The sequence below is a fragment of the Onychostruthus taczanowskii genome, unplaced genomic scaffold (genome assembly GCF_017590055.1).
Source record: "Onychostruthus taczanowskii isolate IOZ18803 unplaced genomic scaffold, ASM1759005v1 scaffold17, whole genome shotgun sequence".
Taxonomy (NCBI): domain Eukaryota; kingdom Metazoa; phylum Chordata; class Aves; order Passeriformes; family Passeridae; genus Onychostruthus; species Onychostruthus taczanowskii.
In genome coordinates this window covers 13,973,835-14,117,223 of record NW_024498906.1, presented here as the reverse complement: position 1 = coordinate 14,117,223, position 143,389 = coordinate 13,973,835, and the positions used below count along the sequence as shown (strand labels likewise).

Below are 143,389 nucleotides of genomic sequence, written 5' to 3'. Positions count from 1 at the left end.
GCTCTGTCAGCTGCCACTGGGACAATTTATAGGAGGACATTCCTGGCAAACAGAACTTGTGCCCAGTTTCTGGTGTCCAACCTGTCTCCACCGAAACCTGGAGGAAATCACAGAGTGATTTTTCCTAAAGCTGGTAAATTCCTCTGTTAGATTACTATTTAGATGGTATTTCTGATGTGGTTGTCCTTTTAAGCTTAAGACAGCTTTGGAGGAAGCTTTAGCCTTAAGGGGAAATGTCCTCAGCAGCAGAGAGAGCAGACTGTGCCTACGTTACATCTGTTGATATCCCACGAGATAATCTCCTGTCTGACCTGACCAGCTGCCTGGTTCATTTATGGATGCAAACTGGAACAAGAAGAGCTTGTGGAGCCCTCTCCCCATGGACAGCCACAGGGTTTGGGGGCCCACCTGGTGATTTAGGGCAACATGACGTTCTGAACCTCTCCCAGCTCTGCCTCCAGCCCTCCTGGTGCTGGGTGAGCACTTAGACCTAAGTGCCTGGCTGCAATTGAGGGGTGCTGTCTTTCTTTTTGTAGCACAACTTGAAAACGGCATTTGTAGGTCTTGTAAGGTGTAGGCAGCCATGGGCACTTAACTTCCATCTCATTCAAACTCTACTTGGCCTTGCATAAGTCAGTCCCAAGGAGCTGTGGTGCCCTGGCATTTGGGGGATTGTTGAAAATGGCTCTCAGGGCATTTACAAAAATATTTAACTGCAGATAAAACATATAGTAGAGTGTGTAGCAAGGTGGGATGGACGTGCTTATGCACTTCTGGCCTTGTTTCTTGTTCTATGAAAACCAAGGGTTTTGTGTTCATCATCCTGAGCAGCCTGACCATTTAATTGCAGGAATTTGCACAAAGCCTACTCTTGGAATTCAAAGTGAGCTGCTACCTACCTTTCTGAATTATTGATATTGAACTTGTTGCTTTCTGAGGGAGTTTTACAACAAAGCAAATCTTGATCCTGCATGTTCTCTCCTCTTTCTTTAACGTGCTCCTTTGTTAAAACACCCCCTTTTTCTTCAGAGACTTCACTTACAGGGTGCTATCTGCAGTACTCTGATCTCTACAGACACCTGATATACGGGTGCTATCTGCAGTACAGCAGATGCACTCTGATCTCTACAGACACCTGATATATTTTAATGTAATGTTTTATTATTGCTCCTCCTGCTGTAGTAGTTTAGGATCTGACTGCAAGCCACTGCCACCACTTTCTGCTGGCTGCAGGAATGTGCAGAGTGCCTTGAGGCTGACCTGAGCCAGGCTGGCAGGTAGCTGACAAGTGCTTTAGGAGCCAGCTGTCACTTTGGCACCTTCAGGCTTTTCTAATCACCACATCCTGCATCCTGCTGACACAGCCCAGCTTTGCCCTGACGCTTTCATCCCTGGTCAGATGCTGCAAGGAGTTTGCAGAGAAGCTGAGCATGTCCCTGAATGAGGCACTGAGACAGCCCCTGGCTGTTCCCTGCACAGTGCTAGGGTGGCTGCATTGACTCCAGCGAGACCTGGCCGAGGGGGATCTGCTGTGGCATTCAGGGGGCAGCAAACCTGCCTGTGAACTCACAGAGAAATAGGCACTGGTGTGAGAAACCATCTCCACGACAACAGAGGGATCCTTTGGAGCCATCTGAGACTGCAGGTTTTTCCCTGAGGACACGCTGAGGGCGTTTTCTGCCTTGACAGTATTTAAATCACCAATGTAAAGGTCATCCTGGCAGTACACGATTTTCTCCATTTTAAACTGTGCATGGACATGTCTTTCAGCCTCTGCTGCTTGTTTCTCTCTAATGTCTTCAATTTTCACCTAGAAAAGAAAGGAACAAGGAGTTCTGAGACATTTGCTTCCTTTGGGAAGGTGCCAGTGCTTAGCAGTGTCCCCAGGGGATGGCAAAGTGGGCACAGTGTTCAACTGCCCTTGTGCAGCACTGCCTAAGCCCAGAACATGGGAACATGGAGAAATGCTTTGGATCGTTGTCTCTCTCTTGTGAAAGAGCAGGAAAATGTGGCAGTTTTGTCCCCTCCTTGGGGACTGATCCTTGGGATCAGTCCAAACCTGGTGCTTGAAACCCAAATGAAAATTCCTGTAGTCAGCAAACCAACCCTGTCTGACCCCTCTCTGTCTGGTGCTTTTATTGCAGCCACCTGACTCTTTCTGGCCTTTTTGATACTTCCACCTAAAAGTCTGTGGGGGTGGCAAAGTTCCCTCAGTCTTGCTCAAATTCCCTTAAGATGCTTTCCTAGCATCCCTAAGAAAACAGCCCATCTCTTTTCTCATGTCCAGTGTTTGCCAGAATTTCTTCCCTCTTCATTCCTCTCACTGTTACACCTAAAGACCCTGCCTGAACACCTCTGTGTTTGGATGAAATAATTTCTTTGTTCACTGTCTGCTTGGCCTGGCAGCTCAGTAAGGTTTGACCATGCAAGTGAAATAGCAAAACACCTATTTCACTCCCATTTGCCTCTGAGTTTGCTTTTTCAGCAGTACCCTGTGAGTGGACTCTGTTTCCTGGCTGCCAGCATTGCTTCTGGTCTTTTCCTCAATGTTTCTCATCTTTTCCTCAAAAAAATGAGAAAGGCCTTCAAGGACATCCCCACCACTGAACTCCACCCCAAAACATGCTAATGCCCAAACTGTGAACAGCCATCTTCTAATTTTTTAATAGCTGGGCGATTTTTGGTTTGTCTTCTCCTGCTCCCTTTCAGCACTGAGATTCCTGCACTGGCTCAAACCCTGGCTTGTTTTCAGAGAGGGAAAAAACAGTTCAGCTCTCAAATAATTTGAGGGCTTAAATCTGAAATTAATGATAAAATCTTCAAGGTAGCCACACCAGGTTTTCTTTGCACTGTATTGCAAATGTCAAGAACGTGAGCAGAATGAATAAAGAATGCATGTATTAGATTTTGTCAAAAGCTTTGCAAAATGCACTTTCATTAGTGCCATTATAATCATGCTATCGTTTTCAGGCTCTTTCTTATTTTCCTGCAAGAAATTCCACACATGCATAAGGGTAATGCAGTGAGACAGGTACCACAAGCATGGATGCATTTACAAATGCCATTCTGTCTCTGGAGAATCTCAGGTTGTAGTAGTGTCTCACCTTGGCAACTCTGCTTAGATTGTGAAAATTAGCAAAATGCCTTTTAGCAAGTTCCATAAATTTCTCTTCAACCAGTCCTAAGGGAAGAACAGAGAGACAAAATAAAGTCAGGTAAGCAAGTGAGGGTTTTAAGCTACTGTTAATATGAGACTTGGGAGACTACTCATTTTCTCAATTCACTCAGAAATAGCTGAGCTGCTGTACTGGTGCACTCTGCCTTTATGACACATACAAACAAGCAGAAATTTAGATTTCCAGGTCCAAGAATGTGACCACTTAACACTAGGTACATCTACTGTACTGTTTCCTTGCTGTGTTATTATAGTTATTTTCTAATTTTTTATAGTTATGCTCTATTTATTATACTTATTTTCTAATTCCCTTCCAAGATCCACTTGGAAAAGTATTAACAAGTTCTGGAGAATATGTGTAGAGATTGAAAGCTCTAGAGAAGGAGCAATCCACAAGCTGAATCAGATTTATTTCCACACTCTGAAGAGCACCAGCTTCTCCTGGAAAATAAACTTGTCAGGCCCAGCAGTGTCCCCCACACAAGAGCCTCCCATGGGCTGGGCCATACTCATCACGTTGTTCAGGATCTCAATTGCTGGCTCCTCCAGTTCTCTGATCTGCTCTTTTACAATGTCCTCAAAAGTCCTGTAGTTGCTGAAGCCTGGGAACTCCCGCCCACGGTACTGGTCTTCGTATTTCCACACTTTACCAGGGACGGTTTTTTTAGCTGTAATGATAAAATAACATTGCTTTGCGACTAAATCACTCAATGCATAAGTTTCAGGTTTAAGAAGGAAGTCTATTACTCCTCTTTGAGTTGTTCTTGAGAGGAAAAAGCACTGAGATGATTTTTTTTGTTACCACAGAACAGAGCTAACGTGTTGCTGCTCTCTGAATGAGCCATCTCACACACTGCATCAAGCATCTGACTGACAGAAATTATGATGGGCCACAAAAATTTGGGGCTTTTTTGGTATTTTTACCCCCACAGAAGTAGCTGGACATTGTCAGTCACTTCAAAGTTTTAAAAAAAACCCTGAATGAAACAAACGTCCAAGCTCACTAAACACTTCTTCTGGGGAATTACTGCTGACTAGTTATTTTTATTTAAGATATCACAGTCAGTATTTCTTTGTTGATACTACACAAATTTGCTATTTTTTTGAGGTATCACCTTGGCTGAGAGTTAAGTGGAAAAAAACCCACCCAGATTTAAAAATATTAATAGCAATAATAAAATAAAAACATTAAGAACAAAAATAAAAATTATCTAGATTGTTATTATTTATATTATTCATTGGTGTTGTTGTTACTTAGAAGACCAATTCAGAATATCACCAGCAAATTCTGTGCCAGTGTCTTGATTTTATTGCTGTGCTGGGAGAAGAGAGACAATCACTGACCTCTCTGTAATGACAGCATTTAACACAAACTGTCTGTGTCCCCAGGACACCAAAGCAGATGGATGCTCCTGGCTTCCTGCTCTTAATTTTATTGGAAAACATTTACTGAAGATGCTGTGTTTGGGTTTAAAAGCAAGGGGATGGGCTCTCAGGTCAGCTGCCAGGTTGGGTTCAGAGAATTCACAGAATCACTGGGTTGGAAGAGAACTTCAAGATCATCGAGTCCAACCCAGCCCCAACAGCTCAACCAAACCCTGGCCCCCAGTGCCACATCCTGTGGCACTCACATTCTCTGAACTCCTTTGCCCAGGGTTTTTCTCCTGGGAAGCTGAAAGGCAGCGAGAAGCCTCAGAGAAAAGAGAAACAATTCTTATCTCATTTGCTTCTCCTGTGTTGTGCTCATGTGGAATGTGTTTGGAGATTGTTTACCCACAGGTGATTGTTTCACTGCACTCTGGTGTGAGTTGCTTTCACTCATTGGCCAATTGGGGCCAAGCTGTGTCAGGACTCTGGAGAGAGTCACGAGTTTCATTAGTATCTTTTTAGCATTCAGTAAGTATCTTTTCTGTCTCCTTTAGTATAGTATAGTATTCTTTAATATAATAAAGTAATAAATTAGCCTTCTGATAACATGGAGTCCTCCTCATCGTTCCTTCCTTCATCAGTGGACCTGAATTTACAATACATCCAGTCTGTTTTTAAACACATCCAGGGATGGTGACTCCACCACCTCCCCGGGCAGCCATTCCAGAACTTCATCCCCCTTTCTGTAAAAAGCTTTTTCCTAATATCCAACCTGTATTTCCCTTGAGACTGTTCAGTGCTTGAGACTGTTCAGTGCTTACCCCTCGCAGAGCACTCCAGGAGAATCACGCCCCACGTGCGGAATTCCTTGCGGATCTTGGTGAACAGTCTGACCTCATCCCCAAACAGCTGCTCCTCTCCCCACGTGCTCTGAGAGATGTCTTGGTTGAACTGTTTGATCAACTGTGAATGAACAACAAGCAGGCAATTTAGTGAAACTTTGTTTCTTCAGACTAATTTGTGGATGTTAAGTAAATCTGCAGTTGTTTGATGTTAAAGCAGGGACACAGTTCATAAAAACATCCCTTTCTTACATCTTTTATGCTCTTAGCTCCTGGTTTCTTTGGTTTTTTATTTTTTTCCACCCCAAAATGTAAGAGCTAGAGGAGAGCAAACTTTATATTATTTTGGTTTTTTCCCCTGCAGACTTTTAGAGCCATTTACTAAATTCTAACAGGCCAGACTTGTATGAAATCTGATGAGCTTCCATAAACACCTCTAACAGTTAGAGGAGAAGAAACTTTATATTCTTTTGGTTTTACCCCTGTAGATTTTAGAGCCATTTACTAAATTCTAATAGGCCAGACTTGTATGAAATCTGATGAGCTTCCATAAACACCTCTAAAGCCTACTGAAGGCTTACTCATCCGTGAGATGAGGCACTTAGGTGGACCTGCAAACCACATTTTGATATCAGGAATACATTTGATCTTACGAGTGTAAACAATGGGAACCCTTCGAAGTGTTGAGCATGCAGGAGTTTGTTTTCCCTTGCTGAGATGCATGATTTTGACCCAATCAACCAAGTTGTTTAGTTTTCATGTCCCATAATCACAGGAAAAAATTTTGAGAAGAGGCCATGAGCTCCTGTGGTCCATTATTTTTGCAGGTGTGGATTGTCTGTGTTACCCTCACTGAAATGATGGATACCACAAACTTCCCAGTGGTCCATGCTGATGTTTTGATAATTTCAGGTGCTTTCTTTTTCTCCCATAGTTACCTCCTTGCTCTTCTCTGTGACCAATACTGATACTTACATCTGTGAGGAAAAACAGCTTCTCAGACTCTGTTTGGGGTGTGCCTCTATTGTACCTTTGCAGATCCTGCAATGTTTTATGGAGGGTGTCACGAATTTGGTTCTCCAGCGCTGGCAAAGTTTTCTGGGGAGGAGACAGTGAAGAAGGACATTGAGATAGGCTGAACTTGCCTGATTTTGGAAGGAAAACAAAATCCCTCTAAGAGTGATCTACACCTGCATGGGATCTTTGCTGTTTTTACAAATCCAAGAGCTTGAGGCCAGTGTCCCATGCGTGATAGTGGGATAACACAAAAAAAGCAAATATGGCCTTTATTGAGGGAACTCAGGAGCCAGGATCTCCCTGAGGGATCAGGCTGGACCTCACTGAGAGCTGGGCAGAACAGCTGCAGTCTAGGGCAAAATTTCACCCACAGTGAGCCAAAAACAATGTCCTCACAGGTTGTGCCAGGAAAGTGGTGACTACTCAATTCCTGAGAAATACCTGATGAAGCATGGCTGTTTAGTTGCTTATTTTCTGTAAATTTACACAAATAATTTTTTTCTCCTTTGAGACTGAATTTAGATGTTCCCTATATTTTAGAATCTTCTCTTAATGGAATCAGATATATTATGATTATATATGCAGCTATATTTATACCAAATAAAAACCCCCAAAAGCCTTACACTAGTATATTAATATAATAGAACTTCTTGATGTTTTGAAGACATTTTCAGTGGAATAGAAATCACTGTTTCACTAAGCTGACAGCAGTAACTCGTCACCCAGGTGATCAACACTCATCAACAAAAAGAAATATCATGTCTGTCATAGAAAAGGCAGGGATTATGAGTCACAAATAGATGAACTCTAATTTGTTCATTGTTGATCTGTAGTTAAAAGGCAAATCTGAGGATAGACCATGGGGTTTTTTACCTCTGCCTCTCAGTTCAGTTTGTTCTTTGATCACTGAGTTGAAGGATAATTAAGGACATAAAGATGAAATCCAAGTGCAGTCCAAGGTTGAAGGGTTGAACTGGTTTTTAGGTAGTAACTGACACAAACAGCTCAGTGTGGGACTTCTGTTACTTACAATAATGTGTTTCACAAGTTCATCTGTGAGCTTCTCTGCCAGATGGGGGATAGTAGCCTTTCCTTCTTCCATAAGAGCCCTGTGAAAAAAGAGGAAAAGGTGGGTTTGGTTAGCCAGGCTCTGCAGGGCAAGGAGGCAGCACTGATGCTCTGCTCTGTTTCCACTAATTCTGTTACACAATTTGAGTAAAGAAAGGGTCTCTGAGCCATGCTGGTGCAGAGGTGGCAGCTGCCCAGGACGCTCTGGGTTTATTCAAAAGTTTTTTGACAGCTACTGACTCAGCAAAGGGAAACAGAGAAAAATCTGAAAAAAGCAAATTCTAACAGCAGATGAATGTGCTGTTCTATTACTTCTTCATGTGTGAAGTTCACAACCTTTGTCAGCTGCCATTCTCTATATTATGATTTATTTCCCTGTATTACAATTTATTTACTGCTGAGTCATCTGGGCAGCATGTGTCCTCAGCACAGCCTTTCTTTCTCATGCTGTTCCTCCATGTTTTCCAGTGAACAGAAATACATCAGTTCCTGATTGAAGTGCTCAGATGCTTTAACTCAAACTCTTTGGGACTATTTGGAACTTCTGAGGTTCATTGCCACCGTCATATTTTCTGGAAAAATTCCTTCGCCAGGATTTCTCTCCTGGGAAGCTGAGAAGCCTCAGAGAAAAAGGAAAACAATAATTATCTCATTTGCTTCTCCTGGGTTTTGCTCCTTTGGAATGTGTTTGGAGATTGTTTACCCACAGGTGATTGTTTCATTGGTTTCATGTGAATTGTTTTGACTCTTTGGCCAACCAGTGCCAAGCTGTGTCAGGACTCTGGAGAGAGTCATGAGTTTTTCATTATTATCTTTTAGCCTTCTGTAAGTATTCTTTAGTATAGTTTTAGTATAGTATTCTTTAATATAATATAGATAATAAAATAATAAATTAGCCTTCTGAGAACATGAAGTCAGATTCATCATTCCTTTATTTGTCTGGGAATCCTGCAAATACAAGAGTTCATAGCACTTCCCCCATCCAAAAAAACCCCCTAAAAAACATTTTAAAAAGTTTATTCATTATGTAAAGATCTTCTGGGTTGCTGAAACACAGCCCTACATGGGCATTGAGAAATATGGAGTATAACTAATACCTGTCTGTAACCTCTAAGTAGTTAAATCTCAGCAAATGAACGGGGAGCTTTGAGGTGACTTTAACATGTTTTTGATGAGAAATTTTCTGTGAGGAGTACCTGAAATGCTTGTGATTCTCAAAGAAGTTTCTCTCCTGCTGGATTGCAGCAGCCAGGGTCAGTTTGTTGTGGATGTCCTGCTGCCCACGGCACTTGACAATCATGTAGCCCTTTTTGAGGGGGATTACCCTGTTTTGCAGGATTTTAACGATAGCCTCTTCAGTTCCCCTGTCCACCAGGTCAGGTTTTGTGAGGATTCCTGTGAAGTTAAAAGAGAAAGTTAACCACCAAGCAGGAACACTCTGTACTATGTTTTATAAAGCAATATTTTTTTTTTGTATTCTCTCTCCTAGAAAGTTCTCAGCTCCCAGGCTGTAAAACTCACTCTGCAGTTGGTCTCCCACCATGCCTTTTGCTTTGCAAATCTTTCTTTAAAGGTTTCTTTCTTAAAGCAAAGCTCTTTTACCATTAACTTCAGATCAACTACTATTAACTGAGATTTTCAGCTTCCAGTTATTCATAACAGCAGTGCCAGCAAGACACCAAACCAAGGGATTCTTGGAGCTACTCAAGAATTGTGACAAGAAATACGTGCAAATATATTCTTTAGGCTGTTTTCTGTTTTGTTGTTGGGTAGGTAATTTCACAGAACATCAGACTTCATGGGAAGGAAAAAAAAGATTTGGCCTCTTTTCAGCTCATAGCTTAAAAAATTATCTCACCTATTGTCCTTTCTCCAGTGGGGTCCACCTCTTGAGCCATTTTCAATGCTTCTGTTGTTGCAATATCCACATTACATGGCACCACTACCAAATTGACTGTCTCTTTGCAGCCAATAATTTTTTTAAGTAGCTTTTTGATCTGCAATTCAATACAGCAGTGAGGAGGTTCAGTGAAATCAGACACTTGCTTGTAGGATGTGACAATTTCTAGCAATATGAGCCACTGCCTGATGACATTAAATGCCACATATGCTGAGGATAGTGTTACATGCTAGAGGATGGCATGGAAAGGGGTCAGCAGAAGAATGCAGCCTCTTTTCTTATGTTAGGATTAATCCAAACATCTGGCACGAATGAGACCAGACTAATTTTGTTAAGCCTGTCCTGACAGCTACGTGGAGTTTAACTTCTTGTGCATATATAATCTTTCATTATAGAAATATTAAAGGTATTTGATATCTAACACATGTAAGAAATCAGGTTCTGACGTGTAGGTATACACTTGTGGAAAGAAAGCAAGCTCCATTGTGCTGATAAATCTCAAATATGTATCTCTGAAAGGAGCACAAATGTGTGTGGCTTATTTTTCAGTGGAATATTTGTAGGAAAATTTTAAAAACCAAGACTGAAGATGCACACGACATCTAGTTGGCGTTTTTCCATGTTTCAATGCCAAACTAAACGAGTTCCTCATAATTTGTGTTGTTCTGTAGAAGCTTCACAGAGCACTATGGTGCTTATTCCACAGTAAATCAAATTTTTTTTTTTCTCCTGGATTTTGGTAAAAATGCCTCTCTTTTCTGCTTCCCACCCATCCCAGTTTCTGACAGGCTGCAAATGCTACACACTCTGCAATGCTACAGAGCTCTCTGGAGCATGCAGACAGCTGGGAACAAGGGAAATGTTTGGATTTTATCACATCTTCTGCTTTCTTCTCAACACAACAGAAAGATCGCTATCTAACTGTGGAATTAAATTACTCTCCTCCCAGAAAGTAAAGGCCAGACAATCCAATCTTGTCTCATTTCTATTTGGTATATCTAGTTTAGTTTGGGCTCCTCTTATCGCAAGTTCCCATTTAAAGGTATTTTTGGAGAAGCAACCCAGCTCCTCCACATCACATCACCCTCCCAGCAGGCCTTATCCTGCCAGAGTTTTATTTGCATTTCCCAGCATCTCTTCTAAAAGCAGCCACAAGGAAGAGCGGAGATCCCCTGCACTTATTCTGTTTACTTCACTAAAGGTCTGCTGGGAGCCCCGAAGGTATGGGACCCTGGCACAGACTGGCACATGAGGCTGAGTTTTACCTGCTCCCCGATGTCTTTTGGCTGGTCCCCCACGGCCACCCTGGCAATTCCAGGCAGATCAATTAGTGTCAGATCGGGGACATCAGGGGACCGAACTTCCAGGGAAATTAACTGGTCGCTGATGGCATGTCTAGGACCGGCCACAATATCCTGGGCTGTGAAAAGAGCAAGGCAATGAATACAAGCTTCAAATGACTCATCAAACCAAAGCTGAACACAACGACTTTGAAATGCACCAACTACCACTGAAGGTTCTTTCAGGCTTGGCGTTTTCTTTCAGATCCAGCCACACACTTTAATTACCTTAATTCATACCAATTGCCTGGCCAGTTTTGAGAATATCCAAATAGTGTATTAAAAAGCTAATTAAAAAAAAAAATTAGAAAGAATATTTATGCAAAAACCTAAGGAAATTATCATGCAGAACAAGTTGATGTGAAGTCCTGTTGGAATATGAGGTGTAATATTTTACAAAGCATATATCTATGGACCCTCATGTATGCACACAAAATACGTGTAAATAAACCACAATGAAAGGGATCAGGTGAAACACTGGTCAGTTGTAGAAATGCTTCCCAACAAGAGACTTTGTAAGCATTAATTAATCCTTGGATACTGTGAAAGGAATATAGGTGTTCTATATTCTTCACATTTTGATAGGGAAATTGAGAGTTATTTTTCCAGATACTACAAGGCAATAATGCTTGAACTGTGAGCACAGAGAAACAGGAAAGTCCCAGTCATTCTCATAAGAGATTTTCAGCTCTTTAATTACCTTAATTCATACCAATTGCCTGGCCAGTTTTGACAATATTGAAATAATGTACTGAAAAGCTAATTAAAAAATAGAAAGAATAACAATTTGCAGAGCTGTGCTTGATGCCTTAAGTTTTAGCTTTCATATTTTTTAGATTCTGTACTGCCTTAGTGTATGACTTCGAACTTCATATAAAGTGTTAGCAAGTTCTCCTCACAGCTCAGTCACACAAAACAATCCTTTTCCAGCCCCAGAACCAAGGCCACCGCTGCAGCCTCAGCCCAAAAAGTACAAACAACAGGGAATTGAGGAGAGCAGTCTGGGAGGATGGGGCTGCATAACTTGGAGCTGTAATTGGACAATTAACCCTGATATGGAAATGGACCAAAACTTATAAAAGTGTGAAAACTTGTGACCATCTTGGGTGTAGCCTCAGCCAGGCTCTTGTACTGCCCAAGGTGTATCCTTTGAAGGACTTCTAATAAATCCCTACTTTATTCTTTAACTCTGTCCAGCCTCTGTTCCAGGTTTTTTTCCAGATTCCAGGTAGCCTTTCTAGGAATCATGCTAGTCAAGGAAGTAAGGACAATCCAACTTTCACACTTAGGGCAAGTGATTATTGCCCTTTGGGTAAGAACACTGATTTCTTACCCAGCATGAAATGTCATAACAGTAAAGCTGAGACATGTGAAGGGCAGTGACTGAGCCTGTGGTCACAGCACCTGGCAGAAGCTCTCTGTCCTCCACTCTGCCTTCTTGCAATTTCCTCCAAAATAAACAGATTTCCAGCCAGAGACACTTCAAGCACTCTCTGGGCATTTGAACTGATGGTAGGAACCATTTAGGTTCCATGTTTACAATTTGACAGTCAACCTCCCCAAACCAGGAAATCAGGAAGCCACCACCCAGGAAAGGACACAGCCTGAGCCTTTATCATGGATCAGGATAAAGGGATCATGGATCTAATGGGTGGCATCCCTGCCCGAGGTGCTGGAACTAGGAGACCTTTAAGGTCCCTTCTAATCCAGGCCATTCTGGGATCATCATCATCATAAATCATCTTCACCACTGAAGCACTGGTACAGCTCCCTTGAGAGAAATGAGTTTTGCTGACCCAGTTTCATCTGCTCTGAATCCAGAGATTCAGAGATCATCATCCTAAATCTGGGATCATCATCATAAATCATCTTCACCACTGAAGCACTGGTACAGCTCCCTTGAGAGAAATGAGTTTTGCTGACCCAGTTCCATCTGCTCTGAATCCAGCTCTTGGTGTAACTCCATAATCACTGTGGATGCTGCTCAGTCTAAGAGGAGGATGCAGAGGAGATGGAGCCAGCCAAGTCCACTCACCTTGCCTTACTGCTCTGTCCACCTCAGAGGCGTTCTGGAGCTCCAGGGTCATGTTTCTGTAGGAGATCTTCCCTTGCCATGCCTGCCCTTCAGGCAACCTCTTCAGTTTAAGCTCCAAGGGACACCGAGTGACAATACCTGCAGCAGTTCCAAAGGCAGAGGTTGCGCGTGAAACACGGCTTTAAGGTGTGTGGTGTACACAGGGCTGCTTGTTTCACACAAAAATGTTTCACACAAAAACGTGGAAATGCTCCAAGAGACCCTGCCAGAGGGGACTTGTCCAACTTCCTGCTCAGAGCAGCATTGTCACCAGTGACATGAGGTCAACCACGGCTCTTCCCAGACATGCCTGGCCCTGCAAACCTCCACAGATGGAGTTTTGCTCCTCTCTGGATGATCTGTTTCAGTGCTGCAACTAAATTCTATGAAAAACCTTTCCACAACTTCAGCCTGCAAGACTACATTATACTGTAAACTCACATGGAACTTGCAGAATTTATGTGTGCAAAAATACACGCACAGAGCTAGAAAGCGGATCTTCTTCAGCTGTAAAGTCTTTCATCACCTCTGACTTAAACAATGCTTTAAGTAAAGATCTTTGTACACTTTTTACACATAATAATAATAATAAAAGTTATCTGTAAGAAAATGTAGTTTAAAAAACCCAAACCACCCCAAAAGCAAATTTAAGGACTGGTTTTCCATGTGAAATTAATATTCTGCTGCACTGCTGCTTTCTGGGAAATGCACAGAGTCAGCTGGGGCAATAACACTACACTTCTTGTAGCTATGATATTTTATTAAAAATCCTTTCCTAGGATTTTTCCCCTCCTAAGGAGCTAAGAACCTCAGGAAAGAAATGTAAACAATAACTATCTGCTGCTGTGGGATGCAACAAATGCATCTTCAATTGATCCATGTGGATTGTTTTCAATTGATGACCAATCACAGCCACCTGTGCCGAGGCTGTGAGCAGTCACAAGATTTTTCTTATACATTCTATTCTTGTTCTTTATAACCTTCTAACCTATCTTTTCACTCTGTTCTTTTAGTATAATTTTAATATAATATTTTAATATAATATATAACATAATAAATCAACCTTCTGAGAAAAATGAAATCAAACCTTGTGTCTCCACACATAGAACACTCACCACAACACTTCTTACTCCTGGTCTCTTGACCACCTGGAACATGTGCCTTGGATTTACCTTGTGGTGCCTTACTTGCACCTCCATTTCTCAGTCACAGAGCTATCCCATTCTAGACCAAAAAAAAAAAAAGGAAAAAAAAGAAAAAAAAAAATCCCTTCCACCTCATCAAAGAGAAAACGTGAATTCTTACCATTGCCCCTGGGGAGAGCAACACCAGACAGGGCCTCGAGGACAGAACTTTTCCCAGAGCTCTGGTCTCCAATCACAGCAATCGCTGGCAAGGACAGGTCCTTTTCTATTCCAAGAGCTCTCAGGCTGTCAACAAGATCAATGCAGGGTCGGATCTTCTCCTCATATTGGTTGTACAAGGTGTGTTCTGTAGCCTGTCAGAGTTACACTTAAAATGAATTATCCATAATTAAAAAAAAAAAAAAAAAAGAAGACACATTTTATGTTCATCCTTCTTTAGTAAAAGTTATTTACTGGCATCAAGCTCTACTTCATATCACTGTTCATCCTTGCATCTCCATGTAATAAACGGGTGTCTGTAAATATGAAAGAAACAGTTGAGGGTGGCTCACAGACCATCCTTAAATAACAAATAGTAAAAATAACAAATTTTGGAAGCCATCCTGAAAAGATAAAGAACACATTACTAAGTGTGCTTTGTTCAATTTTTTTTATGTAACAGTTTTTTTAATATCTGCCATTTTCTTCCACTCATCCACAGATGTACTGAAGCATGTGTATGCAAATGAGGACTGATCCCAGAAATCACTGAATTTCATAAAAAATAGCTTATTAGATCTTTGTTTTGGAGTTTGAAGATTTAGTTTGTGCACAGGCACCAAAAGAGTTCTGTAAGATAAGAATGCTGTATCATTCTTAACAGGTGGCTGAAATCTTTTAGATTACCATGGCTCTTCCTTCTTTGCCTCATTTTAGGCTCACATAAGGCATGAATATGAGTGGGTTGTTTTAAATGACTGATTTTTGTCATTTTCTGGGTTTGATACAGGTCCAGATATTAACACAGGCTCTTCATTTATGTGAAAACAAAAGAAACAATTTCCAGTCTTTGGCAAAACTGGTCCATCTGTTGTTAAATATGCTCAGCTAAAGTATATAAAGATCAGCTTGGTCCCTTCTCCCTGTTCCTTTCTCCATGTTCCAGTCTGACTGCTGCAATTTTGGGAACACCAATATGTTTCAGACATATTGGGCCAGGCACATTCAAACCTGGTTTTTTGAAAGGAAAAACTGAAGTTTCTCTCCATCACTTTTATCCAAGAAAAATACCTCCAGAAGTATGTCTATGGATGAGATGAACTCAAACAAAGCAGATTTTTAGGTTCAAGAAGAGGAAGGCAGCACACATTACTGGAAGCAGGCTTTTTAAACCCTTTTTGGTAACCCCTGCTCACTCTCTTCACTACAGTGTTTAATAGCTAGTAAACTCAAAAAACTTCAGTAACTGTGTCACAGACTTAAAAGCAACCTGTGTTCAGTGTTAAATATCCAAGCAGGTTATTATTAACCTTTCTGTGCATTTCTGTTGAGGGTTGAAGAGCCTCAAGGAAAAAAAACCCTCAGCTTTTATGATTTCTGTTCAACATTTGTTGCTAGGATTGAAACAGACACATGTCACACGTTAAGTTGGCTTCTAGGCTGCAGCCATCTCTTTTTTTAGACCTGCATTATTAATGTCTGCAGATTAATTGCAGGCACCTCTCTGTTGTATCGTGCTTTTTGTTTTATCAGTAGGTCTATGGTTTGATTTGTGATTTAGTGTTTTTCCTTGGTGCTGTTTTTTCTTTTGTCTCCACCCTTTTCCCAGAGATGTCGCCAGCTAGTTTCTAGTTTCTATTTCTCCAAAATTTATCCATTTCCTAAAACTGTTTTTCTTCCTTGGAAGTTTATTGGTTCACTGCTGTTATTCCCCGCCTAGGTTTTTACTCCCAACTCTCCTGATTTGCTGGAAGTTGGGTCTGCTCCTGACTTTCCCCTGAGATATAAGTCTTTAATCGGGGCCCAGGAAGAGAAAGGGGAAATTTGTCATCAAATAAAGTTTCCCTGGGACCCGTGTGTGCTGCCTGTGTTTTATACTGCACCAAAACAACTGGCAACTGGGATTCCACGGAGCTCCAGGGGGAAAAACTGCCGCCCCCCACTCTTAACATCAGCTAGCTGGGGAAAGAGAAGCGGCACCTCTCTTGCCACTTACATGAATAATTGCTAGGCCTCATCCCAAAAGCTCTCCTTAGACCTAACAAGTGCAGTTTGCCCATAGAGACAAAGGAATTAATTTTGGGGCACAAAGCGAAACAGCAGAGTAAGAGTGGGGAGGATCTGTGCCCTCTCCTTGCCTTACCTCGTCCTCTTCTCTGAAAAACTCTTTCTCCAAGTCCTGGTCGTAGTTAGGTTCGCTCTCAAACAGCTTCTCTGACAGCTCAGGATCATCATCTGGTTCTGGTGGGAGAGGCACTGCAGCAGCTTCTGGAAGTGCTTTTCCAAAAAGATACGCAAGCATCTCTTTCTTTGGGGAATTTTTGGTTCTTTCAGAAGATTGTTTGAATGCTGCTTTCTTTTTATCCATGGCCTGGTGATTTACTGGGCTTGAACGTATGTTGTCCATAAGTGTTTCACTAAGCATTGATCAGTGCCTGGTCCAAGCACTCTGAGCAGTGCAGCTTCTGAAACCAAACAAGGGGAAGTGAGTGACTCCACCTGGCAACAATTATCAGAGCAGACAAAATCAAACACCGCTTTTATTTCCTGATCCAAACCCTTGGTAGGTACCAAGCGCCACAGCTCTTTTTAAATCACTAAAATTGGTCTGCAGGTGACAGACTTGAAACACTTCTCCCTACCTCTCTTATGCTTTTATTTTTTGGTATTTAAAAAAAAAAAGTGCCAAGGGAAAAAAGAGTATTTGGGTTTTTTGGAAAAAAAAAAGTTACCCTAGTTTTTGCAAAAAGCCAATTCTCCTTGATGAAAAAATTTGCTGAAAGGTGTTTGGAGAAGCTCAGTCATTATCAGGGCAGGATTGGAGGAAATGTGAATCCCTAACTTCCTGGGGTCAGGAGTGCCCATCTCACCTCTTTTGTGGAAGAAATACTTGTCAGGGGCAAGTCTGACACCTGTTTTTGTATCTTGGTCCCCTCCTCTGTTGCTTAAAACCCTCTGCCAAAAGCAGACTTTGCTTCACATGATGTTAGAAAAGGGAGGACTAGGAGGCTTTTTAAAATTTATTTCCCTGTTCAGCATTTCCTTATGGAAAAGTTTTGTTTTCTATGGGTGACTGAGGATATTAGTGGTTTTTGGTGTGACATCCAGGGAAGGCAATTTCCAGAGAAAGTGATTTAAGGAAAAAAAACCCCCAAGAGTCGTTTTTCAAACCTAGATTTTTTAGCTTCCCTCTGCCAAACCAAGATCTGTTTAACTCAAACACTTCAGAAAACAAATTAGGAGAACCACATCTTTGCTTGAAATAACTTCCTGTTCTGTTAATTCTTCTTGTTGTTGTTGTTGAATTAAGTTTGCAGGTTTTCTAATTTAAACAGATGCCAAAATAGGATGATCAGACACAATGTAGGTTATACTTTCAATGTGTAAAACAAGTTTAGAAAAAACCCACACATTGTAGCAGAGCAGTTGAGAGAAGGTTGTGGGCCAGGCATGAGAAACTGGACACAGTGACTGTGTGGGCATTTATAATTAGATTTATTGCTAGTACAGTATATAAATATTGCCAGTGCAATATCAAAATAACTCTATCATCTATTACAATGGATTACAATCAGGTCATGGCCCTGCTGCTGAGTCACAAGTGAGACCCCCTTGCTTCCAAAACTTCTCAGAGCAGTCTAGGTGCAGCCTGCTCCACTTTAGTCCCAGATTTGGTCAGCAGTCCATGTCTAAAGGGTTACAATATGAGCAGCTTCAGGTGGAAATGCACAGATTTCCAGTCCTTGGCCTTGCAGAATTCATCACTGCAAAGCAACAAAGCACCTCTGGAGCTACTTTAGGATTTTATGTCTGTATTTAGGTGGACCTTGGGTATTTTAACACCTGTCCAAAAGCGTTGAAGGGTGGCTGGAGGTACCTTTTGGGCATCCCTGGTGGGAGTGGCGAGAGAAGGGGATGAGGAGGGGGAAAATCAACCCAAAAACTTCCTGCAGCTTTGTGACACCAGTTTGCCCTGTTGGCCCAGCCTCCCGCGGCCAACATCTCAGTTCCCAATCTCTGGAATGAATAATTATGCAAACATCCAGATATCCTGCAATACCCACCTGGCGTGTTTACCTGGGACAAACCCCATGGCCATCACAAAAGGGATGTGGGGATGGCTGAGGCTGCATGGGGAGACCCAAACATCTTTAATTAACCTTTACAAACATCGAGGTGGGGTGCAGACCACAGGGTGTACACACACACACACTCACTCACTCAACACCCCTGCACAAAGATACCAGAATCAATATCCATGTGGATTTCTGAGGCTACCAGCACCCCTGGGCCAGGAAAGGGCAGGTGGGTTCTGTAACCTTTCCCTGTGCCACACGGGCATAGCGATTTCTTTGTATACTGAGCCGTGACAACATCGGATGGAAGAGAGGAGGAGAGGAAAACAAAAAAAGCTGCGACTGCAAAGAGCTCTTCCACAATGGGCCAGAAGCCACATGTGAAACACGACACTGGATGATGCCATGATACGGAAAGTCTGCCAAAAATTTCCTCTCCCCAGAGCTGCCCCTGCCTCCTTTGTCGGGACAATACTGATTTCCTTGAGCTTTACCTTCAGAATCTGCCTGCCTGTGTGAGGGAAACCTCTCCCAGCACACACGAAGCACTCTCTGCACACCCACATCTGCACAAAAATCTGCCCTGTGGTTCAGAAGAGAAGTTCCATTGTTTTTCTGTAACAACCCTTTGGCTTTGCATTGTAGAAGATGAAAAGCCCCTTCTACAAAAATCCCCTCTCAAACCCAAGCTGAACCCACACAGCTCCTGGGTTTGCTCACTCTCTGTCCAGCCAGAGGAGCACATGGATTTCTGGCTGACGCATCAGGATATTTGGGTAAACCTCACAGTTTCCGTGTTGTATGGTTATTAACTCCAGCTGTCTTCTCATAAAGAAAATAAAACAATGCAAAGCTTATGATTCTGCTCATAAATAGTGCTGGCTAGATCGTCTTGCTGAGTAATGGCTTTAAAAAAAATTAAATGGCAATGCAAAGTGCTGGCTAGATCATCTTGCTGAGTAATGGCTTTAAAAAAAATTAAATGCCATCTCTCAGTTGTCTCCTTGTAAAGAGCAAATAATAGTAATTTTTTTTTTTTTTTCCTCTCAAAAAAAAAAAAAAATTTTTTTTTTTTTTTCCTCTCAAAAAAAAAAAAAAATTTTTTTTTTTTTTTCCTCTCAAAAAAAAAAAAAAATTTTTTTTTTTTTTTCCATCTCAGAAAGAAAAAATCCTGCTCCTGGCAACCCTGTTTAATCACACGTACTTTAGATGCTTTATGCAGCCTTGTCACATTAAAAGGAATGAATATAGCAGTAAAAAATTGCATTATTATTTTTAGAAGAAGGAAGGGAGAAACTTACCCTTGCAAGCTTCCTGTAGAAAGGAGAAGCAGTGACTTCCTAAAACTTCTTCAGATGCTTTTTTCTTTACAGGCTCCACCTTCCCATTATGACAAGAAGGAGAGAAAACGAAACTAATTCTCACAGGAGAAACATTTGGCCTTCGTGGAAATGACCAGGCTGTTTCAAAAGACAGAGTTGCCACAAGTGGGCACCACTTGCTTACTTTGCACCTGGCTCAATTAAGGAAATGGATATCCTAACACATCCTAACACATGAGTTGTGTCCACAGAGAAGGGGGCACCTCACAGCCAGAAGTTCAGAGAGCTGGAGAATCCTAGAATGGTTTGGGTTGGAAGAACATAAAGATCATCTTGTTCTACCCCTCTGCCGTGGCATGGACACCTTCCACTGTCCCAGGCTGCTCCAAGCCCCAGTGTCCAACCTGGCTTGGGCACTGCCAGGGATCCAGGGGCAGCTTCTTTGGGCAACCTGTGCCAGGGCCTGCCCACCCTCACAGGGAACAATTTCTTCTTAATATCCAATCTAAAGCTACTTTCTTTCAATTTAAAGCCATTCCTCCTTGTCCTATTACTACCTGTCCTCATAAAAATCTCTCAGCCTTCTTCTCTCAGAAGATCAGCCACACCTCTGTACAGCAGTTCAGCATTCAGCAGATGATATCCAGGTGAAGCTAAGCTTAATTATTGCTGAACTTTTAGTGAATTGTGAATTGTTAATTAATCACTGAGTAGCCTTAGGATATTTAGCACTAACGCAGCAAATGCATTTATCAAAGGCTATTCTGAATCGGTTACAGCTGTGACCTCAAAATACAATTCTTGACTTGACAAAACTGTCTCCATGAAAGGCCTTGGAGGGGTTCTGTCAGGCAAATGTGAAATCCCTACTGTTAAGGGGACAGCTTTGTGATAGCCCTGGAAATAACAATGCAATGTGTTGGGTTTTTAACTTTCATTTCCCTGCATGTTTAGTGAAAAGCAGAAACGAAACTCCTCACAACACAGCTGAGCTCCTCCTTCCTTGGCTGTACTGTTTAAAACAATGTCACGGACAAATGGCAGAGGTACTTGGGAATGTTTGAGCAACAACTTGCCTTTCCTCCCCCACAAAAAGGCCTCTCAGTGAGTCAGTTCACTCACACCTGGGGCAGAAGCTGCTGGTTCAAGCTGCTGTGTTCCACTCCCACAGATGTTGCCTGCTGGGGATGCTGGTCCTGTGCCATCCAGGGGACCTTTCCTGCCTCCTCAAAAAGCAAAAAGCAAGTGGGTGAGGGCTCCCTCCACAGAAGAAAGAGTATTTTTTTCCAGCTCCCAGGGAGACTGCCTATCCTAACCAGGGTGGCAAACCACACCACCACGCACCTGGGGCTGTGCCTTGGCTGCTAGAGGCTGAGGGTGTTGGATGTGGGTGACAAGACAACAAAGTGACACACAGTGTGATTTGTCTCTGTTATGCACTGCTTCAGGACAGTCCAAGTCGTTTCTCATGACCTTGTGGTGTTTTCTCAACATCACTAGGTCAGGATGCTTCCTCTTCTGCTGTCTTTGCCCCCTGCCCTCATTATTTTGTGTTTTAGGTTTGTTTTGTGTGTTTTTTTTCCCTTTTCTGTTGTTAATAGGCTCTAAACTGTTAAGCAACATCAGTATACTTTGTTCAGTCAGGGGCTTTGCAGGCTGGATGCAGGAACCCCCCTTGCTTCTCACTCCCTCTGGTTTTGCCCATTGCCTCAACTGATCATCTGTTCTCAATTCCTGTCTCTTCTGGTGGGTTTCCAAGTGCCTTACTCAGGTCCATGGGTCTGACTGCACAGCACTCACACTTCTCTGGACCCAGCCCTTTCTCCTCACTCCTCACCTGGCAGTGACTCAGAGGATTTGCTCCCAAGCTCTGGCTGAGGGTGGCAGGATGCTGGGCACAGGCTGCACCAGGACACCACAGCTCTAAGCTCTCCTGGCCTCTTTCACCATCCCCATCCTTGCACTTAACCATACAGGAGATGAATCTGCAGGAGATTCTAAGTCATACTCTTGTCGCAAAATGGCTTTTTTCACCCTGTGTGAAAGAGGCTGATCCTCACACAGAGCTGAGGTATTTGGTTTATTTACAGTTGTGCACAGAGGTGCTGGGTGGCAAATCCACAAAGCCAGCCCAGTGACTATCATAACTTGTCACTATTTATACACCAACAAAGGCATTAGTGTTCACTGGCTACAAGTCACAGAGTTCTCTTATTAACTAGTATTCTATCTTCTATTGATAAAATTATTCTCTCACTTCTTTTGCTAATTAGTCCTCATGCTCAGTCTTTCTCTTCTTTTGAGTCAGTGGTTGTGATCTCCCCTTGCCAAAATTACCCATTCCTGATTTGATGAGCTGGCCTTTCTTTGTTCCTTGCTATCTGGCGTTGTCTTAGTTTATTCACCAAGTGTCCTTGGTTTGTTGGTTCAGCAGTAATTTATGCCTGCCTGCAGTTGATACATTATCTCAAGTTTCTTCTATTCTTTTTTTTTTTTTTCTACAGTTCCTGCAATTACTGAGACGCATTAAACATAATTTATCTTTTAGGGACTTGTTCATCATTTCCTCCAGCTGAGGCTATGAAGCCACAACAGCACTCAAAAGCCTCACTTTTTATGAACATCACACATTTTCCCGAAATTAATCACAGGGATGACTGGCAAGCCAATTGCTTCACAATTTTTAAAATGAAAATATTCAGTGCTGCAATTAAGACAAAGTATAATAGGGTTAGCATTAAGAGAAAGAAAAAAGGGTGAAGTAACTTAGTGAAAATCCCTGTGAGCTGTTGTGATGACCTGAAAAGAGTGTCCCACCATCAATGTTCTACAGGAATAGCAGCACCTTTCTTCCTGTTGTTGGATTTCCGTACCTGAATGTTAAGATGGTCTGGCTCTGCTTATCCCCCAGAATGCAAAAGAAAGCATCTTTTAAATCCAAAGCAGTCAAATCATTATTTGTCCGTGATAATTTGTTTTATTGCTCTTAAATCCTGTACCAGCTGAGAACAAGGCTTCTTTGCTGGTGTCTGATTCAGAGTGACCCTCTCCAAGCAGCATTCAGGATGTCATTCTCAGGTTCATTATTAAACAGATCCAAGCCTTCTATGCCTTTTCTTGTGAGAGACATAGATGTTTCTGAAGAAGGATTTTAAGCATTTAACTTTCAGAGTACACATCCTGTGTCTTGGTGTGGGAAGACAGATGTCTGCTAAGGAAGGCAGCAGCCTCCCCTGAAATGGAAAATGTAAACCCCCTCCCTCCAAATTATTGTGATTTTGAAATTAAGGGGCTGACAGGCAAAAGTATGGGAGCAGGAATAACAGTTTAAAAAACTGCCCCAAGAACAGAGAGAACTGCCCCAGCTCTGACAGATGGGGATAGAACACACACCCCCAGCCACATCCTGCTTTTCCAGCCCAAGACATCCTGGCATACAGAAACTCATGAGTTAATTTGGTGTCTCCAGCTCTGCATTCTGTGGGTTGTAAGAATGGCTGTGAAGCTCATTTTCCCATTATGCCAACAATAAGAACTGTAACTTAGCAGACCTTGCAGTGAGTTTTTACTGAATGTCTGGCTCCAGTATCCACTAGAAATGCCTGGTTTCAGTTGATGTATTATCTTAAATTTCTGTCTTTTATTTTTTTTTTCCTATAGCTGCTGCAATTACTGAGACATGTTAAACCACAACTGACCTATTTGGGAGATATACATCAATACTAGTGAATAGCTTATGAATTTTCAGCAGTGCCTTTGTTACGTGATCAGTTTGGTTTTGTTTAATCACAGGACTATGTAGCAAAAAAAGGAGGACTCTGAGCAGCATCACTTGCTGTGAACAGTGAAATCAGGGTTCTCCTTTCTCCACGTGTCAAGATTTTGGTTCTCCTACGTTCTCCTGATACTGCAAAATAAAAACTTGACCCCTTTAGTGGGAATTTTTTTAGTGTTAGGCATTGAAAACAGTTTTAATGTTTATGTAATGATTTATAATAGCTTCTTTCACTGGCATACAGCTCTACAAATTAACACAACACAACAGAGATATTTAAAATAGACTAAGCAGAATTAAATTCAAATCTGAGGTCACAGAGTATATTTTGAAATAATTTTAATGAACAGAAGAAAGAGGCATGATGCAAAAGATGAATGACCAAGCATTTGTCAAAGCCATTTCACATCATAATTTAAAAAGAAATCTAAGTACAGTGTACATGCAATAGTTGACAGGATCATTCTGTGACATAAACCACTAGGGAAAATCCTTAATCATAAAATTATTCAGATATTATACAGGATGTTGTCTAGTCAAACCTTATAAATCAAAGTGATTCAGACTGTGTTGCCTTGGGCTTTATCCCAGTGAGTCTTGAAAACCCTCAGGTATGTAAATTCCACAGAATGAAATTCATTCAAATGATTGACTAATGATTTTTTTTTCTTTCTTTCTTCATATCTGGCTGGATGTACCCTCCACGTTTCAGTTCCTACCCAATGTCTCTCATTCCCCCACTGTGCATCTCTGCTCAGAGCCCAGTGCAGAGGTGCTGGGGGGCTGCTCCAGCCCCATCCCCTCCCCAGTGTCCTGGCTGTGCCTGGAACAGAGTTGATTTTCTTCCTGGTAGCTGGTGCAGGGCTGTGTTTTGGAGAATAGTGTTGATACTACACAGATGTTTCATTGTTGCTAACTACTGTTTACCCTCAGCCAAGGCCATTTCAGTTTCCCGTGCTCTGCCAGTGAGGAGAAGCACAAAAATCCAGGAGGGAGCAGAGCTGGAATGGCCAAAGGGATATCCCACACCACGGGATGCCATGCTCAGGGTTTAAATGGGTACAGTTAGCCAGAGGGGTCCTATTGCTGACCAGGGACAGGCTGGGCATCACTCAGTGGGTGATGAGCAACTGCATCACGTGGGCTTTATTTTTAAAAATTTCAATTAGTAATTATTATGATAATATTTCACTTGTTCCAATTATTCAATTGTGATTCTCCTCCCCATCCCACTGTGGGGGTGATAAATGAGTGAGTTACTGCCTGGAGGAGCTTTGCAGTTCCAGTGCAAAGCTGCTTCAGCACAAGCTAGTGGAGACAAAAAGCAGCCCATGAGGGGTGGGAAGGAGTGGGTGGTGATTTGAAAGGCTTTAAAATAACTAGAGGAATAACAGAGAGAAAATATAACTGAGGGAGGTGTGTATGTGCATGAAAGGGTCTGAAAAATACAACATCAGTGGGTAGAATGCTCTCCAAGGTTCAGAGCAGAGAGAGACACTTAAACCAGAGTAATTCTCTTTAGTTCCTGAGCCTTGTTCTTCTCTAGTAAGGGATTAGCTATAGGGAATTGTGTGATTTGCTGTGTATGAACACTTCCATCTCTTCCTGCAAATGTCTCAGGTGTATTTGTCTGCTCTTTGACTTGGCTGAAGTTGGGGTCACGGTGTTTGACTTGCAGGTTTCACCCTTACAATGAGAGGGGCAATCCTGAAGAGCGTGAAGAACGGGATGAAACCAGTCCTTGTTCATGTGAGTGACCATCACTGTGTGGCTTCCTGTCAGTCACAGAGAGGGAGTCAAGAGTGCAATTTGTCTGCATGTGGTTTGGTGAGGCCTGATTGCCTTATATTGGATATTTCTATTAGGGGCGATCTTTCTCCAGTACAAAAATACCTGAAATTTGAGAGATCCAAATTACTTGAAGCAATGGGAGCTGCTGACATCACTAATACCAGAGTAATCCCACATGCATTGGACTATCCAAATAATGAGTTTTCTATGGGTTTTCTGCAGCCTCAGGTCCTTCCTACCCTTGCCTAGTGGGTTGTGTCCTCTTCAGCTGTGTGCAGAGACTTGCAGTTCCTGTTGTCTACTCACTGCCTGGGGGCTTTCCCTTCTTCAGCTTTCCTGAACATTTGTTATGCATCAAGCTTTCTGGGCAGAGGGGTGGTTCTGACTTCGAAGGGCAGACAGGGGAGCTTCAGGTTGAACACCACAAAGAATTTCTTCACTGAAGGGTTGTTAAGCATTGGAAGGGGTGCCCAGGGAGGCGATGGTGGTGTTCAAGAAATAACTTCATGTGGCACTCAGGTTCTGACTTCGAAGGGCACACAGGGGAGCTTCAGGTTGAACACCATGAAGGATTTCTTCACTGAAAGGGTTGTTAAGCATTGGAAGGGGTGCCCAGGGAGGCGATGGTGGTGTTCAAGAAATAACTTCATGTGGCACTCAGTGTCATGATTCAGTTGACACTGTGGTGTGTGGTCAAAGGCTAGACTCGGTCTTGGAGGTCTTTTCCAGCCTAATTGATTCTGTGATTCTGTGATTTGTTACACTTCAAGCTTTCTGGGCAGAGGGGGTGGTTCAGACTGTGACAGTATCTCTCCTGTTTTTGCTGCGGTGATCCTTCCATCTGTCTGCCCTACTTTCTGCCCCCCTTCCCTCTTCCCCCCTGTAATCCTTTCACAGTTCCCCTCACTTGGAAGTGTCCACCCCACCCTGGAGCCAGGCACATGGAGCTCATCATCCTGGAGACCCTGACCCCTGAACACCAGAGGGAATCTGCGGGAAGGAAAGGGACCAGACCCAGCTGTCACCCCCAGGCTGGTGTGTGAGGACTGCAGTGGCATCTCTGGTGGACAGAAGTGTTTCCTGCATTTGAGGATTGAGCAGTGGTTTAATCCATAGGAACAGGATAGTTTGGGGAACACGTGGATCTTCTTGGGCTCCTTTACTGCAAATTTTGTGGTCATCAGAAGTGATTGTGGTAGTGGGTAAAGCAAAGTGAAATTCAGATTTTTTGCTTGAGAGGCATGGAAGAGACTATGGTTTATACAAATCCAATGAGGTAGAAACTTGGCTTCAACTTTTAAACATAGAGATTTATGTTTGCTTTCTGCTTTACACAAAATATTTCCTTATTTCTCATAAATATTTATGGAGAGTCCTGTTGCTAGTCCCAACCTCATGTGAATTCCCAGGCTGGTTACTTTTGGCCAGAGCTGGATTCATCAACCAGAGCAATGATGTTCACCTGAAAATGCTGTAACTGTTGGCTTTGTTCACAAATTGTCTTTGTTGGTGTGTTTGCCAAAGCTGTTTTGCCTGTCTGGACACTGAATCTTGACCTAGGGTTTTTCTTTTTTACACAATGAAAACCTCCACTCCTGGCCCAGGAGTAGCTTAACAAGACTGTCTAAAGCAAGGCAGTCTGAAGTGAGTCCAGGAAATGACATCTGAACTCCCTCTTTGTTGTTGTCCGTGCTCCTGAGTTTGTTTTCAATTACATGTTGCCTTTTTTTATCTCTTAGAAAATGATGAAACTTCCTATTGTAGAGGGACGGTACAAACTTCATTGAATAAAGGAGTGGAGATTTGCTGAGAAGCAACAATGAGCCTAAGCCACCAACAGCTGATAAGGTGAAGTATTTTTCTCTCTCCAAATTTCAAGGTGACCAGAAGCAAAAACTGATGTATCAAAAAAGAAAGAAGAGCTTTAACTGTGCAACGGATTGGACACTTCTCCAAAGTAAACTCCACAAGATTCCCAAATTTAAATAACCCTAATGAGCAGAAGCTATCCAAAAAGGGGAAGAGGAAAAAAAAATGAAGAAAAATATCCCCCTCAAAGACAGGGACCATTTCTTCAATCTTCATAACAAGAATTAAAACCTTATTATCTAGAATATTAAACCTATTTGTTGAAGGGGTACTGAAATCTGTTAATGATCATTATGATGATGGTATTTAAACAGTTGCCATCGGGACATTTACAATCAGTGATATTTTTCTCTAGCCATTTTTCTACTTCCTTAGTTCCTGATAATGAAATAGAAGAGTGTTATCTGTCACAGATAAGGCAAATAAAGGCACTTCCTCACAGCTGTTTAGCATTAAAATATTTCAATATGGGTGGGGCAGGGAGAGTCTGAAACCTAAATTACAGCATGTAGTGTGTTTGATGGTGTTTGAACTGCTCAGGTGCAACAGGCTTCCTCCTGTCTGTCTTTTCAATCTTGTTATGTTAAAAATTACAGAGATGAGTTCCTCAATTTGTGTAAATTGCTACTGTCAACATGAAATAAAATGGTAGCAAAGGATCTGTCAGAACAGTGGTGGGGGATTTTTGTATCCCTCAAGGTGAATTAAGCACATGTTTGTGCTTAAAAGCAAAGAGATTTAATGAACACTATCCAGAGCAGAGTCCAAATGGTAGCAAAGGATCTGGCAGAACAGTGGTAGCGGATTTTTTGTATCCCTCAAGGTGAATTAAGCACATGTTTGTGCTTAAAAGCAAAGAGATTTAATGAACACTATCCAGAGCAGAGTCCTGCTGCCATAGATGGTTTTACAAGGACAGTGCGAAGATGTGGCATGGGCTGATTCCTTACATTTGCCCTGGTATCCATTGTGTGAGTGTGAAAAATGTGTATTTTATGATTGGATTTTTGCAAGTATTAAAATGAATATTGGATGTGTTGCATTGGCATAGGGCACCTCATCCCCATGGTCCAGCCCCCAGCACCAGCTCTGTTGTAGTGTGTTGTTTTTTTAGTATGCTTACTGTTTGATTTGTAATTTTGTAATTTCCTTATGCTGTTTTTTGTTTCTGTCCTTTTCCCAGAACTTTCCTTACTCCTCCCTTCATTAAATGCCAGTTTCTCCCCAAACCTGCCTTCTCTCGAGAAACTTCCCTGTCAGTTTTTTACTTCTCCAAAATCTATTAGTTCACTGAAACTGTTCTCCCTTGAAATTCTGTTTTGGTTTATACATTGTATTCCCCACCTTGTTTTTTTCTCCCAGTTCTCCTGATTTGTTAAAGACTGTATCCTCCCCTGAGACCTGGCAAACAGTATATAAGTCACTGTTTGCCCTCAGTTCGAGGTCCTGGGACGCTGAAGAGGGGAATTTTTACCATCAAATAGTTACCCCAGGACCCGTGGTGCTGCTCTTTTGTTTGTGCTGTGCCATCACTGGTAGCTCAAAGCAGGGATCTGTCGCCCTCCCTGTCACCATCCAGCTGGGACAAACGACACAGCTCTGCTGCCCAAAGGTGGCCTCTGAGTGCTCCCAGGCTGCAGCATTTCTTATCTCATCAGCCAGGGAACCTCACTCCCTCACACGGAGCAGCCCTGGCTCTGGCATCCCCACCTCCAGCCAGGGTAACCCTTTCCTGTCCTCATATCCTCCACGCCAGAGCATTCCTTGGTCTGGAATTATCATTGCTAAGCACTTACAATTTGAATTATCCCTCCTATGCCATACTAGAATATAGACTATGGACTTAATTAATGCTTGCTCTTTGCTATGAATTACATCAGATCTCACTGACACATTCACTTCACTGCAGCAAAACACGAAGAGAGGTGCAGACACCAAGCAGTGGACTGTGAGAGAAGGAAAATTCTTTCCCCACAGCACAGAGCTGAGGAATACAATCAGTGCAGGTGGCTCAGGGTGCAGCTGCAGGAGCTGCAGGTTGAGCTCTGTGGGGTGGGAGCCCCAGGCAAGACCCAGCACTGACCCTTTGCCCTCAAAAATCGCAGGAACCTGTGGCACCAGCCAGGGAAATAAACTGCTTTAAGGCTCCAGATGTCTGAGACTCTGCTATGGGAAACCTGGGGTTGAGCTGCCAAGTCCACAAGCAAGCCATGTCATCTTGGGAATAAACATGTCATGATGGGAACAGCATCATGAAATTTGCAGGGCCACATCTGAATTGCACCAGTTGTGCCTTATAAATGTTCAAGAACTTCAGAAACAGTCTTTTTCCAAGGAACAACAGTGATCCCTGACTGATCACATGTATGTTTCACTGATGTTTTCTAGTTAAATTGCATTTATTTGAAACAAACCTTGTAAAACTCCAAATGCAAATTTCTCTGTGGGAAATTCCTGGGGTATTAGACATCAGTATCAGCATCATTGGAAAATTATGCATGTAGTGATATATCCATAAACAAGGAGTATTTATGATGGCTGAGCAGAGTGAGGAAGTCTTCCTTTCCTTAGTTTTACTGCATTCCTAGTGGACTTAGAGCTAGCCCAGATAGATAAGGGATGTGTTGCATTCCTGCTGAAGTGCCCTGCCATAAAAACAGTGGGAAACTATACCTTAGGTAACTCAGTTTTAGGATAGTGCTATGAAAGTTTTAAGATAACAACAGCAAAATAAAACCTCCTTTTTTTTTGTCTGTGGGATTGTTAGGCAAGGGATCAGAGGAGTACACCCCTGGAATGGGGTCCTATCTGATGGGAATGTTACATAATCCAGAAGGGGAGAGCTGAGAAATTTACTTTGTTGAAGTTCCCCATGGTATTTAGCAAAGTCCTCTCCCAGAACAAGGTTATTGAAGCATGGAAGTCTGACCATCCCTCGGCCCCCCCTCTGCAGGAGGCTCCCAGCTGCCATCAGCTGGAGCTCTACATAGACATGGGGTTTGTGACAGGGAACCAAGAACTTCCTGTGATCCTGGCCCCCATTCCCTGAAATGACACAAAAAAGCTCTCACAGTTCATCCATATGAGCTGTGAGAAGTGGGACTCAGTAAAGAAGGAGAGATTGCTTTAAATCAGTTTCTGGTTATGTACAGGGCTGCTCTCACTCAGGCCAGTGCTGCAGTTGAAGTGAACAGGGATGCAGGGAGTTCTGGCAAACCCTGTGCTCCAGACATTTTCCATATCACTAATAATCACCAGTTTTTTATTTGTGCAGGGGCTGTAGCTGTGTCCCCAATCCTGTCTGTCAGACTGAGCAAGCAGTTCCTAAAGCAGGTCTAACTGTAACGTACTTGCACATGCACATATACGATGAGTTGTAAGTGAAGGAAATGAAAAGCTTGATCAGGAAATCCTCCATGTCAGGAGAAAGCAAGTACCACAATAAATGTCAAATTCCCTGATCTTTAATATTGGACAACTGCAGCCATTATCGGGTGTGTCTCTAAGAAGATAAAAGGCAGACACGTGATGAGTCACACAGCAATGACCTGTGAAGGGGAGGTGAACATTTGTTTTTTCATTCATCTGTGAAAGGGGATTTTGCTTTTAACACATGAGCTCCTGCAGCAGAGTGAGGGAGGACTGATTTACTGTTCTGATTTATTTTTGTAGCTCATCTGAATAAACAGTCCTGTTGATACAGCGAGTGTTTGGCCTTCTGTGTCTAGACCAGGATTTAATGGTTGCTAGTGGAAGGGCCTTAAAGATCACCTAGTTCCAACTGATGTTCTGTTTCTGAGACCTCTTTCCTATTTCTTTCTATCTCTCTACCTCCCCTTTCTTGGTAAATAAAATCCATGTTAAATAAAATCCATATATTCTCCTCATATGGTCTCCTTTGCACCTTCATTTGGGCAGAGGCCTCTCTCCCTCATGGGCTCCTAACACCTGCTCAGGGTCCTTCCAGCTGCCAGCATTCCAGGATTCTGACAGTTCCACGTTTCCCTCTTCTTCTTGCCTCTGCTTCGGGCTGGGAATGTGCTTGAAAATGTCCAGCAAAGAAGTCTTTGCTGTCTGCTCTGGGAGCCCATGTGGCTTTGGGACCTTGTCACCTGAATGTGTCTCTGTCACCCCACAAATAATAAATATTTAGAAATAAAAATATATTTTTTACTATTTAAGGATAATATATGATGTAATATATTATATAGGACATTGTAGATTACATATAATATTAATCTAAATATTTAAATATGATACCATAAAATATAAAAATAATTAAAAAAAGAAATTAATAAGAGAATCATATGCCTGGTAGCCAATGAACAGGAATGCCTTTGTTCACTAAAATGTATAAATAGGGAAAAGTTTTGATAGTCTCTGTGCTGCCTTTGTGGATTTGCCACCCAGCAGCTCCTTCTGTGCAAAACTAAAGGAATGTATAAATAAAGGAAACAGCTGAACTCTGTGTGGGGATTGGTTTCTTGCACAGGGGTGAAAGGATCCGTTTGGGACAGCAGCTTTGCCATGGCCACACTGATAAAAGATGCTGCTTTTCCAGGCAGGCTCAGCTGTGCCTGGCCCATCTCGGGAGCCAGACGGGCGCAGGCAAAGCAGCAGAGATCTGAAACCCGGCGGCTGCGCGGTCGCTGTGGCCGAGACAATCCCACATCAGCCACGAGAGCCCCTCTGGGAACGAGCACCAAATCCCAGAGGGCACCTCTGCCAGCTGGCTCCCCGAGTCCCTGTGCCCAGAAGATGCCATCCAGGTGTTTGGGGAATCTCCTGGGGCTGTTTGGACCAGCTGTGTGGTGTTCCCAGTGGACACCTGGCAAGATGAATTCTCCCACAGGGACAAGGGTGGCTGATTTAGAGGTGTCCCCATAGTTCCTTGAAGAATCATTTGTTGGGGTCATCATCCTGGTTGTGTGACCAAGAGCATCCTCCCACAGAACACTGCTAAGGAATTCCTAGGAGATAAAAAGCACTATGACATAGGATTTAGCTGAGAAGTACAAGGTTGAAATGTGTATTGCTTTTGGCTAAAACATAGCTATTAAAAAATATTTTTTATTTTTAATGAGACCTGCAATGGAGACAGGGACAGGCCAAAGGGTCTGTTTTTTGGATAAACTTTGGAAGAAGAAGCTGCTAGTGTAAAGTCTGTGTTTTGGAGGAGAAGCTACATTTCCTGGGCTGCTGAAAACCTCTCCTGGAAAGAAAAACAAAACACAAAACCAAACCAACCAACCAAAAAACAACAACAATCCCCCTCAACCCAAACCAAAATGAAAACACAGCACGAATAAAACCAGAACAAAGAACTGAAATCAAAACTGAAATCAAATCCCCAGAAATGAAGAACTGCTGTCACTCAAATGGTATTAAGCCACCCATCTCAATCCCCCGAATTTTAGTCATTGTTCAGCATCTCACTGCAGCTAAGAAGAGATCACATAAATCACAGTCATACATTACTTCCCTCCAGGCATTATGTTTAAGTAAAAGCATCAGCTTCTCTTTGCTTGTCTGGGTGGATTGCTCTTGGTCAGAATTTTCCTTCAAGCACAGCCTGCCTCAAAAAGAGCATCTTTCTCTTTCTTTTCCCATCTTCTATTTTTCTTTTAAGTATAGTGGAAACTTCCCACTTTGAGTTAGATAACACAGAACATGAAGAAACAGTTGCCACTGAGAAACTGAAAATGTTACTTATTATTTGATCAATATTTTCAATGGCTGCCATCAAACTGGACTGCCAGGGATTCAGGGATTTTTAAGACACATGTCAGGACCCTGAAATACTTCTCATGCTCTTAAATGGAGAAGTGAAAAAAGAACTTTGTTGAGGTACTTTATTCTTTATGGGACTGGTTGTCATGTTAATATAGGAGATAAAAATGGGAGCATCTAAAATGTGTTTCTGCATGGGGGTACAAGGGACCTCTATGTGTGGAATACTCTGCTGGGGATATTTGAAATGGGAGCCTGTCCCTGGCAAAATGTAGGAAAGGAAGATCTGGCATGACAGGGGCAAAGCTACTGGTGTCCACCCAAGGTGACCTCCAGCCTTGCCTGTGGCTTCCAGTGTCTGCCCAGGAGAGGTAAGCACTGGAAGGTTGGCTACTTCTAGAAATGCAGAGGATGTGGAAAACCACTGCTACCACCTGCTGTGCCATGCCACTTCTAAATCCACAAACCCTGAGTAATGTCACAGCCTAAAGCTCATGGCTTCCCATGGGATCAGCCTACTGGGGTTAGAAAAAGATGGATTGCTGTCTAGGCTTTTACCTTACTGCATGGTGGTGGCCCCATGAGTGTAATAAGCACCCAGAGGTATTTCCCAGCACTTTCCCAGCTCAGAAGAATGCAGGAAAGCACTTCCTACCTGCTCCTTGTGGTTCGCAACACCATCTGGCATGGAGAACATCAACTTCCACCACTACAGCTGTTGTTTTCCCCCCAGATTAATTTTTCAGACTTAGGGTACCATGAAAAAGCTTTTCACTTCTTCCTAGGAGGCAGTTCCTTTAAAAGTGTTCCAATTAAGGGTGCAAAGTCAAAATCCCAATTTCAAACCAACTCTGCAAGATTGCTTCTAATCTGAATAGTGATCGAAAAAGTGGCAAGTGATCACTTTTCCAAGATTTCTTCAGATCAGAGGGTTGTCAAAGTACTTGAGAGTCCTCTTGCCATATTTAAATACTGTGTCATGAACAAATGAAAACAAAGCTGATGACGGCTATTGAGCACTGCAGATTATCAACACACTTCAGTCTAGTCCAGGTGACTCAATCATCTCTGTAAAAGTGGAAACACCATGGAGTTAAAGACCATTTTGCAGGAATTTGTGCTGTGAAAGGTTCTCAGGGTGATTTGATCTTTGATTCAGATGACAGAGGTGCAGCTTTTACTGTTGCAAAGAGTGAAACACTTGCACAGAGTGTGAAGAACAGAGCAAATGTAAAGCGTGAGAATGTTGTACTTCATGGTAACTGCTGAACAGAAAATAAAGTAAAATTTAATTGCAATTGATGTGAGATTAATTGTGGCCTGGAGCAGGAGGCAGTGGCTGTCACACTGCACAGAGCTTGAAGGCTGTGTCAGAGCTTGGCACTCTTGAGGACTGCCAGCCATTAGCACTGCAATTATGTTATTTTTATAATTCAGGCATGTAGCAAAGGGTGATTACGATGCAAGGGAATAAATGTCCTGCCAGTAACACAAGAACCACCCCAAAAAATTATTATTATTATTAAGAAGAATGACTTAATGTGGAAAAACATTGAAACAGCTATTGAAGTACTCTGTATCCAACTCATCAGCAGCAAAGTGCTAAGGAGCAACCACTGAGTCTGCCAAAGTCAGATTGAGTCAGACTAATTTAAATGTTTTTTTGGCAGTGTCCCTGGGCTATGGAGCAGTTTGCAAACCAGTAGCAGGAAACTTTAGGGACTGGTGAGAGGCACAGCACCAGAAAGCTGCTGGGAGCACAGCAGTGACTACAAGTGGCAGCCACGGCTGGAGATTTGAAGGTTTCAAGCTTCATTTGAAGTTTCAAAGGGGGCTTCAAGCAGGAACTACAGGACTAATGTTTTAATTTGAGGAAAAAATGTAAGGAAAGATGAAAACAGGTGGGTTCAGTCAAGGGAGGAGAGAGTAGATGAGGACAATCATCAGACACATCATGGAATAAAAAGAATAGTGATCAGTTATTCTCCATGTAATTGGCTTGGTCCTTTTGAGTTAATTCCATATGGTTGGGGAATAATTAGAATAACAGTGGAATGCTGCAGGAAGCAACTTAAGTTATGAAATCAACCATATGGGAGATGTCTGAGCCACAGGGGGACAAACACCACTTAAGACCAGTCCTGACACATGCTGTGCTTTAAAAAAAGGGAAATTGAACAAATGTTTCTACAGCTTCCTTTCAATCATGTGCTTGATTCTATAGTTAACATGAACAACACTTACCCTTGCATGAAGTCCCTATATTTTTTTATGTAAGTTGAACTTAAAGGAAGAAAAAATAATTAAATCAAACTATGTAGATTTGCAGCTTGTATTAAAGTATTAAAAGCATTAAAAGTATTAAAAGTATTAAAGCATTAAAAGTATTAAAAGCATTAAAGCATTAAAAGTATTAATGACAATCTATACTCACTTTCAATTTAATGACGGAGCTCCTGAATATTGCATTTCCAAACCAAACTATTTTATTTTCACTTTTTATCAAACTACCTGCTTGTTTTCAGATTAGAATAAAATGACAGAGAGCAACAATAGTTTAAAAATGGTGCATTTGACTTGTTGTACAATTGGTGTTCATATGCTTATTGAGTTCTGGAGGCAATTAGAGTCATAGGTATAAAAATATAGAATTGTCTTTATTAATGAGGTGTGCATTTGTTCAGATCAGGTTTCTTGGGATACAGCCCTCTATTTGGATTTCAGCTGGCCAGCCTTTGTATCTGTTCTTCGTCTGGTCAGAGTGGTTTATCTGTAGCAATAAAATAAATTAAAAAAATATAAGTATTTAGTTTTTTCTATTTATATACCAGTTTATCAAACTTTATACAAGAGGAGGGGATAATGAAGGAGGAGTGGGAAGCTGAGGAGAATGTTGCACATCTTCCTTAACATAATGGGTGAAGACTCTGCCAGTTTCTCTCTTACACAGAGTGCTTTATTTATTTCACAGATGGCTATCATGATATACACTAAACTGATTATCTTTGTCCAGCAGAAGCTCTGAAATGTGAAGAGTATTGCAAAAATATTCTGCTCCAGCGCAAGTTGGAGATGACCTGCTGTGAAAAAGCTCTGTGGAGAAGGACCTGGGGGGCCTGGTGGACAATGAGCTGTCCCTGCCCAGCAGAGACCAGAGAGGCCAGTGGTGTCCTGGGGGGCATCGGGATGGGCATTGCCAGCAGGTCAGGGGTGATCCTGCCCCTGTGCCCAGCCCTGGGAACCCCTCTGGGTGCTGTGTCCAGCTCTGGCTCCTCAGCACAGCAGGGCCAGGAGCTCCTGGAGCTGAGCAAGGGCCTGGAGCAGCTCCGTGCCCAGGAAAGGCTGAGGGAGCTGGGGCTGCTCAGCCTGGAGAGGAGCCCCAGTGAGAGGGGAACCAGCCCTGCCTGGCCCTGGTGTCCCTGTGTCTGTCCCTGTGTCTGTCCCTATGTCTGTCCCTGCCTGTCCCTGTGTTTGTCCCTGTCTGTCCCTATGTGCAGAGGTCAGAGCAGGCCCAGGCTCTGCTCCAGGCCCAGCAATGGCCCCAGAGCCACGGGCAGGGCCTGAGCCCAGCAATTCCCCTCACAGGAGGCACAACTTCTGCCCTGGGCAGTGCCCAGCCCTGAGCAGAGCCCAGAGGGGCTCTGGGGGCTCCTCCCTGGGGACATTCCAGAGCCATCTGGACACAGCCCTGTGCCCTGTGCTCTGGGATGGCCCTGCTGGAACAGGGAGGTGGCACCAGTGACCACTGCGGTCCCTTCCAGCCTGACCATTCTGTGATCCAGTCATATTCTGGGAAAAAGAGCCCCACTGTGGAAGTTGTGGAAGGAATCAGTATCATCAAGGGACCTGAACTCTGTTTTGGGTTTTGTTATTTCTATCGGCCCCAGTCACGTGAGGAGCACAACTGAGCTTACACAAACTCAACACAGCAAGGGCACAGATGCAAACAGAAATCTCTGTGAAAAACAGTGTCTTTAGTCCTCCTGCAACCTGTGGGCAAGTTATTCCCAAAGTTTTTTGTTTTGATATACAGACAAATATAAAGTGAAAATGAAACCAATCTGACCTTTTCTTTTTGGATATTATCTGGCAGCTTGAAGCCTTTGGCAGCTATAAAAACCCAACTTGATCTGAACTTAATATTCTTTATTTCTTTGCTTCCCAGTTCTTCTACTAATTTTTTGGCGTTGTCTTTCAACCTAGGAAAACGTAGTGAAAAAAGGAGTGTTAAAAATTCAGGATGTGAAAAATGATGAAAAAGATCATGGCTGATTCATGCTTTACATTCAGCATTAAGCCTGCAGAAGCAAAGATTTAAATAGTCCTGTGAGCTGTGGTAGCAACATGACATTGAATTCACAGAAAGAATTGAATTTATAAATTTTTTTCCTTCTCAGTAAGTTCCTGATGTTAATACAACCTTTTTGTAACAGCATAGCAGAAAGAAAAAGGTATAATAAATACTGTTTGGTGCTCCAGTCCTTCCTAAATAAGGACAAGAGTGTCAAACATGGATTAAATATTTTTCCTGGATAATTACCATATCATGAACTCAGCTAAAACCCCCCAAAGATTCAAAAGCACCTGAAAAATCAGATTATGGTGGTAGAAGGAATGCAAACCAGAGACATCATAATTGGAGGTGTGGATAAATAACATTTCAGAGTAAAGAAGGTGACTCAGATGTAACAGCAGTGCCCTTTGGAGTGCTTTTAAACAATATAATATCTACCCATGCTAGGGAGCACCAACACACAGATATGTGCAGTGATGGAAAAGACATGGAATTCAAACTTTTAGCCAAGAAAGTTGAGTGTAGAGTGGAATTAACCATTCCTTTACACCAATTCCCCACCGTAATTTTCCAGGTTTTCACCTCTCTGCCCCTCAGGCTCCATAACTTCCTACCTGGTGCTGCCATCATCGTGAGTGGCCATCAGAAGGAGGGTCCCTTCTGGTGCTTTCCTGATGAAATCCATCATCTCCCCTGAGTGGTCTGTGGAGTCAATCGCACAGCTGGTTATTCCTGGACACACATCACGTTCCTGCTCATGCACCCACGGTCATGAGCATTTTTAAGGAGTCAGGGAATCACCTCCCAGTGCCTCGAAGCATTCTGGTTCTCCTCACTAATAAGTAAGGGAACTCGCCATTCAAAACTTAGAAAATGTGTTAAAAGCTGTTCTTAAAGGAGATAATCTTTCCAGCCATGTGGAAGGATGTTAAGAGACAGATAAGCAAATTTCCTGTGATGATTTTATATCTAAAATAGAACAAGATGTGTCAGGAAAAGGAATTTTCCTGAGTGAAGTATCTGGATGTCATATCTGGTTAAGTGCCATTCCTACCAGACTGAAATGATGGAGACCAAAGAAAAAGACAAAACAAAAAAAGGGAAATGAACAAGATAATTTAACAAAAGAGATTATTAACTGTCTCAACCAGTGGGAGAAATTCAGGTTTTTCAGGCAAAATTTGTCATTATATCTGGCCAGAACATATTTTATGAAGACAGCAGCTGTTTGTTTCTAGCTGATCCCTGTTGAGAATACAAAGTCAAACAGGAAAGAGGAGGATAATTACTTGAATCTTCACTTAATGCAGAAACACTAACAAAAGCTCCATTGCACTCTTTTCCTTACCTTCTTTCCACATTTCAAAAAAATTTATTGACATGAGTTTTCCTGTTTCATCTGTAATTTAAAAAAAAAAAATCGAAATATGAGCAAATATTATTTTATTCAATAGGCAAACACAGAATTTTCAGCTAAAGCTAGGCTTCTCAATTTTGAGTATTATTTGGCTTCTTTTGTTTCAGTTCTTAAATTGGAAGAAACATGAAATAACAGCTTTAAGATTTGGGGAGAATATTTTGTTTCATGTAGTCTCTGAATCATCAAATGGGACTAAAAATTTTTATCACTTCTTATTTTAAATAAAAATACATTTTTGGTGTGTGCTTCCATGTTTTTATACCTAAATATACTATACTAGGTCACAGCTAGAGATGGGAAAATTGGTTAAACCTAAGACTATTAGAATGAGCTTAATCCTATTCTGTGCAGTGTTTGAGATGTTCAACCTTTCATCCATAAGACACTTATTGAGAACAGTCATTATCTTGCCTGATCTAATTAGTGGACATGTAAAAAAATATGTTTTGCTATAGACTGGTGCAGGATAATGGACAGATTTACCTGCTCCTATTTGCCACCATCTTGCTTGTGCATTCAAGATGAATATTTCTCCTCTTACTCTCATTTTAGACTCATTTTTATATTTTATACCCAGTAAAGATTTTATGATTGTTGGAAAAAAAACCCAGTAGTTAACTGGGGAAAAATTTGGAACAGATTCTTGTCAGTGGAGAATGAGGATTCTATAATCCTCAGCAAATCATACAAGTTTAGACAAAGTCAAGATCTTGCTTAGCAATAGTGAAACAAAAAAATTTCAAATATAAGTGTTTTGTGATCAAAGCCAGCTTGATTGCGCTTGTGAACTCCCTTTTTCTCTCCTCCCCCACAAGATTTAGGCACTCATTTTTCCCTGGACACATTGTTGGATACACTGCCCTTCATCTCCATTCCCATTCATCTAAATAAAAATTTAGGATATAGGTGCCTCCAAAGCTACAATAAAGCACACCTGCTGCTTCCAGTGGCTTTTACTATAAGCAAATGGCAGTTTAATATTAATTAAAATTTGAATTTGTCTTTCTGTATCCTGGACAAGTCTGGAAAAGGAATTTGTACCGTGGCTACACCTTAAGGCAGAACTGCAACTCTGAGTTCCTGCTTCCCCCTTATCAGTGGAGCAGCAGATATATTTTATCAAGGAGTGAAGCTGAAAGCTGAGTCCTACTGCTGGAGATCACAGATATTCTTGCTGTGCTACAAGTCTTTTGTCTAATAAAATACACCACATCTATGTGCACATTTTCTATTCTATTTTCCTGTATTGATTATGAACATGTTTCTTTTGTTTACCCAGAAGACTGTTTTTATCACACAGATTTGTTTTTCTTGCATTAACATGAATCAAGTTTGCAATATTTTCCTTTTCCTTCCATACTAGCTGGCAAAAAAACCCCACAAAACAAAATATCCAAGCCCCCCAAGAACACTGGTAATTTATTGCAGTACAAAAGTATGTGTCTAACGTTTTTTTCTCTTACTTACAATTCACAATGGCAATGTTTATACCACTTCCAGCTTCATAATTCCCTTCATTTATAAAGCTGGAATTGAAATAAATACAATCAGTAAATGACACCTGTCCAGCAGCTCTGTTGCAAAGTTATGTTTACCAGTGCTAAGTAATTTTCTGATACTTATGTTTTCTTCAGTTATTTAATTCAAAACTCTATTGTAAACAAGCTTAAAAATCTTGCACAGTGTATCAGTCACTTTCCTTCAACAAAGACTCTTTCAAAATGAGCCAGATCAAGAAAATATTTCATACATTTGCAGCCAGAAAGACTAAGGAGGAAAAAAACCCCAAAACAAACAAGATGAGGTGGTTTTGTGACTGCACTCTCTGTGGGTTATGTCTCCAGGAAAGGTCACTGCAAGGTTTTGAAGTTATTTCACCTGTCCAGTTTGAAAAGCCATGAAAGAACCTGACTTTCAGAAGGTGCTGAGCAGTCAGCATTCTGTAAATCTGCTGTCCTGCGCCATGAAAATTAAAAATCCTGCTGAAAATGAACAGTCATCAGCAGCTTATATAGAAGAAGAAAGAAAATCACTGGAGATTAGGTTAAAAAAAAAAAAAGACAGAGGAAGAAGAGTTAAATACTATCAGATAAATTCTGAAGTTTTCCATCAGAATAGGAGCCCCTGGTAGGAGCTCAGTTGCTGCCACTGAGCCAAACCCAAACACGTTTACAAAACACTTGCTTAGGTGTAAAGTCAGAGTGGTACTCACTCCTCATCCTCAAAACAAATTTTAGGCCTCCTCTGTTTGCCACCGCCACTGAGGATGCGATAGACGAAGTTCCCAGGTGGGCAGGAGGACCAGAGGTCACACTTCTGCCTTTTGGGGGCTGGGGCTGCAAGAGCAAAGATGAAAAAATGTTTTATTGGGTGCTGCACGAACAATTTCTACATGGGATGAATCCCCTAAAGTCAACGTGCTGAACTCAGACATCTGAACACAGAACCCTGGCAGCTCTCTGGGATCATGGCAACTTCATCACAGGTTGGTTTGGGCTGGAAGTTATCACTGATTTCCAAAGAGGTATAATTGAAAATAAGGTAATTATAATCTTTATTCCACATAACAGGAAACGAGGGCTATCAGGATAAAGGTTTCCTACCAACAGCTTGAAGTAAATAGTTATGATTCTTATTTTAAGCCCTTTTTTTATACAATAACTTAGTCATAGAATGACAAAAATATACACATTAAACCACCTGGTCAGAGTAGAGCTAAAAAATAATGAGAATTTACTCACAAAGTTTAGTTAGTGGTTCAGCTGTTTATCATAAATATAAAATACCTGTAATGGAAACAAAGCTGCAGCTTTGCACTCTTTTGTCTGCAAACAAATGTGTTCTTACATCAGTGTTCAAATAATTGCCTTTGTACACTTGCAAAAACAGGCTGACATTGTGTTTCTTCAAATACAGTGTCTAAGAAAAGGTTTAGCTTTGTTGTAATTAACTTTACAGTCAACTTCATTCTTATAATAGCACATACCAAAATAATTTCTTAGCTAACAAGCCATTTGTTATTTAGCACATAAATACACAATATCAGATACAGTATAAGAAAGAAAAAAAAGGAAATAAATACAACTACATACCCCTCAACACTGGTTTCTTTCCAATCTCTTGAAGTGCAGCAATAGATACTGTATTTTGGGGTACATGAGCAGCAACAAAGTATCCCAAATACCAAGCAGCCACGGATGTCAACAGGAATCCCAATAATCTCAGAACAACTGTGAAGGGGAAAATAAAGAGGAAAAAAACCCACTGAACAAAAACATAAAAATGTTTTCATAGCAACACAAAAAATCTTGTCATTTTTTCTGGCACTGCTACCCAAACTGGCTGTTTTTTGTCTGATTCACTGTGCTAACCACAGCCTCCAGAGATGTGGCAAGAGAGTATTTGGTGCATTCCTATCTCCAAGAACAACCCCTTTTCTTTCTAAAACTTCAAGCAGAAAATTCCCCCAATCACTCTCTTCAATCCACATCCATAATACCTCAAAGAAACACAAAGTTTAACTCAATCCTAGCAGGATTCTGACTGAAAAGTGAGTAGCAGGTACCACAGAGGTGTTTTGCCATTAGTATTTATTTTTTTGATACGTGCAAACATCCAGGAATGGTTTTAAATGCTGACCAAGCAGGGAATTCCCTGCACCCATATTTTTAACACTCTGGGCAAAATCAGCATGGCCTTAACAATTCCTTTCACACAACGAGCTCTCACTGCATTTACAGAATCACAGAATAATCTAGGTTGGAAAGGACCCTCAATCTAATTAATTAATCTATTTTGACCTCCCTCCAATGAGTAGGGAAATCTTCAACTGCATCAGGCTGCTGAGGGCCCTGTCCAGCCTGACTTTGGGTATTTCCAGGGATGAGGCAGCCACCATCTCCCTGGATAGCCTGTGCCAGTGTTTTGCCCCCCTTGTTGTGAAAGGCTTCCTCCTCATGTTGAATATCTGCTTTTCCTCAACACCAGAAATGCTGATGGCTTTCCTGATAAAATGCACCACCTAATTTCTGATGCTAAACAAGGAAATACCACACTGCAGTAGTGGAACAGGTTGTTTTAGAGGCATGAATCACTTCCTGATCTGCAAATAACCATCCTTGAAAGCAAGGGTCTGTTAAAGTGAAAAAAAAAAGAAAATTATTCATTTTATAGTCCTGAAAACTGAGTTCAACAGGACCAATGTCCAAAAATATGTGGTATGTTTATTTTGCCAGCTCTGTAGAAAATATCTTGTATTATCCAGTCTGAATCTTCCTTATAACAGTTTAAACTCATGAGATGGTTCTGTCTTTTCCTTCTTTGAACTGCCTTTTATAAACATTAAGATTTCTGCCCTACCCTTTCTCTAGGATAAGGCCAAGAAGGCCAAATTTTTCACTCAAATCCTGTTTTGCGAGTTCTGCCACTCCTGTGAATTCTGCCCAATTGGTCTGCATCCAAATTCTGAAAAATTCTGTTTTTCTGGTTATTCGTGCCAGAAGGAACTTTGATTTTTATTTTGCATAAGAGCAGACTTTATTCACACAGGTTCTGTTGATAATCCACCATAAATACTGAATTTTTCCTCTCTAGCTACTCCCTGTTTGTATTTCTCCATGTGGTTATTCCTGCGTTCTCCCAGCTTTAAAAATAAAAGTCCAATGAAAATTGCAGAAACACTTGTGTGAGTGCAGGGAAAATATGGTGAAAACTTGTTGTGTTTTCATCAAAGGATTAAAACTGAGAAAGTTATGTAATGGATCTTCAGATATTATAAATTTCCCTAAGTATTACCCATGAGAAATCTCTCACTCCACCACAAGTAGTGGTGCAAACCCACACTGAAATAATACTGAAATTACTCTGACACTTCATTTGTGCAGTGATGTGAACATAAACACTGACAAAGTCCATATGCACAAATCAGGAAGCTGCTGGAACCAAGCAGAATGACACCAACCTTAGTTCTTTTTCAATATTAAAAAAAACCAAACAAACCCTACCAGATGTATACACAAAATATATTTAATTCATAGAGGCCAAGGCACAAGTTTCAAAAACAAAACCCTGGAAGAATGAAGTGAAAATGACAATTTTATTGAGAGATTTCAGTGATTGTTTTTGGGGAGAGGATGGGGCGTGGTTCATTGCAAAGATTCGTGAGAGCACCAGTCAGGTTTTGTTTTGCTCATTCCACAGTTAGCTTGGCAAGTTTACCTTTACAATGTATTTGCACTATTTTTCATCATTACCATGGATGCAATTCTGTTGCAAAACAGACTCAACAGTGCAGCATTTTATCTAAATAGAAGAGAAAGTACAATGTCTAACTGCTGTTATGCCTGCTGTTATTCCCTGGTGGCTGGGAAAATCATGGAACAGATCATCCTGAGCGTGATCACGTGGCACAAACATGATAACCAAGGGATCAGCAAGGATTTTGGAAAGGCAGGTCCTGCCTGACCAACCTGATCTACTTTTATGACAGGGTGACCTCCCTGGGGGATGTGGGGAAGGCTGTGGATGTTGTGTGCCTGGACTTCAGCAAAACCTTGGACACCATCTCCCACGCATCTCCTGGAAAAGCTGCAGCCCAGGCCTGGACAGGGGCATCTTCCCTGGGTTAAGAGTTGTCTGCTCAGAGGGTTTTGGGGAATGGTGCCACACCCAGTTCTGAGTGGTGTCCCCCAGGATTAATTTTGGGGCTGGTCAGGTTCAATGTCTTTATTGACGATCTGGGTGAGGGGATCGAGGGCACACTCAGTTTGCAGACAGGTTGGGTGGGAGTGTTGATCTGTTGGAGGGCAGGAAGGCTCTGCAGAGGGAGGGATCTGGACAGGATGGATGGATGGATGGATGGATTGAGGCTTGGATCAGGAATAACGTGGCCACAGGAGCAGGACCCACCTCTACTGGGCACTGGTGAGGCCACACCTCAAATCCTGTGTCCAGTTCTGGGCTCCTCACTACAAGGAAGGCATTGAGGGGCTGGGGTGTCCAGAACAGAGCTGGGAAGGGGCTGGAGCCCCAGCAGGGACTGAGGGAGCTGGGAAGGGGCTGAGCCTGGAGCAAAGGAGGCTCAGGGGGCCCTTGTGGCTCTGCACAAGTCCCTGCCAGGAGGGGACAGCCGGGGGGGTCGGGCTCTGCTCCAGGGAACAGGGACAGGAGCAGAGGGAACGGCCTCAGGCTGGGCCAGGGCAGGCTCAGCTGGGCCAGCAGCAGGAATTTGCCCATGGAAAGGGTGCTCAGGCCTTGGCAGGGGCTGCCCAGGGAGCTTTGGAGAGCCCATCCCTGGAGGAGTGAGTGAAAGAAACATCTGGATGTGGCACTCAGTGCTGCTCTCTAGTTCACAGGGTGGTGATCAGTCAAAGGTTGGACTTGATGATCTTGGAGGTTTTTCCCAACCTAAATAGTTCTGTGAACCTATAATACATTCTGTATTTTATTTAAAACACAAGCTTCTTAAACAGTTTTTGAAATATGCCTTTTAAGGCTCTAGGAATATATTTCCTAACTCTCCTGCACAGTTTGTACCTGGTTCTCAAAACTCATTTTCACTGTCAACCAACTTTTGATTTTGCTTTCTGGGACTCAGAAGGCATCAAGAGACCTCCCTGACCTGAACTGCTGGGTCCAGCTGGCTCTCTTAGGTTTACTGAGGTTATTTATCCTGCACATATACATTCATTTTTGGATTTCTCCACAGGCATGTGCAAACGTCTACACAGTTAACAGCGAAGCCATAAGCTCAGACAAAGTTAAGATAATCAAGAGAGCTTAAAATTGTGATTAAGCACTTAAAAGTAATAAAGCACAAAGTCCAGCCTACATGTTGGAAAGTCAGCCTCTGCTTTTGCTGATATTGGAGGCTGTGGTTGCTCAGCACCAAGGAGCAGTGTGGGGATGCTGAGCTGCAGAGGTGTTTCTGTGTCTCCCTCGCTCCATTTCTGCCAAGGAGGAGCTCCCTGAGAGCTCCAGCTGTGACACTGTCATGAGGCAGAGACAATCACAATACTCACAGTGCCAGGCAGAGGAGGTGGCAGAGAGAAGCCAGGAGGAAGGACAGTCAGGGTGGAGGCGCGGCAGGACATGTAAAACAGCAGAGCATAAGGAAAAGATGACAGAATCACGGAAATCCCGAGTTTAAAGGGACCCACAAGGATTATCCAGGACAGAACACCCCAACAATCCCACCCTGTGCCTGAGAGCATTGTCCAAACCCTTCTTGAGCTCTGTCAAGTTCAGTGCTCTCCACTTCCCTAGGGAGCTGTTCCAGTGCCTGACCACCCTCTGGGTGAAAAACCCATCCCTAATATCCTAATATCTCCTTTCCTAATATCCCCCTATCCTAATACCTCACTCCCCTGAGAGAGCTTCCTGCCCTTCCCTCGGGTCCTGTGTCAGCGGTCCCACCTTTCAGCAGCTCCCAATTTCCCTCGTCCCTTAGGTGCCTCTTGGCAGCAACTAAATCACTAAATGTGAGCCCGGTTTTGGGTTATTCTGTGTTCAGCTGATTCCAAACCCCCACGCAGCCACACCTCGCTAATACACACACCCATCTGCACGCAGCTGGGCTTGAACAGAGCAAAAAAACTAAAAAAAGAGAATATATTTAAGACTCGAGCAGGAATTATTCCAAACTAAGAGCGGGTTTTGAGCCAGCATCAACCCTCCCGCCCCTTCCCCTTGGCCATGGGGGTCTCATCCCGCCCGGCTCCGGGGCGCATCCTACTCACAGTGCCGGGTCAGCTTCATTCTTCCTCTTCCTCCTCCTCCTCGTCCCTCTCCCAGCCTCCCCCTGCCAGCACCGGGAAGACAGCGGGAAGGGGAGCGGCCGCCTGTGAGCGCTGCACCGCCCCGGTTAAACAACTTTAAACTATCTGCAGAGAGCACCCAGCTGGCCCGCGGGACAGGAGGACAGCACATATGCCACTCGTTTCCTTTTTTCTTTCTCTCTTTCCTTTCTCCCTTTTCCTTTTCCTTTTTCTTTTCCTTCTGTGGTGTGGGTCCTTACAGATCATCTGCTCCCAACCCCACTGCCATGGGCAGGGAATGTCCCCCTACATCAGGTTACTCAGGCTTTGGACACTTCCAGGGATGGGGCAGCGTCCCGCCACCCTCACAGGGAAGAATTGTTTCCTAATATCCAATCTAAACCTGCTCTCTGTGAGTTTGGATTCATTCTCCAGATGAACCAGTTATTTTTGAGTCTGTAGAACCCATCTCAGGGCTTTTTCCATTGGAGACCCCTCCTCCTTTTTCCACCCCTCGTCACAGCTCTGGGATGACACAATTTCCACCACGAGCTCCAGCCCACCCTTGGCTCATCTTTTCTTGTGTACCAGGAGTCGTGCATCATCACCTGGGGGTTTCCTTCCTTCCTTCCTTCCTTCCTTCCTTCCTTCCTTCCTTCCTTCCTTCCTTCCTTCTGAGTCCCACTTTTTTCCTTCCTTCCTTCCTTCCTTCCTTCCTTCCTCCCTCCCTCCCTCCCTCCCTTCCTCCCTTCCTCCCTTCCTCCCTTCCTCCCTTCCTTCCACCTGGGTCACTAATTTTCATTTAGAAAACCACTCACACTGCTCTGTTATTCTGCAGTTGCCCTTAAAACCTCTCAGATTTAGTTTCCACTAAGCTCTTTTATTCCCTCTGCCTCTAATGATGCCCAGGAATTACGTTTAGCTCAGCAAACAGATGAATAAAATCCTGCAGGAGAGCTGAAATAGAAAGTGCAGCCAGAGTGGGCCTTTTGCATTCCTCCCAGGACACTGCTGAAAGCTGGAAATGTTTCCAGTCCCTGGAGGAGAGGTGTTTCTTGTCCTTGTCTGTGAGTGGTACATAATAATACCCTGTAAATTGCAGGTGAAACCTAAGGGAGTAATTGCTGCAGGTTATTTTCAAATGTACTGGAGCTTGCAAATGAAAAAGCATCCCATGAAACCTGGGCGTGTGAATAATTAAAGAGGTAACGTGGGACAAATAAACTTAAGCAATGAGAAGCATTGGACAGAAAGGAAAAAGAGTTATGAGATGGAAGAGGAAGTTAAGGACAACATTAATCTGACATACTTTTTAAAATATGCAGTTATCTCTGCAGGAAGTGTTAACCTGCAAACTGGCACATCAGAAAATTATGCCTCTGTTAATAAATGATTGAAACTGTTGAAGACTGAACTTCTAGCCCTTAAAGTAACAATAATCCACCTCTAAACGCAAAACACTGTGTGGTAACCAAAAAAAAAAAAATTATCTATTTTTATTAAAGCAAGGAATATTAACTAACAGTTGGGATAATTTAATTTTGAAATAAGTTTATTATATAAGTTGATTATATTTTAAACCCTTAGGAACTTTGTCACCACCTCAATACAGTGAAAAACCCACTTCACTGGCCATCAGTGTCTATAAGAAAAAATGAAATTTTACCTGCTTTTACTCACAAGAAAAGTGTGGCAGGTTCCTTTTCTGCCTAAACTACATGGAAATACACCCAGACATTTGCTCCAAATTCTGGTTTGCTGGCCTGCCAAATCACAGGAATCCAATGGCTTAAGTGCCTAAGGAAGAGGAAACTAAAATGTTTTACTTCAAGTATATCTTTTGTATCTGCAAAAAATCCAAGTGACTCTTCTTCTTTAGTGATTAATCAAAGATGTGGGATGCAGAACCCTGCAGAAGGATCATTTCTGATTTCATCCTGCAGACATTCATTCTGTAATTTGAAATCTTAGAGGGAAAACTTACAAAATAATAATCTGCACTCTCAATTCCTGTGAGGCTGTAAGACCCTTTGGTGATACACAGGACAAGAAATCTACTCAGGAAACAAATGACACTGAATGGAGCAGGTGAATGCATCTACAGGGCCTTACTCTTGTCTTATCACCACAAAACCTAGTCAGCAGAGGAAGTTTATGGTCTAACCCAGTTAAAACTACACCAGCAAGTTCCTTTTTGTCCCTTGAACCACAGCACCAACAGAGAGATTTTCTGCATCCACCTCACTTGACTAACAAATGAGCAGAATTATCATTCCAGACCTTGTAAGAATTTAATTTGTGTTTTCTGCTCGCCCACAAATGGCCAGCAGTAGATTTTCCTGCCAGGACAAGTTCAAAGAATTTAATGATTTAAAAGGAAGGCAGAGTTAGCAAGGAAGGGAGAGGACGTTGGACTAAATCTTTGATTGTAGAGCTCACAAGAACTTAAGAAAATAGACCTCCTACATAAAATGTGCAACTGGACTGTAATTTTACCTAAGACTTGGGGCAGACAAGAACATGCACATGGACAATAGGGGCAGCAGTGTGGAAGAGCAGAGCAGTAATTTAATTCACACATAATTCACCATGTGCCTGTGCCAAAACTCAGCATCCTGTGTGGTGGTGACGTGAAGGGGAACATAGAGAAATAGAGATGTAAATGTCTATCATAATTAAAATTACTGTTGATTTTTGTTTGGTTGGGGTTTTTTTCTGGTTTTTGTTTGTTTGGGTTCCCACACCCCCTCCCCTCACCCCCTTTCTTTTTTTTTTTTTTTTTGTGTATACTTTCGCTGTCTCTATGAAACCCAGGAGAACATACTTAAGAACTTTTAGATAGTTCTTTTGTGGATATAAAGGATTAAATTTCCCAAGACATGCAAAAATGGATAATTTAACAAAGGGCAAAAAGCAAGCATTGATTACTTTCAGCTGATAAGGTGGAAAATTTGTAAAGTTTGTGAGTCTGGGGTATTTCTGGCCTGCTGAACAATACAAAGGTGGGGTTAATTTGTGTGTTTTTCTTCTGCTTTGTTAATCCAGCGAAACATGTGGAGAATATATTTAACTGCGCTTGATCCGGATAGAGGATGGATACATCAGCAGTCAAAAATAAATCAGCAGTTAAAAATCAGTATAAGCCACCAACATAGAGAATGTTCAAGTTGTCCAACAATAAAAAGAATCTCATTCAATAAGCTGAAAGTAATGTTAAATTTGCAATTAAAAAGCACTCAAGGGAAAAGTAAATAGTACTCCTACTCATAGTATTTCAGAACAATTCTGGGTGCATGAAATGAAAGAATTTGAAGAAACATAATACCTTGTTTATTCATAGAAAGCAGTCTCATCTAGCGAACAGCTGTAAAAATCCAATACTCTAATATTTGTGTAGGCACTGGCAGCACAGATCCCTGTATTCTTCACAATAACCTGCATTTCTTGGGGAAAAGCTATTGAATTCCCCAGCCAAACAGATGATGAGTCAGGGTGTAGGCAAGTGGTACTTGTCAGCCTCTACAAGGAAAAAAAAAAAAAAGAAACCACAAGCCATTATTTTTAAAGAGTTTGTTTTGGTGGAAAAAGGGGAGAATAGTAAATGTTTACTGTTTAAGCGGCCATCAGAATTACACATTGTGCTGGAAAATTACACAGAGCACTTACACTGCCAACCTTCACGTATTTGTATACACTCCACTGTCATTATCAAAAAAAAGCTGTATTCTTGCAACAAATTCTTGCTTTTGTGTTTCACACACAGACTTAAAAGCTGTTTTGTCTAAACAGGGTGGTTTTCACGGGCAAAGATGAGCAAGGGACGTGTGAATAAACAGTTTTACGGTTTTGGATTCAATGAGCCTGAAGTCTGGAGGGTGCTCTGAAGATGATGGTAATTTTAAAAGCATAAGAGAAGCTTGAGCACAAGCAAAAGAATGAAAAGTTGTGAGCAGAGCTGTGTAACAATGGGATCATGGAATGGTTTGGAAGCGGATTTTAAAAAATCATCCAGTTCTGACGTGGGCAGGGACAATTTTGTCTAGAACGGGTTGCTCAGAGCCCCATCCAACACCTGAACATTTACAGGGATGCAGCATCCACAACTTCTAGGGGACACCTGTGACAGGACAGAAATAAGCAAAACCTGCCAGCTTTGAAGGAAAAATATTAAACAGTTGCTGCCACTACATGTTACTTGACTAATGCCCTAAATTTGCAACATTCACAATAAATACACCGTGCTGGCTCTAAAAAGCTCAGGGCTTAAAACAATGGACTTTGTAAAGAGGTGTTCAGGTGGAGGGAAGAGGGAGATGATAAACGATCAGAAGATCCTAAGCTAAGGACCTTTGAGGTTGGATATTCAAAAAAGAAAATGAAAGGAACTTTCAAGGGAATTCAGGCAAAAAACCAGAAAATGCTGAAAGGGCATGATGCCTTGTGCAGGCTGCCCTAGAGCAGAGGCTGGACAAAGCTAAAGAATAAAGCAGGGATTTATCCAAAGGATCTCCTCCATGGATGCACCTTGGGCAGCACAAGAGCCCAGCCAGGGCTGCACCCAAGATGAACCCAAATGGCCCCAAAATGCACGAGCGCTCCCGGGGTCTCTCCCTGGGATCAGCTCTGCTCCATGTGCACATTGCAGTTCAGTGTCCAATTCCAGCTCAGCCCCTGCACTCCCATCCTGCTTGTTTTTCTCTCTGCAGCCCACGGGGTTTGTGCTCTTGGGCTGAGATTTGGATCATTTGTCCTTGGTGCCCAGCTGGAGCAGGAATTGTTTTGTCTCCCTGCTCTGTGCAGAGAGCTCACCATCCCCTAATATGAAGCTCAGAAATACACACTGAAGCAGCACAGGATCTGAAACGTATAAAATCTAAATCAGGTTTCCAAGAGTTGGAAAACGCCGCTTGGGCTCCATCTGGCGAGGAAAGAGCGCGGAGCAGGGACTGGGGACAGGGACAGGGATTTGTGTCCCTTCCCCATCCGCATCCCAGGGCAGGAACAGCCCCAAGTACGACCCGAAACCACCAGCAGCTCCACCTTCTCAGCTTCATGCTTTATCTGCTCGGTTCTGCCCCGTACTGAAATGAAAAGTTGAAGCAGGAATATCTGTAATTCGGGAATAAGCAGGAAAAAATCACCTCGGAGGTAAACTTGGCTGCCTCCCCCTCCTGCCAGGGTCAGATGGGATCTACACAGCCAGAAGTTGTAATTGAGAGTCACAGGAGGAATTTGGAGGATACAATTGATCAGCTTTGAAGTTCTTCTTAACAGGATTTTAAAAGACACACAGAATAGGTTGAAAGAATTAATCATTTATTTTGCGCAGCATAAAATCTGATTTTTTTAACATAGTGTTTATCTGAAAATGACAAGACCTGAAAGTACAAAGTGTCAGTTTTTGGAAAATTGAGTAATGAGGCTTGACAGTAAGTGGGATAGAGATCCTAACATAACCTGAAGATTGAATTAGAAAGACTGTACCCCTTTGTTCCAAAGTTTGATCCCATTTTCTTTTCAGTCAATGTTAAAAACATTGTCTAATAAAAACAAAACAAAACAACAGGTGAATAAATACTTCTGTAAGTTGACCTTAAAGGTGACATCTTTTCCACACTTCCTGAATAACATAACAGTTATTGTAGTGTAAAAATCCTTAAAAGATCTCTGCATCTCCATATAAAATTTGCAATAAGAATGTGAACTGCCTGTTTTCAGGTGTAATTCTTAAACACTGAGCTTTGTATAGTTTATGCACACACAGAGTATTGGCTACCAAAGGAATTTTTTTCCAGCACATATTGCAGTAATCCACGCCTTTGTGCTATCAAGAAATTGTTAGTTGTATTTTTATTACCTCTAAACATTCTCAACTCTGTTTTTTTTTTTTGGGTTTTTTTTTTTTTTTTTTTTTTTTACCACACAATTTTGCAAAGGACAACCATGCTGCAAATACAGCCATTTAAACATTCAGCTCTATAATCCCTCTCTGAAAACACAGGAATAAACATGCCCTTTGCAGGTTTGACTTGTCCCTGTGAAAACTTCCCCTCATCAGAGGGGGACAGGATGAGAGGATTGTTACAATGTCCTTTATTCAAGTGTTTTGCCTAAATACACATTGCTGTAAAATCAGAGCAAACTCAGTTGCTCAGCTGGAGTTTTTAGGACAAAAAATGTCATGGATGGAGCTCTCACAGCTCCTTGTGGTTCTCCTCTCCACCTCTGTACTTCCTGAGGATGGAGAAAAAGGAGAATATACAGGAGCAGGGCATATTTCCTAGTGGGATGTGAAAGAAGTCCAGGGATCATTGTCAAATGCACAAAGGAACTCTTGGCACACAGCAAAATCCAGGGACCATTGGCACAGGTAAAGTTCTGGCTCCAGATCTTCTCCTAATGGCACTGTGAGTATTTTCAGCCTACAGTTAATTTTTAAAGCATTAAGGAACTGCTTTAAAATTACTGTGAATGGTAAACAAGAAAAACATACCTTTTGTTAGAAAGCTAAACCTGGAAAACAGAGACCTTAATCTTTTAGCAACTTTTTTTGGGGGGGAATGAGAAGGGGTGAATGGCCTAGAAGACAAATCAGAAAAATCAGATTTACTACCAGCAAATTAGTAGGACTGCAACTATGCTAAAATATGTTTAAGTGATTGCTATCAATTAAAAAAAAAATAGAAGGGGAAGAAAGCACTTATTGAGAGCTACATCTTTTTAAATTCCAAAAATTACCTTTTGTTTTACTATCTGGCTAGCTCAAAAGAAATTCTGCTGGTGCCTTCACAGTCTAATCGAAAATTCCCAGTATTTCAAAGACTACCTGACCACAAAGAACCAGCCAGATACAAACCATTCTTATACTGCACAGTCATTGATGCCAACATGTTTTATAATTTCCTGTCCTTTCCTTTTCAAATGCCACTGGAGGCGAGAAACAGCACTGAGTTACATGGAGAGGGGAATATTCAGCAGCTGGGCAAGGATCCTCCCTAAAGATGATTGTGTCCTGTGTTTACCTGGGAGGGGATAATTCCCAGTAGCACCAAAAGGCACCTTGGAGTGCTGGTTTCCAAAATCTTCAGGCAGGTGGAGCCTTGCCAAAGGAAACGGGGACTATCGGATGTTGCACCTGCAGCCGCTGCTGTCTCCCTGTGGCTTTTGTGTTTTGGATCCACCTCACCCAGGGGTTTGGCTGAAGGCAAGTATTTCTGCTAGCATTCCCAAAGACCCATAACCAGGATGCTGGATTACTCCCAAGCCTGGATTAGCACCTAATTAAGCCTCAAAAGCCAGCAAATCTAACTGGCTCAGAAGATTGCTCCTATCCCGTTACCAATCTGTCTTCACTTCTCTCAACAGCAGCAAGGACTTCAGCAGCCAAAAATGAACAATTTATCAGTCAGAGAGTCAAGTTTGACAGGAGCTAATGTCTTGGTAAGAAGTACAGCCTTTTCTGAAAAGAATCAATCTGTTATGCTCTTGGAATTTTTAATAAAGTTAAAGGCATCCTGTCATTTCTTTTAATTGCACCTCCGTAGGTCACTGTACCAACACCTTTCATTACATCACTGGTACTGCTATTTCCATTTGTGTCTGAGATGAGGATGTGACAGCCAACACCAGCCCAGTTGTTGGAAACCCCTACGAAAATCAAAGAAACTTCCAGCAGCGCAATCCTTTTTTAATAGTGGACACTTTAGGGATCTCTCTCTCTCTCTCTGGAAATGTGCAGCACCATGCAACTCTCACAAGCCAAATATCAAAGAAACTTCCAGCAGCACAATCCTTTTTTAATAGTGGACAATTTAGGGATATCTCTCTCTCTCTCTCTGGAAATGTGCAGCGCCACGCAACTCTCACAAGCCTTTTAATATTTAAAAGGAAAGCTTGGTAGACAAATGGCTCATCCTTCAGTAAGACAAAGCCAGCCAATACACAGCAAGCAACTGGATCAACTCATTGGTTGATTTTCGCTGATGAATTTTACAGCTGTTGACAACAGGAGATACCAAAACCCCTTGATATATTGCATTTAGGTTGATTCAACATGCACATCCTAAACACAATCCTTCACCTTAAAAACGGAACAATCCCCTCCACCTAACTTCTTTTACAGCACCTGAACAAAAGCCTTATTAAAATGCTCCATCTATTTCCCTTAGCATTTAAATTGCTCCAAAAAACCCACGATAATATTTCTAAAACTTGCAAAAGCAGCGGGATAGAATTAACCTATTCCCAGGGCTGGGCTCAAATTTAACCCCTGGAACTCCAACCACACCCCCTCCAATCCCTGGCGATGGCACCGATGGTTTCGAATTACCTGCGAGGCTGCAGCCAGGGGAATGCAGCCTTCTGACACTTTGCTGGGACGTGGTGTTGCATTCCCATCAGGGGAGAGCTGGGTCAGCAAGAAATATTGGTATTTCTTACAAGGGATGGTTTGGAGTGCTGTGATTTGAAGCATCCTGTCTTTCATAACAAATAAAGGATATTTTTCTGTATCATCTTTATTCAATGCTATGGGTTTTTTTCACTCCTCTCCTTTTTTTTGGGTTTTGTTTTTCCCCTTAAGGTGTGGTTCATCTTAGACCTGAAGCTGGTTAACAGGAACATAATACATCTCACATCATATATATTTTTTGAAATATATCAGGGAAATAGATCATTTTGAGTTACCAAGTGACTGCACTTGGTTATAGTGTAGTCTATCACTGTGTTTCATCTTCCATACAAAACTGCTCGAGAGCATTATTTTTCTTAATGTGTTGTAGGCTAAAAATGAACCCTCAAGTGTTTCCATTGCTCTCCTTGTTGCCAGAGCAACAAAGCAATGCTCACCTGAATTTCTGCCACTGTAAGTATCAATTTACAAGCCCAGATGAAGTTTGTACTGCTCACAGGTGCCACTCACAGAAATTTTACTACAAGACACGTTTTTAGTGTGAAGGAATGCCAGGAAAACTCAAGAATATAGCAGTATTTCTACTTGGTTATTGCTCCTCTTAATTCAAGTGTTTCCCTTAAAATATCTTGACCAAGGTTATTCAAAGGGAAAGGGTAATACTTCAAATCTTTTATATGAAATCCAGTTCACTAAGAAGACTGTTCTGTTCACCAACTCAGAAGAAATCTCATAAAAAAAGCCCACTCAGAACCTTTCCCAATAAATTCCTTCCTAAAACTCTTTGTGGTGAGGAGATAGGAGGTTCTGAGGTCGGGGGAGCAGTGATGAAACTTTTTAAGAGAATGCAAGTTGCTTTCACTTTCTGAATTGAGAGTTTATTGTTTAACACTACCCATCCAAAATCCAAACTTGTTTCTGTTTGAAACAAGTGACAGAAGCATAACTTCTATTGCCACACTGTAGAAAAAGGAGGAATACAACTCTGAAGTGATTTGTTATGTTTAAAACCAAAGCCAGGAGGACGACGTGGAACTCGTAATTAAAAGATATTAATAAAGAGATATGGAAAATAGAACACTGAGAAAACAGTTAAGCTCTATGGCTTATTTAATGTAATTCACAATTTTTCTCCTCTTAGAAATGAAGAGGCAGAGGAAGAAGGAGACAATCTCAAAATTCCTTCCTGTTTCCAACTTCAAATTCCACAAGAAATCATTTTCAGACGTTGGATCACAGCATCAATTATTTCACTCTACTGAGCCAAGCAATCTGAAAGTGCAAGAATTGAAAAGAAAACCACAGGCACTTCCAGTTACGACATGAAAGACATAAGTTAGTTAAAAAAAAAACAACCCCACAGTGTTTTATTTTCACACACACAACGTGCACCTCTGTAAATGCACCTTTCCTGAAAAAAAAAAGAAATCTTTCCTCACATTCCATGCAGAGTCAGATGCAGAGGCAGTGTGAATCACAGAGCTATATGAAGGGATTTTGGGCAGAAAATTGTCTAGGCAAGGGACTGAGAAATTCAGAGAAATTTTTTTATTTCCTCATTTCCCATACAGATATGCAAACTGCTCTGCTATCAAAATGGAGTATTTTTTCCTTTTTTTTTTTACATATAAAAAAATCCTCAGCCTTGCACTGTTTCTCTTTCCAATTCAAACACTTAGGCCACCGTTACAGAGAAGCCTGCAACTAGAGAAAAGAAAAATTGTCCTATCTGCAAAGAAAACACCTTGTTCTGACCTCAGCATGATGATCTGCTCTTGCAGAATGGAAGCCTGGTCAAATAGATCCTCCCCTGCTCTCCTCCACTATTGTTTCCAGTCCCACCACGGGTTTGTTTTCAGCCAGGCAGGACACACACACTTTTCATTTGATGATTGATGCCAAACTGAACACCTCAAGCTGAAAAACAAGCCAGCAAAAAGACTTTCACTTCACAGCCTGTCCATAAAGACAGGTACTTCTCCTTTGAATGTCTAGGTTGCTGAGCTCAGCCAAATTAAAACAAACAAAAAAGTTGTTGTTCTTATTTTGTTTTCTTTCTTTTACACTCTCTCTGGAAGTACAGCAGAACACAGACCTTGCTGTCTTGTCTGTCCATACATATGCAGATCAGCCTTTTCTAAATCTCAAACTCAGAAAAAACCAACAAAACCCCACACAAGGGGGAGAAATGAAAAGGTTTCTTTTTTTTTTTTTTCTTTCTTTTTTTTTTTTTTCTGTGCACCAAAGTGGAAAATCATGAAGTATAGATTTTTATAAAATCCCAAAAAATTCAAAGCCAAGTAGTTCCATTTGGTTGTATGGAGCATCTTTTGTGCTTCAAGACCAGTTCTAATCCACACACTCACCAGTGGTAGCATCCTTGTAAATTAAGAGAGGTAGTCTTGTTTTACTCTAAGGCTGAACAAGTTTGTTTCCCAGTTTTCACCACCTTGGACTACATTTTGTTACAGCTCTCAAGGAGGGCGACCCTCTCAAGTGGCAGCAGAGATCTTGAGGGAAAGAAACCACAAACCAACATTTCTTCTTGATCTCCCTGGCTTTTTTCTCTGCTGCTTAAGTCTGACTTTTCTCCCTCCCCCACACCATAAGCACAGTTTCAAATAAACTGATGTAAACAGAAAGCAGTATTCATTTAATGCAATTAATAAGAAAGATTATTACTTTTTTTCTCTTTTTCTACAGTCAGGGCTCAATTAGTTAGAAAATACTGACAGCTCCTTTTTTTTTGTGAAAGAGAGATGGACAATTTTGTTCAGACAGTGGAAGAACATCACGGTGTGGTTTTTTATCTTTTTTTTTTAAACTTGTTTTCATTTTTTTTTTTTTTTAAAGAAGGTACTGTAGAGAGCATAAAGGCTCATTGCACTGCAGTAGCAAATCCAGTACCGTAGCACTTCAGAGGTGGTTAACAGTGCTTTGTTTCAGAACCGGTGTTAGAAAATAAAGCTATAAAAGTCACGACGCAGGGTATTTGGTGGGATTTTCAACAGCGTTTTGTAGGAACGTAGAAGGGACTGAGGAGGCATTGGCTTCTTCCCCTTGGCAGAGCTCTTTGTCCTTGGTTTTTAAGTCTGTTTTTTGGGATCCAGCCTCTCATTTCCACCGGTGGCGCACGAGGGAGGACTCGTCGTTGACCACGTCGTTGTCCGTGTAGCGGTGTTGGCAGCGCGGTGGGATGAGCAGCAGCACCATCAGCACCAGCAGGATGATCCCACACAGGCTCATCAGGGCGTAGGAGGCAATCCAGAGCACGGGCTCGTGGAAGGAGACGCTGGAGACGCAGTTGCTGGCCACGTCTGCTGTGGTGAAAGGGCCCTCGATCTCAGAGACGGGCGAGCCGTCCGCTTCTGGGGAGGGACAGAAGGGAAAGGATCAGGTCTGCAGACACCAGTTAAAAAGTGCTTGTATATCCCTCTCCCTCTGTCATCACGCATCTCGGCACACTCGTGTTTTACCACATTTCTCACTGCAATAAAAGCGTGTCCTAGGTTGGAAATGGGGGTGTGTGTTCTATTCCTATCTGTGGGGCAGTTCTCTGCTGTTCTTTTGGCAGTTTTTTCTTTATCTCTCCCACAGCCAACCCTCCCTCCAGGAGATCTCTGCTGTCCACAACCAGGGAGTGTCCGTGCATGGCTGATCAAATTCCATCATCCCATGGGGAGATGCTCCGCCCAGGGGAGGAGCCAAGCATTCCTACCTGGATACAATCTGAGCCTGGAACAGCACAGCAGCCTTTGCCCACTGCATTCCCAGAGGAGCAGCTTTCTCCTGCCCTGCATTCCCAGAGGAAGAGCAGGCCCATCTCCAGCAGCCCTGGAGCTTCAGAGGAAAACTCCAGCCTTGTGCAGGATCCCTGCTCCAGCAGAACCACAGCTGGCACTGCAGGAGGGCTGAGCCCCCATGGGATGGGACTGTGCCACCACCCTGACACACAGGGGGACAGGGCATGTTCTCACTCTGGCAGTAGTTTTGTTTTGTTTTTTTTCTTTGTAAGACTGCATTTTTAGTTTTCCTAGTAAAGAACTGTTATTCCTATTCCCATATCTTTGCTTGAGAGCCCCTTAATCTCAAAATTTTCAAAGGGAGGAGGTTTACATTTTCCATTTCAGGGGAGGCTGCTGCCTTCCTTAGCAGGCACCTGTCTGTTCAAACCGAGACAAAATGCAAGAATCCTGTGTTTATAGAAAAGGACTCTGAAGCATAAAGCAACTGTGACTCTCCCACATCTCCACAGGCTTTCTAGGAGAAGACAGACATTTCAATCAGTCAAAGCCCAAACCACTGGATCACTTTTTTACCTCTGCACTAATCTTTCAAAAATATCTATTTAAATATCCTACAACATCCACCCTGGTGTAGGGCAAGGCCTGGGCAGTTTTTCGCTTGTTTCCAGCATTTCCAACAACTGGAAAAGCACCTCAAGGTGATGCTTTGATCTTCTGTGTTTGCTGTCTTCTTAGGGAGCAGCAGGAAGGTTCATCAGCTTCACAGATACCTGAAAGGACTTTATCCTAAACACAAGGTGCAGTGAGGAAAGCAACACAGACACTCTTGTGGGTGAAAATCCCGAAGGAAGGGGAGGTGGGTGACAGATGTCCACAAAAGGGGAGTGGAGGAGAGGAAGGTCAGAGTCAGGAGTGAGGAACAGGGACGTGAAGAAGCAACAGTCCTGGGCCAGGAGAACTAACCCAGCAACTCAAAAAACGATGACAAAGTTAAGGCAAGAAGCAGTCATAATTTGCTTCTCTATAGTCAGCCACTTTCACGACACATCTGAATATTTTTTCATGAAGGCCCCAGTTTTAACTGTCCTGTCTATTTCTCACACATTTTACATACAGGCACACTCTTGCCTGATTGGAAGTGATCCCATCTACTAAAAACTATATCTCTTATTTTCACATGTCTTAGTCACAACTGCTGAAACCACATTTAAAGAGATTACCATAAACTACCCTCTTGGAATGGAGAAGGGAGCCTGGATTTTGCAAAGGTGACCTTTAAGGTTCTTCAGGTTTAAAAAAAAAAATGCAGGACAGGTTGGTTGCTTTATCTGCACAGATTTTGGTCGTTATTCAGTCCCTGGCCTCATAAGACATTGTATTATTTTGAGATTTAGGTTCTGTTGGACTTAATTCAATTTAATTGTAGGCTGGTGTTGAAAGGGGCAATCCTGCACCCTCACTCCTGTCCCTCACAGCCCCGTTCGTGTTGGTGGAGGGAATGGGAGGCTGCAACTCACAGATCAGATGGGAAACCAACCTTCACAACAAACAAAATGCCCAAACAAGGAATTTTCTGTGGAATCACTCATCTGAACCAACCCTTTCTCCACCCCTGTGAGTGGGAAGACTCCTTTAGCAGGAATATGCAGTGAGAGCAAACTGGGGGCACCCGAGGCTGCACCCACGAGGACCCTGGCACTGGTGAATAACCAAACACCCACTCTCCAAACTCATTAGATGGTAAAATTCTGCCTACAAGGTCTGTGGAAGAAATCCTTTTTGTCCAGAGCCCCAGGATTGCACTTTGCAATTATTTCTTATGCAATTATTTCTTCTGGACATCTCACCTTCTCACACCATTGGTTTGTCTCTATGAAGTTCTGCAGCAACACCAAACTCGACCACATTTAACACCAATTTCAAATGCAAGGCCTAAATATCATTACTTAGCTGTATTTTGGAGAAGTGGGGGGAAAAGAAAAAGCAGTACAATTTTCCACCTTGGAAATAGCTTTGAAAATAAACAGTCTCTAATTACTCATTATTTGGCTCCAGAACAATAATTACTCCTATTAAAGAAGACAACACAAAGCTGTTGCCATAGTGGCTGACATTTTAAATTGCATTTTGAGAATGCTTGATAGCAGCACAGCCTCTGCTTTCTTCCCTCCAAAAGGGAAAAAAGTTTTCCCTCACACTCTTCTACCCCCAGAGAAATTGAGAGGAAATTTGCCTAAATTGTTCAAATAAGCCCTGAACATAAACTAACAGTCACACACTCAGCATATCACACATTAACTGAATTAGAGGATTTTGATGTATTATTTTAGAATATCTGGTGTCTGGTTATCTAGAATAACTACACTACTTTTATAACCTTGAAAAAATTAGATTTTCTTCATTGCTGATAATTACAGGACAAAAAGGGTGCCTCTGGAAAAATGTTGTTTTCCAACATTTGTGTAGAACTCAACACACGCTAACTCACCCACCTGGGTGGTTACAAAAGCAGTAAACCTGAAATTAGATAAAATTCATCATAGAATTGTAAAGTATATTTTGAAAGGGGCCCCTGGAAGGCACCTAGACCAGGAACCTTCTCAGAGCAGGACTGCCAGCATCAATAGATCAGTTCTGCTGCAGGTTTATCCAGCCAGGCCTTGTAAAACCCCGAGGATGCTGACCCTGTTTCAGTGCTATGCCACCCACCTGGTAAAACTCCTCATGTCCAACGTTCCTGAATGTCCCTGGTAGATGCTGCTTTTTGTTATGTAATTTCATTTTCACTTACTTTGGCTTGCATTCAGCTTAGGGCCTACCAAAACCCCAATTCTTTTCCCACTGGGCTATTTATTTTTTCCTGATTTTTTTTTCTTTGCTTGGAAAGGGACCTTAAAGATTATCTAGTTTAAACCCCCTGCCACGAGCAGGGAATTTTCCATTAGACCAGGTTGTTCAAAGCCCCATCCAACCTGGCCTTCAACATTTCCAGGTTGCTTCCCTAAAACCAACTTGTTTGATCTGAACATCTTGTCTCAAGAAGGGACCTGACCCAAAAACCTGTCCTAGTCATCCTGTAAACACACTAGGTTATCAACAGGCAACTCAAAATTATTTGTCTGAATAAGTCTTAAAGGGTTTCATGTAATGAGGAAAAGACAAATTTCCTGCTACAATGAAAGAGCTTCCTGCAGCTATCTAACTTTCCTTGTGCTTGCTACATCCTGGAGAATGAAAGTGGTCCAAGGAATAATGTGGGAAAAGCCAGTTCTCATCTCTAGCCAAGTCTGAAAAGTAACCTGGAAGTTCAGTGAAATTAAGGTTTTTAGTCCTGTTTCCATAATTTTTGTATTCATCACATACAGCTCTAACACCTTACAAAATCAATTTGGTTTAATTTCATGTTCACACTAAGAAAGCAAAAGTCATTGCAAAGCCACACTGAACGGTCTTTAACATTCCTCTGTTTCTGAAGATTGGAGCCACCAGTAATTCAGTTTAATTTATGCCCACGAGCTGCCTAGAAGGCTCCAAATAAATGCCATTAACACAGTTGCTATGGAGGGCAGGGCTGGCCTCCACGGGAAGCTCCATCCCTCATGCTGCACTCACAGCGTGGCTCTCTCATCAAAGTGCTGTTAAATCTGGAAACCACAAGCTGAGAAGGAGTGAAACTCAGCATAGCTGAGCACAATCCAGCAAAATGTCATCTGCCTCGTGTGAGTGGAATCTGGCAGCTCCGTGCGTCTTGTCTTGGCTGATCCCTCAGGAAGCCGAGCGATGCTGGGTGAGACACGCGCAGAAAACGTGGACAAGGATTTCGGGTTTTCTCTGGTTGAGGTGACCCTGAGCTGTGTTAAAAGCCCCTTTTTCCAGCCCAGCTGTTGAAGAAAGAGTCGAGGAGTCTTCAGCTCACGTTCTCAAGGTTGTTTATTATATTTTACCTGAAATGTTTTCTGTCTGGCCTGCCGAGATCTGTTCTGCAGGTCAGCCCAAGGCACACTCCCTGCCCACAAGGCTGGTGCTTTTATACTAAAAGTTACATATACTATGTTTACAATAATGTCCCAATACCTATCACCTATGTTAGACCGCGACTTTCTACTCTAAACCAATCTGTGAATGCCAACATCATCCTGAACATGGATGCCAGGGAGAAGGAAGAAGGACAGGGCACGCCCAAATCCCTCCATCTTGGAACCCCTGACCCCCATGCACAGAATTCCAAACTCCCCTGTACAAGGTTCAAAATCCCCCTGTACAGTGCTCCAAAAGTTTTCTCTTCACCCTGTGATCACTACTACTACACTATCTAAATTTTTGTGGCTTTTAATTCTTCATCCAAAGGTGGTAACTTGTTCCATGGGTCAAACTCAAAGCCACAGGGGTCTTTGGCTGCATGCCAGGGTCTCTGACCCCTCTGCCAGGGCTTCAAAGCCCCCTGGTTGGGGCTTGGATCATCCAGGACCATCAGGGGGACGTCCTGGGCTCTGACACAAGGAGACCAGGAGGAAATGGCTTGGAGCACCAGCTGGGTGTAATCACATGTCCAAGCTCATGGAAATTCCAGTGGCAGCTCTGCTCAGCAAGCTCAGCTCTTCCTCCTTGGCAGAACTACGCCAAGTGGTCAAACTGTGCTCGCAGGGAGCAGTATGAACACCAAGGTGTTGTTATTATGGCTCTCAGATTATTTTTCTCACCAAAGAAGGGCTGGCAGAGCAGTTCTAATGCACTGCAGCTGCCTGGTGTCCCCTGCTGACCATGCATGGTCCATGTGTTCTGTCTGATGCCCCTTCCTCCCCCACTGATGGCTGCAGCAGGACAGGGGCAGGAGGCAGCTCCAGCTGCAGGCAGGAGGCAGCAGGAAGAACAAAAAGCAGGAAAACCTGCCCTGCAGTATTTGTCCAGTTACACTCTCCTGCCAGATGCATTCAAAATGGGTCTTTCGTCACTGCCTGGCACCTCACAGAAGTGCCCATAAAGCAACTCATATCAATATCCAGATTTTCTCTGGGAGCGAGCTCAAAGCCAACAAGTCTGAGCTTGTTAACAATGGAGAGATTAAAAAAATTAAAAAAATTGAAGCTTTAAAACTGCCCTAGAGCTACAACTCAGCCAGTATCTCTGTTTTTCCCCTCTATGATTGCATGAAGAACTCCAGCCCTAACTACCTTCTGTAAAACCTTAAAGAAGCACTGCGAGTCCCAGTCCTTTTCTCATGCAAACCTCAGGTGAGACAATAGTTTTCAGGGCACAGACCATTCCTGTTTGGGACAGAGACCTGAATATGGGTGCACATCCTTCCCCTCCTCTCCCACTTGGAGGTTCTTGTGATGTCAAAGCAATGTCTGAACAACAAAGGGTGGAAACCCCAAAACTTTTGGGTTTTAGCTACCCTTGGTGGGAGAAGAGAAATCATGAAATTTAACCAGCACAGTAAAATCAGCCAGAAATGATGAGCTTTCTCACATCTCCTCAGCAGCTAGTTAATGAATTAATGGCTTTCAGCTTACAATGAGAAAAGTAATTTGTTTAGAATTAACACAAACGCTACGAGTCTTAATGTGAGTCCCATTTTCACCTCAGCTCTTTCTTTGCCAATTTCTGAGGGGCTGAACAGGCTCAATTTACATTAAGAGGAAAGTGTGAGTAAGGCACTTCACTGCACACCGCAAGAGTTGGTTTAAGAATCCATTTATGCACAGCTCAGAGCAGGAACCAGCCCAAAACGAAGCTGCATTAAAAACAGGGACTCATCTGATGTAACTGCTGGGGAAACACACAGACAGATGTCCCAGAAAGATCATCTCTGTGAGAGGGAAAAACCCAGCACAGAGACCCAGAGCTGAGGCTGATTCACTTCATGCCAAAAGATTTTGCAATACACTTTTGGGTTTTCTTTTTTTTTTTTTTTCCCTTCCTTTGAAATGTGAATAACTTGGAATTTCTTTAAAACACACCCTTCACACTGCAGGAGTACCCACACTTTCTGCCAACAGATAAGTGGCAAAGGCATTTCTCTGATTTTCCTCGCTCCCCAAATCCTGAGAATTTTTACTCTTACCTGCACAGGGACTCACTGCAAAGCCCACTCTCCTCTGGGCTCTGTCAAAGATGACATAAAACCCTTCCATGACTGTAGCACCAATGACCAGAGCGTTTGTGGAGGAGGAGATGCCGAATCGGTAGCACTGCAAATTATCTCCTATCACGAGGATGGGTTGGATGTAAAGCTGCAAAAAAGAAAATTAAAAAAAAAATTAAAAATTAAAAAAAATCAGAAGCCAGAGTGTAAAAAGCAACACCTCACAGCAGGTAGGAGTTCAGACTTTTTCACTTTTATAGTTCAGGCATGCAAATTCCACTGGGAATAGAGGATGGATAGGGGTAAACAGATTTTTGTACATGATTTAGAACTGGTCACAGCTAACGGAGGTAAAGAGGTAGAGCTGGTGGATTCTAAAATGAGTTTGAACACAGTCAGTCACTACATGCAGGTCAAGATTCTCACTTTTTACCATATTTTCCATAAGAGAAGGATGGCTGAGGCAGAACCTGGGAGATGAACTCAAATTAGAGAATAATTAATTATTAAAAGAATTATTAGGATGGATTGATTCAGAGGGCATTCAGTGTCAGCTTCAAGGTTCTAGATTTTATAAATTCAAGTCACATTTCACCCCCTGTCTCCTCGGGGAAGATGAATGATTGCCAAGCTACATGATCAATATAGAAAAAGCTTATCATAAGGCTTTACTATATTTCAAGTTAAAATGTACTTAATAGGTTCATTCTTCCCTTTGCTCCTGCCTGTCCCTTGAGGTAAAAGAATGTATTAGTAATGTTAGACAATACCAGCCTGTACTGGAACTTACAGTGGGAGGAGAAGGCAGAGAAGAAAAGCAAAAATGGCACATTGTATTCTAAATATAATGGTATGGATGGAATATTAATAAAAGATAAACCAGGCGAGTTACAGAAACTGGTGAAGAGCTCACAAAGGGTCATTGCCCAGATTTTCATATTCAGAAGAAGTGCTCCAACTCAAAATGCCACGAGAAACAAATCAATTCCCTTCCCCAAATGAGAAGATCAAAACGAGCAGAGACATTCTGTATTGACAGTCTGATGTGGCCAAAGCTCACGAAAACAAAACAGAAATTTGCCTGTTTTTCCTGACAAATTGAAAAAAAAAATTAATTCCCAACTGGATGGACTGCACTGGGAGGGAAACTGTGCTTTGTCCCTTTCTTTTTTGCTTTCAGGTTTGACCAGTTTGTTATTTTCCCTATTTGAAAATTGATTTTTAAAATTTGATTAAAAAAGGTTTCCCTTGCATACAATAAGCCAGTTCCCTGTCACTGCTAAAAATAGCTCCTATTTTTAAAGAGTATGTGCTTTGTAACAGTAAAAATAAATGCAGAGATGAATAAACAAAGGAGGTTGAGACCTGTGGTAGGATAGAGATCCGAAACGACCTACTGGAGTTTTCATCCCTCAGGTAAATGGAGAGTTTGGGAAATAAGGACCAGGGTTTTTCAGTTCTATCCCAGCATGCAAGCTGTGTACCAGTCCAGAATTCAGAAGAGAATTCTTGTATCTGCAAAACAAACCAACCAAACAAAATTATCCTTAGAGATTACAGCCATTTTGATAAATTTTTGTGAATGATCACTGCCACTATTTGATACTTCTTTCATTTCCATGGAGAAATTCAACACGAATCTGAGCTGCTTCTTTAAGGACCAAGGCAAAAACCCAAACCCCAACACCCAAACCAAGGTGTGTCATGACCCATCATGACCTGGAGAAGGGGGAGGAGGCAAAAACAAGTTTAGCTCTCCCTTCCCTCCCCATTTTTGTCCCATTATTTCCTCTACTGCAGTGCACACGTGGCCTCCCTGAGCAATCACTTCCACAATGGGGTTTTACTGCCTCACCAATGGTTTTGCATTTTGCATTCCATAAAAAAACACAAACCAAAACACAGACCACGTGAATATATCATGAGGTGATGAGGTCACCTCCCTTCCTCATGCACCTACAGCTCCTTACTCAGCTTCAGAGTTCTGAAGCCAAGGGCAAAGCCAAAAATCTCCTGGCATCTGAGGGAGTCAAGGTTTGCTGTAGTGGAAAGAAACACACCCTCTGTCTCTTTTGAAGCCCTGTCACTCCCTGCCAGTACAACCTGACACGCTTTTGAAATAAAACTGATCAACAGTGTTTTGTAACATATCCATGGAACTAACAAAACAAAAAGCCAACCCTTACAGAGCTTGTTTGGCTAAGACAAACATCTTGCTCAATGTTCCTGCTCCCTGAAGCTGACCTGCTGACAGATCTGAGCAAAACCCTTCCTCATTTTACTGCATTTCTTTGGCTGGTTCTTGTTCCCCCACAAAGCAGCAGAAGGGAGGAGCTTGGTCTGAGGCTGCACAGCCAAAGGTTCCCATCTGGGTGAGGGAAAAAGAGGAAATCCACCCTCTGCACTCTCCTCATTTCTATTTATCTGTGATGGATTATTCTGTAAGCATCAGCTCATTCATTAAAATATGGCATTTTACAGGTGACAGGCACTCACCCATGGCCACACCTGCCAATGAAGTGTTTGTTAGGGCTGCACTGAGACTCCTTCCCATTTCCAGGTGCTCTGCTCTGTTCTTGGGCCTCAGCAAGCACAAAGACTCATGTGAACAAGGAGATTTTCCACCGTGAACAGCCTTTTACCCCGAGCTCCCAGCTGCTGCTGAAGTGCATCCCTTGGCACGGGGCAGAGCACTCATCCCTCACAGCTGGGTCCCAGGCCAAACCTGCTGAGAAATGCAGCTCTCCTCTCTTTCCTTTTTGCCTTGAAAAGCAGATCCGAGGAAAACTGCAAGGTACCCCCCAGCCAGGTCAGGCCAATCCTATGAAGTGCTCTGTTTGAAGTGCCTGCTTTAATTCCCCAGAATGACTGCTTAATGCACTGCATTCCTTTCCCTTCCCTCTGCACGCTGCAGCAATGCATGTGGGAGATTTGAGTGCGTGATCCCCAAAAGGCTACTAAAATAAAGATTTTAGGATTATCTGAGCCTTCCTTCACTCAGCTTTTTAACTGGCCATTGTTTTCCTGCTGTCCTGACTTCAGCTCAGTGAGGTGTAGTAGGTGTCCCCCCTCCCTGGCTCATCTCTGCCCATCTGCCAAAACCACCACTCTTCAACACCAAACTGCATCCTACCAGCTGCTCCCTGAAAGCCTTCAGTCCAAATAATTTAAGTTTAAAAAAAACCCATCTGCACCACTAAAGAGCACAGAGCTCACAGCCTTGTTTTTGAACTGAGCTGAAGAAAGAAATGTGTCACAGACAGTTATCCCAGTTTATCTCAGGGGGAAATAACATCTGGCTGGGCTGCTCATAACAAGCTAGGAGGAGGAGGAACTTGTTAACCTGGCTCACCTGTGGTCAGAAAAGTGTGTCTGACTACAGCAGATGATATTTTTCCAGTGGTACATCTCCTGCCAGAAGCACAGAGCCACAGTACAATTGCTGAAAATACCCATTTTCCTGACATTGCTCCTACACAGCTGGAGTCCCATCCATGCATCCTGTAACTACTTTCTTATTTAGTAGACTATCTCCTTTGTTTAGAGCTGTCAAAGTAAATTCTGGGCTGTGTGGAGGGAAAGGGGTAGAGCAGAAAGGTCCTAGAGATTAAAAAGAACTCAGAAAAAAAGCTACTTTATGCATTTTTAATAGGAACAGGATAAAAAAAAAATTAAGCAGAGTGAATGGTTCCTCTCTAATACCTCACTGATCTGTCCACTGTTTCCTTGTGAGGTGGAAGGCCCCAGTTCAGATGTCCTGACCAGCATCAGAGGGGAGTGTGGATCACTGTGACCACTCCCAGGAGGATTCCTTATCCACAGGGTGACACTACAAGAGCTCCTGGGCTGGCTTCTTTCAATTCTCCCCCCCAAGGACTGAAATTGTTCCAACTGTTCAACACTTAAGTGTTGTGCAGAGAGAAGAACTCGTAACTGGTACATTTATTTCAGATGCTGGACATCTGCAGGCAGTGAAGGACGCTTCATGCCAAATCTCTGCTCTCCATCAAGCAGGAGAAAGGATCTCAATCTTGAATTATCAGCAGACTTTAGGCAAACACTGTCTTTGGGGCAGCTGCTTTACTGTGTTTCCTGTGATTTGCATCAACAACCACAGGCTGATTGTGAGTCCATGACAAAAATACCGAGTTTGTTCACACTGAAATAGCTGGTGTTTATTCTTCCTCTTTAACCTTCTTGGTGCTGTTCCTTGTGTTGAACAGAAATTTATGAATAGTTTTTATTAACCAGAAAATGCTGCTTCAGCCACTCTGCACGCAGAGAACTCCACCATTCCCGTGCCCTACTTCTAAAGCCCACTCTGTTTCCAAAGAAAGATGCTTTTGAACATAAATAATTCAATAATGAAGGTCAAAAGCAGCTTTATTGATATGAATAACCCTAATGAATGGCATTTATTCTAGACAGCACTGAGAATTATACTTGGAAAGGAACTGCTTGCAGCAGCAGGTTCTCCTACTTTATAAACACTCTGTTTTGAATGAAAAGACTGATTTTTGCACTCTTAATACTTTGAATCAGAGCAACAGGGATTATGTCTGTGTTTCTGAAATGCTTAGAATAAAATACACCATTTCTGCCCTACTTCTGATGCATTTCCATGCTCACACTTCTTGTCTGCACTTGTGCCCCCCCTTTTCCCTCCTCCCTTATTTTTTTCCACCTTCCCTGAAAGACCATCAGTCATTCCTCCCTTATTAACAGGACTGGACCAGGGAAGGCTCTGCTCCCCTCAGGTGAAAAACCCATGACTTGCAAGGCAGGCAGCAGAGATGAGACCCCTCTCAAAGACCCTGTGATCCTTGAATTTCACATTTCTGAGCAGGTTTGGTGGCATTTCCTTACCAGGGACGTGCGAGCTATTGCCTGCACCACAGCACTGAAGACTTTCTCTGGCAGTCGAAGGAGAGTGGTTCCACTGTCTACTATGGCTTTATCAGCATTGTACTGGGGAGGGGAGACAAAAAAAAAAGAGAGAGAGAAGTTGTACGCTGTAGTTACTGTAATGCAGATCCCACTGTCTCCTGAGCAGAACAAAGCTGCTCCTTTTTGGCAGCTGCCTTCCCAGAACTGCATGTCAGACTTGTCAGCAGCTCTCTCCAGCTGACAGCTTCAATTCCAGTGAAATCTGAGAGCCAAAAAAAAAAAGAAAGAAAAAAAAAAAAGCAAGATACTATCAGGCTAGACACAAGAGTGGGTTTATCTGCACTGGTCAGGAAATTACTGTGTCACCACAGCTGGTGCAAATGGTCCACAGTGCTGTAAAAAAGTGAATTCTGGCCCTTCTCAGAGGGAGCAAAAGCATTTTAATATTCAGTAGACAGGTGTTAAACACCCTGATGCAGCTTCCAAGCCCTGAATCAAGATCTCTGCTAGCATGAGAAGAGCTCTGATTTAAACACAGCAGCCTGTTTTAATGGCTGGCATATCTAATCTAAGAATAAGCAGAAAAAATTAAGCCTTAATACATGTCTGTACTGGCTCAAGAGTACAAATGTCACACCTTTATCCCTTGACTGCTAAAAACCCCTAAGACACACAAAAAACCCCAAGTACAAAGAAACTTGAAGTTTGTCTTGCTGCCTTAAAATCTGCACAAAAAACCACCCACAGCAAACAGCTCTCTTATTACTGAAAATCCAACCATAAAATTAAGAGATTTCAGCAAACTTCAGGTACAGTCAATGAGGTACAAACTTTTAAAAGGGTAATTTTTTTTTCATGAACTCCTTAAAAACTATGATTAACTGAGGAGGGGGGGAAGGCAAGAAGCAGTGGCAGCTATTTGCATTAACTACTTTTGCTGCCAGCTTAGGCAGCAGGATTAATATAACTGAGCTGTGACATGTTTATGGCATAAGCACAAGACACAGGATGATATACAGCCTAAGCTACTTAGGAAGAGGTCAAACAGTAAGTGAATTTAAAATGCATTGGTTTGGATGCTATCAAGTCACATGGAGTCCCTTTAGGGCAGTGACAAAAATAAAACCCACCGAAAAAAGTTAGAAAAAGTAACTCTTGACAGTTATTTCCACATTTTTATTGAGAGAGCAGCTATGGGGCTGCCACAGAGAGCTGAAAGAAAAGCAAACAGGAAACCATTTATTACACACTTGGAAATACTTCTGAAGAGTGGAAAGAAATGCCAGGGCATTTTGTAGTCCATTTTAACAGATTTGTATCACAAAATACACAATCACTGGCATCCTGGAATGCCACCCTTGGAAAAAAGTACTTAAAAGGGTTGACCATTGATATAGACCTGTGCAAAAATGTGGGATTTTTGTAGTGGGATTGCTCACATGGGGACTGAGCACCTGGTTTTGCCTTCTTGGCTTTCCTGGTTAATATTTACCAGTGCAAAGTGCACTTCTGGCAGCTCAGCATTGCCCCAGCCCAGGCTCAAGGCCACAGCTGTGCTGGAGCTCTGGACACATTCCCAGCATTGGAGCAAGGGGATGACTTTTCCCTGGCAAGGAAAGGAGCAGTCCCTGGTGAAGGCTGTGAAAAAATGTTCCATTTCCCAGCAAACAGCAGAGAGGAGAGAGGGCACACAGCTCCTCATCCTCCAGTGAATCATGCATCCTCTGCCAGCTCCCAACCAGCCCAGCTTTAATTGTGCTGCTCCTCTTTTACTGCTCTTCCTCTGAATTTCTGTGTAATTTCTGTGGGAAGGTCTCCTTTGATCCAGGAAGGCTCGATACTTCTGCACCAGTGAAAGCAACCCCTGGCTCAGAAAAGAGCAACAATTACAGGAAACTTTCCTGACACACCACTGAATTTTTCAGTGAGTTGTTTTCTGGCAACAGCATGTATTAAACCACTGAAGGGCTCCCCTTCAAAAACATGTTGACTGTTTTTTAAGGCAAGAAAGAAAAGCAAACATTTGTTTTAAAGGATCAGTGGTTTTGCTTTCCTAACAGCACAATAGAGAGAGGCATTTAAATAGACCTTGTTCTGCTTATTGAGTTGAAAGATGCTGGGACTCATTTTAAATAATTGATGTGGCAATATGATTTCAATATTTTGCATGGGAATATAATATTTATGCACATGTAGTACTGGAATAATGAATTTCACTTAATTTATATGAACTATAAAAACTTTAAACTTATCACATCCCATTGATCTCCTACTAAGAGCATCAGAGTAGAATGAAATTAGGATGTCTAAAGAAATTGGGGCATAAAAAATACAGAACTAAAATCAAAACATGAATACCAACAAGCAAGAGTAAGAAAGAGATAAAGCACACACATACACATATATCCTCCACAAAAAAAAAAAAAAATAATGCCTTTGGAATAAAAATTGCAACAGCACAGTCTCATTAGACTGATCTAGATACAGCAGAACATTATTCCTAATAGAAACAGAAAGCTTATCCATCAGGAATAATAACTGCCAACCACAAGAGAGCAAAACTTGATTGCAAGAACACAAAGTAGAAAAGGAAGCCTAGGATGAGAACTTCAGGAAGCAACCCAGGGTGACACCTGCCCACTGCCATCACGAGTTGTGAGCTCAGACAGGGGTCAGCCCAAAACCTCCCCTTTCCTTTGTTTGACCAGAATTGCTTTAATTCATGTCTCAGGAGACTGCAGTGCACATCTGCTTGCCAAGACAAAACTGACCAGTCAGGTTTTGCTTTTTTTTCCCCCTTTTTCTCAGCCAAACTTGCATTTCGCAGAGACAGGAACACAGCAGGGCCAATACCTCTCTGCAGTCCAGCTGGAGGTTCTGTCCCCCCACCTCCAGCTTGAGGATTTCCACCTGGTAGTACCACTCCTCCTTGATGGGTGTGTACCAGATGTCCCCTGTGTACAGAGTCGGCTCAATTCCACCCAGCACCTGAGGGACAGGAGAAAAGATGTCACTTACTTAAAAATCCCACGTGTTTAGTCCTGGGGCAGGCGCACACAAAAAGGGGGATGCTTAATTGTGATACTCAGGGGGAATGTAGTTTTAATTTAGCATCATTTGTTAGGATTTTACTGTCAAGTTCTCTGTCAATAATAGAGCAGCATGAAGCATCTAGACATGAAACAGATTGTGCTTCAAACAGAATTCCCATACTGGGCCAAATTAGCAGCATTTTCACCTACAACCTCACACTGATTCTATTATGAAAATGCCACTATTTAAAATTAAAACAGTATTAAAACAGTATCTTCAGTGGATAAATCTAGGCAATGTATAAAAATGGGATAGAATAATAAACTTACATGTGAATAATTTGATTTATCAGATCAGAAAAGCTTTAATATTTTCCAAGATTTCATTTTTTCTGACACACATCCAAAATGGAATCACATCCTGGCACTGTTACCACTCCTAGCTTCCATCAAAACTTAGGCTGAAGATGGCTGGGAGCATTTGTGGACTCTGACTCTGAACTAAACTTCAGAAAATTTTCTCTTGGTCTTCAGTGATAAGAAAAACATTTACAATATGTGAATTCTCCTCAAAATAAGTGTTTGTGATCAGCTCCTGTGCTCAGGTGTTTATTTCAGCATCGTTTGGGAGCAGTCATTCCATCTCCCAGTTCCAGATACATAATGGACCAATTCATGGTCCCACTAAAGATGATGGAAAGATTTCCCAGAGTAACAGCAAGCAGGAGCTCTGATCTACAGATTTTTCCCTTTAATATGTCATTTACAAAAAAAAAAAAAAAAAAAAAAAAAAAAAATACTGTAGCATTTTGATGAGATTGAACAAATTTATCAGCTACATAAGGGACTACTCAGTTTGAGAAATATAGCAGAATCTGCCCCGAGGAAACACCACAACATTCATATTTTTCTTTGTTAAAAGATGAAAAGTTTACTCAAACTTGAGAGAGAGAAAAAAAAAAAAAGAATTGAGCATGAAAATAAATAACACTCAAATTTTGCCTAAGGGCTTAGCTTTTCTTTAAAAAAATAGAAAACATATTTAAAATACAAAAAGTATTAAACACTAAATTTGGCAGAAGCAGGACAGTCAGAGAAAAGAGGGAGAGAGGTGAACAAAGATACATTTTCCCTCTCCTACTGACAGATACCCACAAGACTACCTCCGTTGGTACCACTTCCAGAAACAGGGAGTCCAGCACCACACATCTGCAGGGAGAAAATGTTGGGGATCTTTGCCTGCCTCACGAGGGAATCAAAGAATGTCTCCACAGAACTGGAAGGCTTGAAGGTGTTGAAAAGCAAAACAAACAAACAAAAAAAAGAATTGCAGGGTTCATTAGAAAGTTTCTTCGCAGAAATCAGCAAATCATTCAAACAAGACCACTTTTCATTAGTAAATTGAATTTCTGACAAGCAGCTGATGAAAGTTCTAGACATAATGAGCCATTAAAACCCCAATATCTGTCATTTTTCTGTTTCTGTTGTTTTTAAAAACATTTTTACTTTTGGCCACTGTCAGCTATGCTGCCACCAAATCCCTAAAACACAGGAGTAATTTTCAGTTGCAGTTTCCAAACTCAAACACCAGTTTCAGGCAGAAACTCTCACTGATAGTTTCTGTTTGGAAAAGGCTTTGTGTTATTAGAACACTCAAAGGTAACTTGCCTTTCACTCCTTCCCACAGTTAAAAAGCAGAATTTTAAAGTCAAGATTTTCAGTTTTTCAGCACTGTTGAATTCTATCAAACTTTGAGTTGAGTGTCCCAAATTTCCTCTCTTTTCTCCTGAAGAACTTCATACCAAAGCACACTCTCCAGCTGGGTACTGGCCAGGTTCTTCCTGACACTGCAGGTCCTGTTTTCCTTTGCAGCCACTGGAGTGCTGCAACTTCCCTGTAACTCAGATTTGTGTGCAGAGGTCAGAGGGGCCAAGTGCTCTCACTGCACAAAGCCCAGAGCAGATCAACCCTGACATCCTTGGAAGAAGGGAAGAACAAATGCCCTGAGTACTCTGTTTGCCCAAAGCAGAGTTTGAGAACAGAACATCTTCTTCTCTTCTCTTCTCTTCTCTTCCTCTTCCTCTTCCTCTTCCTCTTCCTCTTCCTCTCCTGCTGACAGTCCATGAAGTAAAAAAAAACAGAACTTGTTTGTTCTCTCTGGGTAGAACTCACTTCGGGATGGGAAGGTTGAAAATGGTAACTTTGTCGTTTTCCAGTCACATTTTCAGTTTTAGATTTTAAGGTTATACATTTTGGATTATAAATTTCAGGTTTTAATTGAAGTTTTCCAATCAAGTTTTCAGTTTTAGATTTTTAAGGTTATACATTTTGGATTATAAATTTCAGGTTTTAATTGAATCTTCTACCTGAATTTCCTGCCTCCAGAGCAGCAGGATGCGCTTGGTTCTATGTTTCTGGAAATATTGTAGCCAATATTTGTTCTGAAATTATCCATCCACCTCAACTTTTACTCGATGAACAGAGAATGGCCTAGAACGAACTGCTGAGGGCTTTGCCTTGGACCAGTTTTGAGAAGTGTCCTCAGAGCTCTAAAACCTCCCTCCACATACATCCCACAACCACACTCTGGTACTACAAGCTCTGCAAAAGCTTATTCATTCCAGAGGAGCTAAAATCAGCCTTTCCATCACCAGAAAAGCCAAAATCCTCCTGTGGCACCATGGTACCACCACAACCCAATTTATTCCTTCTGGGACAAAGACAGAAGATCTGTAGGAAGGAGTGGCTGGAAGGGTGGAGCCTAATGCTGAGAGATCATCTGCTGGCATTGTTTTAGCAGATTTCTGTTTATTGTCCTTGTGAAAGGCAATCAGGAGGGAAGGGATGGTTTACCTTGGCTAAGGCATCGTAGGCGAGACCCAGGATCCCGTGCCACTTAACCCCTGGCAGGAAGAAGTTCTCTGACTCCAGGATGGTGGCAATGTTGGTGGTGTAGCTGCCATAGAGTCCTTTGGGCATGGTGATGACATCTGTGCCCAGCAGTCCAGTCCAGCTGCCTTGGCTGTACTTCACTGTCACCTCAATGCCTTGAGATCTGTATGTGCTTGACCTTTAAAAGGAGAGGACACACTGATGCACGGGCTGTTCATTTACAGTGCAAGACAACAGAATATATTCCAACTCAATTTTGCCCAGAGAGGGGAAAAAAAGGTAAATTAAGTATGCAAAATATGTATTCACCCTGCTCGTAAAATCAGGAAAAAGCAGAAATTAAAAAACCCCAAAAGTCAAAGCCCCATTTTTATCCAGAAGCCATCAATAACTCAGATCTTCACAATGTGTTTTTTTAAAAAACAAATCATCTAAGATATTATATCACCTAGTGCAGTGTCCCTGACTCAGTCTGGTCCATAGAAGCAATACTTTTTAACTGGAGAAGGAATGTGTTAAATGGCACTAGAAAATGGAAAGCTGCTGAATTCAAATCTAAAACTGAAATGCTAAGCTAACTGAATAGCTGTAGACCAATACCTCATTAATATTCCTAAAAGATCCTTTTTGGTTAAATATTATTGTGAGTACCAGCAGTAAGACAGAGGTTTCCTAAGTCTGCAGTTTGACCTGTCTGTGAGGAAGTAAGTAGAATTTGGGATTATTAACAAATGATTCACTGACTTGGAGGAGGAAAGGAACTAATTTCTTCTAGACCAGGGAAGCAAAGGCAAAGGAGCAGTTAAGTATGGCAAGCAAAAGAAGGAACTGAATCCTGTTTAAAAGGCTTAAAAAAAAAAATTATTAAAAGCTTCAACAGATTTTTCATTTTAAAGACCTGTAATCCATAAGTATTTTTCTCATATCCCACACACATCTCTACTGAAGAATTTCAAAAGTTCTAGATCCCTCACAATTTACTTTGGATCCTCTCCTTGGCACACAGCTTCCTCTTTTGGAGAGACAGATGACCACACTCAGTTCATCTCAAGAGACTTTTCACAGCTTTTTGGAAAGTAAATTGGGGGTGGGGGGAAGCATAAAATAAATTTGTAACAGCATCTTTACATGAGTGTAGAAAAGTAGAAAGGCAAGGGTTTATCAGGTGCAGATACTTTGATCAATCCAGCTTTAATCCAACAGCCTGAGCTCACCAGCATGAATTTGGGGTCATTTTCATTATTATGAGGAACAAGCTTCTGATGGCAACATGGGCAAGTCCCATAATTGAGACACTTTCTCCTGAGGGACATTTTGGCCATATGGACCATGAACCTGACTCTCCCAAGGCAGGGAGGCCTGGCTCCAACCCTGTAAGCAGTTCTTGACACTCCCAAGACCTCACCCTTCAAGGGTTAACATCCAAGGCAGCAGAAATACATGAGATAATATTTCAAAATGCAGGAGTTCCAGAGATACTCTTATTACCTGCATCTGATCACTTGCACTGCTCCTGTGTAATTCTGCATTTGTGTGACACACACACAAAGGAACACCTCTGCTCAGGCAGGCTCCTCAGAACACCTCTGTGACACTGGCAGGACATTTTATAAATCAAAACAGAGTCTGAATAATTAGTGGCATAAGGGAAACTGCAGGGGCAAGAAATGAAAGGGAGAATACTTTTCTTCATGTAGAAAAGTGTCTGGCTGAGCAGCAGAAGAGGAAACCTCTGAAATCAGAGAAAATGGAGTGCTGGGATAATAAAGTGAAGCAAATCTGCAGATACAAGCAGTGCATGGCTAGAACAGCAGCAGCACACAGCTCTTCTTCCAGAAGCAGGGAGAGCTGTGGACCAGGACACAGAAAGACTGGATTCACTTTCCAGCACAGCTGCTGACCTTTCCTGCTTCCTCACCACTTGTGCCTCAGCTTCCCCACCTGCAGAAATGGATATGAAGACCCTCATCTCATTTGTAAAGTTCACAAATGTCTTATTGAAGAGGAGACTTATTACTTCCGTCAAGGAGCAAAATTGGTAACATGGGAAGGGATCTTGCAGTAAATTAGATTCTGTTCTGCAAAACCACTTCCCCGTCCTCTTGCAGGTAATCAGCCACAGGTTTTTTTCACCTTTCTGCCTCACTGATCTAAAGGAGGAAAACTTTAGAGGTCAAAACTAGAGACTAGTTGTAATTCATGGGCGGAGTGTTGTAAAACAAACACACAGCACAGAAAAGAAAATTACAAACAAGCTGTTTTGGCTGTGATGAGAAAGAAGAAATTCACCTCTTCCAGCAGGACAAAGTAGACACAGGCATGGAATAAGGGCTCTAGATCATGGTGCTGTAGGGATCCTGCTCCCTTCTCCCTCTCCTTCCCATTCCCATCTTCTCTCCAAAGCAGCCACCACAAACCTGGTCCTCAAACCTCACATGGATCTTGAGCCCCAGCTGAGCAAACCACCAGTGGGGTAATTTTCTCTTGCAGAGTTAGTCCTCATTACCAGCACACAGCACAGGACAAAACACCAGCAGAATCTCATTTCTCATGTCACAATCCCTCTGCAGCAAGCTCAATGTGGCAACAGCAAATCCACCACGTGCAGGAAGCCCTGCATGACACCGACCTCACCAAACAACTCAAACGTGAAAATACAACAGAAATTATTGATTTCTAACAAAGAAGTCCCATCTAATCTGCAGGGCTTCCACAAAGAGTTTATAATCACCCCAAACCACAACCTGTACAGTGCACACAACCAACCTGGCAGGGTCACACTGCAAAAGCAGCAAAACAAGCTGCTTTGTTTCTTTTGTTTGGTGGTATATAACTTATTGTATTACCTCAATTTATTGCCTATATTTCTCTTACCTCCCTATCTCTTGGAAAGATCAACTCTTGAGCAGCTTGCTTTTGAAGCTTCAGAGGGTGAGGCAGTAGTAGTCTTTATTTATTTACTGAAATAAAACTGAATACTGTTCCTGAATACTGAAAGCCCTGAGCATGTCAGATTTACATACTGCTGCAGAGCCATCACTGATCACTGGGGTTCAAGTGTAAAATTCCCTTTATATGTCTGTTTAAGTATCTCTTTTATCATAAGTAGAGTACTCAACAAAACTACTTGTTATTTTCAACAGCATGAGAAACAAACACCGTGATTTCTTTTCAGATCAGGACAAATCAGGTAATTTTGCAAAACCTTATACATCATGGTGACTTATAGAGCATGATTATCACAGCAAACTCAGAACTCTTTACAGCAAAGGTTTGTCAGAGCCACTCAAAAGCCCAAGCTGTAAAAGAGTGCCTGGTAACAGCTTTACTCACTTTGTAAAGAAAGAGCCAGATAATTAAACAGCAGGATTATATCACATAGATTTTATGATACACAACATCACTTAACAAGTTAGTTCTGGAATTGCTCCAGGAGGGCTCTTCCTGGAAAATACACTCTCTGGGTCATTTGAAACAAAGATAATGCCTCTCCCATGCACCCCCCTCAATTTCAGTCAAAAAAGAATCATGCATTCAATTTCTGATTTTGATCATCTGAATAAAATTAAACTAAGAGTGTGGCACCAGGAAATTAAGCCCCATCACTCTCTCCAACACAACATGAATATTCTAAGAAGCGCACATCTATAACTCATAACCCATTAATTTAACAAATTACTAATCTTTCTTCCCCCTTGTCTTCAACTTGCAGTTTAAGACATCGGAAGCACTCCATGACAACACAGGGAAAAACTGCAGGAGTGATTACCAGATGAGAGGAAACCCTTTTATCTAATCTTAAGTGTTCCTCCTAGGAAGGAAGAAAAGTGCCCATAGGTCTGTTTTCTCATTTACACGTGGGCAAAGGTTGCTCTTGGGTAATTTTACAGATGCAGCTGATGTGATATCAGTGCCCCTGTTTACCATCCCTGCAAAATCACGACAGCCAAGTGTGATGGTTTGGGCTGGGGATGGAGTTAATTTTCTTCACAGCAGCTAGCACAGGCTGTGTTTTGGATTTGTGCTGGAAACAGAGCTGAAATATAGAGATGTTTTTGTTATTGCTGAGCAGATCTTGCACAGAGCCGGGGTCTTTTCTCCCTCTCGGCCCACCCCACCACTGCCAGGCTTGGTGTGCATGAGAATTTGGGAGGGGACACAGCCAGGTGACCCCAGCTGACCCCAGGGATATCCCAAACCATGGTGTCATGCTCAGCACATACAGCTGGGGGAAGAACAGGGAAACGTTTGGGGTTTTGGTGGGGAAGTGAGTGACTGGGGCTGTGTGGGGCTGAGCTGCCATCAGGGTTTAAATCACAATGCCAGGGAAGGTGTTCTGACTGCTGGGAAAAGCCTACCCTAAGGCCAGTCTCAAAAAGAGACAAACAGCAGCACCCAAGGAAGCAGAGGTGACTGGGCTTCACCTCCAGTCAGGAGAAGTCTCAAACAAAAGCTCCTGGAATCTGTTCCCAAGCACATGAAGAACAGCCATGCAGTCACAGACACTCAACCAGGAATTTCACAGGCACATCACACCTGATCCATCTCAGTCCCTTCTACATCAGGATTGGAGGCACAGCTGAGGAGAACAGTGGCTGCAGCACATCCTGGCTTCTGTCAGGCTTTGGACACCACCTCCCATGGCATTCCCATTTGGAAGCTGAGGATGTGGGGCTGAACAAAGTGTGGGCTGAAGGTGGGCTGCACCCCTGGGTCCAAAGGAGCCACTGATCGTGACAAGCAGAGCCCCAGGGGTTGTGAGTGCAGCAAAAACTCTTCCACAGCTGGAGAAAAGGAGGCTCAGGAGAGACTTTCTCACTCTGTACAAGTCCCTGGCAGGAGGGTGCAGCCAGCTGAGAGTCAGGCTCTTCTCCCATGCAACAGCAACAGGACAAGAGGACACACACAGGCTGTGCTAAGAGAGGCTCAGGCTGGACACCAGGAGGAATTTCATCATGGAAATGGCTGTTAAACACTGGAAAGGGCTGCCCAGCTAGGTGGTGGACTCATCCCTCCTGGAGGTGTCCAAGGAAGGCCTGGACATGGCACTCAGTGCTGTGGGCTGGTGACAAGGTGGGGAGCAGTCACAAATTGGACTTGATGGTCTTGCAGGTGTTTTCCAATCTCAGTGATCCTGTGGTTCTGTGAAGGTCTTCATCAAGAACCTACATGAAGGACAGACTGCACACTCAGGTTTGCATGGGATCTACATCAAAGGCAGCAGCTGCCACGCTGACTGCCACAGCCACCAGTTACATTTTTTGAGGTTCAGGTTAGACAACAGGAAATATTTCCTCCCCAGGAGACTGTGGCATGACACTCTGCCTGGACAGAGCATGGATTCTCCATCCTCAGAGGTTTACAGGACTTGGCTGGGCTCAGCCATGGCTCACCTGCTCTGGTGACAGCCCCAGCTCATTTGGGATGTGTGCTAGGTGACCTACAGAGCTTTCTTGCAACCAATATTTTTAGATCTACCCGATTTCATTGGGCCCAGGATCCCTCCAATTTATATATTTAAATGCAGTTAAAATATTTTAAATGGTAGAAGCATGGTGTACCCAGGAGTCTGCTGATGTTTGTGTTCTGAGCCCACTGCAGGACTCCATCAGTGCAACCCAAACCAGAAACTCTTGCTGCAATTGCTCTGGACTTGATTGAATTTTAAGTAATGACTTAAAATCAAGTAATGACTTGATTTTGAGTAATTTTCCAAAGCACCCTTAACTAACTCTTTAGGGCCTGGACCTCAAGGTTTCATTATTAACCTTATATTAAAGTTCTCAAAACACAGTGTCCACTGAGCACACTGGTCAGAGGCTGTAACCTTCACATGATTTCAGTCTGTCTTTCCCCACACACAAGCTCTGCTGCTGCTGTTTCTAATGGTTTATGCTTCTGATGAGAGAGGCCTTGTCCTTCCAGTCTCAATAACATCAATTAAGAGACAAGGGAGAAAGAATGCTTACGCTTTTAATTCTAATTAAGTTTTCTTTTAATTTTAATTAAGTTTTCTCTAGCCACTGCCTATGGAAGGGGACAGCTGGCTGGCATGGAAAACCCTGCAGTAGTGCAGGAATAGCTATCAAGCAGTATCAGAAATAGCTCTCCAAAATTCCGGATTTTCCAGGCCTGTATCATATCAGCATGATGTGAAATATCTCCATTAACATCTAAATATATGACAGGAGATGAGGCTACTCCAGTAAGAAGCATGGAAATAATAAGATTTCCCTCCATTCCCAGCGCATCTTACTGGAAAAAAAAAAGTGTTAAACCTAAAGATAGACACTGCATTTTGGAGAAGTTTACCTGAAATAATTGAAACTAGAGAAAGGCAGAAAGGAAGGAAGAAGAAGTGTGATTCAGACAGACAAAGCTTGGCTGTGATTAATGTCAGCTTATGCTAAACACAGCAAATTTAGTGCACAACAAACACCAGAACCACCAAGTTGTATTTTATAAACAACCAGATTCATCAGGGTCTGCCCAGATCACTGACTGATTGAGGCCTGTGGCCAAACTGAACAACAAATTAGGTTTTGACTAAGTCATTTTGTTTCTGGATGAAATGTCAAGTAATACAATTACTGACACAATTACCGGCTTTTCATTTTTGTCTTCAAACAAAGGCAAAGCACATTGAAACTTTTAATTCCTTGCAAGTCTATTCAGGTAAGAAATTGGCTGAAATTGGTGTGATTTTGCAAATGATTTTCACCCTGTAATAATGTTCTCTTTTCTCCAGTTCTAATCAGTGCTGCTGATGTTCACTCAGAGCTCAGCTGTGCTGCTCATGGTGTCAGGCAGAGTTTGGCATCAGGCAAATCCAAAATTCCCACCAGGCAGCCAACATCCCACTCCCATGGGATGTCACAGGAGCCCCAGGAGCTGAGCTGCCTTATTATTCTCTCTTGCATGAAGGAGCCAGAATCCAAAAGACCCCCCTAATTTCCATGGGTGCAGAACAGGTACTTACAGCTCAGGATTGAAGTAGGATGTGACATCAGGATCAGGCACACCTGCTACAGCAAAATTGCTGCTCCCAGTGTCAACCAGAATATTTAACTGCCAAAAAAAAAAAAAAAAAAAAAAAAAAAAAAGAAAGGAGAGGTGATTTGCATATCCAATGAAACAAATGAGCAACAAAAAAATCATCGCGGTTTTTGTCTAAACTATCTTCAGCTTTAAATTATGGTGAGCACTGCCCCGAGAAATCAATTTAGTGTCACTTTTTAGGGAAGATGTGCTGCTGCAGCCCATCCAAAACAGCTGATCCTGCTGAAAAGCTTTAAAATAATCCTGTTCCTGGAAGGGGGAAAACCCGCCAAGCCCACATTTGCACAGCAGATGAATTCCTGATCATCTCCAATTTCTTTTTGGCCCAAGCCCACATTTGCACAGCAGATGAATTCCTGATCATCTCCAATTTCTTTTTGGCCCAACCCATGAGTCTTGGCAACCTGTCCAGAGCACAGGCTGAATTATGGACTGCTTAAAGAGCTCTTTGTCTTAGAACTTGTGAGATTTCAAGGTAGGGGCAGAGTGCAGGTCTGGACAGAGATAAGCAGAAGCATGAAGCTGCTTTGTGGATTGGAAAACACAGGAGCAATGCCCAGTTCATCCTGAGCAGCAGCAGCAACCTTCCACAGACTTTACCACCTTAAAAAATGAGGACAGCAGATTTATTAACACTGTGATTGAAAGGTAGCCTAAGAGGGGGCCACTTCTTTGGTTGATTGGGAGGGTGATTCAGGCTGAAAGTTGCCACATGGAAATGTGGCACCTCCTCTCCCCATCTAGCTCAGGTAACCAGGCTGGTCCATCACAGCTGCACGCTGGCAAAGCAGGGTCACTGCTTTCAGTGAGACCTGGAAACCACACTATGTACAGAGCCATTAAATTGCAAGTTTAAGTCAGTCAGAGACTCTACTGCTACCAAATCAAGGGTCACACTTCTCCCCTGCTCTTGGCTGGATGCTTCCCAGGCCTCCCTGGCAAAGCCACAGAGCTGTGATGCAAACCAGGTGAGGTTCCTCACCTACAGATACCAAGGAAAAATAGAAATCTGCCATATCAGACAGCCACTCAAATGGACATGGTAGGAGCAGATACCAGAAAAGGGTGATTCCCTCCTTTGGTGACAACATGGTCTCAGATTGGCTAAAACACCTGCTCCCCAGAAAAATATTAAAGAATTAGGAATTTTCCTGTAGGAGGGAGTGAGACATGAAGATTTGGTTGCCCATGGATTAAAGCCAGCTCAAGCCAGCCCCTCTGATCACTCCTTAAGATGTGATGTGGCTTGGGATCTACCACAGGAGGGGATGTGGGAAGGGCAAGAGAGAATGATCAGGGAAACAAGTTTGGTGTTGACAAAGGAAGTGGAGAAAAAGGGCTGAGCTCAGAGCTGAGTGTAAACACAAAGGAGGATAAAGCATTTGAAATAGATGTGCTGAATCTTTCTCTAATAGGACTGAGCGTAGACAAAAAGTGTGAGTCAATGTTTAAAACCATCTTTGGTTTGTTCATAGAGGAGAAGGGAGGTGATGGTTACCCTTGTTTCACCCTTTTAATATAGTATCGGACTGAGGAACTCTGAAATTTAAACAAGAACACAAAACCAACCAGTAATTTCTGAGAATCTCTTCTGAACTGCACGCACACTCAGTCATTGGTATTCCCAGCCCTAATCTTGCAGAAATTTTAAGACTAAAAAGAAACAAACCAACAGCCTTAGTCAAGCTGCATCCCAGATTTTAGATTAAGCAAAGACAATACATTAAAATTTATTTTGCAACCACCTGAGCTAGACAGAGTCATCTAAGAACAAAAGGACATCCACAAGTTCACTTAGCTCCAGGAGCTGAGGCTTTAAAAGAAAATAAGAACCTCTGAGGCTCTGCAATAAAATCCAAAGTTTTTTGCATACTTCATTTCAACGCTATCAAAAGCCTCACATTTTTTCAACTACCTAACAAAGTACGAACTATTCATTCCCCCCCCCCTTCTCTGGCATAGAAATCATATTAAAAATAAACAAAAAAGAGCAGCTACAACGTGTGCCTGCATCTATCAGGACTGACAAAATTTGCCTCAAAGGGGTGCTGCAGGGCTTAAATTAATTAGCCTTTCCGAGGTAGTCTGTGATGCTTGAGTAATGGGCACTATACATCAGCTGCATAAATACATGTAGGTGGTGCCTTAGCCTCAGTGACATGCATGGCACCATAAACGGAGGAGGACTTGGGGGAGAAAAAAAAAAAAACAACAAAAAAAACCCCAACCAAAACTAACAAAAAATCACTAAATGTGACACATAAGAAAGACATTTTACCCCCACACCTTAAATACAATGTTATCGTCACGGAATTCACAAACCATCCAAGGAAAGGGCAGATTTACTACCCACAGGAAATCAAGATTTCCAGAATAAAACAGATATCCCCCACAAAGAAAGAGGGAAAGCACAAAGCTGGCTAAGCATGTGGGCTCCAGCCCACTGGGACACAGCAGAGCTCACATGACAGATGCCATTGAGGCTGACATTCTCCATCCACATGTTTGTGCATAATGAGATGCAGGCAGACACTGATTTATTGTAGCCCTCACAATAGCCCCAGTGATTAGCAGCTCATTCTGGGCTGGGTATAACTTACTGAGTTCCCTTTCTCTCCTGAATTTTTTTTTTTTTTTAGAGCCTTCACGTCTCATTAAGAGGCGCTTTCATGTTGTCTCCTCTGGAGCCTCCTTCATTCCTCATGGAGCTGCTGGGGCAGCTCCGGGCGAGCTCTGGAGAGTCACAAGGTGGCCACGGAAGGAGCCGTGGTCCAGGGCTGCCATCCTGTCCTGTCTTAACCACAGACAGCCCTGCTGAGAAGGACTTGGTGAAAGGTTGGACATGTCCTTGGGAATGTCAACTTGCAGCCCAGAAAGCCAACAGTGTCCTTGGCTGCATCCAGAGAAGCGTGGGCAGAGGTGAGGGGGGAATTCTGCCTCTGTGCCCTGCTCAGGTGAGAGCCCACCTGCAGAGCTGCCCCAGCCCTGTCCCAGCACAGGGAGGAGCTGGAGCTGCTGCAGAGAGCCCAGAGGAGGCTCCAGGATGAGCAGAGGGATGGAGCAGCTCTGCTGGCAGGAAAGGCTGGCACAGCTGGGATTGTTCAGCTGCACAGGAGAAGCTTTGGGCTGAGCTCAGGGTGGCCTTGCAGGGCCTGAAGGAGCCCCAGGAAACCTGGAGAGAGACAATTTCCAGGGGATGCAGGGACAGCACACAGGGAATGGCTGCCAGTGCCAGAGTGGGTTTAGATTAGTTCAATTTCAATTAGTTCAAGTTCAATTTCAGACCCACACAATAGCCACTGAGAGCAAATGCACTAAATTGTTTCTTCACCCTAAAGAGTCACCTTAACCACAGCTGTGGGACATGAAATCTGCACCTAGTAAAGTACCTGGAGAATATTTTGCTGTCTGCATTTCCTATATGCAAATAGAGCTGTTATTATTAACAGAAGCCTCATGAAGATCCCTATTTTACAGTAAGCAAGACAGGAACATCCACCTCTGCCATGACAAACTCACAGAGGGAGTCTGACACTATCTATATGCCATTAGTCTGTGGTTATAAAAAGAAGCAAATCCAAACTTGTTTACTGAAAGTCATGAACACTGAAAGCAGAAGCCTTGGAGGTCATGCATTTTACATTTTTTCTGTTCTGAAGGGGTAGAGATGCTAAAAATTCCCCAGTCCCAATGATTTCTTTCAACTGGAAGTCAAACACTTGGTCAATACTTCAAGGATCCCTTAAACTTTCCAGTGCTTGATTCAGCAGCAGCATCAAATAGCACTTACTCCATGCTACCCAGCTGCAGTAATTTAACTTACCACTATGTCTTTAATATTTTTAAGCCTTCCATTGCTAAATATTGTTGTATTTTGCTACCAGAAAAAACCAAAAATTGCCTATTGGTGTGTTATAATTTTTTCACTCAGCAGAGCTTTGGCTGGCTGTGGTTCAGGCACCTTCCCTGGTTCAGCAGGTGATGTCAATATGACACATCCACACTAGACTGGTTGTTATTCATGCCTCATTTAACTGCCTGGCATAAAACAATTTGCAGTTATCCACCGTGCATTCAGAAAGTGACTTCCTTCACATTTTCAAGGGAAAGTGAGAGCAGCAATCATTCATTTTTTGTTGCATAGGGCCTGCTCCTATCCCTTAGCTAGGACAGAAGTTGCCTGTGTTCTGGTACACACCCTGATCAGACTTTGGAGAAGTTCCTCTTTCCTCTTTTAGTTTGAGGTTGGGAGGTTCTGGTAACTTCCAGAAAAATATGCAAAACAAATCCCACAGGCTGAAAGTGCAAAATGGATTTCTTTGAAGCAGCTGTCTTCATGATTTAGCATCCACAGGGTTTTCCAGGTGTGGAATACTGGGGCTTGCCTGCAAACCTGCTCCTTTGGATGTGATTCCCCAGGTCACCCACAATGAACTAGGGATGCTTTTCATCCCCACTAAAAGACTGGCTCATAGAATAATCCACTGTATTTTTTTTTTCCAAGTGCATGAGTCTGATCAACCCTTTTAGATCAAGCAATGAAGTTCCACCACTGGACTGGCCAACTTTCTACAGCTGCTTGAGAGCAGGTTGGAGTGAGCTGGTGTCAGTCTTTTCTCCCAGCTAACAAGTGACAGGATGAGGGGGAATGGCCTCAAGCTGCACCAGGCGAGGTTTGGGCTGGATATTAGGGAAAAAATTTCCTCAGAAATTGCTGTAAAGCACTTGACCAAACTGGCCAGGGAAGTGGAAAAGTCATCATGCCTGGAATTGTTAAAAAACCACGTGGATATGGCACTTGAGAACACAGTTGATTGGTGAACATGGTGGTGATGCTGGGTTGATGGTTGGACTTGACCTGAAAGGTTTTTCCCAGCCTTAACTATTCCATGATTCTGTAAAGAAACCAGACTGCAAAAATGCATTTGGCTCTTCATTCCTGCTTCAGCTGAAGCACAGGGAGTTGGGGAAAAAAGAAGGAGAAGGGTTTGCACACATAGGGCCATAAATACAGTAAACAATCTCATTCAGCCTTGCATTTACTCTGGGGTTCAGTCAAAACTTTAATGATAATTAATGGCTCCCTTCACAAGGCAGCAGAGCAAAGGGGGCTCTGTAAGAATTCACAGAATCCCAGAATGGTTTGGGTTGGAAAGGACCTAAAAGCCATCCAGTGCCACCCCTGCCATGGCAGGGACACCTTCCCCTGTGCCAGGCTGCTCCAGCCCCAGTGTCCAACCTGGCCTTGGGCACTGCCAGGGATCCAGGGGCAGCCCCAGCTGCTCTGGGCTCCTGTGCCAGGGCCTGCCCACCCTCCTGAAGAAGAATTATTTCTAATATCTAATCTAAACCTACTCCCTTTTAGCAATGATGTCTCTTTCCATGATGAAAGCCACAAGCCATCATGCCTCCTCTGGGATTTTAACTCGACCCAAAGGCACCCCTCTCTTTTCCCTTTTCTCTTGTCCTCAGTAAAGAGCACAACCATTCCACAGCAGTAACATTCATGTGCCACTCAAAATCTTTTCCTACTTTCATGGTTTCTCCCAAAGCACCCACTTAAAATAGGGTTTGTAATTCCATATGCTTGCTGGAGCATGTCACACAGTGAACTGTGACAACGTAAAGAAGTTTTTATCCCCATGCAGAGACCAGAAATAGGAATCATCCCATGACCTGCTCAGGAGCTGTTACCACACATCACAATGTAGATGTAGAAGTCCATCCCATCTCACTCCTGAGCTTTTACCATCTCTTAATTCTCTTTCTTGTTTTGTCCCACACATAATAAACCCCTCCAGAAAATAATCTGCTAGACAGTGCTTAAAAAAAAAAAAAAAAAAAAAAAAAAAGATTCAAAGAGTGTGCTTCTTGTTAGGGATTAGCAGCTAGAAATCATTTGGGTAACAACTCTTCTTTTTCAAGCTGGTTAATAGATAGGAAAATTAGTTGGCAATTTAAATGGTGCCTCATTTAACACAATGATTCCTAATTACATTATCAGCCCATCTGGCAAGAATTGCTTACAACCACCACACAGAAAAGAAAACACCAATAACTATATGCTGTGTTTGCCCACAGTTGTTACATGTTATTATTGGCACTGACTGTCAGGTTATTTCAGCAATTTGTTTCCACAAATTAGCAATGTTACATTATGCAGTGGCTTTTTAAGCACAGACATACTGTATGGGTTTTTTCCTCCCCTGTGTTACTTAGAGTTAGCATTTACAGCTACTTTCTAATAAAAAAAAAAACTATCAGAAAGCTAGGCTTTAATATAGATTCTTCATCTGTTCCTCTGAAGATGCAGAAATAAAAGCAATTCAAAAGATGAATTAAGAGAAATTTTTGGAAGCATTTCTAGATGTAGAAGACTGCAAAGTCAGACATAAACCTGAAAAGCCTCCACAATGACAGACTTCTGCTTGCAGAACAATGCACACTTTATTCAAAAGGTAAGACTGAAAACAAAAAGAGGTAAATTTGCTGGACTGGCACACTGCCCACGAACACTGGGGCAGGGATGGACTCTCCCAATTCTCACTGCTCACAAGCAGTCCCTGCCCTGGAGGACACCTCACCCCAAAGCCAAATGATCCTCTGCAGCTGGGATGGAATCATACTTCACCTCAGAGGAGGAGGAGGAGGAGGAGGAAGCCAGACCCACATTTTACATCAAGTCCAGGAGGGGTATTTCCAGTGCTGCCCTGAGTGAGGTCACCTCACCAGAGAAAACACACCTGTCTGCTCCAAGCTCCAAAAAACCCCCTCCCATGGCCACAAGAAGGGTTCACCCATGAGCCAAGATAAGAGAGGCATTGTGAGGAAAGGGAACAAAAAAAAAAAAAAGAATGAGATTAATTTTCTAATAATGTTTGTTCAGCAGGTGTTGCCCACATTTTGCTCCAGCCCTGGGGATGCAAAGGAAGGTGATTTATGGCTGCACGAAAACGTGGGCAAACCAGAAGGTCAAGTTTATCACCGAAGATAACTCCTGCTTTCACAGCAGCAGAAGTTTGTCACAGAAACTGTGCAGTGTTTGCAGTCTGGGGAGGTAACAGGAGAGCCAGTGCCAGCAGCAGACCAAGCTCTCCAGAGAGGGTTTGGGCTTTGCTGCCTTTCCCTTCACTCCATTCCCAGGTGGTGCCAGGTCCTGGGATTAACATTTATTACCTTTACATTTCCTATCTTCACATTCCCTCTGTTCCCCATCTATTCCCAAACACTCTCACACCCCCACTGGGCCCAGCAGAAGACCAAGAGTTTTCCCCCTGAATCTCTCCACGATTTGCACTGCTAGACTGGAAGGAACATTTCTTTTTTCCTGCCTGAAAAGCAATAATCTCTTTCTTTGCCAGAAGATTACAAAGTACTATCTGGATTAGCCAATCTATCCGTGTTTAAGAGCACTGCATGCTTCTGTAGTGGGGATTTGTGTAAAAAACCACAAATGCTAAAATGACAGATTGCTCTGAAGTATAAACTTGCTAAACTAAATTGTGAGTTGAAATATGAGCATCTGACTGTGGGACTGATGAATAGTCATTTCGAAGAAAAATATTACAGGAAGTGCTTTATATATATTATCATTTTGACAATAAGGGAAGGCTATTATGGTTTAAAGACAAAAAAAAAATAGTCAGCCAATCAATCCTGGTAACAAAACAAAATATCTATTCTTCATTTCTACGCTCTCCTTCCTGCCAATGCCCTCGGTTCCCTAAGCATTAGCATTCTTTCTGCACATGCCATCTCATGTGCTATCTTATTTTTCAGGCTGAAATTTATTTGCTGTGTCTAGATTTATCATACAACACATCCATCCTATTCATGCTATATGAACATGCTTTGCTGTTGAACATGAGCCATTACTTGCTTATCTTAGAGCTGTGTGAATCGTAGCAATTTTGTCTCATTGCCTTTTCAGAAGAGATTAACCTTTTTTTCCCTCTTTTTTATTTTTCCCCACCCAGACACGAGTCTCTCTCCCGCCTCACACCCTACAGCAGACAAAACCAGGTGTGTGAAGCAATCCTGTTTATGCTCACATAAACCAGCTGCAGCTGAAGTCATGCTCTGCTCTAAGCACTGAGTTTTAATGAAAATCTGGACTAATTACAGAGTAACAACAATAACCTAGAGGTGCAGGAAAAAAAAATCACCTGTAAATAAACACTGACAGGCTTTAAATGGCTTGAGAAGATGAAGGAAAAGTGTGATAGTCTTTTAAAGGATGTAGGGGTGCCACAGAGACCCCCAGGGAGCCAAACCTTTCAGAAGGAAGGGGTTGCATGGAAGCCAAGGGGTGCCTTCATCAGCATTCCCCAAGGTTGCCACCAACCCTTAAGCACAAATAAGAGTCAGTGCTTACTGAGAGCAGCAGAAATCCTCCCAAATTTGTGAGGAAGATCTGTACATTTGCTATACTCACACCACACACTTTCTTGAATGGAAAGATAATGAGTGCCCAGACAAATGGAGGATTAACAAAACCCCCACAAACACTCTGACCAAGAAGGAGTGCATGAGACATCAGCTATTTGTGCTTAAGTGCACACAAAGCTCTTGTTAAACCCAAAGGCCTGTTTCCACCTGTTAGTAGGTGTAAAGGAACTAAATTAATCAATTTCCTGGTAATTACAGCACAGCACTGTTGAGACAGGGAGGCTGTAAGCCAAATGCCACTGGGAGCAGCTCTCACATTTAACTGCAAGCCTGGAGAGGAATCCCAGTGCCCACGCAGCCTTGGTTCAGAGACAGGCTGAGTCTAAGCCCTGTGTCCTAAATTAGCAAGAGTCTCGACCAGAGCTCACCCCTCCCTCCCTGGAGAACAGGGTGACTTAAGGTGCTGGAGACACAGTTATTAATTCTATAATTCCATAGCTACAAAGAGCTTAACTCTTGGAGATGTGCTTGTGAGGGGCATCACCCACTTCACAGGCTATTGTAAATCAAGGCAGCCCTGAAGAAGGGGAGAGAGGATGCATCTGACTCCATCTTATCAGAAGGCTAGTTTATTACTTTATTATGCTATATTATATTAAAGAATACTGTAGTATACTAAAGAATACAGAAAGCATACTTACAGAAGGCTAAAAAGATAATAATGAAAGCTCCTGACTCTTTCCAAAGTCCTGACACAGCTTGGCCTTGGTTGGCCATTGAGTGAAAACAACTCACACCAGAATCCAATGAAACAATCACCTGTGGGTAACAATCTCCAAACACATTCCACATGAGCAAAACACAGGAGAAGCAAATGAGATAAGAATTGTTTTTCTTTTTTTTTCTGAGGCCTCTCGCTGCCTTTCAGCTTCCCAGGAGAAAAACCCTGGGCGAAGGAATCACGTTCAGAGAATGTGAGTGCCACACTCGGGCTCCTCCTCAGCATAAAACTTTCTCACCTGGAAAGCAGAGAGTGTCACCACCACGGGGCAGACGTGCTGGGCACTGTCCAGCAGGATTTTTGGGACATCAGATGGAGCTGAGGATGCTGTGGGAGGATCTGAGGAGGGGGAGAGCTTCCAGCTCCATGGAAACAGGGCACTGTCTGAGGTTAAATGTCTGCTGTGGCTCTTCTGCTCACCAGCGCTGCTTAGGGCATAATCTTGCTAAAAAGTATAATCATGTCAAAGAATTTTAGAGGTTGGGCTTTTTTAAGGGCGTCACCAAAAAAAAGAGAAATCATGCTACTACCTTTCAGAATACAATATGAAGGAGGGCTTTTTGCTTTTTTTTTTTCCTTGGGTTAAGGAAATGAAATCAGTAAGCTTACATTAATCTATTATACCCAGTGAATGATTACAGTTAGAAGCCGCATTCAGTTCAGAATTTCAATTTTCTGAGGCTTTTGCTCTCCAAAATTAGCTTCCAATTTATTTTGTCAGGTCATTCTTTTCTTTTCCTCTATCACTCATTAGACTCACTGAAACTGCTGTCAAATTAAAAAAAAAAAAAAAAAAAAGGCATTTTTAACTCTTCTTCTCTATCTAGCTTCAGAAGTCCTACAGTAGGGAAAAAAGAAAAAAAAAAAAAAAAGCTTGTTGTGAAATGAAATCCTCCAACTGCAGTAAGACCAAAACAGTTTTACACATATGTACAGAGCCAAGCCATGCTAGGCAAACTCAAGAAGGCTTGAAGTGACTAATTTTTAAACCTTCCTCACCCTGTAGGTGAGTCACTGCCCATGTTTACTGTGCCATCTGGAAATAACAAAATTCATCAGGGGAATGAAGCCCATTGCTAATGTTCTTGTGCTTAGCCTAGAAGGCATCCCTAGCCTCATGAGCACTGCTATTTTTTTTTTGTGATCTCCCTTCTGCTAAACACAGCACAGTCCCCTTGTCCTTCAGCAGCAGGCAGAAACCCTGCAGGAGAGGTCCAATTTCACTCCTGTATTCCCACCTTCTTTCAAAGGTCTCCCTCATACCAAAGATCTGAACTTCAAACTCAATTTTAATTAAGATTCTGGCTTTCAAATTGCATTGGAGATGTGAAACCAAGTGCCAAAGCTGCTCCTTCAGTACTTAAGAAGCTTTTTTTTTTTGTTTTGTTTTTTAGAGATGCTATTTACATGAACATGGGGAATGACTTCAAACTGAAGGAGAGTAGGGTTTAATGGGATATTAGGGAAAACTTTCCTGTGAGAAGGCCCTGGCACAGGCTGTCCAGAGAAGTTCTGGATGCCCCTGGATCCCTGGAAGTGTTCAAGGCCAGGCTGGATGGGGCTTGGAGCAGCCTGGGACAGTGGAAGGTGTCCCTGCCATGGCAGGGGTTTGGAACAAGATGATCTTGAAGTTCTCTTCTGACCCAAGCCATTTAATAATTCTTTGATTTGAGGGTATTGATTAACACTGAAAAAAGGCTACATTTCAGAGGCAGATAGAAAGAAAATGAGACTTGCAGGACAGCAGTGAGAAAAATCAGATTTTTCAGAAGGCTGCATGCCAGGTCTGATCTCTTGCCTCTCCTCCCTCCCTCACCTTGCTCTTGTAGTGACATGATTCTTTCCAGGTTTTTTCCCCCTCCTGTGTCAAGATGTTAGTTTTGGAGAAGAGTGTTTGTTAGCAAAGGTTTTTCAGAGCCTGGAGAGCTGTGAGGAGGAGAGGTGAAAGCAGGACATCCCTGACTCATCAAATTTTTCCGTTCTCCCTGGAATGAGCTCTTCCCAGCAGCACTTCCATACCCACTCTGTGGGGCACCACTCATTAGAGCTTCCTCCTAGCTGCACTCACTGCTTTCTGGAATTCCTCCTTATGGGTGTTTAGTGCTCCTCTTCAAGGACACTGAATGCTTAGAGATATTTTCCAGTCTGTTCTCCTGAAATGCTGCAACAAACCCAAAATGCAGAAGTTTTCCCTGGGTTTCCTCTATCCGCTCACCAGAACAGTGAAGCAACTAACCTTGCCAAAACGTGGAAGTCGATGGATATGATGCTATGGGAACACCCAGCTTGCTGCTCAAGACAAGTTCAGGGCTCTGGAAGCAGCCTGTCCCTCCTGGAGGCCAGGGAAGTACAGACATTCCCATGGTCACCCAGTGAGATCCCTGGATTGGCCGGGATAGTTGGGTATGGAGAGGTAAATAAACAAGCACACCCCTTGGAAATCCAGCTACGAGCTCCCTGTACTTCAAGGCATGACCTCTGCTATAAAAATGCCACAACTTGCTCTTCAGGCCTGGCTTGCAGCACTGCCAGACTTTATTTACCACGAGATCTGGGCTGTGTCAGCCTGAAAAAGCCAATCCCACCCTCTGGAACCACCTCTTCCTCACCTGTCATAGCAGCTCCCACCTCTTTCCTCCCCTTCTGCCCAGGAACAGCCACCATCCCACACTTTCACACACCTGCTGGGCTGGTAGGATGGCAAAGGGACGTGACTGGATCTGCCAGGGCAGGTGAGGGAAGGGAAGGAGGGAAAGATCAGGATAAAACCCACAAGTTCATCTTTTGTTTGTGGTGGTTGTGAGGGTCCCAGGACGAGGGAAGAGATGAATTTGACTTCATGTTCTTAGAAGGTTGATATTCTATTCTATTCTATTCTATTCTATTCTATTCTATTCTATTCTATTCTATTCTATTCTATTGAATAGAGAAAAGCATATATTAGAGGGTTAGAAAAGAATGAATAATAAAAACTCGTGACTTCTCAGAATCACTACAGCTGGCTGTGATTGGTCATTAGGAAAACACAATTCACATGGAATTAATCAAACATGTATCTGTTGGTAAATAATGTTCAGACCACATTCTAAAGCAGCAAACATGGGAGAAGAGAATCAGGTAATTATTGTTTTCATTCTTTTCTGAGTCTTCTCAGCTCCCCAGGAGAAGGAATCCTGGCGAAGGGATTTTTCAGAAAATATCATGGTGACATATGTCAGGCACAGAGACTGGAATTTGGTTATTCTGATCGTGTCTCCTGTTAGGAACGTTGTGCCAAACCTCTGGGGAAAAGGTGATGCAACTCCAGTGGTTTTATTTCCCTGGCAATTAATAAAGGGAATACAACAGACGGAAGGCTTTTGCTCCCCATTGCACCTGACCTATTTAGGATATTGCCAAGCAGAGTTTGATTGTCATCATGGGTGTTCCTTGGAATTATACAAGGGAGTTCAAAAGCACAAACAGAAATCAGCTTTATGCTCAGTACTAGCAGGAAGGACTATTTGATTGGAAAAAAAAAAAAAGGAAAAAAAAGGAAAAAAAGCTGTTAACCGATGTCATAATGGTGTGTTTGATTAATTAAAAATAAGAATCATGCTTTTTATTCATATTTGTTTTAATGTTTTTATTTAAAAATTTGGCAGGACAATTTAAAGGCAGTTTTGATTCTCAAGTGAAATAAGATATGCTTTAAAAAAAAAATTCTCTTTTTTGAAAGCAGCACTGTTCCTCCTCTGCTATTGGAGTAGTTTATTTCTCTCTCTCCTTCTCAAACATTCATACTTTCCTCTTTCCCCTGGCTAATATTGGAGAGGCAGCAGCTCTGGGAAATGAACCAGCTTCGCCCGTGGCTCATACATCATTACAATTGTTAACCAAGTTCCACTATAAAAATCTTGATTACACAGGAGAACACAGAGGCATGCAGGAACACAGCTTCATTTCCACGTACCAGATTGAGTTTGTAGGGCAGGAAGTTAAAAGGCTTTGTTGTGCTCTCGGGTTGATAAAGTCTGCCAGGACACGCCGTAACAGCAGCTCCCTACAAGCCATTCCTCCACACAGCAACAATTCCAGGGCAGGAATCATCTTCCTTCTACTCTGGCCAGGGGTTACATCCCACTGCATGATGATGGATGTGTGATGGGAGCTGGATTTGGTCTTGAAGATCCTTTTCAACCCAAACCATTCTATTCACACCACTGGAGCTGATGGTGCTCAGGGCACTGGAATTGTGGAATTTTGCCGACTGGCAACTGCAAATGCTGTTTTGCATGGAGCTGCCATGGAGAAAAGCTCCCAAACCTGGGCAAAAAGCTGCAGCAAGTACCACTGGCATCTGGTCACCTGCCAATGATCAAAGGTCATTCAAGGTAAACCTGAAGGCTCAGCGGAGTGCAAATGAAAGTTAATTTTAGCTGGAACATGTAGCAGTGCTCATAACCACAGCTCCTGAGAAATTCTGTGAACTCTCCCCATCCCCCACACGGTTTATCTCAGCGGTTCAAATGCAAAAATCTGGCACTTTGGATCATGTGAAATGTTTGTGTTATTCCCTGAAGGACTTTGCTTCTGAGAAGTAATGAGAAGATGATTCTCTGACAGTTAAGCTGAAGCACTGTGACTGCATCAGATGTTACATTGCTCCAGCAGCTCCCAGACTTTTGGGAAGTGTGACCACCTTTGAACTCCTCTGTCTTATTTGCAACCCGAGAGTGCCTGAGAAGAAAAATGAATGAATTAAATAAAAATCTCTTTAGTCGGAGACAAGGTAGGAATGATGAATCATTTTCTGACACGCCTCACACTTCACTCTTTCCTGTAGCAGACATCTACCAGGCAGCACAGTGAACAAAAGCACAACCTTTCCAAACCACATTTAAGCTGCACAGTAATACTGCCCTGAACAGCTCAAGCTGCTGTAGTGTGCTCTGGCTTGAATCATGGAATGGTTTGGGTTGGGAGGAACCTTAAAAATTGTCTCATTCCAACCCCCTCCCATGGGCAGGGAAACTTCCACCAGACCAGGTTGCTAAAAGCCCCGTCCAACCTGGCCTTGAAAAGATGCCACAACTGTTAATTTGTTATACTGCAGACACTGACAGTCAAGGTTTCTGTATCAACAGGTATCATAATGGAATTCTGGAAGTAAAGTTTCCATTTACATAGACAAAAAATCTGAGGAAAAAAACCTCCCTCGAGATTTCACAAAGTCACAATTTTGAAAACAGATCCAAATCCTGCAGTCAAAACAAAACACCCCAGTATTTTATTTTCTCTGCCAAAACTATTGCTGCCAACGGCATTCTTCAAATTCTTTTCTTCCCAGATTCCACAATAAAAGTGTTCAAGTTGGCACATGCAGGACCCAAGCTTCCACATGATGACAAAGCAGGTAAGCCTTTTGTTCCTGTAGAAACCCCAAATCCTGATCTTCTCTGGTGTGAAGCTTCTTATGGAAGCAAAGTAGGAAGCAGAAAGAGCCTGGGTGGTGAAAAAATTCTCACATCTGGCCTTGACCTGAGCCTGAGCAGTAGGTGGGCTCCAAGGTGCTCTGCTGAGAGCCACTCTCACAGGCACATCCACTCACAAATATCAAGGAATTATGTGAGAGATGGCTGACAAAAGCATCCAATTATTTTTCCCCTGTCAAATGGCAGGAGCTGGCCTTTAATCCCTCCCTCAAGTGGAAAGGTGACTCTCAGTTCTTGAGTTGTCATGTCTTTTCCTCTAAAGCGAAAATGCCAGTTTTGGATCCCTAAGGATGGATTCTTCTCTGTATTTAGGGAGGAGAAGCATACCAAGTGCTGCTGCAACATTAATACCTTTCCTCTTTTAAAATAAGGCCAGACTAAGATGTGAGACCAGCATTTTCCCTGAACACATTGCAATCTAGCTTAATAGCAGTTTTTGCTAGTAAATAGGTACAAAAATAAGCCAACCATAAAGCTAAATAAAATCAACTAATTTTAGTACTCGCAAGCTGAGCAAAGAGGACAAAATCTACAAGTAATTTGTTTTTCACAATATCAAATTATTAGTAAGTAGTGGTGAGGGGAAAAAAGGATTGCAGAGTGCAATTACTGTCTTAACAGATTCCCTTCAAAAGGGCCTAATTATGACACATTAATTGTATTCAGTGAATTGTAATTTTCACTCAAATAAGATCTTTTTCCTCCATCTAGCTTGTTTTCCTAAAACTCCCTCCCCATGACACCCCCCAGGTTTCATCTGTCAGAGGAGGATTCTTAAAAAAAAATCCCAAAATAAAAGTCTAGAACACTCGTTCCCAGCTGCCCTTCCTGTAAAATACTCTTAGACACAAAAAAAAGGCAGCGAGAGCAGTAGGAAAGACAGGCAAAATGAAGAATGAGAGAAGAACTCTGAGGGAGGAGTGAGACCAGGGGGGAAAAAGGTGCTATTTTATCAGCCTTTAGCAAAAGAGGGAGCAAACATTGACTCTGGCCTGGAGCTTCCTGAAGGCTCCAGGGCTGACGTTGCTACGTGGCCGCTCTTGGACGTGCACAGCCAAAAGTCCACCAGAAAGCCACGCCTGGGGCAAGGCTGCTGAACTGGCTGTGCCTGTGGGCAGCAGAAGCTGCTCTCAGCCTCAGGAGAAGATTTCAGAGCTCCTTGGTGAGGCTCTGAGGTGCTGCCAGGCTGAATCCCTCGCTGTGCCAAGCAGGCACCACCACAGCGAAACCAAAGCTGTAGGGTTGGTGCAGATTGGAGCTGGACCGCGCGTCCGACCGCCGGCGATCTCTGACCTGGCTGGGTGTGGAGCGGCCAGAGATGGCCTGGCAACAACACCCCGAGGGATCTGTGGGTGCACAGAGAAACCCTCTGGTCTCAGGAGCTCGACGATGCTGTGGCCGCGTGGCGCAGCAACGAGGAAGGGATGGGTACGACTGAAGAGCCAACGCTGGAGATATTTATTAAATAAATAAAAAATGCACAAATGAGGGTGCAAAGAAAACATAAAGAGGCTGCTTCAGAGGACCCCAGAGTGGGGCCAACACATAGATATATGTATAGTCTCTCACAGAATGTTCTAGAAGCTTTCTGGCCAATCATGGGCTGTTTATTTGCATGGCCACTCCCAGTTGGTCCCAAAGTCCTTTGCTTGTCCTTTGCTCCTCGCCATAAACTGCCTGGCTGTCATTAGTTGTGGCTTCTTGTTTCTTGAGGCCTGATGTTTGTTGTGTGTGGTGTGGCTGTGTGGCCAGTCTCTGGCCCGTCTCCTCCAGGGCAAGCTCCCACACTGACCTCCTTCAGGTGCTGCCAGGGGTGGAGGAGCTCCCTTGTCGGAACCCAGGACATGTGTGAGGATTTAAAAGCCACAAGAGTTTAAGTGGAATGATAGTGAATTTGTCACAGGGTAAAAATGTAGAATTTTGGGGTTTTAGAATGGGGGTTCAAGAGGCAAGATGGAGGAATCTGGGCGTGTCCTGTCTCTCTCCTTCTTCTTTCTTGTCCTCCATCTTCTGCTGTGATGGTGGCACTTTTGGGTTGGTTTATAGTAGAGACAGACTATCTAGGTGATAACTATTAAAAGTTATTGTAAATAAAGTACATGTAGTTCTTAGTATAAAAAACTAACACCAGCCCAAGGGCGGGTCAGTGTGGCATGAACTCACCTGCCAGACAGACCTCCGCAGGTCAGGGAAAGAATGTTATAGATAAGGAAAAGAAACAACCTTGAGAACGAGGATAGAAGAGTCTTGGCTTCTTCTTTGGCCTCGGGGCTGGGAGAAAAGGACTTTCTAATACCGTGGGGTCATCTCGACCTCAGAGACCCCATCACTCCCTGAGCGTTTCCAGCCAAGGGAAAAGCACAGTGGGTTGCTCATGCTGAGGTTCTCCTCTCAGCCAGGCTGCTCCCAGCCCCACTGAGCCGTGTCCTGCCAGCCCAGCTCCTTAACACCGCGATCCAGTCGCGCGGAGAGCTGTGACGGAGCCATGAGCACAAAGGAAAGTAAGATCTATCTAGACCTGGGCTACTTTAAGTGCTCTGAAGGGCACTGAGCTGATGGATGGAAATTCAGGTGTAAAAGTGACCTTAGAACATGTTCTGTGTTTGCTTCATCAGCTTGGATCTACAGAGCAAACCCAGGCTGGAAAGCAGCAAGATGTAGGACAGGCCTGTCAATAGCAGGAAAAAACACTTCCTTTTTTAAGGCAGCTGAGAGCTGCCTCCTTTACTTTGAAGATTTGATCTCAAGCCCTAAGCTAGGCTGAAATAGAAGCAACAAGTTCCTTCACTTATTTACTCAAGTTGTTTGTACGATTAAATCTGTATTTTACAGCCAGTAGGAAAAGGGGGAGAGAGGTCTGTCCGACTCCCACTGGAGAGGCACACGTGAGAGCCATTGTACCAGCTTCCTTTTTCAAACAGAGCTGCACTTGACAATGACCAGACAACACTTCAGGTCAGACTCGTTTCACTTACACTGAGTGAGGACATTTCAAAAATTACAATATGTGGAGGCAATGTAATAGCTAGGGTGTCCTCACATACTCGAAGGCATAAGTGCTCTTCAAGAAAATGAAGACCCCTGCAAGGTGTAGTAGCTTTTAAATCTGTCTTGCCAGATGCAATCCCTGGAGCTCACAGTCCTCTGGTTAGAGAGGGGGGGAAAAGGGGAAAAAAAACACAAGAAAAACCCAAATAAGAAGAGAAAGATTTCTTCCTTAATAATCCAAATGAAACAAACACACGGAAATTCCACATGGGCTTTCGTCCACTGTTTCATTTTCATCTCATTTCTACTCCAAATCCCAACTAATTTACACTTTATTCAGGGAAAACAGTTATTTGCTCGCCCTCTACTTTCCTCTTTCCAGATTGAACTGATGCTTTTTCTTTGATAAGGAATGAAATGCAAAGTGGTAAAAAATGTGAGCTTTTCACCTATTTCCACCATCCCTGCTCCTCACAACAGCTCTTCTGCCCTGACCCACCAGGATCTGAATTCAGGATTGCCTCAACCAGAGCCCCTGGATAATAAAGCTTCCATCACTTCTCTGAAGAGGAGAAAGCTCCTTTAAAGGAACAGTTAGTGGGGCTCCAATCCCTGACTCTGGGAGAGAAGAGGATCCTGAGGAATGACCACGGTGAGCCTCTTCCATCCAATGTAATAAGCACTTGTATTTTGGGTTATTTCTAGAGTACAGCCTCTACTAGCCCCACACAGCCTCTTTTGCCAGGGCTAATTTAGGATGGAAGAAGGTGCTAGAATGCTAATTTGTAAAGGCAGGGACTTTTTGGTCAACCCAAACCTGGTATGTTGGCTTGCTTGTCTTGGGTCAAAAACACATCACAACCCACCAGGCCACAGCTGTTCACTGGATTAGTCCTGAATTACAACTGCCAGGTGCTCGTCCTTTTTATTTTGCAGGTATCCAACAACAACAATCAAAATCAACACAAATCACCATTTAGAAACAGGAATATTTTGCATTTCAATACTATTTCCACTAGACAGATCTGGAGGGATTTTGCCACTGACACCTCAAAACACTCCAACGCACCATAGAAATTGTCTTTGCTTCTCAGCCTTTTGTTTTTTTAGCTTTCATAAAGAACTCAAACATAAATACAAAAGACCTTAGTAATTAGTTTTAAAAAAAAGACAAAAAAAAAGACAAAAAGAGAGAACTGAGATGGAACCTGCCTTCTGATATTTGAACAAAGAAAGATCACATTTTAAAACTCCTTGTATCTAGAGAGACAGTGAGACCCTTTTCAGCAATATTAAGAAAGCAGAGCTGAGCTTGTTTGGGAACAGTACAGCACCAAAAATCAGATTACAAGAGCAGTTGAATCTTTCCTCACATCTTCCTTCCTTTCAACACTCAGGGAATGAGAGCTACCACCAATTAAAGAATAATGGCTGCAAGTTCAGAACTTGTTAATGTGTGTGTACATCACCTTCAAAACACGAAGCCATAAATTCTGACTCCACGACACACTAGAGGTATTTAATACACATCCTTCTTTATCATTCCTCTCTTTAATAGCTGGAAGAAATGGAAGGGAAGATAACCTCCCACCAATTATGTGGGAACTGAAGTTTGTGTTTTGCAGCGGGGGCCGTTAGACCCAACATCCACACTGACCTTAAAACTTGGGAATAAGTTTATAGAAGGGGATTTTGCTCACCCCGTGCACAGAACAAACTGCCATTAGGATAAACAGCAGATTTAAAAGCCTCTTCATGAACAGAATGAAAAACTGAGACTGAAAGAAAGGAGCTGTGGCATTCAGAGCACAAGCTGGATCCTTCTGTGGATCCAACAGACCCGAGCTCTCAGGTCTCTCTTTCACGGACAAGTTGCAGCATTAACATTTACCTGTTCTCAATAAAAACACAGCCTGGAAATGCAGTGGGATCAGCAGGATCCACCACCTTGTACAAGAGGCAAGATGAGGCAATGGTACTGTCCCTGCAAACATTTAATGCAGTCCAGATGGACTTCAAAGCTGTGAAAAACATGAGGTTTTTTTAAGAGTTTGACTATTCTTTTGGTCAAAAGCTTGTAGGAGAAACAAAATTAATATGAAAAGAACTGCAGTGAAGATAGCAAAAAACCCTAAATGATCTTGGATTCAATTTCTTACAGTTCTTATAATCTCAGGGTAGGCAAAATAATAAAATATAGAGCAAAGAAATTCCATCAGATTATTTAAAGAAATAGCTAAGAACATTGCACACAATTCATATTGGGCTCTTATTTAAATCTGGAATTGGAAGAAGTGTGCCTATGCAGACAGGTATAAAGCCCACAATCCATCAGGAGTGGGACACATAATAATACATCCATGAAATAAGGGACAAATGCATTACACCCTTCAATACAACAGACAGTTTTCACCTTTCACATAATTCTTAAGTAGGTCTACATGTGAATGAATAGGAATTAGTGGGAGTAATAACACTTGACACCAACCTGGTAACTGGTCTGGGGATCAGATAGGATTAGGAAGGATACTGTATCACAAAACTGGAAATGATCAGAAACACTTTGGCTGCAAACACTTTGCAAAACTAGATTGACTGCATTGAAGTTTCCTGTCTTGGAAATAAAATAAATTTTGACTTCACACAGCTGCTCTATTTTTGTACCATCAGAACAAGTGTTTCAGAACTGCCATTGTGAATCGCAGTCTGTGCTGTGTTTATCTGCTATATGACAAATCAGAATTGGAACGAAAGCCAAAAAGTATGCCTTAAATGACCTGAAAAACGAAATTCTGTCATAGTAGCTTCCTTCCAAGAACAGGAATTAAAAAAGGAAAATTTCTAAAAATGCAGCTGAGCAGTAAAGCAAGCCCTGTAGTGCTGAAGCCTTTCACAAATGTTCATTCCCCATTCTGGCACAGCAGCTTCCAGCACTTGACGCACACGCTCCCGAAGTCGCTGGGCACCAACACTACTGTAACCACCACGTCAAATCTGCTTTCTCTCCTCACAGCCTGCTGCTTGGTCACGGCCCACCACTGCCCTGGGAGCATTTCCCCATCCCCTCTCTGCTCCCTGTGCAGAGCAGCAGCGGTGCCAGGCGCCTTTCCGCTGCGCGAGCGCGGAAGCGCAGCCGCGCTGCTCCGGCGCTCCTCGCTGCCAGCATCCTCCTTCCTCCTTGGCAGAGCGTCAGGGCAGCTCCTGCTCCCTGGGCTGGCGGTGCTGGGACAGGCCAGGCTCAGGCAGGCAGCTGGGGAGCCCCAAACTGGAAGGGTGCAAGAGCAAAGCAAGGTGTCCAAGCATCGCTTTGCGGCGCAGCTGCTGGCGCGAAGCGAAGTCAGGTTGGGAGGAGCATTAAAATCAGGGAAAGGTTTTTCCTTTTCTACAGCATCACGCACAGCCCACTCCCAACTCCAGTGATGACTTGCCCAAGGAACTTAACACAATCCAACGCTTGGCACTATCCAGACACTTGCTTTTAGTAGCAGCATGTGAAGCATTCAAGTACCAACAGTAGCAGCTTTGTAGCTTTATACTACTCTTTGCAAAGAAGAAAAACAGCAAGTACATTTGTGATCTTTAAGTCTTCTGATTTCAGGCAGGGAATGAGATAAATTCATCCTCATCAAAAGTACAGAAGAAATTCTAACTGCACTCCACTGAGTCATTACACACCAAGATCTGATTTGGGAAACAGAAGCATTTATAATCTTACTTACAACCTCAGTGGGTCTACTTGTGAATAAAACCTCACATGTGCTAAACCAGTGGTAGTCTTTAAAACAATTAACTTTGCAAGAAGTCAGAACTAGTTCAAAATAGTAAAAGCTTTGTAATCAGATTCAAAATATGGTGGTTTTTTTTAATGTGGAAAAAATAAAAATCAGAGGAAAGTCTAGCTGCAACCTTCCATCACCTGTAATACAAGTGATATGAGCTGTTAAGCATAAGTGAAGCCTGTGGGTGTACTGAGGGCAGCACATTTCTCCCTCTTAGACCTTCAGTCATGTTATTAAAGGCCTGTCACATTTTTCCTTCTCCATTTCTTCCCATTTCAGAATCCCCCTAGACATGGTAAGGAGATAATATGCTTGATAGTCACTTTTTCTACCTGAAGATATTTTTTTTCATCTAAGACATGCTGAATTGGGTGATTAGTCCAATCAAATCTGGTGCCTCGATTCCGGCAGAAGCCAATATTGAATGTTTGAATGTTCCCTGGAGTTATGAAGCACACACCACACCACATTAGCAGAACTAGTCAAATATGCATCACTCAACATTCAGGAAAAATTATTTCATGGCCTCCATGGCCACACCTTGATATGTCAGACCTAGTTACATTTGGGTTTTTTTTAATCTGTATTTATTGATCATAAAACAATGCCAGCCTTTCTCAATGCATATATTGATCCCAGTGTGATACCTTTTGATTAGAGAGATGATGTGGCCAATCCTCTTACATTCGAGGGGCAAAAAAAGAAAGAGCTCAGACACGTCCAAAAATGCAATGACGGCTGAACGCTCCCCATTGGCTGCGCATTTTGGCATTCATTGGCTTTTTATTACGTAGGGGAGTTAAGCAGAAGAATAAAGATTTTTTTTTTTTTTTTTTTTTTTTTTCTGTCTACACTGGGAACCTCAGGACCTAAAGTCCTGAAGCAAACACAAAGTTCTGAAGGAAAGCCCCGAGGGCTCTCAGGAAATTAATCCCCACTCAGCTGACTAGTCATCCCACCAGCAGCCCAGCACCGCTCCTCCTGGGATCTCATGACACAGATGAAAGAGCAACTACACGGCAAAAAAACCCCGAAAAAAACAACAAAAAAACAAAAACAAAAACAAAAAAAAAACCCAAAACAACCCGAAAAAAACAACAAAAAACCAAAAAAACCAAAAAACAAACAAACAAACAAAAAAACAAACAAAAAAAAACCAAAAAACCCCAAAAAAACCAACCAAAAAACCCCCCCAAAACAACCCGAAACAAACTTCAGCCACACTGGTGGAGACAGAGAAGGAAGATTCAAGGCAACACGGTTTATCTGAAAACAATATTCAGAACACACACGTTCTTTGCCCCGTTAAGGAGCAGCACATGGATTCCCGACAGAAGGGGCTGGTTGTGCCCAGCCATCACTTAGTTTAGCAGGAAGATGCCGAGTGATTCTCCCGGGAGCACCGGGAAGATCTACCAAAGCACCCAATCACGATGCAGAGCAGCTTAAAAAAGCAAAGAATAACAAAAAAAGCACCCTCTGTCTCTAAAGCACGGTCAGTTCGGCTGGCAGAGCAACTCGCTTCGGATCCAAACGCCGTGACACAGCCCAAAAGAAATCCTGGGGACCTGATCCGCAGATTCCCCGAGCAGGGGCAGGACAGGGCAGCCGGGGGATGCTTCTCTCCTCTCTCCCCTCCCTGCGGGTCCGCAGAAAGTCGCTGCTGCTGCCGCCGCTCCCCCGCGCCAGGCACCGGCCCCGTCTCCCGGGAAGGGAGGGGGAGAAAGGGGAAGGGAGGAGGCGCCAGCGCCGAGCACCGGGACAAAGTTGCGTTGGAGCCGGGGGGGCGGCCGAGTCGCTCCCAGCCAGGAGAAGTTTGGCCCCCTCCTCCCCATCCCTCCCAGCGCCCCCGGCCCGCATCCCCCGGCCCGCTCCTACCGCCTGCGGCGGGGTCCCGATCAGCATCTCCAGGTAGTAGCCGCGGCCGGAGTCTCCCTGGAGGTTCTCCACCATGGCTAAAAAGTTGAGGGTGCCGCCGGGATCCGAAGCCAAGGCCAAGCCGTCCGCAGCCCCGGGGGCATCCTGCTGCCGGCTGCCGCTGGCCGGCCGCAGCACCACCGGGGCGGGCGGCGACCCGGCGGGGGCGGCGGGGTGGGACACGCGGAGCGGGAGGGAGAAGAGCGCCCGGCAGAGCCCCGCGGTGCCGGCCAGGAGCAGCAGCAGCAATCCGGGAGCCGCCGGCGGCGTCCCCATCCCGGCGGCAGCGCCGGGGCCGGGAGTCGCTTCCCAAGTGCGGCGGCTCCGGCCGGAGGCAGCGGCCGCCTGGCTGCCAGACTGGAGCAGCCGAGGGGGGGAGGAGGAGGAGGAGGAGGAGGAGGAGGAGGAGGAGGAAGAAGAAGGGAGCGGCTTACCCACGCCCCGGCTCCATCTCCCCCTCCCCCGAAGCGAGCTCCTCCTCGCGTTTCTCCCGCACGGCCCCCGGGCGGCCGGAGCGCTCCGAGCTCCGGGGGCCGTGCGGGGAAAGTTGCTCCGATCCAGCGCCCACGGGAGAAACTTCCCGGCTCGGCTCGGCCCTGCTCCCGGCCCCGCTAACGGGGCTTGACGACACAGCGGGGAGAAAAGTTTCCGAAAGCCCTGAAGGGAGAGCGGCGGAGCCGCGGCTCCGCTCCCCGCCCGGTGCGGGGCTCCGGCGGCTCCGTGCGGAGCCGCTCCCATCGCCACCCCGCGGGAGCGGAGGCTGTGGTCGGACAGGAGGAGGTGCAGCAGGGGATGCGGGGTCACTCGGGGATGCGGGAGCATCGTGTCCCCGTGTGCCGGTTCACACGGTGGCGGCTGGTGTGAGGAGCGGGCGGGTCTGTGTATGTGTGCGTGTGGAAATTCAGCTGCTGCGCCGGCAAGAGCGAGGCACGCAAGGCGTCTGCTGGAGGGAGCATGCGAGGCTCTAAATGTCTTCATCATGCACGGAATTAATAACGGCAGTCAAGTGCGGCCTTTTGAAAGATGGGAACACTTAGGGTGGAATTAGTCTCGACATCTCGGGAGTAATGACAGTGCCTGATGGATCGTTGGATGGAGCGGATAGTCCGAAAACCCTGAAATGTAACACTGGGCAAGTCTAAGCAGAGTCACTCTGTGGTTGTTTCTGGCTCTTCCCCCAGTCCCCTGTTGTAGATAAAGTTGAAAAATGTCCAGCTGAAGTCATGTGTACTCTCGGTGTCCCCTGATCAATTTGCTGTCCTAGGCAGCCACCTGGTCTCTCCCTGTGTGTAAATCTGTGCAGAGCTGTGTGGACTGAGATCCCTTCTCTGCCAGAGTACACTGAAAGAGCTCCCCCCTTCCCTTCCTTGAGCTGGAGTAATCATCCACGAGGTTTCCAGGTGTTTCACAGGTATTAAATGAAGTTTTTTTTAAGAGGTAGACAGTGTTCATTCCTGGGAAGGCTGTTTGGGGGAAGGATACTTGGGTAAGGCTGTTAACTGTAGGCATTTGTCAGAGTTGCTTGAACAGGATAATCCTTAAAAAGAAAGCGGGAGCCCACCTTCCCTTGTTGAAGGAAAAGAGGTGTTTTCACATATTTTACAGTGATGTTTTTGTTACTCTGTCTCTGTCACCTCAGATCTGGAGCTCTCGTGCTCACCTTGTAGGGCCTCCCTTGGATCAGTTCAGTGCTTCTGGTGCAGCTGGATGCTTTTCCTCCTGCATCCATGGCAGGAGGAGGATGCAGACCCTGTCCTGGCTGCTGGAGCTCTCAGCAAGAAGGAAAATGCTGCAAGGGAAGTCTGCAAGGACCGTGGCCTGGCTGGGGGCTGGAGGAGAGGTTATAAATGGAGCTTCCTCTCAGGAGGTTGTTGTGCCTGTGGGAAACCACACACCTTGGTAAGAGGTGAAATTGTGCAAAGTTCCCCTGCTGCACAAAGCGTTCTATTTGCCTGACAAGTAGGAAGGTGAAATATTGCAGCCCTGGTCTGTCTAGTCTCACCTGATCCAGACAGAGGGGAAATGCTGCTGTGGGCTGATGGCAGCTGAGCACCTGAGGGAGTGGCAGCCAGGCTCACACAAAGAGGTTATCTCCGGGGTGCTACAGTAATGGCTTTTCCTGACGTGGCTGGGATAGTGACAGGTTGCATTGTAGGGCCTGTCTAGTCACAGCTGAAGCCAAGGGGGAATTAAAATGCTTGGGGCTCTTCATGGGTGAGCTGAAAACTGGAGAAATGCCCCCGCCCCTTTGGAAAAGGGAATGGGAAAAGTAATCAGGAGTATAATTGAACACCCCCTCAGAGTGGTAGGGATGTATTTAGAACAGTCAGCAGCTATGTGCATTTTGTTTTAATTCCTTTACAGTACAGTAAGTCTTCCCCCTTGCTGCTGTTGCTAAGATACATTACCACACTCCTGGCTAAAGCAATTCCAGGCAAAGGAGCACATAGTTTTCAGAGCACACAAGATATAGCATAGCCTTTAAGTATTTAAGAGAAAACTTGTCCTTTTTTTTTTTTTTTCCATGCTGTTTGATAAAAGTTCTTCTCGTCCTGTTTTCCGCAGCCCTGGATCAGTCTCGCAGTGAATGCTCATCAGGCAGCTGCTGTGTGTGAGATGCTGTGTGTGAAACCTTCCTGCCCTCCCATGGCATCATCCCAGCAGGGCTGGTGTGCAGCCTGCCGTGGGGTTTCTGCCTTGCCTCCCTTGCTCCTTTATTTATTTCAGTATCTGGGAAGGATTAGGCTGTGCCACGTACAGGTGAGAAGTTCTGGAGCATTTCTGAACGCTGGCAGGAATGGGCCTTAAAAGTGCAATGTGAACAGCTGCTTGGGAAAGGAGTTGTAAAAAAAATCCTCCCAGAGAGCCAAATGTGACTACATCCAAGATGTTCCTCAGAGGGGAAGTCATCTGTATGCAATGAATGCCACAGTCAACATGCACGTTTGGGTTTTTTATGTATCACACACAGAAAATAAATGAAATGCCAGAAATAGACTCAAGTTTGAGTGTCTGTGCACTTTGTAGTCTACAACAGTTGGTGAATCTTGTTTTTCTTATTTTTGTGATTCCAAATATGTGTTCTTTGAGTAAATAATAAAAAAAAAAAAGTAATTTTAAGTATCAGTCTCAGTGAATAAGCCTTTTTTTTTTCCTTGAAGTCAACTGCCTGAATATAATTTTCCAGGTAAATCTTTACTTTAATCCAACTCTGTGATAATTTATTTTGATGGCACTGTGGTGCTTTAAACCTTGAGCCACTTGACAGTGAATTAACGTTTGTCTCTACAACACAACCTTCCACCAGTATTTACAGAAATACAGAGCATCATAAAAATGCAGCTCCTCTGTGCTGTGGGCAAGGCGTGTGAACTCAGTCAGAGGGGACAGTTGCTGTGTGGAGATGTTAAATCAGGCCTGTTGAGACAACCAGCAGCAACAGAGAAAGCATCTGAAGATGCAGAGGAAGTGCTGGAGCTGATCTGAGCAGGAGGAACTGTGTGTGGCTAAAAAGAGATCCTCTCCCTCCCGAGGAGGAAGCTATTAGGGGACTGCTCAGATCGAAGTGTTTCTCTGCCCAGCTTCTGAAGGAGTCAGGCTGACCTGTGCTAGCCTTACACAATGATAAGGGCAGGTGGCCACAAAGACTTCTGTCCTGAAACTGCTGTGTCTGCTGTCTGTGTTCTTGCTCTTAGCATAATCAATACTTTGGTTTTAAGAAGAGTGATTGTTCCTTACTCTATTTCCACAATGCTCCTGAAGGAAACCCAGCTGGACCTGCAAAGGGTTAATTCACAGAATTCAGCAGCCCAAGGAGAGGAGGGGTTTTGTTCTTCCTGGAGGTGACTGGGAAAAGGTCTTCTCTGTCTGTGCTTGTCTTGCAATCAGCTTTTTCATATTTTGAGCCTAATCCAGTGAAGTATTGCTTGTACAAGATGAGTGTAAACAATCAAGGGGCAGCAGAGGCCACGAGGTCTGGCTCTGGTTTGTGTCTGCCAAGTTTTGCCTCTGTTTGTCCTCAAAGGCCACGAATAAAACAGCTGGCCCATGGGATGAGACATGTGCCACCCAGGAGAGCTCTTCCAGTGGCATTCCCAGGGCTCTGAAATGTCTCCTGTGCCAAAGAGGGGGCATGGACACTTCTGGGACTTCCTAAAGGATGGAGTGTGTAGAGCTCGTGCAAAATGAATCCTGTGGCTGAAGATTCTGTGCTTGGGGATGTAGGTGCAAATCCTTATCACCATCCATCTCTTTATTTTGGGTAGAGGACCTGTGGGTGGGGGTGTCCTCTTTGGTCACTGTCTGTGCAGCGAGTTTTCTGAATGATGGGATCTCCCTTTGGCTGCAGTTGGACATGTGAGGGGTTGTAGAGCCAAGATGGTCAGAGGGATGGAGCTGCTCTCCTGTAAGGAAAGGCTGAGGGAATTGGGATTGCTCAGCCTGGAGAAGAGAAGCTCAGCCTTCCAAGAAAGATGGGGAGAGACATTTTACAAGGGCACGTAGTGACAGGACAAAGTGGAATGACTTCAAAGTGACAGAGAGCAGGTTTAGGATGTCAGGAAGAAATGCTTCCCTGTGAGGGCAGCAAGGCACTGGAAAAGGTTTCCTGGAGCAGCTGTGGCTTCCCCTGGATCCCTGGCAGTGCCCAAGGCCAGGTTGGACACGGGCTGGAGCAGCCTGGCACAGTGGAAGGTGTCCCTGCCCATGGCAGTGGAGATGGAACTGGATGAGTTTTAAATTTCCATCCAACCCAAACCACTCCATGACTTTGTGATCCCTTTTTCCCTAACAAAGTGCCGTGTGACCAGTCGAAGGGCAGAGATGCAAAATGCACCTTGTTCTGTGCTTGTCCCAGAGCTAGAGCAGAGGGGCTGTGCAGAAACCATGATCTCTCCTCTGTGGAAAGGAGCAGGGACCAAGGAAGGGGAGGCACAAACAGCTGCAGGTCCAAGAAAGGCCTGCTCAGACCACAGAGTCTCAAAGGGCAGCACAGAGCTGAGGTTAAGGGAAGGCTCACGAACACCCTGGTGCTACAGCACCATTGATATATTCAGTATTTTATGTTTACTTTGACTGTTTAGCACCTTCTGCTTGGGTATTTCTGGTCTGGTGTAACTCATTGCTGCCTGGGGAGCTCGTGACAAACACATTGACCACCCTCACAAAGGTGTTACTTCTCACAAAGTTCTGCAGGCTTCCTCAACTCTATTCTGCAGCTGGCACCAGGGAAGAAATAATTTGTGGGTTAGACCTTCAAATGATCCACTATCGACCTTCTGATTCCAGACCTTCCTACGCCACAAAAAGCAATGGTTATAAATTCATAAATGATGAAAAATTAAACATGCAGTGAACTATAACAGTGCTTTAAAAACAACACAGGGGAGAGCTGGCACTGCTGAGATTGCCCAGATATAAATGTGGGTCTGCAACTCACTTGCCCAGAAGCAGTGGAGTATTTATTTATTAATAGTAAGAATAGTAAGAATAGTTTGTTACTGGGTGTTCAGGAAATCACTCAGCTTGGTTAAGGCTTTTCAGAAAAGCTTGGACTCCACAGTATTTACTTGGAAGTGGAGGACTTGGGATAGAGAACCCTCAAGGAATTCTAGGCAATAGCTGTTCAGCTGGAAAGTTCAAGAAATAAAGGAGCTCACACATGGCAAAATTAGTTCCTGCAGCCTGTCTTTATAACCTGCTGGTTTTTGTGGCCCACATTTCTTTGTGACCCTGATGCTGACCCTGGCAGAGCCTCTGCAGACTGGAAAATTTTGCCATGATCTATGAAAATCTGCACTTTCCTTAACCTGGGGTCCTCAACTCAGTGACTGCCAGCTGGGCATAGAAATTCCTTCCTTTCCTCTCTTCCTGGGCCAGTACATTTCTGGATTCCAGTTTAGATATGCTGCTGCAGTAAATTCAATCTAAAGTGCTGAAGGCTGAGCACAAACCAGGTGCCTGAGTGATTCTGGGATGAAGGAGAACTAAGAGGGACAACCTAAGGAGAAGTAATTAATGGTATTAATTAAAGATTTTTTAACACCCTGGGGTTTTTTTTTTGATAAAAGATTATTTGCAACATGACAAAGTGTTCTTGATTTTTCATTTTTGGCTTTTTGGTCTTGAAATTATACTTTGTGAATTTTTAGGGTTTTTTTTTTTGTTTGTTTGTTTTGGTTTGGGTTTTTTTTTTTTTTTTTTTTTTTGGTTGGGTTTTTTTTTTTTTTTAGTTTTTGGGATTTTTTGGGTTGGTTGGTTATTTTTTGTTTGTTTGTTTGTTTGTTTGTTTTGTTGTTTTTTTTTAAAATCCAAAATAGTAATAGAGAAACACTGGAAAAAATTGTTGCACTCTTCCCAGTGACCTTGATCAAAATAACTTGTTCTGTACCCCATTTCTTTTGAATTAAAAAAATAAACCCGACAAAAACCATAAAAAACTCCCCGAAAAATTTAGCTCTGCCTTTCCAATTTTCCAAAATTCTTAGAAAGGTTGAAGTTTCTCAGTTCATGCATGTAAAGACAAACATGTGCATGACAAATGAAAATGTCACCGGCAAAGCAGTCCACAGGCATGAAAACATTCTTGGCTTCTAAGCCATGGGGAAAACCTGATGTACCAAAGAGAGGTCTGCATCCATCAGCTCTGCAAAATGAGGTTTTGTTGTCATCCTCCTGGGCCTCTGGAGATCTCTGAGGTGCCAGGGAAAGGTGGAATGGAATTGTGTTTTGCAGAATGAACTTCTGGTTCAGGACGTACCAGGGTATATTTAGGCTTTTGAGTGTTTGTGTTAATGATAAATCCAAAATGCTACTTAAAAGTCTCACACACTCTAAAAAAAAAAGTGGTAATGGACTGTTTTCAGCTATGAATGTTGGACTTTCTTCAGGATACAGCTGAAAAATGGTTTAGGTGCTTTAAGGTTAAGCAAGTCAGTAAGAAAAAGGGCTGTTATCCTGTATTTATCTGGTAATGACAGTAATGAAACAGTCCAGAAAACAAAAAAAAAAAAAAAGTCCTAAGGCAACACACTCTGATCCCTTTCTAAAAAAATGAGTAAAAAATTGTCAGCTTGGAAAGTTGATTAAGTTATTAATGTGTAAAACGTTACATGACTTTGCACTTCAATTGTTCTGTCTTTCCAGCAGTTCATTATTCCTCATCAGACACAGAGGTCTTCTCATAATTTATGTCTCCTGCCATTTGTTTCCACAACCCAACAATGAGAATAATTATGCTTGCCTCTTGGAATTCTTTGTTTTCAGGAAACAATGCATCAGGGAGGCTGTTTCAGAGCTGCAGCCTCTGCCAGGCAGCCAGCCAAGAAGAGGCAGAAGGCTGAAAAAAAAGCTCCAAAAACTTCAGGTGATTCTTCCCTCGTTTGTAATGGTGGGGCCCACTGAAGCAAACCAGATTGATCTGCTGCTTGTAAGGGGCAAGATCTGGCAATTCTACTTCAATTTGTCTTTCCTTCTTTAACAGTTTGCACTATTTCTCATGTTGGGCATCAGAAATATATTTCTTGGGGATGTTTGCATGATTCCTGATTGATAATGCCCAGAACATTGAATTAGAGAAGGTTGTAACTGCTGAACTCAGAGGCTGAAATCTTTTGGGCTGCAGGTCTGCCAGAGACTCATCCTATTTTCTGCAAGATTGTTCCTGGCTGTTCTGAGGAATGCACTGGAGAAAAGCATATTGTGCTGTAGCTAAAAAAAAAAAAAAAAAATTAAAAAAAATTCACTCTATTTGGGGTGTTCATGTGTGAGAAGCAAATCTGGGATGTCCAGGTGCTACAAAACGAAAAAAAAAGCAGCTCCAAGGAAATTAGCCTATGAGGTGTATATATAATAAAACCAAATGTGAGCACGGTTATTTTCCTACAAAAATCAGTTTACATGTGCTCAGTGGCAGCCCATCTGGCAGCTCCTTTCCTCCCAGGGCCCCTTTGACACCACATTCCATCTCTTGGTTGCTCTGCACCCCCAGGCTGGAGGAAGCTCCTGGCTCCTGGGTCAGGCTTTCCTTGGAGCTGCTGCTCTTGGGCTCTGCAGTGCTGGGCACGGGGACAGAAATCACAGAAGTGACAAGAGCCTCTGGGGAGAGTGCAGGGAGGGAGGCAGCTCCCAGCTGAAGTGGCCTGGCGTGCTCAGGGGGGACAGAAGGGCTGTGACAGCACAAAGAGAAAGGGACCTGCACGGTGACGTGACTTGGAGGAGAAGAAGGGCCCTGCTGGGGTGACAGGGACAGGCAGGGGACACAGAGCACAGGAGCTCTGGGCATTCTCACCACATGAGGATGTGAGTGCAGGAATCCGACACGCCGTGGGTGAAGCGGTTTGGTAACTAATTAAGATTTTTCCATACAGGAATCTGTTCTGTCTTATTTTGAGAGCAACGAGACCTTCTGGATTCTCAGAGGCCTTTTCCTTCCTTCTTTCCTTCTTGGATGAGTTTATTGACTGCATTTTTACAGTTTCTGACATACCACAAAAAAAAACCCTTCAGGGTTTCACCTTCTACTCTGGTCCCCATGACAAAGGTCTGGGTGGTGTTGCTTTTGAATATGATTTTCAGGATTTAGTACTGGTAATCCTATTAGTCTATTTAGGAAATGGAAAAAAAAAAAAGAAAGAAATAGAAGCTGACTCAGTGTTGGAGGTAATCTCCTTTATTAGACTTGTATGAGAGAATACACTTTTCAAAGAGGAAAAGCACTCAGGAATTTCTGCTTCATCTTTCCAGGGTCTCATGTAGGCTGAATGTAATGTTTGTGTGAAAGGACTGAATAATTTTTTGGTTACCTCATATTAGCAATACCCTTATCCATCTCCTGTACTCTATTAACACTTTGGCAAATCTTACCCCTTTATAACAAGAGAGAGCTATAACACATAGTTTGGGTTCACTCCACCTTGTATAAGCAGGCTCAGCTTTAAATAGTTCATAATAAGCATTTGGATTTGAAGGGGAATTGGCAGGAATACCTTCTGCTAGGTGACCTTTGCAAATATGTCTGCTGCTGCTACATGTAGTACCTAAGGAGATGGTGTTTACTGCACTGGTTCTCTCCTGGGAGCTGGGAAAGAGGACAAAGCAGCTCTTTGAGGCTTGGCAGAAGATAATCAGAAATGTCACTCCCCACTCCATTCCTGCCAAATGCAATTAGGACTTTTGCCGGGGAGAAAAATCATTTAGGGCTTGCACTTAAATCTTAGAAGGCACATGTGAAATGCTTCATTTTCAGCAGCTGATGCTGTAAACAGAATGTAGATACAAGTAATGGAGTAGAATTTGTTTTTTTTTTCTCGCAATGAATGCAAGGTATAAAGTGTTTATTGACTTAAAAAGAGAAACTGAACAAACAGAATAAAGAAGAAAGCATTCACGGCTGCTTTGAAGGAAAGAATGTTTTTATTTCATACTTTGAAGAAATTGTTCAAGTAGTTCAGCCGTGTAAAAATGTGACCCCCTCTAATGCTGCCAAGGGCAGTGAGATCAGGGATAATCTGCTGAGGAAATGCAGCTCACGCAAGCCAAAGGCAGAGTTTTAAACTTACAACACCATTTTTTTTTTTTCCAAGAGGGAAGCACGGGCAGAAGGTTTTTTTTGCTTCCTGAAGAATCCCATTACCTGTTTTGATGAATGTTCTCTCTTTGCTGTAGATGCATGTGGATGTGAGGCACAGTCTGACACATCTTCTCCCTCCACACCCCCTTTGTCTTCCCAGTTAAAAGCTCCACATAAGAGTAAAGGGGCTTTAGGAAAACTGTATAAAAGTTACCTTTCATCTTGCATTATTCTTCTAAAAGAATTGCAGGATAAGTGCCGGAAAAAGTAGACCAAAGTGGTACTTTGCAGAACCTTTATGTTAAGCAGGGACACCTTCCACTATTCCAGGTTGCTCCAAAACCCATCCAACCCATCCTTGGACCCTTCCAGGGATGGAGCACAACTTTTATGTGCCAGGGCCTCACCACCCTCACAGGGAGGAATTTCTTCCCAATATCCAATCTAAATCTGCTGTATTTCAGTTTAAAGCTATTTTTGTGGCCACAGAGAGATGAGTGCTCTCATCATTGCTGTGTTGAGATGTGATGTGCACATGTCAGGCTCATCACAGTTCTGGGGAGGTGAAAATTGCTCTTGATATTTGTGTGGTGCTGTAGTGCCCTTGGACACTGCTGCCTGCACCCTCTGCTTCCTAGTTTGTGCTGGAAAATTTTGGCAATGCTTCCTCTTCAGAGGAAGAATGGATGGAGAACTTTTCCTCCTTTACCTGTCCCTTTCGTGTCAGTGCTGTGTCTTAGGTTGGAAATGGGTGTGTGTGTTCAATTTCCATCTGTCAGAGCTGGGGCAGTTCTCTGCTGTTCTTTGGGCAGTTTTTTCTTTATCTCTCCCACAGCCAATCCTCCCTCCAGGAGATCTCTGCTGTCCATGGCCACTGAGTGTCCCTGCATGGCTGATCAAATTCCAGCATCCCACTGGGAGATGCTCCGCCCAGGGCAGGAGCCAAGCATTCCTACCTGGATACAATCTGAGCCTGGAACAGCACAGCAGCCTTTGCCCACTGCATTCCCAGAGGAGCAGCTTTCTCCTGCCCTGCATTCCCAGAGGAAGAGCAGGCCCATCTCCAGCAGCCCTGGAGCTCCAGAGGAAAACTCCAGCCTTGTGCAGGATCCCTGCTCCAGCAGAACCACAGATGGCACTGCAGGAGGGCTGAGCCCCCATGGGATGGGACTGTGCCACCACCCTGACCCACAGGGGGACAGGGCTGTTCTGACTCTGGCAGTGTTGTTTTTGTTTGTACTACTGATTTTTTTTTTTTTTAGGTTTCCCTAGTAAAGAACTGTTTTTTCCTGCTCCCATATCTTTGCCTGAGAGCCCCTTAATTTCAAAATTATAATAACTCAGAGGTTTTTTAGGTTTCCTAGTAAAGAACTGTTATTCCTATTCCCATATCTTTGCCTGAGAGCCCCTTAATTTCAAAATTATAATAATTCAGAGGGAGGGGGTTTACATTTTCCATTTCAGAGGAGGCTCCTGCCTTCCTTAGCAGACACCTGTCTGTTCAAACCAAGGCATGCTGCCAGGTCTGTGTGGTGCTGTGAGTACTGAGAGGGTGTCTGAAAGATGAGTTCTGTGACATAGGTGGTCCTGCAGTCCTTGCACTGACACAAGAGAGACGAAATATCCTAGAGCAGGTCTTTAAAATTAGAGAGAGATACCACCTCCAACACTCTGCTTCTCCTAAAATGTCATTGACTTCTTGTTCCTGGAATATCATAATATCTCTCTTTGCTATTCCTGTTGTGAGAAAACTCCAGTGCAATTGCTCAGTAGTCCCTCGCAGTTCCAAATATAAAATCCTATTTAAAACAGGCTGCTCCAGGGGGCCTGAACCCCCAAACAGTTTTCTGTGCAGTGAAGAGGCACCTTCTGGCCATGCCCTGGATTGAGTTTTCAGGGTTGCTGAGTGGATGGACTGTGAGCCTGACCTTCAGGGTGGTGTTTCCTAGGACAGTGTGGGTGGACATGTTAAGGGCACTGGTGAGGCCACACCTCGAGGGCTGTGTCCAGTTCTGCTCCTGCAGGAGAGACCTGGAGCGGCTGGAGTGTGTTCAGGGCAGGGAACAGAGCTGGGAAGGGGCTGGAGAATTGCTGAGGGCCCTGGGCAGGGGCTGAGCCGGGATCAAAGGAGGCTCAGGGGGCCCTTGTGGCTCTGCACAAGTCCCTGCCAGGAGGGGACAGCCGGGGGGGTCGGGCTCTGCTCCAGGGAACAGGGACAGGAGCAGAGGGAACAGCCTCAGGCTGGGCCAGGGCAGGCTCAGCTGGGCCAGCAGCAGGAATTTGCCCATGGAAAGGGTGCTCAGGCCTTGGCAGGGGCTGCCCAGGGAGCTTTGCAGTGCCCATCCCTGCAGGTGTCCCCTGGGGGTGGCACTGAGTGCTCTGGGCTGGGGACAAGGTGGGCATCAGGCAAACTTGGACTTGATGATCCTGGAGATTTTTTCCAACCTCAGTGATTCTGTGAATTCTCTTTCTCCATGAATTTCCTTGTAAGCTTAAAATGTTTTCCCACCATAAGAGCTGGCACCCACATCTGCCTTAAAGCAATGACATCTGAAGCATCTTTCTGTCCTGTGGACAGCAGGCTGCTGCAGCTTTACATCTTCTTCTCATCCTTGCCCTGTAATTTGTTTTGGCTGTGGTCACTGAGCACTTCCATTCTCTTGTTTTCAGGGTCTTCCCTGGTGCTGCTTCTGCTGTAGCTGAAGTCTGTAAGGTCAAAATATTCATTTTCTTGGGTGAGCAGTGCTGTTGTAGCTGCTGCAACACAGGAAAATGGTGGTGTTAAGCTTCTCTGCACGTCAGACTTTGTTCCTTCACCCTCCTCTGTTTGCTTTTCCCCTTCTGGGAAGAGAACCCCAGACACAAGTCGGTAGAATTTACCAAGTTAGGAGTGCACAGAGCTAGAAAGAAATGCTGCAGGAAAGAAATGTACCCTTAATGATAATCCTCAAGCATCAAGGGATGAGCTGCTGTGTAGCACTCTGCCCTTCAGTGTTCTTGCTCTGTATCATCCTGCTACCAGACATCCTTGCTCTGCCCAGGAATCACACCCCCAGTGCTGTGTTTGACCCAATAATTTGTTCCTTCTCCTTCTTCATGGTGCTTCACCTCATTTCCAGCCTGACTGCTCAGGTTCTTAGCAGTTTTGAGGTGCTGCTTTTACCACTGTGCCCAGGGTGCTGTTTTGGCCTCTGTGTTATCTCTATATTTACACTATCAGCAGCACTTTTGCTCCTGGCCAGTGATATTGGTATGCTCATAGCACCCAGGTATGTTCCTTCTTTCTTGTCTGCACACGTACTCATCAATAATTCTGTTTCTGCCTCCCTTATCTCCCTCTTGGAGAGATACAACTGCTTTAAAGATAACAAAACCCAGAAATTCTATTCTTCCCCTCTGATTCTCACCATTCATCTTTCTTCCCTCACTAGCAATGCTTGTGTCATTTTTGTTGTTATTGCCAAGAAAATACCTTTTAAAAAAAACAGTGGTGCTCAGCTTTGGAGCTGTCTCGCCCACACTATCAAAACATGGCATGTGTATTTTTAGGCACAGCTCATCACAATTCTTAATTTTGGTTAGGTGGATAAGCCCTTCCATGTGTCTTTGTTTTATGCCTCAACATCAGCCATATTATCTATGATTATTTCTTCATTTCCCTACCCTGCACTCTCCTAAAGCTGATACAAACTAGACTGATTTTTTTCACTTTTTTGTGTTCCTTGTGATCCCCATTTTTCTGGGGAGTACCTTTTGTAGTCTGATACTCTCACCTTATGCTTAGTTTGGCTGTTCTGTTTATTTTTCCCATTTCCTTCATCACTTTCCAATTCCCTTTGGGTTTTTTTTTTTTTTCATTTTAGCATATTTTTCCCATTCCTTGCTCTTTCCACATCAAGCTTTTTTCATTTTGCACTTTAGATTTTTTTTTTATTAACTCCTTTTACTTCTTGTTTATTTCTGAAGTTTAAATCCCTTCTTAAAAGGACTTTCTGTGTTTTTCTCCTTAATCCCAAGCATATTGTCTCTTATAGATCAGCATTACTTGTTTTCTTTACTAGGCTATATTGCCCTGGAAGATATTGAGCTCGCCTGATGTTTTTATGTTTTTGCTGTTATTTGTTTCTTTATGTAATCCTCCTCCAAGTGTCATACTAGAAACCTTACAAAGGGTATGGACCTCTTATTTCCACTTCATCGTTATTCTGTTTTTGCTCAAAACTAGCATAGTTTTAAGACTGTATTTTCCAGAAAGACAAAAATATAACAGGGCTTCTTTTCAAAGGAATCAAAGATATAAGAACTCGCAAACAACTTCTTCAGAGCCTGAAAAAATTACTGCATTGGGCAATCCAACTGTGGAAGGGAAAGGAAAACTTTGGAGAGGGTTCAAGGCCCAGCTGAATGTAACATCTTGGGCTGCAGACAGTTTCTTGGCCTTTTTTTATCCGATGTGTTTTCATCCCAAATGCCAAACACAGTTGGTCACAGATTCCTGAAGTGCTGAATGAGACTCAAGGAGCAAGAAAAAGCCTACAGAACTGTGCTGGATGGGTGGCTGTAAGCCTGGAGGCACATCCAACTTTGAAAGCCAGAGAAAAATACTTCTGGTTTGGTGATTCAGTGTGTTGCTTAGGGAGCTGATTCCATCTCAAGTCTCTCTGTATTTGAGACAACGCTCAGCTCCTGAAGATAGATACTTTTGGTGCAATTCTCCTCTTTCTTTGGAAAAAAACCCCATTATCTATCTTTTACATCTCTAGGGGAAAGAATATTTGATGTGACAGTGTCTGGAAGATTCATAAACCAGAACGTGTATGAAGTCTTCTAAGATTTAAAAAAAAAAAAAAAAAAAAAAAAAATCATAAGGTGTTTTTTCAATCCATCTTCCTGATTTGTGGGACAGGTGATTTGTCATTTGCCATCACAATCAGAATACAAATACCTCTCACTCCTACCAGAGGTGGGGACATGTGGAAAGATCAATTCCTTCAGTAGGCCTTTGTAAGAGGAGGGACAGTGGGGAAAAGGAGTGTTTCCATGGGAAAATCATGGAAGCTCCGTTTATATGACACAGTACTGGGAAAAGCTCCACCGTGTACAAACTGAGGAAACTGGGAGACAGTTATGAGAAACTGTTCCATGAGGGGCCATGCCTGGGAGGATTAAAATCCTCTTAGCTGTACCTAAGCCTGGAGTGGGCTTGCACCTCTGTTTCCGAGGTGTGAGGCTTGGAGATGTGTAAAAAGCTCAGTATCTTTGGAGACTTGGAAGGATGGTGCTGTTCCCTGTGCAGTTCAGTGATGCACAGCTGCAGGGATTTAGAGCAGGCCTTGGACTTCATGTCTGCCTTGTAGAAACCAGCACAGGAAGAGGAGGAGAAGGTGCTCCTGAAAAAGGGAAAAGGTTATGCTTTGGGGAAGGGAAGATTGAGGGATCCTGGTCTTTTTTTTATGGAGGAGGACAGGAGGCTGGTTGTGATCCTCCCTGTCCTGGAAGATGAGAGCAGCCTGTGGCCACTTCCAATGTTATCAAAAATGTTATCAAAACAGAGCCCAGGGACTCTGACAGTGAATTTGCTGCTGCCTCCTTGGCACCCCAGGGCTGTGCTGAGCTGCAGGAACACTTCTTAGGGGAATTCTCTGGAATGCCAGACTGCACAGCACAGATTTTGGGCCTCAGCCAGGATGTGTAGGTGCTGCTGTGCTGAACAAGGCAGATTTGTTGGTCTGGGGAACATCTGCTCAGTGGTCTCCTGGAAAAGTAAAGGCAGATCTGCAACTTCAAGGTGGATGCAGATTAATGAAACGGGTCTGAACCAATCAGGTCCTCATGCTGGACTCAACACATGGGCCTTTTTTGGTTGCCTGCACTGCAGGGTTTTGAATTGTCCAAAAATAGCTCTGGAAGGAATTGTTCCCCAGAAGAAAACCCTCTGAAATATGCTTTCTTCCATGCCATGAAAAAGCATTCATGCAAACTCACGTCTGGGCTTTATTTTATCAATAAATTATAGAAATTGGCAGTGATTTACATCGGCTGATTGGAGTTTGGGGGTGGGAGGAAGAGATTTCCATGTGCTTCCCACCTAGCTGCAGTGGCATGGGAATATTTGTGTTGAAGTGTTTGCACTCCTCTCCAGGCAAAAGTCACAGTGTGGCACTGTGATGTCAGCAGTGGATTCTTATTTTCCTTGTTGTTTTCTCACACATTCCAAAGCCATGAAATCCTTATGTGGGTTTTAGGTCCCAACTATGGTCTTGAGGACCTTGTTACCATATTAACTTGTAGACTGCTGAGGGTTTTTTTTTGTTTTCTTTTTTCCTCTCTCCTGGCATTTTCACCCCTGAAATACATCTTAGTGATTGTCTCTGCACACATAGAGGCACAATAATTTCAATATCACAGAATCATGGAAAGATCTGGTGGGAAGAGACTTCTGGAGGGTACAGAAATCAGATTTCTGCAGTGATCTCAAAGCCCAGCTCCTCCCAGCTTCTCCTCTCAAGTCCTGTGTTTGTGCACCCTGAGCTATCTGGTAGCCCTCTGCCTGTCCCTCTTGTGCCAGATCCCTGCTGAACTGGGTCCCCACAGCTGTCCCCACAGCTGTTCCAGGTGTGATATGACCTGTTCTGACCAGAGGGGAAGAGTCAATTCCTTGGATTTGCTGTCCTGGCCCTCCAGATGTGGCCTGGTGAGGAGTTTGCTGAGTTACACTGCTGGCTCTTATTCAGCCTGATGCCCACCATCCCCCCAAATCCTTCTGGGCCCTTTCCAGTTGTTCCCCAGTGTGTCCTGATGCATGGAGTTGTTTCCTCTCTGCTGCAAAACTTTGTGCTTCTCCTTTTTACATTCCAGGAGGGTTTTTGTTGGCCCAGTTCTCCTGTTCTACAGGATCCCCCTGGATTCCAGCTCTGACATTCAGCAGGTGAATTGCTCCCCTTTTCCTGGTGCTCAGGTCATTTTCCCTGGTTGTCCTGGATTTGCAGAGATGGCAGACAGGGTTCTTGCCAGCACATCAGCCAGCACTTCCAGCACTCCTGCAGGTCTGAGCGAGCTTTTCTGTACAATTTGCAACCAGTTGCTCTCCCACTGTTTGCTGTCATCCTTCCCAGACTCCATCTCCATGGTAAAACACAAAGGAATTGAACAAGACTTTAAATTTGAATACTGAGGGGGAAAAAAAATGAGCATTGAGCACGCTGCCACTTTCTGCATTGCCCATCTTGTGTGCCTTTTGCTGAGGTGCACGCTGCCTGTGCAGGCACTGTTGGGATGTGCTCACAGGGTTTTTAGTGCAAACAGGAAATAATACCTTTGCATTGGAGCAAATTGGCCCTGTTTGTAGTACTCAGAGCTGCCTTAGCTGAGGTGCAGCATGTTCTGTCTGAAAATGTCACAGAAAACAGCTCAGGCAGCCTTCACTCTGATGAAACAATTGTGCTCTACAACTCCATCTAATGCAGAAGAATGTGTGCCAGTGTTAAATCCTTTCCCTGAGGATTTGTGTGGCTTCAGAACACAGGGATGCTGATGTCATGGCCGTGGCTCAGCTGGTACATGTAATTTATTAAGCTGCAGTGGGATGAAATCCCTGGAGTGCTTTGGAGGGGGCTGCACAAAAGCAGTGGGGTGGGAGGCAGGCTGGTGTTCACACTCAGGACATTTGCTGCATTTGGGGTATTTGTATGAGGACAGAGGCAACAGAGCTGTGTGAGACTGACATTCTCCTTTGTTTTGCTTCCACTGATAGGCAGTGATCCAAACAAGAGTTGGCCAGGTCAGTCTTGGAACAACAGAATCCTGGAATGCTTTGGGTTGGAAGGGACCTTAAAGATTGTGTAGTTCTACTGTCCCCGGCTGCTCCAAGCCCTGTCCAACCTGACCTTGGACACTTCTAGGAATCCAAGGGCAGCTTCTCTGGGCAATCTGTGCCAGGGCCTCCCCACCTTCACAGGGAAGAATTTCTTCCTAATGTCTAAGCTAAATGTCCCTTCTTTCAGTTTGAACCCATTAATCCTTGTCCTATCACTACAGTTACTGATAAAGAGTCCCTCTCTTCTATCATCTGAAACAAGAGCAAATCAAAATATCTGAGAGATTAGAGGAATTTGATGAAGGAGGACCAGAACTGCAGGACGGAGCCACGCTTCTGCACACGAACCTTAAACACAGTGCTTGTCGAGCTTGCTAAAGAGTTCAGATTAAAAGATTATGAAACAAGCCTTTTTTTTTTTTTTTTTTTTTTTTCAAAGAAGGAGAAGTTTCCTTACGGAAACGAAAGGCAGGGAACTGGTAACAAACAAGTCAAACCACAAGTGTTTGTGCAGGCAGCAGAGATGAAGGGCTCTTTTCCTTGTAGGAGCTGAGGGTGGCTGGGGAGGGGCACTGGGCCATGAACCTTCTGAGACTTCCACCCAACGCCTGGCTGGAGCTGCAGCAGTTTTGGGGAAGCTCCAGTTACCTGGATCTACAAGCCACGCCACTCCCTGTTGTGTCCCACGTGCCAGCATCATCTCACTGGACCCTCCCTCAGCAGGGACTGGGAGAAATGCCAACAAAAGGCCATTGTGTTAGCTTTTCCTGCTGGGAAAGGAGCCTGGTGTAAAGCCTCGTGTTGCCTTGTGTTATTTCTTCCCTTCCACAACACCAAAAAATCAGGTGTCCACACTAAAAATACAGCTGGGAGTAGAGCTGGTGTTTAACATGCAGAATTCACCTCTCAAGGAGTGCTTTCAGTCACAGAACTAAGCTAATGTTGAGCTTGTTCTGGGTTTCATTTTCTCCTTGGGAATACCTGAAGTTTAGTGTTGTCACAAATGCTGCACCTTGAATCACAGCTCTTCTCTTTTTGCCTAGTAGTCTGTGTAAGTGTTGCAAAGGTTGCAAAACAATTCCATCTCTTTAATAACTAAAACTTCCCTGACTTAATAAAAAAAAACTTCCCTTAATTAATAAATGCCCAGCAAATCCTCTGTGAGGCAATTAATGTGCTGGGTGTTTGCTTCAAGACAGCATTGTGATGATTTGTAGTGCCCAACTATCTCATTTGAAGGTGAGAATGCAGCAGGCTCTCACTATTCTTCGTCACCCATGCACATGAAAAACCCTTGCACTTAAATAGCTGGTAATTTTCATATCTTTAAGCAAAAATTAATAAGGAATAATGGTCCAAAAAGTGAAACTAGTGAGTACTCTGAAAATATTTTTGCTATTCATGAACTGTTTATTAACTGTAGCTGGACTCTGCAAATCTGTTCAGTGGATAATATAGATAAACAATTGTCAATTTACATGTGCAAACGATCTAGTCTGACTTTTTGCCCTCTCCGATATAGTGCTGGTTGTGTGGCTACATGGCTTTCATGGACTGGAGAAGAGATTTTTAGGCAGTGGAATATCAAATAGCAAATATTTGTGCTGCTGCATTGAAAAACTCAATTATGTGCAGGCATTTTGCAGGGAATAGGTATTTTTCAAGCATTCACATGAATCAAAAAGCTATTCACTGGAATGTTTATGAACTTCAAAGCAGTGGTACATGAACAGAAAAGAGCATAAGAGTGCTTCAGAATTCAAAGAGACATTCTCAAGCATGGCTTGGCAGTGCCAGCCTCAGGCCAAGTGTCAATGCTATCTCCCTGTTTACTGTTTATTATTCTGGTGATATATGCACTGAGCATTTGGGATGGCAAAGTGGTCTGAGTTTCTGTTTTGCTTAAAATATTTTATGTCATCGAGGGGTTGTAATCCAGGGAGCTGCTTGGAGCTGCAGGGAACCAGGAAGGGGAATCAAGGCGTTAAATCTCACTGCCACTCTTCCTAAGAGAAAAAACTTTCTTCCTTATCCTCTCTTCACAAAGGATACCTGGAAATTATTTGACTGGGTGAATGATCATGGGATAGGGGGAGTGTGGATCAATTTTCATCTGTTGATTGTGGAGGAGTATTGGGCTGATTTTTGGTTTGTCCACATGGAATTTCCCAGGTTGCACCAGCCCATCTTGGAGAGGCAGAGAAGAATAGAAAGTCACTTGGAGGTGGCCACTTACCAAACCAGCTATTTTGGACTACAAATGTCATTCTTGCAGCACTGTGTAGCTGTTTGATTTATAAATCACCTGTAGATTTATCCCCTCATGAGTCTTTGGTAAAGGATGTACTGGAATTGGGATATCCCACACAGGAGGGTGGTTCAGTAGTGGAACAGGTGCCTGGAGATGGCTGTGGGTATCTGCATCCTGGGGGGCTTCGAAAACCCTTTTGGATGGGGGCTGATCAACCTGATCTCACTGTGAAGTTGGCCACACCCTGAGAAGTCTCATCCAACCTGAATTTTCTGTGGCTTTAGGTGCTGAGAGAGGAGTCCCCAGGGAAAAGCAGAGGGAGAAAGGCATGATCTCTTAATATCTGTTTCCATGTGGGCTGCAGGGCAGAATTCCAAAGAGTATAAATGGCTGGAATCTCATCTCTGCACAGTCAGCCTTGCATGGATTCTTTATTCAGCCTTGATTTTTTTCCTCTTGTGGATTTTATCTCATCTCTAAAGTCATGGGAACTGAAATTTCATGTTACAATTTGTCTCCTCTTATCAGAGATGCATTGCTTTGTGTTATGTTATCTGTCTTGTCTACAACCATTTTAGCATGTTTTTTTCTTTTTTAAACAGCACAAATATTAGGAAGAGCATTATTGTGTAATTAGATATTACAGTATGAAATGAAGAGGAAGGTTAAGGGCAGATAACAAGGAAGAATTTCACTGCAAGACTTCAAGGGATGTGGCAGCATTAAGTCATTTAAAACAAGTCTGAACAACATTTTTGAGACTAATACTGTGGGGAAATATCCAAGATTTCTTGTCTGGAAACTACTGAACTCTTGAAGTCCAGTTGTAGAGGACAGAGCATATATTCAACTCCAGTCTTGTACATCTCAACAATTTCCACAGTAGCACATTTAATGTTATTTATAATTACTTTATAAATAACATTAAATTTTGTATGTGCTGGCCAAAACTCTCAGTTTACTTATCAGAAAGGACTTGGGGATATCTCAAAGCTCAGCTGACTCTTATATCTGCACACACAGGGGGAAATGTTTGGTAGTGTTTGTTTCTATTGGAATACAAAACAGGAAAATGAGCAAAAAACTTTCTTTTTGGGGGGTTAGACTGCAATTGCTAGATTGAAGCTAAAATATATTTAGGATATTTAAAATACAGAGCTGGCTACATTCTCATGGAAGTAAAAGTTACTAGGTGGAAAGTCCAGGTGGGTTCCCTCACCCAGGACTGGACAAATACGGGCTGGACTTTGTGTTGCTTCAGCTGCTGGAAAAGTGAAATTAAGAGAGCAGAGCTTTGATGTGACCTCTGATCCCCCTGGGGCTGTGCAGAGGGTGCTCAGCACCTCATCCAGTGGGGTTTTCACTGGGGGGATGAGAGTTCAGGAATGTCCTGATCCTGTGCTTCCTCACCTTTATAAATTCTCTGCTGTGCCAGCCCAGATGTCACCAGGTCTCTCTGCAAGGTCAAAGGCTGATATTTGGAGTCCTGGGTGGGGCCAGCACATGAAGACATAACATTGCCTCATAGAGCCATTACCACTAAAACATAAATTAACTTTGAGGTAGTGCCATCTCTTATTTCGGCCTTGAATAATGTTATCAACGTTTTTAAAAGAACAGCCTGGAACTCTGTTCTACAAAATATATGCAACCAATGTTCTTGACAAGAGAAAGAAATTAATAAACAATAATAATAATATAATTAATTATAATATAATTAATAATTAATTAGCTACTTCCATAGATCACATATTCAAAGCAAGGGGCCCTACTTTGAGAGGACAGTCATAAACTGCAGGGCTAAGGCAGCTGAAAGCTGATGAGAACTGGGCTTAAACTTAGGCTGGGGTAACTCTGTGATCTATGAGAGTCCTTGAGTGTGACAGTTTCTCCATGCTTGTGCCAAGTATGCTGATGAGGCTTCAAGGGGTTACCATCCATGCATATTCTACAGATGTTTGTATTACTGATGAATCAGATGTGAAAGATAGCTGTTGTAGTCAGGGAAATGACTAATGAGGAAGGTTACAAGGAACTTTGCATTTTAAAGCCTTCTCAGTGAAAAATCGAGGAGGGGAACTGAGGGTCCTCGCATGCTGATGTGTTGGATCTCCCACCTCATCCTCTCATTCAAATAATGAAATTTCCTACGACAGTGCTTAGTTTGATGAGCACAGTTTTGTGTGCATTTCCATTCCTGGAAATGGACTATTTCCCAGCCTTTTGTTACATGCTGGGATTTGTGAAGCAAGATTTTGTTGAAGACTTTGTTGAAGGTTTTGTTGAAGCTTCTGTTGAAGACTTTGTTGAAGATTTTTTTTTAAGATTTTGTTGAAGACCACCAAGTACTTTGCATTTTAAAGCCTTCTCAGTGAAAAATCGAGGAGGGGAACTGAGGCTCCTCGCATGCTGATGTGTTGGATCTCCCCCCTCATCCTCTCATTCAAATAATGAGATTTCCTATGACAGTGCTTAGTTTGATGAGCACAATGTTGCGTGCATTTCCATTCCTGGAAATGGAATATTTCCCAGCCTTTTGTTACATGCTGGGATTTGTGAAGCAAGATTTTGTTGAAGACTTTGTTGAAGACTTTGTTGAAGCTTCTGTTGAAGAGTTTGTTGAAGACTTTTTTAAGATTTTGTTGAAGACCACCAAGTACTTTGCATTTTAAAGCCTTCTCAGTGAAAAATCGAGGAGGGGAACTGAGGGTCCTCGCATGCTGATGTGTTGGATCTCCCACCTCATCCTCTCATTCAAATAATGAAATTTCCTATGACAATGCTTAGTTTGATGAGCACAATGTTGTGTGCATGAGGCAAGATTTCATACCTGGAAATGGACTATTTCCCAGCCTTTTGTTACATGCTGGGATTTGTGAAGCAAGGTTTTGTGCAAGCCCATCGAGGTGTCAGTGTGTTGATACAAAAGCTTGTGAAAATTGTGATGTCAACAGAGGACAAGGCTGGACCAGTAAATTTCTCACTGGTAAAACCTCCAGAGAAGCACGAGCATGGCGAGAGCTTTCAGTCCTCAGCACTGTGACAATGGGCATGGAGGAGATTATAGCTCTGCTCTTGACTTTAATACAGTTACACAGGAGCTTGCTCTGCACATTCAAGCACTTTCCTTCTCCCTGGAATGTTGACTTCACCAAGTTCTGGTCTTTCTGACCACTAATGATCTTCCCAATGGAACAACATCATCATGTAAACGAGATAACCACTGATGAAGAGCTCAGACACTCATCCTATAATCTTGTCCTTGTCACTCAAATGCTCCATCTTTTAGATGATAAACAGAATACAGAATGGTTTGGGTTGGAAGGGACCTCAAAGCCCATCCAGTGCCATCCCAGCCATGGCAGGGACACCTTCCATTGTGCCAGGCTGCTCCAGCCCCAGTGTCCAGCCTGGCCTTGGGCACTGCCAGGGATCCAGGGGCTCCACAGCTGCTCTGGGCACCCTGGGCCAGATCCTTACCAGCCCCACAGTAAATAAAATATTGTACTTTTCTTTTTTTGCGGTTATACTTTGCATAATATACGAAAGAAAAGCAATTTAGTTCTGGTTGCACCTCAGAGCAAGCTGGCAAGGTAGAGATAGTCCCTTTACCAGCCCCGCAGTAAATAAAATATTGTACTTTTCCTTTTTTTGCGGTTATACTTTGCATAATATACGAAAGAAAAGCAATTTAGTTCTGGTTGCACCTCAGAGCAAGCTGGCAAGGTAGAGATAGTCCCTTTTTGTTAAGGTTGTTTCCAGTTTGATTCTGCAAAGATGGGAGCACCAGCCTCTGTGTGGAAAAATGTTTGTGTTTGTGCACTGGTTCCTGATAAAAATAAGCAGTAAACATCATAAAAAATTCTATTTGACTAATAACCACACATTTAATTTTTAGCTGTGCCTATTTTATCACAAAAGGATAAAAAAAATCCTCTACAGACTTCTCTAAAGAAGATACATCTATTTTTTTTATTGTTAAAAAGAGTATAATTATAAATAATTTTCACTTTCTGCTCACACGCTGGCCCTTCAGGATGCATTTCTGTCTGCAATAAAGCAGGAGCAGCCAGGCTCTCTCACAGGGGTCCATTCATGCTCATGGCCACCGGGTGTCACTATGATATAGATAAAAAGAGGCTCCAGCACAAGAGAAAAAACCAAATTCCAGCTCTGCAAAGCTTTTCTGCCAGGATTTAATAGTCGTGGCAGTCTTGGAAAGCACATTCATCTCTTGAGGTCCAGGGTAATGGAGTCTATAAGGAGCAGTTTGGACTCTGGTGGTGCTGGCACTCGTTCAGGATGCCAAAAACCTTCCAAGGTCGAGTCTCTGATTTTGAACTCAGGGCAGAGTCTGGAGAGTTGGGATGTTCAGGAATTAGGGCACGTGGCAGGCAGGAGATTTAATCTGTTTATGAGCATCGTGGGGTTTCTGGTTTTGCTGTTTTTCATTATACATTCCTGTGGCAAAAATGTGAGGAGAAAAAAACCAAACCAAACAGCATCTTGCTGCTTCATCTCTGCAGCAAGCCCCTGAATTTATGTCTCTGGAGCTGCAATGACATTTCATTGGAACCTTTTGGCCTTGCAATGCTCACATTTTCCAGTTTTCCCTGTGTTTTTCCAACTTCTCCTTGCCCTGCCTCATCTCTGAGGTGGGCCTTAATCTGAAAATGAAGATACAGCTCTGTGAAAGGCATCAATTCCACGTGGGAACTATGCTGCTGGGAGAAAGAAGAACTTGGAAGTCATCTTGAGGAACCACTTGCTTCTTGGTTTGTTTCTTTGATTTTTCTGTTTGTTTTTCAGGCACCTCATCCTGTCCTTGGCCAACTGAGTCCCTGAAGACTCCTGAATTCTGCCCATGCGGGTGACAGCAGTGCAATTCAAGGAAGGTGCTGCTAAAAATAACATTTTTAGTAAAATACTATTTTTTTTTTTCTGCATGGGACGGGATTCCTGTTGGCTGTGCCTGGGGTTGGTGGTTGAACATTTACTGTGGGACACAAGAGAAGTTTATTGCCCTCCTTGTCATTTGTTTTTCACACTTTCTAGGAGAATCTGGCTGCTGTTCTGAAGCCTCAAACAGATTTAGGACCCTGTGGCAGGTCATGGTTGGAGGTGGAGGTTCTTCACCTCCTTCCCACCAAGCTCCATTTGTCTCTGTTGTTGCAAGGTGGGGTTGGAAGGGACCAGGCAGGTCCATCTTGAGCAACTGGCAAACAGCAAGTGATGCAAAACCTTTCAGAGTTCACATTAGAAAAAAAAAAAATCAAAGAGAAAACTGCTTATCTCCTGATCCTAGGGAAGAGTTCAGGGTGTATCTGGAGTTTGTTAAAGGAAACACTTCCCTCTACTCTGCTTTGTGGGGAAGGAGAAAATCCAGAGGTGTGGGCTGTCTCCCTCCTTATCAGCCTTGGAGTCTGCATCTTCCACAATCCCTAACCAGAGCCTGATCCAGCTCCCACAGCAGGAGCAGGATGGCATCTCTTGTATTGTGCAAACTCTGACATTCATTTTCCAAAATTACCAAGGATTGTTGTGCAGCAGGCTTTTTTTTATGTGCCTCATTATATATTTTTTTTGGCTGGTGCATTGCTGGCTGCCATACGGCTCAATATAAAAATCTTTATGGGTATCTGCTGTCTCTCATAATACATAAAGTTATGTTAATTAACACTAATTAAATCAATCTAAAACATATATGAAACATAGCCCCACAAATTAGATTACTGAAGGGAGCTGGCCAAGTCCTTAGATTTTTGGCTAAATGCTGCTGATGCCTCATGAAAGCACTGATAACACTCTCCTGCTCTTCTTGAGCTGTGCAGACATTCCTGTGCAGACTCTGGTGCTCCTGAGTTTTTTAATTTTCTGGAGCTCCAGGAAAAGGAAGGTAAATGCCTGCTGTCATTTTGAACACAGCTGGAAAAACCAAGTTGCAGCCCAGTGGCATTTCTTGCTGTTGCTCTGAACTTTTTCTCAAGTCTGACATCAGTGGCCAGTGTGGATTCAGAGCCTGCAACTGGCCTGTGGTGCAGCAGAATTAGCAGGGCTGAATGTAAAACCTGGGTTAGGGAGTAGGAAACAGAAGGCAGGTTTGTTTAGATGAAAGAATCTGGAAATTTTTTCAGAATAATGAGGGAATGTGAAGTATCACAGGCAAAATGTCTCTACACAAGGAATTGCACTAAATTTATTGTCATTTATCATATATAATATCATATATCATATATCATGTATTTATCAATATAATCCATATGTATATTATCAGTATATATGATATATTATAATATATCATATATTCATCAATATAATCGAGATATATAGTATATTATCAATATATGCAATATATTATCTATATATAATATATTATAATATATAATATATAATAGGTAATATATATAATCAATATATATGATGTATTATCATATGTCATATATTAACTATACCTATGATATATTATAATATAATATAATATAATATAATATAATATAACCTATATAATGTATATAATATATTGTAATATAGAATATGTTTATCAATATAATATATTTATCAATATAATCAATTGTCATTTAACATAAGACACTAATTGCTGATTCAGACTCTGAGAAAAGATGAAGAGAGAGATGATTAAGTATTTAGGGAAAGACTTTTCCTCCCCTTTCTCAGGATAAACTTCAGTCCAGCACCTCTCCTCCTTCTTCCCTCTCCCCACATCCCTTGTCCCTGTGTGCCACTGTGAGTCCCCAGTGACTCCTTTGGGCAGAGGGAAACTTCTTTTGGCACTTCTGTCCTTCCAGGACTGTGGCTCCAGCCCTGTTCTCAGGACCATCTTCCACGTGCCCCTTCCTTTCCTCCAAATCTCTTTTTCCTTTCTCTTCTCAGCTTTCCTTGGCATCCAAAAAAAGGTGCCTTTATCTCCTTTGTCTCCTGCCCTTTGTGCTTGCCCCCATTTCTTAAATATGCCTGAGCAGAGGAGCCAAGGGCTCCTCTGGCTGGTTGAAATTTTGAGATTTAGGTTGTTTTTATGTTTCAGAGCTGTCTGGATGTGGCTTTGATCAGCCCAGGGCAGTTCTTGGCCTCCTCCCACACAGGTCACTCCTGCAGTCCTCTGCTGCCCAAATCCTGCCAGTGATGCCCAGTACAAGTATTCCCAGTGGGGTATGAAAAATGTCCTCACTTGCTCTCCACGTTCCTATAAAGCAGTGAAACACAGCTCTGTTATCCAGAAAGAAATAGCCAATGCAGCAGTTAAACCATAAAATGTAAAAAAAAAGGTATAAAATAAGGAAGGAAAAAAGTGTGGGCATTTTTTTTTTGGTTGGTTTGTTGGTTTGTTGGTTTTTGGGTTTTTTTTGTTTTTGTTTTTTCTTGTCTGAAAGATTTCTCCACCTTGTTTATTTTCTTTCAGATTACTTATTTATTTTAAGGAATAAAGTGTTTGCTGACAGAGGAATAAGACCTTTTATAGGCTAAAATAACAGCAATCTGTCTCCTCCTGTAACTCTGTGACAGCTACTAAATCAATGACAATAAAGCATCAATGGTTAAAGCTGTACAGTTTATTCTGGAAAAAAAAAAAAAAAAGAAAAATCCAGCTGTGAGGGTGGTTATTGTGATCCCACAGTCATGGATAAAAGAGAACTCAATCTAAAATTGGGCACTTGGCATCTCCTCATGCAGAAAAACCTGGAGAGAGAGAGTGGAGCCAGATCCACACAAAATGTGGGCTCAAGGGCAAAATTCCTGACCTGGGCACTTCTTTACTGTTTGACATGAAGGAATTACTTCAGTCTTTGGTGAAGGCAGGGCTGCTGGTGTTTTCCCACTGGTGAAATGAGAATAGCATCAGTTTTTGATCAGTTTTGAGGGTGCCTGATGGAAGGCACTGGGCAGGTGTTGATTTTAGGAATTCAGTTCATACTTTACTCACAGGAACGGGGAGGTCAGTGTTGTGAGAGAACTTGAATGTGATGTAAAGTAACTTAGTTTTCTGGTTTGAATGGTGTGGGTTGCTTACAGATAAATCCTTGTTTGGAATTAAGTGAAACAGCTTTTTTTTAAAATTTTTCTTTTCTTTCTTTGCTAATAATGTTACTTAGTAATAAATTTTAAACTTTGCTGTGTCTCTGAAAATAACAGAAGGTACCAGTTCTGAGAAGAGCTAGGAAATGCTAGTAAAATATTGCATCTGTTTAGATTGCCTTTTTTTTTAAACAGGATTATTTAAGAGACACATGTACATTTCCTGAAACAAGACTGGTTTAAACACAAGATGGAATTTTGCCAACAATGAAAGGAGAAGTCATTTAAGAAACTCTCCAAATTAAAAATCAACAATGTTGCTTATTTAGAGGAAGGAGCTGGATTGCAGAATTTGTTCAGAAATACATTGATGGTGAGGTGTGGATTGATGGGCAATAGGCAGCATGTCTGGAGCAAGGTCACTCATTAAGATTAGGGTTCATTTGCAGTTATAAATGACATTAGTGTTAGGTGTAGGTGGAACTCCAGAGCTCAGCTGGTCCACTCCCCTGAAGAGGATCAAGCAGACCTTGATGATTTCTGACACATTTCTCTAACGTACTCTTAGACCTCCAGTGATGGAGAGATGGCTGCAGCAGGAATTCTACTGCCCTCCTTCACCAGGCTTTCCAGAAAAATGGTTTTCCTAATGTATTAACTTCCTTGCTGTGAATTAAACCTTCTCTCCTAGCTACTATTTCCACAAAGAACAGGTTATTCTCTTCCTCTGTGTGACAGCTTTCTATCTGAAGATGGCTACCTGTACATTTTCCTCTGCTTTCAGCTGCATGTCCCAGTTCTTTCAATGTTTCCTCTCCTTTGGACAATTTTCTTTTACTCCACACTTTCCTGGAGTGCAGTGTCCAGCCCAGCTGTGCTCTTGCAGTGCTGGGTAGAACAGAAGGATTGATTCATGTCTCAGAAACCTTATTTTTGTTTCTGTATCTCAGTGTGACACTTGCTGCTGTGACACTGCTGACTCATGCTCGGTTTGTCATTGCCTGGAACACCTGCACCCATCTTTGCAGAGCTGTTACCTAACCTGCTTCTCCACATACAGTATTTGCCCTGTCTCTTCAGTGTAGGATATTGAAATTGCATTTTTTTAACTTCATTTCCCCCTATTTTGCTAGTTTGCACACATAATTTTGCGTTCTATTCCCATGTGCCTCTAGTTTCTTCCAGCTTTATTCCATGGTTGCAGCTATGAATGAAAACACAGAACTGGACTGAATCTAGGTTATGTCTACATAGACAGCTCCTCCTAGACTGGGTTTTGCAACTTGGTTGTGTAAATGCTATATAAGAGCAAATAAAATTTCTTATTAAAGTCAAAAGAGTGGACACAGCATCACAAAATCCCAGAATGGTTTGGGTTGGAAAGGACCTCAAAAATCACCCAGTGCCACCCCTGCCATGGCAGGGACACCTTCCCCTGTGCCAGGCTGCTCCAAGCCCCAGTGTCCAGCCTAGCCTTGGGCACTGCCAGGGATCCAGGGGCAGTCACAGCTGCTCTGGGCACCCTGTGCCAGGGCCTTACCACTCTCACAGTACAGAATTTTTTCCTAATATCCAAACTAACCCCGCTCCCTTTCTGCTTGAAGCTGTTCCCCCTTGTCCTGTCACTACAGGCTCTAATAAATAGTCTCTCTCCATATTTCTCACCTGCCTCTCCTAAATTCAAAAGACCCTCATCCTTTCATTGTTAAAAATGAAACTGACTTGAAGTAAAAATGCTTGTTCCCATTTTTCTAGGGAAGATTTGATGCAAAAGGGGCATTAACCATTGTGGTCTTCTTGTCTGTCTTGTGACAGTCACTCTCCCTTCCTCTTAAGTAGCAGAGTAACACTCTCCTTGTTCATAGTGAACAAAGCTTTTCTCACTCTCTATTAGTGTATTTATGGAATGTTTCTTGTTACTCTCTATGTCTCCTAATTATGGCTTTCTCCTTTATCCTTATGTGCTTATGTTTTCCTTTTATACTTGTCCTTGGCAATCTGATTTAGTTCCCATCTATTGGGTTCTTCTGTCTGACATCAATGAGCAGCTCATGCTATATCTTAATTGGTCCATTATGCATGGTAGCAGAATGAAGGATAAACAGTTTCAGCTCCTGATAATTTTTGCCTAAATTGCTGCTGTGCAACAAGGGTCACTCACTGTGAACCTTTATCATTCATCATTTTGGGAGCTTTGACAAGGTGAATGTCCAGGACTCGCTTTTCCCCCCTCGCATTCCCTCTCACTGCAAAATCATAACAAATGCCTGTCCAGAAGTTCCTGGGTGTGATTTGAAGTAGGGTGACCTGTGGTTTATTCTGCTGCCCTGCAGAGACAGACCCCTGCTAGTGCTCTGCGTCCAAAGAGATGCCAAATGCTCTCTTTGTTCCAAATATTTTAGTGGCTCATAACTAACAGGCACTGATCTCTCTGTCACCAGGGACAGGACCCGAGGGAATGGCTGGAGCTGTGTCAGGGGAGGTTTAGGTTAGATATTAGGAAAAGATTCTTCCCCCAGAGGGTGTTTGGGCACCGGAACAGCCCCCCAGGGCATGGTCACAGCGCCAGGGGTGACAGAGTTCAGGAAGGGTTTGGACCATGCTCTCAGGCACAGGGTGGGATTTTGGGGGTGATGCTGTGCAGGCCAGAACTGTTATGATCCTTGTGGGTCCCTTCCAGCTCAGCATATTCTATGAATCTATGATTAATAACAACACTGAATCAACCCAAGATCTGCCTTCAGTCTGTGTTTTGGTTTTAGATCCACGTTTGAACTTCCAGGGCTCAGTGAGGTGAGGTGATCCCTGTGGTTTTACACTAATTATGATCATCTGCAACTCCCACGGGGGCGAGCAGAGTGGTTTTTATTAAGTGCTGTAATTCAGCATCTCATTGTGTATGAAAATGAAAGAGATTAGTGCATTTGTGCCGAACACATTACCACATCAGTAAAGTGAGGGTGTGGTGACAAGACAGCTCCCCAAACCCAATTAGCTGCAGTGAATCCCAGAGATCTGGTCCTGTCTTGTTTCAGGAATGTCACCTACCGTTGGAACATGTGTTACCAGGAAACACAGAGCCTGGTCACGTCAGGAGCCCTCAAGGAACCAGTGTTCACACAACCTGCAGATCCTCTGCCAGCAGGTACGTGAAGGGAAACAGGAGGCACCTTAAGAGAACTTGTCTGCAGGGCTTTAAATCAACGCAACTCATCAAAATCCTCCAACAAAAAAAAAAAAACCTTTTAAAATGAAAATAAAAAGAATACGACCTTAGATGACTAATTTCATTAGTTTGACTAATGCTCGTCGGGGATTCTGAAGATTTAAAGCACCATATGAAGCTGAGTATTCTTTTAGACTGCTGCAGGGTTGGATAAATGATCTCACATTTCTCACCTGCCCACACTCTGTGTTTCCACCCCCTCTGCTCACAATCTGGGTTTTGCTACTCTCTCTGGCCTAATGTGTCAGCATGTTCTGACTCCTTCTGGGTGCCAAGACGTTCCCAGGAACGGGCTAGAAATAAAGGCAGAGGCAGATTCATGTTTGCTTTGTACCCATACTCAGACATTATGCAATTTCTATGGATCCTAATAGATGCAGGAAAAGACACATTTGTGTCTTTTGTGCCACATTTGTGTCGGGAAAAGACCCTGGAAATATATATTCATTTTTATGTTCAGCGTACCTGATATTGAGCTGGAACTTGTGCTTGGATATTTTCTTGGAAGACAGTGCCCAAAGCAAGGATCAGAACAGTCCTTTGTACAGAAGGGGGGGTTTGTAGCAGAGGTTTCTTGAACATTGTTGTTAAACAAGCATGAGAGTGCTGCTTTTACCTCTTAAAGCCCTCATTTTGCAGAGAAAAAAAAAATCCTGCAAGGTCCCATAATTTGGTTAACTACTCAGGCCTGACACTGAATCCTTGGAGACATCCTGAAGAGGCCTTCATTCTGCAGCAGATTGGCACTGCAGTGATGATAATTGTAATTATCATGAGCATAATAAATAAATGGCAATGCATTTTGCTAGCTTTAGGAGACTGAGTAATCTGGCAGACAGCTTGCTGCACTCTATCACACAATAATGATATTCACTGCCAGCCCAGGAAGTTTACCTAGGGGCTGTGACTCATGTTTGTTTTGAAAGGCACAGCATTAAAGGCCTGTGAGTTATGTCTGTTGTGAAGAACACTGCATTTAAGTAATTACAAATGCAAAACTAAAGCAAATCCACCAGGCAGTAATAAAAAAAAAGAAAAAAGAAAAAAGAAAAAGGCAAGCTAATTGGTCTCTCTGTTTCTCATACTTTTCAGTCCTGGTTTTTCTTCATAAATTTTTGCTGCTGGGGTGGTTTTCTTGGGATGGTTTGATTTCTGCTGCATCTTCTGGGGTCACTCTCTGGTCACTGGCTGACTTTCACTGTTGCTCTGACTTTCAGGGCTGCTCTGACTCTGGGAGCCAGCCCTGCATGAGCCTGAATTTGGGGAATGCCAAGGCATTTTCCTGACCTGCTACTTGGGCAGATAAACTGTGACAGAAAAGGGAAGTGAATTCCTGGGGATGTAGCAGGGAGATGTCAGGGACACATTAAACATGCATTTGCCTGAGAAATTGCAGATGTTTATGCTTTTCTTTAGAGACAGGTTATTATAGGAATGGTTTCTCCTGTTGTTTCTCTCACCTGGAGGTTACTCCATCAGCAAACAAAAGGTCACCTTGGAGCTCAGAGGACTTCCAGTGCCAGCATCCTGCAGTTTTTCCTGCTGTAACAAACACACGAAGAGTCCTTAAAAAAAGGTGCAAAACATGAAAAATCATTAAAATCGCAGATAAATAGTTGGTCAAATATGAATGGTAGAAGAGAAATGCTTTAGTACAGACTCTAATAACCAAGAGGAAAATATAATTCTAAATTTTTTTTGTTTTCTTTAAAAGTTGCTCCCTGGACATGTATACAGACCACTGAAAAATTCCCCTTTGCTTCTGGGTCCTGCAAACAATGGGGCAGGCACTTAGCAGCTTTCCTGAACTGGGACCAGAACAGGGAATAAATGATAACTCCAGCCATTCCTTGTGTGCTGAACTGTAGGTTTTGCTGCTGTGATCCCTGGAGCTGTGGCAGGTGAGTCCTGACCCATGGACTCACTCCAGCAGCTTCTCCTCCTGCTCTGTGCTCCTCCAGTTCATGCCTCGCCACCCAACGTGCCTGGGGTTTCACCAGGTGCATGACTTTGCTGGTAAAATGGGAGATTTATTTTTTTTTTTATCAGCAAACCCTGTTACCTCTGCCAGCCTTCTAATTTCTCACCCAAATGCTGTTTAGAATTACTGTCAACCTTTGCTATTGCCAAGCTTTTAGTCAAGATGAGTCAGGCTAAAATAGGCATCGAAGAGTAATGCATAAGAGTTTGGAAAATAAGTTAGAAATCTTTCACATTTGCCTTCTAGCTTCAGAGTTATTCACAGCACATTTGTTTGGCTCTTCCCTGCAAACTTTGAGGCTGGAAATCGTTTTGGAAAAAGAAGTGAGTTAAGGCAGTGCTGTGGAATCCTAGAATCCTAGAATGATTTGGGTTGGAATGGACTGAAAGATCATCCAGTCATGCCAAGGGCAGGGAGACCTTCCCCTAGACCTTCCCCTAGCCTGGCCTTGGACACTTCCAAGGATCCAGGGGCAGTCACAGCTTCTCTGGACAACCTCTGCCTCACAACCCTCACAGGCAAGAATTGTTTCCTAATATCCCCTCTAACCCCGCTCTCTCTCAGTTCGAAGCTGTCCCCCCTTGTCCTGTTACTCCAGACCCCTGTAAATATTCTCTCTCCATCTTTCTTCCTGGCTCCCTCCAGGCACTAAAAGGCCACAATTAAAAGGCCACCCCAAAGCTTCTCTTTTCCAGGCTGAACAATGCCAATTCTCTCAGCCTTTCCTCCCCGCCTCCTAGACTTGAGGCATGGTGCAAAACCCCCAGGCTGACCAGGGGAAGCTGAAAATTGCTCTGGATGCTGGGTCCCCCAGTACCCCTGACAATGACAACAAACCCCCATCAAATGTGGCCATGGCCCAGTGGCCCCATTTTGGCTCTGTGACCTGTTCTTCTCCCAGGTCTTAGTGATTTTTCAAGGTTGGACGTGGTGTGTTCCCTTTCTGCATGAAGATAAATACTCAGAAATTCACTTGAATTGTTTTTGTGCATTCTCACAGTGTGGTGTTTTTTTTCCCTAGTGCTTTAGAACAATTAATTTGGTGCCATATCTTAGGTTAGCATTACTTAAAGGTGTCCAGTCTTTGGTATGTGCAGCCTTCCTTCTCTCAGAGAGGCTGGCACGAATCTATAGGAATTCTTCCAGGAGCATGATATGTTATTATCATTAATGTGTGAAATCCATTTTGCATATTGCATTATCTATACAAGACACCTTATTAATTTTGATTGTATTCATTTAATATAAAACACTGAGAAAGTTTAAGAGTTGCACAGGTTAAGGGCTGGAGTAACCAGTGAAACTTCACACAGAATTATGAATTGTCTCTTGTAACCAAGGAGTGCTGTCTGCTTAACTGCAGTGAATGTGGAGTAATATGTACTAAAAGCAATAGTTCAAAAATACATTTCCAGTTTATTGGATGGGAGCTCAATAATAATCCCTGGCTGTGTGTTTCAATTCACTGTTCCATTATGGAAACTGCCAATTTCTCTGCCAAAGTCTTGGCTCAGAAGATTCACAGTTGATCCCCGTGAAAAACAGGTGATTGGATTTTACTCTCATTATCTTGCCTCTAGTTGTGTTGCTTTAAAAATATGATTCTGGCAAAGAAGAATGGAGAAAGGATGGAGTTTAAAACTACCCTTAAGCATCAGAAGTCAAAAAGAGACTACATGGGCAGGAAAATGGCCAATATTTGCCTCTGGAGCAGGTGATGCTGGCCAGTGTCAGAACCCAGAGGCTCAAACAGGAGGGCTTCGGATCTCATCAGGTTCTTTCTGGTAAAAGAATTATCAGAGGGATAAAGACCTAAACCCAACCCTAAGACATCTGGGTAAATAAAAGTCAGAGTGCAAAGAGTACAGACTGGAGGAGAAGCCAGAGAAGGAAAGAAAGATTGGCGTGGAGAAGGGATTTAAGGAGGACAGTTTTCATTACCTGTTCATGTGGAAAAACCCCAAAACTTACAAATTAATGACAAGAGAAGGAAACAGCTGAAAATGCATGAGTCTTTTTTAGTTTGTTGGCAAAACTAGAACTGCCTGAGACTTTTGATAACATTCACTGTAGACTTCTAGCAAGAAAGTTGCAAAGTACTGGAAGAAGATAATGATATGCTAATTTTTTAGAAACTTTAATAGGTTTAACCCCAGAAACTTTAAACTGGCTCATTCATTTGATATGAATTCCAGGAGGATTTCCAGAAAACCTTTTTCCTCACCTTGAGTAAGGCAAAAATTAAAATGTGGTTTTGTAATGCTGTCTCATCCAACATTCCCTCCAGGCAGAATGAGTATTCTCCAACTTCATAGTTTTTAATAAAGCAAGAAGTCACTGTTGATGTGATTTACTCTGATTTCTGAGAAGTATCTGAAAGGTCCTGTGGGCCCCTTTGATAAAAGAAACACCAGAACAAAGGCAGCAAACCCACAAAGGTGGGTTAAAATTGTCCTTGTTCTTGGAATGTGGGAGTGAATACAGGTAGTCAGGCTGTTACCATCAGGTTTCTCCAGGAATCTGCTCTTGGTTCAGTCTGTTAAGTATCTTCAGAGCTAACAACAACAAATCCCAGGTGAGGACGCAGCCATGAATAAACAGAAAAAAAAAAAAGAGCTGGTTATGATACAGCCTTGCCTCTTGAGGAGCAGCATTCATCTGAGCAACATGGATTTTACAAATGTGACATGCCAGGGCACACATCCAGGGACAAAGGCAGGAGGATGGGGCAGCACATTCCCAAGGCAGCAGCTCTGGAGAGGAGGCAGAGGCATGTGGGATCTCAGCACACCACTCTGGATGTGCAGAGACACTGGGGGAGCCCCTGTGGGGCTCGAAAACCCTGGAATGTTGCCAAAAGTGTCTGGTGGCTTGACTTTGATCAATCAAAAGGGGAAAAATCTGAGTATGAGGAAATGAGAGCTTCTTGGGTGTGAATAGTACATTTACAGAAGGAAATATAGATTTTAGAAAAATAGGTACAGGGGGGTCATGAAGACAAGATGGAGGATTCAGGGCGTGGTCCTGTGTTCTTCTTTCTTCTTCATGTCTTCCATTTTGTGTGGTGATGTTGGCACTTTGGGATTGGTTCATGGTGAAGGTACACTTGTCTATAAGGGTGAATAGTATTGGGAAATAAAGGTAAATATGGCACACGTAATTTTCACTATAAAGGACACAACCGCCCTGTGGGCGGGGGAGAGTGCACTTGACTGTCCTGCTGAGCAGACCTCGGCTGGGCAGAGAGAAAAGCTTTGTAGATAAGAATTAATAAACAAGATTGAAGACAGAAAATCTGAGAGTTCAGACTCATCCTTCGAAATCGCAGCCACCCCGAACCACTTTTCCCATGTCGGGGCAGAGACAAATAACAGCAGACCCCGACAGAGGCAGGAGCAGGTAATCAATCAGGCATGAGCTGTGGTGCAGAGGCATTGCTAAACAGCAATGAAGGGAGGAGGCAGGGGGGCAGGACTCCTGATTATTAGCGAGATCACCCCGGGAATGCCATCTGCTCCAATGTCAACACCTCGACAAAGGGATGTTGACAACTCGGAGGTGATGAACCATGAGAGGTCTGTGCCTCAGGAAGGTGCAGCTCTCAAATATTAGTCAGGATAATAAAAAAAATACAGCATTTGGAGTATTAAATGCTTCAGTCTGTCAAAAGCTGGTGATGTCAAATGACTGGAAGTTTCAAAGGTACAGAATTCCCGTGGCTGCTGTGAGCATAAATCAGATTTGCAGGTGCTCCACGCCTCTCAGAGCATTTCTGCTTAGGAGCTTAGACATGAAGCCAAGAACATGAATTTTATTGACTGGCTCTGAAATTCTTGTTAGGAATCTGGGAATACCGACAGCAAGCTGGTTTTGTCACGCACCTTGAAGCCATCTCAGAAGAATCTCCCTGTTTTTCAGCTAAAGGCATGTGGGATCCTGTTGCAGTAAGGCAGAAAAATCATAAAGAAAGACTTCATAAAATCAAGGCTGCTCTCCTGGAAATCAGTGGCTGGCCTTGTCAAAGCCAGCATTTTGCAAGTTCCCATATGAAAACAATCCTGTTGTGAGCAATTTGTTAGTATAACAATCTGTTCCTGGCTAAAAAACAACTTGCACCTGCAGAAACTGTTTTTACACCATTAGATAGAAAAATGAAAATTATCTTTCACAAACAACTTCCCTCCATGTATACACTGAGAGTTTGTGACCAACCAACACAGAATAACAACCTGTTACTAACCAATGAAGTAACTGGCAAGAAAACTACTAACCAACTGGAATCCCACATGAGGTATGTAAAACTGGTTAAAAAGGAGTTATGTGAATAAAGAAGGGGCTTTTTCCACCTGAAGAAAATGGAGCCCTGTGTGATTTATTCTGATGGGATCCTACGAGTCATCCTTGCCTTAGCTGTGTGCACCTTTACACAGAGGCACTGAGCTGTTTGCTCAAAAAGCCAAGCATCAGCTCCAGCAGAGCAATCTGCTTCCTAAGCCAGGCTTCCAAGCTGAGCTGAATCCTGCTATTGCAGCCTTTCCTCTGTGCTCTGCCCAAGTCTGGAGTTTTCATCCAAATATTCCTAATTTTAGGAGAAAAGCTTATTTGGCTAGGGGTCTCTAGTTAACATCTTTGAGATATACTTTGTCAGGATATCAATTTATTAATATGGCAGAATAACAGACTATGTTTCCTCCCCTCCTAGCACTCAGCAAGCAGACAAGGGAAAATGTCAAGTTTTTGGCCATATTTGACACAGGAGTTCAGCACAGCTTTCTGATTTTTTTTTCCCCTCAGATACATTTAGCAGCATCTATTCGAGGAGCTGTGCAGAAATTCTGTGAGTACTTTGGCATGTTCTCTTGCAATCCCAGCACTGCTCTTTGAGGGAAAGGCACCACAGAAATATTTCAGGTACCGTGC

The 143,389-nt window shown here is 43.1% G+C and overlaps 3 protein-coding genes across 3 annotated transcripts in view; all 3 read right to left on the bottom strand.

Moving 5' to 3' along the window:
* The window catches only part of LOC121333442 (interferon-induced GTP-binding protein Mx-like), a 17,178-nt gene extending 683 nt beyond the window's left edge, over positions 1–16,495 (bottom strand). The window contains exons 1-12 of the mRNA XM_041399767.1: positions 16,271–16,495; positions 14,090–14,282; positions 12,746–12,883; positions 10,636–10,790; positions 9,329–9,467; positions 8,667–8,865; positions 7,433–7,511; positions 6,361–6,483; positions 5,365–5,506; positions 3,685–3,843; positions 3,105–3,181; positions 1,571–1,810 (exon numbers count right to left, since the gene is read on the bottom strand). Coding sequence (XP_041255701.1) covers positions 1,571–1,810; positions 3,105–3,181; positions 3,685–3,843; positions 5,365–5,506; positions 6,361–6,483; positions 7,433–7,511; positions 8,667–8,865; positions 9,329–9,467; positions 10,636–10,790; positions 12,746–12,883; positions 14,090–14,282; positions 16,271–16,495 — 1,869 coding nt within the window. The remainder of the gene's footprint in view (positions 1–1,570; positions 1,811–3,104; positions 3,182–3,684; positions 3,844–5,364; positions 5,507–6,360; positions 6,484–7,432; positions 7,512–8,666; positions 8,866–9,328; positions 9,468–10,635; positions 10,791–12,745; positions 12,884–14,089; positions 14,283–16,270) is intronic.
* An 18,688-nt stretch (positions 16,496–35,183) lies between these two features.
* On the bottom strand, positions 35,184–46,243 carry FAM3B (FAM3 metabolism regulating signaling molecule B). The gene is made up of 8 exons (XM_041399902.1): positions 46,141–46,243; positions 41,497–41,634; positions 40,617–40,740; positions 39,872–39,930; positions 38,333–38,383; positions 37,599–37,686; positions 36,757–36,889; positions 35,184–35,460 (listed from the first exon to the last, which is right to left on the bottom strand). The coding sequence occupies exons 1-8, from the start codon at positions 46,157–46,159 to the stop codon at positions 35,371–35,373; spliced, it is 702 nt and encodes a 233-aa protein (XP_041255836.1). The 5' UTR covers positions 46,160–46,243; the 3' UTR covers positions 35,184–35,370.
* Positions 46,244–55,496: 9,253 nt separating this feature from the next.
* Positions 55,497–105,948, bottom strand: BACE2 (beta-secretase 2). Its single transcript, XM_041399826.1, has 9 exons — positions 105,558–105,948; positions 82,190–82,278; positions 75,172–75,388; positions 73,474–73,602; positions 72,140–72,274; positions 69,266–69,367; positions 65,765–65,914; positions 64,379–64,547; positions 55,497–57,936 (listed from the first exon to the last, which is right to left on the bottom strand). The coding sequence occupies exons 1-9, from the start codon at positions 105,870–105,872 to the stop codon at positions 57,683–57,685; spliced, it is 1,560 nt and encodes a 519-aa protein (XP_041255760.1). The 5' UTR covers positions 105,873–105,948; the 3' UTR covers positions 55,497–57,682.
* Positions 105,949–143,389: the final 37,441 nt, after the last annotated feature.

Coding starts and splice junctions, on each gene's coding strand:
- FAM3B (XM_041399902.1), bottom strand. Junction 38,384..39,871: donor AAACATTGCCATTGTGAATT/GTAAGTAAGAGA, acceptor TTTAAATTACAG/ATGAAACAGGAAAACTCATG. Junction 35,461..36,756: donor ATAATATCCAAAAAGAAAAG/GTCAGATTGGTT, acceptor TTATTGCTACAG/ATAAACCACTCTGACCAGAC.
- BACE2 (XM_041399826.1), bottom strand. CDS start 105,872: ATGGGGACGCCGCCGGCGGCTCCCGGATTGCTGCTGCTGCTCCTGGCC. Junction 72,275..73,473: donor GTACCAACGGAGGTAGTCTT/GTGGGTATCTGT, acceptor CCTGTCCCTCAG/GTGCTGGGTGGAATTGAGCC. Junction 69,368..72,139: donor TCCAGCTGGACTGCAGAGAG/GTATTGGCCCTG, acceptor TCCCCTCCCCAG/TACAATGCTGATAAAGCCAT.